At 43.3% G+C, this 121849-nt stretch overlaps 1 protein-coding gene and 2 long non-coding RNA genes across 4 annotated transcripts; 2 read left to right on the top strand and 1 right to left on the bottom strand.

The window, feature by feature from the left end:
• Positions 1-4073: 4073 nt before the first annotated feature.
• LOC133231703 (uncharacterized) lies at positions 4074-100043 on the bottom strand. Of its 2 annotated transcripts, XR_009731205.1 has the most exons (7): positions 99708-100043; positions 99082-99119; positions 95615-95704; positions 39814-39882; positions 24537-24639; positions 12284-12353; positions 4074-5131 (listed from the first exon to the last, which is right to left on the bottom strand). It is a non-coding gene; the product is annotated as an uncharacterized LOC133231703 (long non-coding RNA). The 2 variants fall into 2 exon arrangements; XR_009731206.1 differs by lacking the exons at positions 4074-5131; positions 12284-12353; positions 24537-24639; positions 39814-39882 and adding an exon at positions 91603-91786.
• Positions 30223-32202, top strand: LOC133231704 (uncharacterized). The gene is made up of 2 exons (XR_009731207.1): positions 30223-30947; positions 31654-32202. It is a non-coding gene; the product is annotated as an uncharacterized LOC133231704 (long non-coding RNA).
• Positions 83873-85034, top strand: LOC133231702 (adenylate kinase 4, mitochondrial-like). Its single transcript, XM_061390185.1, has one exon. It carries the CDS (start codon positions 84135-84137, stop codon positions 84804-84806), a length of 672 nt encoding a protein of 223 aa, XP_061246169.1. The 5' UTR covers positions 83873-84134; the 3' UTR covers positions 84807-85034.
• Positions 100044-121849: the final 21806 nt, after the last annotated feature.

Genomic DNA, 121849 nt, shown 5'->3' with positions numbered 1-121849 from the left:
TGTATTCGAGACAGCAAAAGAGACACAGATGTATAGAACAGTCTTTTGGACTCTGTGGGAGAGGGTGAGGGTGGGATGATTTGGGTGAATGGCATTGAAACATGTAACTTATCATATGTGAAATGAATCGCCAGTCCAGGTTCGATGCATGATACAGGGTGTTCGGGGCTGGTGCACTGGGATGACCCAGATGGATGGTAAGGGGAGGGAGATGGGAGGGAGGTTCAGGATGGGGAACACATGTACAACTGTGGTGGATTCATGTCAATGTATGGCAAAACCAATACAATATTGTAAAGTAAAAAAAAATTAATTTTTTAAAAAATAAATAAATAACAGCATTTCTTATATGTTCCTCATATCGATGAGTAATTTACAGAGCAAGAAAAATGAGCATTTTTTTCTTCTAATCTAAGTAGTTTAAATATCACTCTTCCAATATCATTTTCTTTAAAGGCTGTTCAAGAGTATTATCTCAGTCTAGGTGATGGTGTGTGTGTGCTAAGTTGCTTCGGCCGTGTCCTACCCTTTGTGATTCTGTGGACTGTAGCCCGCCAGGCTCCTCTGACCATGGGATTTTCCAGGCATGAATCCTGGAGTGGTTTGACACGCCCTCCTCCAGGGGATCTTCCCGACCCAGGGATCAAACTCACATCTCTGATGTCATCTGCATTGGAAGGCAGTTCTTTACCACTAAGGCCACTTGGGAAGCCCCTAGGTGGTGGCGATGAGATCACAAATTATGAAGAGGGGGAGTTTAATTGTCAAGATTGTAACCTGTGTCGGGAGATGACAAACCATTTTCATCTGGAAGGTCAGCCCCAGTGTGTCAGCTGTAGTGACCAGGAGTGCATCGAACAGCATTTTAAATCCCCACTCAGGGTCAACAGAAAGGAGAGCCACGATCAAGTAGTGATTTTTCCCAAGCTGGGCAGAAAGAGATGGTCCCGCTTCTGCCAGAAGCTACTACTCACTGGAGAGCTTGCAGGCCCTACCGTAGAACTCACGGAGGGAAGAATGGTATAAAAGTGAATATATATGTATAAGCTAAGAAAAGAAGCTCTTGGAGAGTAAAATGTAAAAAAGAGGAGCAATGAAGGGGTAGAAAAACCAACAAAAACCAGAGGGAAGAGGAGGATGGGACGAATCAGAAGATTAGGATTGATGTATGCTAGCTCTGCAGGGAAAGAATCCACCTGCAATGCAGGAGACCCCGGTTTGATTCCTGGGTCGGGAAGATCTGCTGGAGAAGTGATAGGCTACCCACTCGAGTATTCTTGGGCTTCCCTTGTGGCTCAGCTGGTAAAGTATCTGCCTGCAATGCGGGAGACCTGGGTTTGATCCCTGGGTTGGGAATCGAATGGGCTTCCCACTCCAGTATTCTGGCCTGGAGAATTCCATGGACTGTACAGCCCATGGGGTCACAAAGAGTCGGACATGACTGAGCGACTTTCACTTTCATATACGCTACGGAGCTTCCCAAGTGGCACTAGTGGTAAAGAATCCGCCTGCCATTGCAGGAGACATAAGAAACAGCAGATTAGATCCCTGGGTCAGGAAGATCCCCTGGAAGAGGGCATAGCAACCCACTGCAGTATTCCTGCCTGGAGGATCTCATGGACAGAGGAGCCTGCGGGGCTACAGTCCACAGAGTTGGACACGACTGAAGTGACTTGACACGCATACACACAAACTATCTATTTTACACATAGATAGTTAGTGGAAGCCTATGATAAAGCACAGGAAGCTCAACTCTTTGCTTTGTGAAAACCTAGAGGGGTGGGATGGGAGGGAGGTCCGAGAGGAAGGGGCCATAAGTATACATACAGCAGCGTCACTTCATTGTACAGTAAAGACTAATACAACATTGTAAAACAATTATACTCCAATTAAAAAAAAGAGAGAGAAAGGGTATAGTCATGATTTAGATGTGTAAAACAAGGAGAAAATCATAGGGATGTTCAAAGCTTTTTTATCGGTGTAGTAGTGGGCAGAAGAGTATATACACTCTTAGGTACTATTATTTTAAAGGTGTAATTTTATTTTAAATTATAAAAGTATTCCATGTTCACTGTAAGTTTTCAGAAAAAAACACAAAATTTTTTTCACCTGAAACTCCAGTCGTTCTGCAGGCATCAGTTTGGAAGAGGGGGTGAGACAGTGACGAAGCAGAGTGGTGACAGCAGCCTAAATCTCTTAAACATCTCCAGGCAAAGCTTGTCAGTCAAAGGCCACTGGAGGGACTCCCTCGGTGGCTCAGTGGTTGAGAATCCGCCTGCCCACTCAAGGTACACGGGTTCAGTCTCGGGTCCTGCAAGATCCCGCATGCCTCGGAGCCACCAAGCCCGTGTTTCACAACCATTGATTGCGCCCTCTAGAGCCCACCAGCTGCAACTACTGAACCCCATGTGTCTGCAACAAGAGAAGCCACCGCAATGAGAAGCCGGCGTGCTGCGACTAGAGAAGAGCCTGCACGCAGCAACTAAGACCCAATGCAAAAAAAAAAAAAAAAAAAGCCACTAGAAATACAACTGTTGTCAGATAACAGTTAGGTTTATAATCCTGCAGAAAGGGGGAATGCACACTCCAGGACCTGGGAGGATCAAGGTTAAGAATGAGTTAGGAGGGTCTCGTTAGCATCTGGACTTGGGCTGGTTGACTGACGGGGAGGCAAAGGCTTGTTCCAGATTGAGGTCTGTCCTGAGGAAGGGGCAATTCAATGATTGGGGATTTTAATTTTTACCTAGGAAGGCATAGTCACTCATGCAACTAGAAAAGGGAGGTGTTTGGACATTTTTGTGGTGCTTGGATGCCTTTATTTCTAGCTGTGTTTAGATATGATTATGGCATGGTATAGTTAATGCCTTGTTCCACCATCAGAATGACTGTCTGATAATTGTAAACTCTTGTAGAATTGTTCGTTTTCAATGGGGGAACACTACGGCCAGCTATCAGCATCCAGCTATCAGTTGTTAAAGCTTTTTTTTTTTTTTTCACTTTCTCCATCAATTGTTAATTTTGGATTCAGACTTGTGCTTGAGTTTCCTCATGGGGCTGTAGAAACCAAAGTGACAAAGTGTGACCAGAAACTATATGACAGACACACCCCTGTCTCTGTACAGTAATTGCCATGCAGCACTTTGAGAGTTCAGTTCAGTTCAGTCGCTCAGTGCGTCCGACTCTTTGCGACCCCATGGACTGCAGCACACCAGGCCTCCCTGTCCATCACCAACTCCCGAAGTTTACTCAAACTCATGTCCATCGAGTTGGTGATGCCATCCAACCACCTCATCCTCTGTCATCCCCTTCTCCTCCTGCCTTCAATCTTTACCAGCATCAGGGTCTTTTCAAATGAGTCAGTTCTTCGCATCAGGTGGCTAAAGTAATGGAGTTTCAGCTTCAGCATCAGTCCTTCCAATGAATATTCAGGACTGATCTCCTTTCGGATGGGCTGGTTGGATCTCCTTGCAGTCCAAGGGACTCTCACGAGTCTTCTCCAACACCACAGTTCAAAAGCATCAATTCTTTGGTGCTCAGCTTTCTTTAAAGTCCAACTCTCACATCCATACATGACTACTGGAAAAACCATAGCCTTGACTAGATGGACCTTTGTTGGCAAAGTGATGTCTCTGCTTTTTAATATGCTGTCTATGTTGGTCATAGCTTTTCTGCCAAGGAGCAAGCGTCTTTTAATTTCATGGCTGCAGTCACCATCTGCAGTGATTCTGGAGCCCAAAAAATAAAGCCAGCCACTGTTTCTACTGTTTCCCCATCTATTTGCCATGAAGTGATGGGACCGGATGCCATGATCTTAGAGCTGCTGCTTCAAAAAGGGAATTGGCCTCGAGTCAGTGTCTTCACCAGAGCGAGGGTGAAGAGTGGGAGGGAGCTGCTGCCCTCCAGTGGCTTCCCCAGAAATTACATCAGTGACTATAACACTTCCACCACCGCCCCCCACCCGACCCCGAGACCACCGCCCCCCACCCCACCCCGAGACCACCGCAGTTCATGCAGGGGTTTCCTGAGGACTTTCAGGAACGACCTCAGGCAGGGCAGAACAGGAGGAAGGAAGATCTGCCTGGGAGCAAGAAGCAGTAAAATTTCAGATACTATTATTAATGTGATCACATCAGTACTCTAAGCTTGGTGAAACCTCGAGAAACATGGATTATATGAACTGTAGGTTTTCAATGAGTAAATATTGCTTTTATAATCAAAGAAGGTAGATGTGTACAATAGAATAATAAGAATTTGAACATTTGTATCGGACTGAAAAACAACCATGCCACCTAGAAATGCAGAATAAAAGACAAAGGGATTAGAAAACTTTTTAATATCAAGGGTTATATAAACAAAGATTAAAATTTTACTTAAGTTGGAGAGGATTTGAGAAACTTTAACCCTGGTGCATTGCTGGTGGGAATGTAAAATGGTGCAGTTACTGTGGAAAATAGTAAGGCAGGTCCTCAAAAACTTAAACATAGAATTACCATATGATCCAGAAATTTCACTTGTAGGTACAAACCCAGAAGAATTGAAAGCAGGGACTCAAACAGATACTTGTATACCCACATTCACAGCAGTGTTATTCACAATAGCCAAAAAGTAGAAACAAGCCAAATGACTATCAACAAATAAATGGATAAACAAAGCGTGTATACAAGCAATGGAATATTATTCAACCTTAAGAAGGAATGAAATTCTGAGACAAGCTACAACATGGGTGAATTTTGAGGGCATTATGTTAAGTGGAAAACAGACACAAAGGAGAAATATTATCAGTTCAGTTCATTTCAGTCGCTCAGTCGTGTCCGACTCTCTGCAACCCTGTGAATCGCAGCATGCCAGGCCTCCCTGTCCATCACCAACTCCTGGAGTTCAATCAGACTCAAGTCCATCGAGTCGGTGATGCCATCCAGCCATCTCATCCTCTGTCGTCCCCTTCTCCTCCTGCCCCCAATCCTTCCCAGCATCAGAGTCTTTTCCAATGAGTCAACTCTTCACATGAGGTGGCCAAAGTACTGGAGTTTCAGCTTTAGCATCACTCCTTCCAAAGAACACCCAGGACTGATCTCCTTTAGAATAGACTGGTTGCATCTCCTTGCAGTATGGTTCCATTTATAAGAGATACCTAGAATAGACAAATTCATAGAGACAAAAGATGTTACAAGCTACTGGAGGAGAGGAGAATGGGGAGTTATTGTATAATGGGTATAGAGTTTCTATTTAGGGTGATGAAAAGTTCTGAAAATAGATACTGGTGATGGTTATACAACACTGTGAATGTACTTATTGCGAATGATTTTTTTTTTTTTTAGGCCACAGTGTGCAGCATGTGGGATCTTAGTTCCCCAACCAAGGATTAAACCCATGCCCCCTGCACTAAGAATACAGTCTTAACCACTGGACCATCAGGGAAGTCCCTTATCGCCACTGAATTGAACACTTAAAAACAGATGAAATGGTAACCTTTATGTCAAGCATAACTTACCACAATAAAAAACTTACATAAGTAAAATGAACTCATCATTTTATCTTTAAAGAAATATGAAACATTCCTTTTGTCTGCATTTTAAGTCATCTTTTTTGGACTTTCTTGAATTATTTTCATTACACAAAAATACATTTTAAGGGCATTGCTATTATATACTTTAAGGTTATAATTTCATGGCCTTAGGCATAAATTCTTTGGATTTTTCCTATGGCCAGATGAAATCAAATTGAAGGCTGGAGTTTTCCCACCCATCTTTTAGAGAAATAGCATCTTAAGGCTTTCCTTTTATTTCTTTATTTACCAGGTAGCTCTTGGTTTAGAGGATAAACTTAAAGTTACTGTAAATCAGCTATTCTCAACTAAATTAATAGTTTGGCTTGATTCGTGATTACTATATTCAACTTTGATTATAATTAGAGAAAGTAAAATGATTCTAAAAAGAACTCTAAATAAAAACATATTAAAAATCGGTTCCCAAAATAGCCCCAGAGTCGAAAGTACTATTTTACTGCTATTGAAGTTAGAAGTTTTTCAAACACAAGGAAAGCAGCGTATAGGGCAACCTGTGAAGCTTCAGAGTTCAGATGTGAAGATCTGAGTCCCACGTTACTCGGAACATGGTGAATGAGCAGTAAGCATGTGCTGAATGAGAGGATGATAAGTGCAGGTCACTTTCTCTCTCTGAACCTCAGTTTTCTCATCTGCATAAGAAAGTGTGTGTGTGCTCAGTTGTGTCTGACTCTTTGCAACCCCGTGGACTGCAGCCCACAGAATCCTCTGTCCATGGAATTTTCCAGGCAAAAATACTGGAGTGGGTTGCCATGTCCTACTCCAGGGGATCTTCCTGACCCAGGCATACGAACCCTTGTCTCTTGAGTTTCTCGAGTCTCTTGCATTGGCAGGTAGATTCTTTACCACTGCATCACCCGGGAAGCCTCAAAGAAGAAAGGAGTTGGATGAAATTGAGTGGGTCTCAGCCCTGGTCATTAGAATCACCTGGGGAGTTTTTAAAACTACAGATGCTACCAGCTTGCAAAGGAATGCCTTCTGGTACCTGCTACTATGGGGATGAACCTTGAAGACATGATGCTAAATGAACTAAGCCAGATACAAAAGGACAAATCTTGCAGGATTCCACCTGTGTGAGATACCTATCATAGTCCAATTCATAAAGACTGCAAGTAGGATGGTGATTACCAGGAACTGGGAGGAAGAGGGAACCGGGAGTTATTTTTTAACGGGTACAGAATTTCTGTTTGGGAAGCTGAAAAAGTTCTGGGGGGGTGGATGGTGGTGTTAGTTGCATAACAATGTGAGTATCATAATGATGCTGAACTGTACTCTTAAAAATTTTTTAAATGGTGAATTTCATATTTTGTACAATTTAACACACACACAGACACATAGACGCTCTCATATTGATGCTGTGCCCCACGTCAGACCAGTTGAGTTAGATGGGTGGGACTATGGGTATTTTTTTAAAACTCCTTAGGCAATTTTTTTTTTCTTTTGGCTTGTGAGCTCTTAGTTCCCAGACCAGGGACTGAATCAGGGTCTCAGGCAATGGAAACGCACTGTCCTAACCACTGGACCCCCAGGGAATTCCTTCTCAGCTAATTCTGAAGCACAGAGTTGAGAACCCTGGACCCAGATAATGTCTAAGATTCTGTTTTGCTTCAGTCATCCATGATTCTAAATAAGATGGTCCAACAAGAGAAAATGAAAACTGTCAATGTTTTGGCCCAATTTCATAACTGCAAATAACAACTTCCTTGGATGAATTCAGTTCAGTTCAGTTGTTCAGTCATGTCCGACTCTTTGCAACCCCATGAACCACAGCACACCAGGCCTCCCTGTCCATCACCAACTCCAGGAGTTTACCCAAACTCATGTCCATTGAGCTGGTGATGCCATCCAACCATCTCATCCTCTGTCGTCCCCTTCTCCTTCTGCCTTTAATCTTTCCCAACATGAGGGTCTTTTCAAATGAGTCAGCTCTTCGCATCAAGTGGACAAAATATTGGAGTTTCAGCTTCAACAGCAGTCCTTCCAATGAACACCCAGGACTGATCTCCTTTAGGATGGACTGGTTGGATCTCCTTGCAGTCCAAGGCACTCTCAAGAGTCTTCTCCAACACCACAGTTCAAAAGCATCAGTTCTTTAGCTCTCAGCTTTCTTCACAGTCCAACTCTCACATCCATAAATGACCACAGGAAAAACCATAGCCTTGACTAGATGGACCTTTGTTGGCAAAGTAATGTCTCTGCTTTTGAATATGCTATCTAGGTTGGTCATAACTTTCCTTCCAAGGAGTCTTTTAATTTCATGGCTGCAATCACGATCTGCAGTGATTTTGGAGCCCAGAAAAATAAAGTCAGTCACTGTTTCCACTGTTTCCCCATCTATTTCCCATGAAGTGATGGGACCAGAGGCCATGATCTTAATTTTCTGAATGTTGAGCTTTAAGCCAACTTTTTCACTCTCCACTTTCACTTTCATCAAGAGTCTCTTTAGTTCTTCTTCACTTTCTGCCATAAGGGTGGTATCATCTGCATATCTGAGGTTATTGATATTTCTCCTGGCAATCTTGATTCCAGGTTGTGCTTCCTCCAGCCCAGCATTTCACATGAGGTACTCTGCATACAAGTTAAATAAGCAGGGTGACAATATACAGCCTTGATGTACTCCTTTCCCAGTTTGGAACCAGTCTGTTGTTCCATGTCCAGTTCTAACTGTTGCTTCCTTACCTGTATACAGGTTTCTCAAGAGGCAGGTCAGGTGGTCTGATATTCCTATCTCTTGAAGAATTTTCCACAGTTTATTGTGATACACACAGTCAAAGGCTTTGGCATAGTCAATAAAGCAGAAATAGATGTTTTTCTGGAACTTTCTTGCTTTTTCCATGATCCAGAAGATGCTGGCAATTTAATCTCTGGTTCCTCTGCCTTTTCTAACACCAGCTTGAGCCTCTGGAAGTTCACGGTTCACATATTGCTGAAGCCTGGCTTGGAGAATTTTGAGCATTACTTTACTAGTGTGTGAGATGAGTGCAATTGTGCGGTAGTTTGAGCATTCTTTGGCATTGCCTTTCTTTGGGATTGGAATAAAAACTAATGTTTTCCAGTCCTGTGGCCACTGCTGAGTTTTCCAAATTTGCTGGCATATTGAGTGCAGCACTTTCACAGCATCATCTTTCAGGATTTGAAATAGCTCAACTGGAATTCCATCACCTCTACTAGCTTTCTTCATAGTGATACTTCCTAAGGCCCACTTGACTTCACATTCCAGGATGTCTGGCTCTAGGTAAGTGATCACACCATCATGATTATCTGGGTCGTGAAGATCTTTTTTGTACAGTTCTTCTGTGTATTCTTGCCACCTCTTCTTAATATCTTCTGCTTCTGTTAGGTCCATACCATTTCTGTCCTTTACTGAGCCCATCTTTGCATGAAATGTTCCCTTGGTATCTCTAATTTTCTTGAGGAGATCTCTAGTCTTTCCTATTCTATTGTTTTCCTCTATTTCTTTGCATTGATCACTGAGGAAGCCTTTATCTCTCCTTGCTATTCTTTGGAACTCTGTATTCAATTGGGTATATCTTTCCTTTTCGCTTCTCTTGAATCCAAATCACTAATGGACTTACAGGTTTTTTTCCCCTAAATATTTTTTTTTTCTGTTTAGTAATTTTACTTCTTTTCTTAAAATGAATTAACCTTTTCACAAAACTTCATTGGACAGCTGTGCAAGTCTCCACTCAAGATTTGGTCAGATAACAGTAGATTCTAATATAAATTATTCTTACAAAGAATGCGTATGTCTACATTCAGCACACTATCTCTTCGCCAAAGCCAGTCTTTTCTGAAGCCTGGCATTTTCATGCCACATGCCTTATGTTTCAGTTGTCACAGATATCCAAAGAAGTTTTAAACTCAAGGTCTTTTTAAAAACAGTATTTATTGAATAATTGTGCTTTTTTTTCCTAGAAAAATTTATTTTAAAGTAATAGATTTGTAACCATTAAAAGTAATGGAAAATTTTCCATAATGAATATTTGAAGTGACCCAATGAAAGAAAACAGCATGGGTTCTTTTTCTAGGAATCTAAATGTTTTATAAAAGAAATTTTGTTTTGAAGTATTTCATTGTCTTGATACAGTAACCACAGGATGTTGAGCCAGCCTAAATAATTAGGCCTAAACAAAAATTGAAATGGAAACTATTTGTAAATGTTTCCCATCTAAAATGAGAGAACGGACGCATGTGAAATACAAAATAACACTCTTTTGTTCTGGAGTTTTTATATATGTTACGTAAAAATCATCTAATGAGTTTTGAATGAAAATTGTTCTCAGCAAAACAAGTGTGAGTCAAAATTCTTTTTGGCAATCATTATTTTTTTTTTTGCTTTTCTTTCATTTAGCACTTCTGACTTGAAATGTCCTCTTTAAAACATATGTGACGTTATAAGTGATCAATGAGCTGTGTAACTTAAATGTGCCATTTACCAACCCTAGATCTGAAATTACTGCACTGATTTCACACTAACAGAGTTGTTGTTATCTGTTCTTTTAAACCACATCAGACACTGCCTTCTAAGTTGTTGAAACAAAGCATTTATTCTTCAGTTCAGTTCAGAGTAGTCAAAAGTCTTGATAATGATACGGTTTCAAGGATTAAACAGCATTCTCTGGGGCTTCCCTGGTGGTCCAGTGGTTAAAAAAAAAAAATCCATCTTCCAATGCAGGGGAGGTGGGTTTGATGCCTGGTCAGGAAACCAAGCGCCTGCATTCCATGTGGCAACTAAGCCCGAGCACTACACCGAAGACCCGGTGCAGCCAAAGCTTTTTAAAGTTATCAGTACCTTGTGAAGTCTAGTACCCGCCCATGAGCACTGATTTTCAAAGCACCAGAACTTCGGTCATCACCACCCCAAGATGTCCAATAGCAACACTTCAATACCAATACCATTCTGGGCATCTACTAAGGTGACGGCCAAATATTCTGGGCCCAAAGGTACTTCAGGTTATCACCTGCTGACTTTGTTTAACATGGAAAGAAGCACAAAATGGCAGGAGGCTGTGTTGTTGCCCAATCCAGAACAACAAAGGAAAACAAATATTAACCCTCGATAGTTGGCTTCTAGCCCAGGTCGCTTGAGCAATAAGCCAGAATAACTCCACGGCGACTGGTTATCCCACCTCCTCACTCAGCACATTTTTTCCCCTGCTAAAGGCCAATCTTGTTTAAAATATAATCTTTATCTACTTTAAACCTCCAAGATCCTTTAAGAGCTTCCTAGTTGACCTTGTAAGGTGAATGCTTGGATCACAATGAATTTGCAGTTTTTCCAAGTTTTGGCATCTGCTCTAGCCCATTATATGCCTTTTGTAAGATTCAGATCGGGTCAATCTAGGGAAAAGTAGGTCTAGAGGAAGTAGCCTCACCAAAACCTACCCATCTTGGGTCTACAATGTAATGGTACTTGAACTATAGAACCTACAGTAAGACAAAAAAAAAAAAAAAAAAAGCCTCAAAGCTATTACATTTTAAAGTTAAGCGTAATAATAAGACTCATCTCAGGGCTTCCCTAGCCATTCAGTGGTTAACAATCCACCTTGCAATGCAGATTGCAATGCAGAGGACACCAGTTCGCTCCCCGGCCCAGGAAGATTCCACATGCCGCAGGGCCACTAAGCCTGTGCCCCACAGCTACTGAAGCCTGTGCTCTAGAGCCCACGAGCCACAACTGCTGAGCCCACCAGTATGTCCGACTCTTTGCGATCCCATGGACTGTAGCCTGACAGGCTCCTCTGTCCATGGAATTCTCCAGGCAAGAATACTGGAGTGGGTTGCCATTCCCTCCAGGGGATCTTCCCGACCCAGGGATTGAACACGTGTCTCCTGCACTGAAGGCAGAGTCTTTACTGTCTGAGCCACCAGGGAAGCCCAAATATAATGTAAGTGCTAGGTAAATAGTTGAAGATGAGTGGAAAATTTAAAATGTAAGGACATGATAAATTTGAAGGTAAAAGGATAAAAGGAGCTATATTAAAAAAAAAAAAAAAAAAGACTGATCTTAGTGTATTATGACCCTTATTCCATCTTGTGCCTGTGTGCTCGGGTGCTTCAATCATGTTCGATTCTTTGTGACCCTATGGACCATAGCCTGCCAGGCGCCTCTGTCCATGGGGTTTCCCAGGCAAGATTATTAGAATGGGTTGCCATGCCCTCCTCCAGGGGATCTTCCCAACCCAAGGATCGAACCCATGCCTCCTGAGTATCCCGTATTGCAGGCAGATTCTTTACTCACTGAGCCACCTGGGAAGCCCTATTCCATCCCGAGACACATGCAAATGCTTTTTGTTGGAAATGCAACCTACCAGCAACATTTCCTGTTTTTGGGTTCCTCAAATAAATGAAACTTCCCATGTCAAATAAGTTATATATCTAAAATAAATTTGCATGTCTGATCCATGTGACCCCTTCAGATTTACAAAGCATTAACAGTACTAACTACGTAGTGGACATGGTTTGGGGTACATTCTCAAACATATTATCATCTGTCTCCTTTTATGAATAAGCAAACAAAAGCTTAGTGAGGTCAAATTCTTTGCCAAATTCTCAACATAATTCAAAATCTAATGCTACACCGTTACTTCCTCTACTGAAATTTAAATGCAAGCTATTTTTGTACAAAGAGGAATAGAGAAATAAAATGCAAGTTTTTCTTGTTTTTCACAAATTTCCATTCAGGAAATACTTATTGAGAAATATTTGTTGAGCACTTACCATATACTGGGCACTATTAGGCAACTAGGAATGTAGTAGTGAACAAAACAAAATGTTGCAGAGGTTACATCTAAATGGGAGGAGATGGAAAATAAACAAAGGTCACTTGATAGTATGTAAGTAGCGGTTAAGTGCTAACAGCTCCGCATTGCTCAATCCAGTCATAAATTTCCTGCCCTCATTTCCAAAACGTGCAAACAGCACATTTTGTACCTTTAACACAACTGGTCACTTTAACTGATCACAACTGATCCTCCTTAAAGCATTTTCTTCCCTATGCACAAAAGCAGCTGCCACAATAGCTATTCCTCCTCAGTCTTCATTACTGGTTCCTTCTCATGTCCCTGAGCTCTGAACATGGGAGTGTCCCACGACTCAGCCCTCATAAATCTTCTCTGTTTATACTCAGATTTCATTCAGTTTCACAGCTTTAATTACCATCCATCATTGATGACTTGTTTATCTCTCTCCTAGGTCTCTATCCTGAACACCTTTGGTGGCAAACCTTAGATAACTCAAGCACCTCAGACTTAATAAAAATGGACTGCAATCTTATTCCAAACTTTCAGTTGCTCAGGTATAAACATTAGAGTCATCCTCGACTTGTCTCTTTTTTCCTCCCCATGTCTAATTCATGAGCAAACCCTGTCTGCTCTACATTCAAAATACACCCCATGTCTGTCCACGTCTCCATTTCCCCTGGACTCCTTTCCCTCAATCACCAGCACCTAATCTGGATTACTGCAGTCTCCTAACAGGATTACCTCCTTCTTCCTTTGCCCTCTCCATTCAACAACCAAATTAATTATTTTTTAATAACAATATCTTAAACTATTTATTTTTATTTATTTATTTGTCTTAGTTGCAGCCTGGCACGTGGGATCTTCGATCTTTGCTGAGCATGGACACTCTTAGCTGTGCGGCACGTGGGATGTAGTTTGCCGACCAGGGATAGGACCCAGGCCCCCGGCCTTGGTAGTGCAGAATTGTAGCCACTGGCCCACCAGGGAAGTCTCCAGATTAATTCTTTGGACCTATGTCGGCCCACGTCATTCCTTTTCTTAAAACCCTCCAACAGATTCCCATCACACATGATGGAGAACCACAAAGCTGCTTTTCTGACCACCTCCTTGCTCACCACACTCCCAGCACTGGCCTCATTGCTCTGCAAGCAAATGCCTCCTCAGGGCCTTTGAACTTGTTGTTTCCTCTTCCTGAGATGAAGAGGTTTTCTTTCTTTTTTTTTTTCTGGCTGCACTATGCAACTTGCAGGATCTTAGTTCCCTGACCAGGGACTGAACCTCCGTCCTAAACAATGAACTGTCAGGGAATTCCCTAGTTGAAGAGCCTCAAACATGACTGAATGCTCAGCTGAGTCTGTTATGTCACAGCCAGGACCCTGGGATATGACCCCTGGGACCCTGACTAGTGGGATGAGAGGATCTGGTGCACCCCCCTGACTATTCTGACCACCTTGACCGACCTCTCTGAACACTCAGAGATGACAGAGGGGCTCCCCTCTCCACTTAGAGCGAGCACTCCTGGGGGCAAAAAGATACCATAGTAGCCTCAGCCTCACAAGAAAACAGGGATCTTGTTCAGCAGCTGCCTCACCTCCTCTCCTGGCTGCAAAGTCCACAACTATGTTGAGTTCAGCATAATTCTGCTGGATCTGAGAAGACAGAAAATGAACTCTCCCTGCAACAGAGCTGCAAGAAAAAGCCAGCATGTTCCAGTAGGAGCCAGAGTATTCCTGGGACAGGATACACTAAAGAAAAAAATTTCTTGAAATCCTATATGGCTACTCTCCAAGCATATGGGATTTATACCCCTGACAAGGGGGCTTTCCCGGTGGCTCAGACAGTAAAAAATCTGCTTGCAATACGGTAGACCCAGGTTTGATCCCTAGGATGGGAAGACCCCCTGGAGAAGGGAATGAATGGCAACCCACTCCAATATTCTTGCCGGGAGAATTCCATAGACAGAGGAGCCTGGTGAACTACAGTTCATGGGGTTGCAAAGAGTTGGACACGACTGAGCGACTAACACACACACAAGGGCCCTAGGAGTAGGGGAGAACTCTCTGCTGGGGTGGCTCTTCAAGGCATGTCTACTCTTAGTGAAGTCAAAGTGTCTGCGTTGCCCTGCCAGATGGTAGAAGAAGGAATACAGAAGCTGAGGGAGGCAGGCACGTTGGAATAGATATTTTAAGTGAGCCTGAAAGACCCACCAAGGGATTATGTTCTACACATAGGCCCAGAGTACACTGCATTTGCCAAAGCTGTCAGGATTATGCTAGAGAGAGGGACACCAGCATCATTGAGATATTCAGGGGCGTCAAAGGCTGCCAAGAGGCAAGACTGTCACACGCTTGGCTTACTTACAGAAACAAGGTTGGGGGCAGCACTTAACCACCAGGATTGAAGGGGTCAAAAATTACTGTAATGACCAGCAAAGTGGAATGGCAGACCAGGGGCCTTAGCCCAAAGAGAGTTGTGGAAATCTTGGTGAATAGGATAGGAAAATGCTCCTCCAGCCCACTCAGGGATGCCCCCTGCTCCCCCAAAAATTATCACATCTCACGGGGCAAAATACATGGATAGCTAAAGTGGATATTACTCAATACATATAATCAAAAGAAAGCAAGACTGAAGAAGCAGGAGGCTAAGATCAGTCACCCTAACAAAACGTCATGAATGGAGAACAAACAAGAGCTTCATATGGGACTTTGCTGGTGGTCCAGTGGTTAAGAACCCACTTGCCAATGCAGAGGAAGGACATGGGTTTGATCCCTGGTCCAGGAAGGTTCCACATGCCATGGGGCAACTAAGCCCATGCACCTCCACAAGACAAGCCACCCCAGTGAGAAGCCCAAGCGCCATAACTAGAGATGAGCCTGCTTGCCCAAACTAAAGAAAGCCCACGAGCAGCAAAGAAGACCCAGCGTAGTCAAAATTTAAAAAAAAAAAAAAAAGGCTCTGATTAGTAGTAGGAGGAGAAGAGCTGTTTGTTGCTACAAAATAGGGGCAAGGAAGAATATGTATGGAGCTCAGGTGACCCACTTGGGTGCTTTATGGTACTCCTTTGCCCGACTAAGAATGTATATGGACAAGTAGAGCACCCTCAGCCTGAGAAAGGTATGATTATCAGTGAGTCAGACCCCTCAGAAATGAGGGTTATGTTTCACCACCAGAGAAGACACGGAGACAAATGGAGATGATGGCTGGGGGCAAGGAAAATTAGAATGGATGGTGAAGAGGGGAGAGCCTGAGAACCAGCTGTGGCCCCAAGACCAACTGCAGGGCTGAGGACTATAGTTTATCCCACTAACATCCCCTTCTAAGTTTCCCTACAAGAAGAAAGGTGTGCCAGAACCCTGGAGGGGCCGTTGCCCAGATGTGAAAGAAGGGGATCTGCATGGTCCATGGGGGTGGGCTCTGGCAGTCAGGAAGATGAACCACTTGGATCGCTCATCAAGAAAGAACTTCCATCCATCCAGCTTCTGGGTGAATGACTGACTTGACCGCCTCCAGCTGCAGCCTCGGTTTTTGAGCTGCGGCCACACTCTTACTGAACAGCCCCTTGGACAATAATTGAACACGGTTGTTTGACTAGGGCCTGACCTCTTGGTACCCAACCTGAATCCCCTCTAATTGGCAATCTTTGCTCTGGAGCCTCTTGCTGAGTGGGTCAAAACTTTGTCAGACCTGCATTATGTTCTGAGTCACTCCTTGTTCCATCCTGTTTTCTCCTCACTTTTCTTTGACAAGCTTCAGGTTCAAATCATGGTCCAAAGGGCTTTGCTTATCTTATCCTGCTTCCTCCCCATTTTTTAATTTCACAGGCATTTTTCCCGAATCAACGCTTTGCACTGTTAGCTTCTTAGAAGACTGACACAGATGGTTGTGAGAGATGACTTCCTCCCTGTGTGATTTTGGGCAAATAACTTAAACTCTCTAAGCTTCAGTTTTCTCACTATGAAATGGGGCTATTATTATCTCTCTCATTGGATTGTTGTGGGGGGGGCTTAAATATATAAAATATTTAAGAGTTTTATGAGAATTAAATGAGAGAATGCATACAAAATGTTTAGCAGACAACCTTGCACCTTTGGTAAATGCTTCCTCTTAGGCTAATGAAAAGCTAAGGCAGACTATGAATGGGAACTCTTTAGTTTTCCTCCATCCTGGGGGAATATATTCATTTGCTTCTTGCTTGGAGAATCCCAGGGACGGGGGAGCCTGGTGGGCTGCCGTCTATGGGGTCGCACAGAGTCGGACACGACTGAAGCGACTTAGCAGCAGCAGCAGCAGCAGAGAGGACTGTTACTGTTATTTCCCATACCATTAACATCTTCACCTATGCTAAGCCAAAAAGGTTTTAAAAAAAGCAGAGCCCAGGGCTTCCCTAGTGACCCAGTGGTTAGGAGTCCACCTGCCAGTGCAGCGGACACGAGTTCAATCCCTAGTCTGGGAAGACCCCACATGCCGCAAAGCAACTAAACCCGTGTGCCACAGCTACTGAGCCTGTGCTCTAGACCATAAGCTGCAACTTCTGAAGCCTGCACGCCCTAGAGCCGGGCTCGGCAACAACAGAAACCCCCACAATGAGAGAGTAGCCCGCTCACAGCAGCTAGAAACCCTGTTCACAGAAAAGAAGACCCAGTGCAGCTAAAAAGAAATAAATAAAACAAAAATAAAGCTCAGTTCAGTTCAGTTCAGTTCGGTCGCTCAATCGTGTCCGACTCTTTGCGACCCCATGAATCACAGAGAGTAGTACTCTCTCATTGCGCACCAATGAGAGAGTAGCTTGCTCGCAGCAGCTAGAAAGCCTGCTCACAGAAAAGAAGACCCAGTGCAGCTAAAAAGAAATAAATAAAACAAAAATAAAGCTCAGTTCAGTTCAGTTCAGTCGCTCAGTCCTGTCCAACTCTTTAAGACCCCATGAATCACAGCACGCCAGGCCTCCCTGTCCATCACCAACTTCTGGAGTTCACTCAAACACATGTCCATCATAGAGTCGGTGATACCATCCAGCCATCTCATCCTCTGTCGTCCCCTTCTCTTGCCCCCAGTCCCTCCCAGCATCAGTCTTTTCCAATGAGTCAACTCTTTGCATGAGGTGGCCAAGGTATTGGAGTTTCAGCTTCAGCATCATTCCTTCCAATGAACACCCAGGACTGATCTCCTTTAAGATGGACTGGTTGGATCTCCTTGCAGTCCAAGGCACTCTCAAGAGTCTTCTCCAACACCACAGTTGAAAAGCATCAATTCTTCGGCACTCAGCCTTCTTCACAGTCCAACTCTCACATCCATACATGACCACTGGAAAAACCATAGCCTTGACTAGACAGACCTTTGTTGGCAAAGTAATATCTTTGCTTTTTAATATGCTGTCTAGGTTGGTCAGAACTTTCCTTCCAAGGAGTAAGCGCCTTTTAATTTCATGGCTGCAATCACGATCTGCAGTGATTTTGGAGCCCAAAAAAATAAAGCCTGACACTGTTTCCACTGTTTCCCCATCTATTTCCCTTGAAGTGATGGGACCAGATGCCATGATCTTAGTTTTCTGAATGTTGAGCTTTAAGCCAACTTTTTCACTCTGTAATGGAGACATATATATCCCACGAACAAGTAATGGTAATGGTTTCTAGAAATGAGATTTTGTATTGATACGATCATGACCATCAAAAGTGAGACGGAAACTGAATTGTGATCATGTAACCAAATGCAAATCTACCTGTTAGAACATGAGGAACACGATACATTTTCCATATCTAAAAACTCTATTACAAGGGTGGGTAATTTATCCTCCTGCAATGAGTTCAGATGTAGCATTCACAGGTCCATTACTGTGATATATTTCAGTTTTCAATAACATGTGGTTTCCTTTTTAAATCAAAACTTTACATTTGACCTCATTCTCATGTATAAACATGTGTACATCTATTTGGGCTAAAGTTTTCACAAAAGTAGGAAGAAGAATACCATTAGAAAGGTTCAGTTCAGTTCAGTTCAGTTCAGTCGCTCAGTCGTGTCCGACTCTTTGCAACCCCATGAATCGCAGCATGCCAGGCCTCCCTGTTCATCACCAACTCCCAGAGTTCACTCAGACTCACGTCCATCGAGTCAGTGATGCCATCCAGCCATCTCATCCTCTGTCATCCCCTTCTCCTCCTGCCCTCAATCCCTCCCAGCATCAGAGTCTTTTCCAGTGAGTCAACTCTTCGCATGAGGTGGCCAAAGTACTGGAGTTTCAGCTTTAGCATCATTCCCTCCAAAGAAATCCCAGGGCTGATCTCCTTCAGAATGGACTGGTTGGATCTCCTTGCAGTCCAAGGCACTCTCAAGAGTCTTCTCCAACACCACAGTTCAAAAGCATCAATTCTTTGGCACTCAGCCTTCTTCATAGTCCAACTCTCACATCCATACATGACCACAGGAAAAACCATAGCCTTGACTAGATGGACCTTTGTTGGCAAAGTAATGTCTCTGCTTTTGAATATGCTATCTAGGTTGGTCATAACTTTCCTTCCAAGGAGTAAGCGTCTTTTAATTTCATGGCTGCAGTCACCATCTGCAGTGATTTTGGAGCCCAGAAAAATAAAGTCTGACACTGTTTCCACTGTTTCCTCATCTATTTCCCATGAAGTGATGGGACCAGAGGCCATGATCTTAGTTTTCTGAATGTTGAGCTTTAAGCCAACTTTTTCACTCTCCACTTTCACTTTCATCAAGAGGCTTTTGAGTTCCTCTTCACTTTCTGCCATAAGGGTGGTGTCATCTGCATATCTGAGGTTATTGATATTTCTCCCGGCAATCTTGATTCCAGCTTGTGCTTCTTCCAGTCCAGCGCTTCTCATGATGTACTCTGCATATAAGTTAAATAAGCAGGGTGACAATATACAACCTTGATGTACTCCTTTTCCTATTTGGAACCAGTCTGTTGTTCCATGTCCAGTTCTAACTGTTGCTTCCTGACCTGCATATAGGTTTCTCAAGAGGCAGGTCAGGTGGTCTGGTATTCCCATCTCTTCAAGAATTTTCCACAGTTTATTGTGATCCACACAGTCAAAGTCTTTGGCATAGTCAATAAAGCAGAAATAGATGTTTTTCTGGAACTCTCTTGCTTTTTCCATGATTCAGTGGATGTTGGCAATTTGATCTCTGGTTCCTCTGCCTTTTCTAAAACCAGCTTGAACATCTGGAAGTTCACGGTTCACATATTGCTAAAGCCTGGCTTGGAGAATTTTGAGCATTACTTTACTAGCGTGTGAGATGAGTACAACTGTGTGGTAGTTTGAGCATTCTTTGGCGTTGCCTTTCTTTGGGATTGGAATAAAAACTAATGTTTTCCAGTCCTGTGGCCACTGCTGAGTTTTCCAAATTTGCTGGCATATTGAGTGCAGCACTTTCACAGCATCATCTTTTAGGATTTGAAATAGCTCAACTGGAATTCCATCACCTCCACTAGCTTTGTTTGTAGTGATGCTTTCTAAGGCCCACTTGACTTTACATTCCAGGATGTCTGGCTCTAGGTCAGTGATCATATCATCGTGATTATCTGGGTCATGAAGATCTTTTTTGTACAGTTCTTCTGTGTATTCTTGCCACCTCTTCTTAATATCTTCTGCTTCTGTTAGGTCCATACCATTTCTGTCCTTTATCGAGCCCATCTTTGCATGAAATGTTCCCTTGGTATCTCTGATTTTCTTGAAGAGATCCCTAGTCTTTCCCATTCTGTTGTTTTCCTCTATTTCTTTGCATTGATCACTGAGGAAGGCTTTCTTATCTCTTCTTGCTATTCTTTGGAACTGCATTCAGATGCTTATATCTTTCCTTTTCTCCTTTGCTTTTCACTTCTCTTCTTTTTACAGCTATTTGTAAGGCCTCCCCAGACAGCCATTTTGCTTTTTTGCATTTCTTTTCCATGGGGATGGTCTTGATCCCTGTCTCCTGTACAATGTCATGAACCTCATTCCATAGTTCATCAGGCACTCTATCTATCAGATCTAGTCCCTTAAATCTATTTCTCACTTCTACTGTATAATCATAAGGGATTTGATTTAGGTCATACCTGAATGGTCTAGTGGTTTTCCCTACATTCTTCAATTTAAGTCTGAATTTGGTAATAAGGTGTTCATGATGTGAGCCACAGTCAGCTCCCGGTCTTGTTTTTGTTGACTGTATAAAGCTTCTCCATCTTTGGCTGCAAAGAAATTAATCCATCTGATTTCGGTGTTGACCATCTAGTGATGTCCATGTATAGAGTCTTCTCTTGTGTTGGTGGAAGAGGGTGTTTGCTATGACCAGTGCATTTTCTTGGCAAAACTCTATTAGTCTTTGCCCTGCTTCATTCCGTATTCCAAGGCCAAATTTGCCTGTTACTCCAGGTGTTTCTTGACTTCCTACTTTTGCATTCCAGTCCCCTATAATGAAAAGGACATATTTTTTGGGTGTCAGTTCTAAAAGGTCTTGTAGGTCTTCATAGAACCGTTCAACTTCAGCTTCTTCAGTGTTACTGGTTGGGGCATAGACTTGGATTACTGTGATATTGAATGGTTTGCCTTGGAAACAAACAGAGATCATTCTGTCATTTATGAGATTGCATCCAAGTACTGCATTTCGGACTCTTTTGTTGACCATAATGTCCACTCCATTTCTTCTGAGGGATTCCTGCCCACAGTAGTAGATATAATGGTCACCTGAGTTAAATTCACTCCATTCCAGTCCATTTGAGTTCGCTGATTCCTAGAATGTCGACATTCACTCTTGCCATTTCTTGTTTGGCCACTTCCAATTTGCCTTGATTCATGGACCTGACACTCCAGGTTCCTATGCAATATTGCTCTTTACAGCATCGGACCTTGCTTCTATCACCAGTCACATTCACAGCTGGGTATTCTTTTTGCTGTGGCTCCATCCCTTCATTCTTTCTGGAGTTATTTCTCCACTGATCTCCAGTAGCATATTGGGCACCTACTGACCTGGGGAGTTTCTCTTTCAGTATCCTATCATTTTGCCTTTTCATACTGTTCATAGGGTTCTCAAGGCAAGAAGACTGAAGTGGTTTGCCATTCCCTTCTCCAGTGGACTACATTCTGTCAGATCTCTCCACCATGACCCGCCTGTCTTGGGTTAGAAAATTCTAACTCAGAAAAAAAAATTGACCAGCCCAGTGCCTATAACTGTCTATGATTGAGGTCTCTTCTGACTTTGTCACAGCTGAACTAAATTTATGGCACAGGGCATTTATTAAAGTGCTTATTACTTCCTCTGATGAGTCTTTCAGCTAGTGGAATTTTAAAAGACATGTAACCTGAAGGATTTGCTTAATTATATTCTGTGTTTGATTTTAATGGAGAAACCAGTCATTACACTGCAGTAAGCCATGAGATAGAAATAACCATCCTTTAGAGGAAAGCTGGCACCCTTTTATGTTTAACTTGGTAATTTTCTGACAGCCATGCCACTTTCTGCCTCTGTTGCTTTTTCAATTAATTTTGAAGAAATTTCTTTACTATTGGTGGAGAGCGTGAGGATGAAAACTTCTCACCTCATGGGAACATCTAGATACTTTATTTAGCCTTTCCACCAAGAACTCACCCCCACCCCCCAACTCAGATGAATGAATTCACAAATTGGAATGTACATGCTTTTTTTGAAAAAAATTTTTTAAAAAACCTCTCCAATTTAGTCAATTGGAATGAAAATGATTGCTCTCCCTGTTTCTTAATACCTGCTCAGACGCTTGGCTGTGTCCAACTCTTTGTGACCCCATGGACTATTTCCCACCAGGCTCCTCTGTCCGTGGGATTTCTTAATATATCACCCTAAACTTCTGTTACAACCAGTGTTCTAACAATCTCCTTGATGATCAGTTGAATATAAAATCATAAAGACACACCTGATCCAAAAGAACAGTTAAACACATTGCCCTCCACATCTTCTACTTTAAAAAGACATTAAAGCTTAACATTATATACAGAGCTGACAGATTCCATACCTAGTTATCAGTTGCTATTTCACAAAAGTAAAGCCACTGGCATGGCATATAACATTTCTTCTTGTTCCACTGCAACTGCCTGCAACTGTTGAGAAGCTTTTCCTATCCCTATATTTGCTTCCAGCACTGCACACGTTTTCTTCTCAGGCTTAAAAAAAATGTCAAGTTCCTGATCTTTTGTTAAAGATTCATTGCCAAAGATGGTTTCACAGCAGGAGCCTTCCTAGGGAAAGAGTTGGCTCACATTCCTGCTAAGAATGTAACCTGGAATGATGGAAAAATAATTATAATCAATGTCACAGAGCATATGGGTTTCTACCCAGACGGCTGCCAAATAGGACCTGCACTAATCTTTTCCATCCACTATCAGTCGGTTGACTCTAGCACATAAATTCCTCATATTTGGGTAAATGAAAGCCCAAAGCTCACACATATTTCTCCTATATCTGAGAGGTTTCAGAAAGAAACCAGTAAATGCCTTGCATTTCTTAAGCTTAGTTTCCATAAAACTACAGTTATTGTGTTTGGTGTCTCTAAACATAGAACTGCTTTATTTCTACTTCATCCTCCATCTTGGGTGATCCATGAGGTCAGTCCACAGTCAGTGAAAGAACTGGGGAGAAATATATACAGTCACATTTTAAAAGCATTGTACTTGGGAGTGGGATGAATTGGGAGATCGGGATTGACACATACACATTATTGATACTATGTATATGGGCTTCGCTGGGGGGCTCAGATGGTAAAGAATCTGCCTGCAATGCAGGAGACAGGGGTTAGATCCCTGGATTGGGACGATCCCCTGGAGAAGGGAGTGGCTACCCATTCCAGTGGGTCCTGGAAAATTCCATGGACAGAGGAACCTGATAAGGTACATACAGTCCATGGGGTCGCAAAGAGTTGGACAACTGAGCGACCAACACTTTCACTTTCATCTACAGTAGATAACTAATGAGAACCTACTATTCCCTTGTAGCTCAATCGGGAAAGAATCTGCCTGCAATGCTGGAGACCAGGATTCGATTCCTGGGTAGGGAAGATCCCCTGGAGAAGGAAATGGCAACCCACTCAGGTATTCGTGCCTGGAGAATCCCATGGACAGAGGAGCCAGGCAGGCTGCAGTCCATGGGGTCACAAGAGTTGGACACAACTGAGCGACTAAACCACCACCACCACTACGTAACTCAGGGAACCCTCCTCAGTGGTCTGTGGTGACCTAAATGGGGTGGGGAATCCGAAAAAAGAGGAGATGTAGGTATTGCTGATTCACTTTGCTGTATAGTAAACACTAACACTGTAAAGCAACTATTGTCCAATAAAAATTAATTAAAAAAATAAAGCATTGTACATGATGATGTGTGTTTCAGCTGGATACACCCCAACAGTATGTGTCGTTTCTAAAAGGGAGCTAATGCTGAGCTGATTAAATAGAAGCAGAAGCACCTGGTGCGTATCATTATGGAATAAGGTCCTGGATGATTTAATTAAGATCTTTACTGTTATTTTTCCACTGAGCTTATATTTCACTCTACCATCCACCCTGCTTTGCTTCTCTCAGGATATGTGCCAGGTGGTATGCAGTTCTTTTAGGAGAGAATTTTTTTTTTTCGTCTATGGAAACTCAGAACACAAAGAAATCAGAGGCAGATTTTAATTTTCCTTACAAGCTTCTGTGTTTCAAACATTGGAAGTCTTAGAACAATTTGACTCTTTCCTACACAGTGGAGAGAGAAAATCCAGCCTCTTAAACTAGCACTTTTTTATTTTCTAAGCATAAATAAATAAACATAATAAGTATATTGTATGCTTTCTTGTTACACAAAGCAGAGTAGACAAAAGGGGGACATTCCAGTTAAATATTGGTAGCTTTTGTTTCCAATATTTAGGACATTTTAAGCAAAGAGAAAAATGAATTGAAAATGAGGTTGCTGTTTGCTATTACGATGCTCCATTCACAGATCGAGCACTTAATTACAATAAATCCGGCAGCCTCTTCTCTGTCCTAAGGCCCCTCCGCTCCTATTGAGACATTCAATACAACTGTCTCACACTCTAAAATGATTTCTAGAGAGGAGTTTATATTAATATTGTGAGTCCCCCCAGTCACACAACTCAGCTCTAGGTCTGACTGCTACAGTTATAAAGAAATGACTTTTTCCCCCCACGCAGCGCTGTCATCTTTCAGGAAGACTTACATCTCACTTCTTATTTTTCCCTTTTCCCCCAGCATACATTTGTAAAACCTTACCAGAACTCCAAGCTGGCCCATATCCTTGAAATCGGCTGGGTCCAAGTATTAGTCAGCCATAAAAAAGAATGAAATCCTGCCATTTGCAGAAACATGGATGGGCCTAGAGAAGTAAAGGTGAAGTGAGTCAGACAGAGACAAATACCATAGGATATCACTTATACGCGGAATCTAAAATATGGTACAAATGAACACGTCTGTGAAACGGAAACACACTCCCAGACACAGAGAACACACGGTTGCCAAGGGAGAGACAGGGAGGGAAGGACTGCGAGTCTGGGATTAGCAGATGCAAACTATTGTGTATGGGATGGGAAAACAAGGTCCGGCTATACAGCTCAAGGAACTAAACTTAACACCCCGTGACAGACCATAATGAAAAAGAACATATATATATACGTATATACATCAGAGCCACTTTTCTGCAGAGGTTAACATTGTAAATCAATTACGCTTCAATAAAATTTTTTAAAAGTCAGCTGGTTGCAATTCTGTATTTGTAGAGTCAAATGAGTCAGGAATGGACATTCTCACACAACAACTGTTCGGAGCAGGATGGAAACTAGAACTCAGAGACTTACAGCGTTTTGCCTCAGGAAAAGGTCTAGCTCTATTTTCTCTGTAATTGGTTTGAAAGAACCTAGAAATCAAATTTGCCAACTACTAGTCTCATATATTTTATGAGGATACCATGTATAGCATCGAAATGCTTCATAATTTGATTTATGGTTAGCCAGATAAGATTATAAGAGTTTGATTTTACTGAGTAGGCTGTGCTCTGCTTATTAATAATAAAAACATCTCACCCACTCGTCCACTCTAAAGGCAGGCTTCAGCGCCCTAGTGAATTGTGTTCCCAAGTTCATTAGTTGGTTGTTTAGAAATCCAAATGGTTTTTTTTTTCCTCAGGCCTAATAGTGTAAGTGGTAATTAAATTCCAAGCATAAACTTCAAATCTGATTGACCTCTAAGTCATAGGAGCAAGACCAGCCTGGGTTCCAGGTGCTAGGAGACAAAGTCTGTGCTGATTATTCCCCACACATCACCTGCTCTGTGCTCTGGAAGACTGGGCTACAAATGGATTCATTTCCCTGGTTCCCTGGCTTGACTTTGGCCAAGGAGGGGCGTGACTCAGAGATAAAAGAGTAGGAGAGAGAGGATGGGATATTTCTTCATGGGTTCCTATCCTGCTTTGCTGCCATCAATCTGGCAGTGGCTGTGTCCCTCCAAGATGACATGTCTAGCTGGCAGCCCCCCCAAAGATTTAGTTCTCACTGGGCTCTGGGAACATCATTTATTCATTCCCCTCCCCTGTCTGCCCCCCTACCCCGTCCCCTCCCCTTGTCTTGGGGGTATAAACCTCTCCCTGCTCTTCCTAGTCTTTGGTATCTCTCATCCTAGTTCTCTCTCTTTTTAGAAAAATATCTATCTATTTGGCTGCACTGGGGTTTAGTTGCAGCATGAGGAATCTTTAGTTGCAACATGTGGGATCTAGTTCCCCGATCAGGGATGGAACCTGGGCCCCCTGCATTGGGGGCATGGAGTCTCAGCCACTGGAGTACCACGGAAGTCCCCATCCTGGTTGTCTTAACCCCAAGCGTGCCTCAGGTAAAAATCTCTTCCTTAACATTTCTTCATTTGTACCATCTGAGTGGAATTCCATCCATTTAGACCTAAACTGTACAAAGGAAGACGAGGAAGAAGAGTTTCTTCTTCCTTTCTTGGGTTCAGAATTTCAGGCAGGATCATTCATGTATCTAACAGATATTAATTCATGTTCCTCCTGCATGAATGTGTGCTAAGTTGCTTCAGTTGTGTCTGACTCCTTGTGACCCTATGGACCCCAGCCCTCCAGGCTCCTTAACTCATGTTCTTCCTACATGCTACCAATTATGAATAAAACAGATATAGTCCCTGGCATCAAGGAATGTACGTTCCTAGTTGGGAAAACTTGGTAAATACACAAATGAATAAACAAAAGAGCTATATGTTCTGGGAAATATTAGGTAGGAAGTAAACAGGGTACATTGATAGAGGACCATGGCAATTTTGGATAGGGTGGTCAGGGGAGGCCTTGCTGAGAAGATGACTTTTTTTTTTTAGGAAACTAATTTAAAAAAAATTTTTTCTGAAAACATTAGGAACTATGAAAAACAAGCTGAATATCTGGCCATATCAAAAGCAAAATACAAGTAAAAAAGACGTTGAGAAATCATGTTTAATCATAGAGAAAAATGTTTTAAAATATCATATTTAACACTTTCCTCCATAAACCACAACACTGAAGTGGACTTTAAGTAATTTTTTAAAATAAAAATTAAAAGAGAAAAAGCACTCCATTCCCACCCTGGAATCCCATCATATATAAAGTAATACACTCAAACGTCAGTGGACATAAACAACTGGTAAACCTGAAAATAAATCTTTCAATGAATGAACTCAGATTCCAACAGAACACAGTACTGCCTTATGTTTGCAGAAGAGCTTTTGTCACACTTGCTGCTGCTGCTGCTAAGTCGCTTCAGTCGTGTCCGACTCTGTGCGACCCCATAGATGGCAGCCCGCCAGGCTTCGCCATCCCTGGGATTCTCCAGGCTAAAACACTGGAGTGGGTTGCCAACTTAGGCCTTACCAAATGCAGATACAAAGGGGGATTAAAAACAAACTACTAAATCAAAATCTTTCTGTAGAGTAGCAGCTTTCACAAAATAAAATGAACTTAGTTCCATAGAATTGTATGCATATAGAAGGCAGTGGCACCCCACTCCAGTACTCTTGCCTGGAAAATCCCATGGACAGAGGAGCCTGGTAGGCTGCAGTCCATGGGGTCGCTAAGAGTTGGACACGACTGAGCGACTTCACTTTCACTTTTCACTTTCATGCATTAGAGAAGGAAATGGCAACCCACTCCAGTGTTCTTGCCTGGGGAATCCCAGGGACGGGGGAGCCTGGTGGGCTGCTGTCTATGGGGTCGCACAGAGTCGGACACGACTGAAGCGACTTAGCAGCAGCAGCAGCAGCAGCAGCCAATTTTATTCCCAGGGTCCCAGAGTCTTGTACTATGAAAATAAAAGTATATTTGTCTTGGAAAAAGTCTGATGAAGAAACCAAAATCCTATTATTCATGTTCCCCCAATGATACTTAGAATGCTCTTATCATCCTTTCAAGATGTGTGTGTGTGTGTCCGACCCTTTGCAACCCCACAGACTGTAGCCCACCAGGCCCTTCTCCAGGCAAGAACATTGGAGTGGGTTGAAATTTCCTTCTCCAAAAGGAACTATAGAAAGAAAGAAAGTGAAGTCACTCAGTCATGTCCAACTCTTTGCAACCCCATGGACTGCAGCCTACCAGGCTCCTCCATCCATGGAATTTTCCAGGCAAGAGTACTGGAGAGGGTTGCCATTTTCTTCTCCTTTCAAGATAACTTAACTTATCAAGAGTTAACATTCTAAAGATATATAAGGAAGTGCCAGCCTCATCTGCATTAGCAAAGTCCTTTCTCTATTCACAAAGCATGGGTGTGTCTGCTCATTCACCTCTGACCCTTTGCAACCCCATGGACTGTAGCCCACCTGGCTCCCCAGTCCATGGAATTCTCCAGGCAAGAATATTGGAGTGGGTACCCATTTCCTTCTCCAGAGAAGGTGACATTTAACTGAGATCTCATAGTTGAGAAGGAAACAGCATTGTGTAAAGAGCTGGCAAAGGCAGGGGGAATGTGTTTCAGGCAAAAGGCACTGAGGGGGTAAAAGCTGATGGTTGAGAACTTGGTGGGAAAACCAGGATGATGGCAGCTGTTTGACCTTGGAGGAAATTAAAGACATATTTACAAGGCACACGGGGTGCTGAAGGAAGGAAAGTGTGACTAGGAGTTGGGGGGGAGCAGGTGGAGAGTGGTACAGAATGAAGTCAGACAGTTGCTCAGGGAATTCAAGGCAGGGCCCTGAAGGCCAGGATGAAGAATGTGGATTTTATTCCAAGTGTATGGGAGGCAGTAAGAGTTGTTTTGGACTATAAGGAAAGCTGAGCACCGAAGAATTGATGCTTTTGAACTGTGGTGTTGGAGAAGACTCTTGAGAGTCCTTTGGACTGCAAGGAGATCCAACCAGTCCATCCTAAAGGAAATCAGTTCTGAATATTCATTGGAAGGACTGATGCTGAAGCTGAAACTCCAATACTTTGGCCACCTGATGGGAAGAACTGACTCATTTGAAAAGACCCTGATGCTGGGAAAGATTGAAGGTGGGAGAGAAGGAGACAACAGAGGATGAGATGGTTGGATGGCATCACCGACTCAATGGACATGAGTTTGAGTAAGCTCCGGGAGTTGGTGATGGACAGGGAAGCCTGGCGTGCTGTAGTCCATGGGGTTGCAGAGTCAGACACGACTGAGCAACTGAACTGAACTGAACTAAGTCTTTTTTTTTAATTAATTAATTTTTGGCTGTGCAAGGTCTTCGTTGCTGTGCACAGGCTTTCTCTAGTTGCGGGAAGCGGGGCTTCTCTCTATAGTTTTGGCACGCTGGCTTCTCACTGTGGTGGCTTCTCTTGTTGCGGAGCACCTGCTCAAGGTGTGCAGGCTCAGTAGCTGTGGCTCATGGGATTAGCTGCTCCACAGTACGTGGAATCTTCCTGGACCAGGAGGGACTGAACCCATGTCCCCTGTGTTGGCAGGCTGATTCTTAACCATAGGACCACCAGAGAAGTCCCAGGAAGCATTTTTAAAGAGCAAAGTGATATGGTCTGATTTCTCTTTTCCAATACATACTCTAGTTGCTCTAGGGAGGAGGGCTCCAGGGGAAAACAGGTAGAATCAAGCACAAGAGTCAGGAGTCAGAATGCTATTCAAATGACCTATGCGGAAGATCTAACTGCGTTTTGTTCTAAAGAGATGGGAGTAGAGATGCAGAGAAGCAGACCTGTTTGAGCTTTTGTAGAGGCAGAGCTCATAGAATTTGGGAAGGACTAGGTATGGAGAGAGGCTTCCCAGGAGGCACTAGTGGTAAAGAACCCACCTCCCAAAGCAGGAGATGGAAAAGACGTGTGTTTGAGCCCTGGGTCCAGACGATTCCCTGGAGGAGGGCATGGCAACCCACTCCAGTATTCTTGCCTGGAGAATCCCATGGACTGAGGAGCCTGGCGGGCTACAGTCCACAGGGTCACAAAGAGCCGGACACAACTGAAGCGACTTAGCATGCACACGGGCAGGTATGGAGGAAGACAAGGGAGAATCCAGGATGGCTCCCAGTTTCCTGGCTGGGGCCACTAGCTGGGTGTTGGAGCTGTTTATGGAGAGAGAGAGAGAGAAGTAGGATGGAAAGACTGATAAGATGAAGATGAGTCGGATGGCAGGCAGATGGCTATCAGAGCCTGGGGCCCAGAAGGCAGATTTGAGCTGGAGGATCTTTCCAGTCTCTTAGTGGTCAAGCAGATTTCTCAAGCCAACCTGGCTTAGGCCTAAAGGAATCTCCACCAGCCCTAGATATACTCACTAAAGCTGGGATTTAGATGTGAAGCCCCAGTTAGTCAAAAAGCATTCCTATACCTTGCCTTGTCATGAGTGCACATCGTTCCTTTGAAGATTTCAAATAAAGATTTGAGAATTCTTAGGTCCTTGACCAAATTCCATCAGAATCTTTGCCTCCAGAGTTCCAATTTCAACATCATTTAATGGTAAATTTAAAGGACAGCCCCTGGAATCCAGTTTGGCTAATGTATAATAACGTCCTTGTGGGGAGGCACGTACCCATAGTAAGAGATAAGATTCCGAGGCTTATTCACTTCAGTTGTCATGGCAACAGCAAGGAGGGCTCTGGAGGCAGGAAGAAGGAACAGGGAGGAGACAGGAGAAACCAGAGGCTGTGGTGGCTGTTAGTCCTTGGGAGATAATTGAAGGCAGATATTTGTAAGTTGCATGGAGAGCACACCCTGTAAATCCGGGGCAGTTAGAAGTACACAGGTTGTGAGTAGACAGTTTGTTCATTTTAAGGACCAGAGATACATATGAAAGCCGTATAGACTCGGGGGCTAGAAGCACATCATGCGCCTGATTTAACCCTGTGCCCACTGTACTGCTTGGGGTTCCACGTATTTGAATGAGCAAATGAGATCCCCAAAGAAAAAAATCTGTATTCTCCGTGTTTTGTATGGGTTCTAAAGTTGCTAGGTGAACAGATTCTTTGGGGAAAGATTCTATTTTTACATCAAAATCATCTTCATAGTATGGTTAGCGATTCTAAGGTGACACATCTGAAAGGAAGATTCACCTCCAGACCAAAAGACCAAGTCGGTAGATCTCCCTCTCTGGGTTGATTTTGGTGATCATTCACTACACACGGATGGGATACCACCTAACTACGTACCTCCCAATGAAGGTCGATAGTAGAACAGGCTTTGATTAGATTTTTGAGGTGATTACATTTTATCTACAAACTGAGAATCCTCATTCTGTTGAAAGCTACAGCAATGAGGAAAGGTGGTGATGTGATAAAGAATACAGACAGATGGACAATCAACCCTAAAAGAGAAGGAAACCTGAGGAATGAAAATTTCTTCAAGGCACGGTAGTCTATCTCGTACAGACATGCTGACACTCAAAAGGAAAAATCTCCAGTGGTGTGGACGCTTTGATAACTATGTAAAATATCCCTCAAGACCTTTCATTTAACTTTGCTCTATTTTTTTTTTTTTGGCTGCACTATTTCTTTGTTCATTGCAGCACGTGGGCTTTCTCCAGCTGTGGTGGAAGGATTCCTTTTGTTGTGGAACATAAGCTCTAGGACACTCAGGCTCAGTGGTTGGGGTCCATGGGTTTAATTGATCCCATGGTATGTGGGATCTTAATTCCTCGACCAGGGATCGAACCTGAGTCTCCTGCATTACAAGGTGGATTCTTAACCACTGGACCACCAAGGAAGTCCCTGCTAAGTCACTTCAGTCGTGTCCAACTCTGTGTGACCCCATAGACGGCAGCCCACCAGGCTCCCCCGTCCCTGGGACTCTCCAGGCAAGAACACTGGAGTGGGTTGCCATTTCCTTCTCCAAGGAAGTCCCTACTTTTGCTCTAATTCTGTCCTCACCAGCTAATGTTTTATTTACTAATTCTGTTTTCTTTAGATGCTGAAGACAGTACCCTAGATGAGAAACGGGCATATCTGATCACTGGAAAAGTATATCCTCCTCTCTAAATTGCAATGAGAATAGCATTCAAACAAGGTCTCCAGCCTGCATGATTGGGGCCCTGCTGATTTCTCTGACCTCATGCTCCGTCTTCACTCTACGTTCCGGTCATGTGGACTTCTTTCCACTTCTGAAACACCTCAAACTTTCTCCTGCCTTCCAGTTTTACCTGTTAGCAGAGCTCTCCTCTGAGATCTCCCCGTGGCTGGTCATTTCTTACCAATCAGGTCTCAGCTCACGAGTGCCCGCTTCTAAAAGGCCTTTCCTGATCTTCGTGTCTGTGGTTGCAACCTTTCTCCTTTGATGTCCATTCCCTCCCCGGATGACCAGTCACTAGCTACACTTAGCCTGTTTGATTTATTACTATGTGTCTTATTTGTTGACTTGTTTATTATCTGATTCTTAAACCAGAATGAAAGTGCAACACAGCTCCAGCCTCAGTAATAAGCAGTCAACACTCAATAAATATCTGTGAAATGAGCTGAATGTGGGGGGAAAATGAAGTATGAGTTGCTCTAGACTTGAGCATGCATGCATGCCCAGTCACGTCCGTCTCTTTGCGACCCCATGGACTGTAACCCGCCAGGCTCCTTTTCCATGGGATTTTCCAGGCAAGGATATTGGAGTGGGTTGCCATTTCCTACCCTAGGGGATCTTTCTAACCCAGGGATTGAACCCACATCTTCTGCATTGGTAGGCAGATTCTTTACCACTGTGCTACCTGGGAAGTCCTAGACTAGAGAGATACAAATAGAGCAATCTGAGGTATATGGACTTCCCCTTGGCCCACACTGTTACTTCTATAAAGCACCAATAAGGTATAGTCATATGTCTTATTTTTGTTTGTTTTTGTATATTTCTTTTTCCCCACTCCCCTCTAGACTGTGAACAACTTGGGACAAGGACCATCTGGTTCATTTTGACACTTCCAGTATCCAAATAAATGCTCACAGGACCCCTTATGGCCCTGCTGATGGAAACAGGCAATTCAGACAAAATTCAGAGACTTTCTGTTGAGTGATCTTGGCTTCACTGGCTGGACAAGTGCCTGCCAGAATAAGCAGTGTTTGCAAGATAAGAAAACAGGTATGCAAACAGGTAGTGGCAGCACCAAAACATAGCCTGGGGTGAGCTCTGCAGCCCTGTCTCCTCTGTAGTCTCCATCACACCCTCCAAGTAACCCCCCAAAAAATTCCAGGCAATTCCCCAACCAGATTGCTGTCCTGAGCTCTTCCTGCTTAGAAAACCTAGAGCCATCTGGGTACATGGAAGTCAGACAGAAGCAGCTCCCACTTGGCCCGAGTCCAAAAAGAGACTTATGAAAACAGGCCAGCTGAGAGTCAGGGTGAACCACGGAGGCACCGTGAGGGCCAGCGTCCAACCAAGAATGACTGGAAAGGACTGTTTAGTGTTCTAAACGTTGCCAAGCTGAGTAACATGACACTGAACTTGTTTTCTTAGCTCAACTCTATATAGTTTGCATCCTGGAATTCACTCATACTATATATAGTAGAGTTTTATTCATGCACTCGAACTGATTATGTGTCCTGGACTGAAATGTTCCAGCAACGCCAAAAATGAAGACAAAATGGAAATCTTCCCTGGACTTACCGGCAGTTCTTTGTGCCCACTGCCGACTTCGCTAATGCACAGGGGCAGCAGAAAGCTAATTGAGATCTGTCATGGAATAACAGGGCAGAGCCTTGCCTGGAAAGAATGCCTCCTTTCAGTCTTTTCCTTGTGGAGTACTTATTGATTTATTTATAAACTGGCTACGGTCACTGTTCAGAATTAATACACATTAAAGAAGGTTTAAAGGCCAAACAATGACCCAACTTTTATAAGAAAAGAATCACACAAAGAAGAGTTCGTTGTCTAACTCAAGACAGACAGTTCTATGAAACTGCCGACTGTAAATTGTTTCAGTCTTTGGGATATAAACAATTTTTATTTAACTTTTGGTCTTCTTTGATTCAGAGAAGGCAATGGCACCCCACTCCAGTACTCTTGCCTGGAAAATCCCATGGACAGAGGAGCCTGGTAGGCTGCAGACCATGGGGTTGCTAACAGTCGGACTCGACTGAGCGACTTCACTTTCACTTTTCACTTTCATGCATTGGGGAAGAAAATGGCAACCCACTCCAGTGTTCTTGCCTGGAGAATCCCAGGGATGGGGGAGCCTGGTGGGCCGCCGTCTATGGGGTCGCACAAAGTCGGACAAAACTGAAGTGACTTAGCAGCTTCCTTGATTAACACAGCAACTTTTCCGACCTGCTTTGAAAAATAAAATGTTCTCTGCCTCACGTATTTCAGGCCGAGAAACTCATTTTAATTCTAGAGTTGCAAATCTCTTTTTTAAAAAGCTACTTTTGGTTATCTCGCCACAACTGGAGGTTTCCCTCCGTAGCTCAGTAGGTAAAGAATCTGCCTGCAATATAGGAGACCCGGGTTCGATTCCTGGGTCCAGAAGATTCCCTTGGAGAAGGAAATGGCAACCCACTCTAGTATTCTTGCCTGAAAAATCCCATGGACGGAGGAGCCTGGTGGGATACAGTCCATGGGGTCGCAAGAGTCGGACACGACTGAACGACTACACACCAGCACCACCACTGGAGCTGTCTGGTGGGAGCAAGCACTGAGGGTCCCTAAGGGATGGCGGGGGTCTTCCTGATGGGGTGCTGTGGGGAACGTTTTGAGCCCAGCATTTGACATCCTTCCTCACAGACTTCCCTGGTGGTCCAGTGACTGGGCACCTGCCTGTCAATGCAGGGGACACGGCTTCAATCTCAAGTCCGGAAAGATTCCACAAGCTGCGGGGCCATCACAATGAGAAAGAAGCCTGCGCACCGCAACTAGAGAGCGGCCCCTGCTCGCCTCAACTAGAGAAAGCCCGAACAGCACTGAAGACCCAGCACAGATCACATCAGTCGCTCAGTCGTGTCCGACTCTTTGCAACCCCATGAATCGCAGCACCCCAGGCCTCCCTGTCCATCACCAACTCCCAGAGTTCACTCAGACTCAAGTCCATCGAGTCAGTGATGCCATCCAGCCATCTCATCCTCTGTCGTCCCCTTCTCCTCCTGCCCCCAATCCCTCCCAGCATCAGAGTCCTTTCCAATGAGTCAACTCTTCTCATGAGGTGGCCAAAGTACCGGACTTTCAGCTTTAGCATCATTCCCTCCAAAGAAATCCCAGGGCTGATCTCCTTCAGAATGGACTGGTTGGATCTCCTTGCAGTCCAAGGGACTCTCAAGAGTCTTCTCCAACACCACAGTTCAAAAGCATTAATTCTTTGGTGCTCAGCCTTCTTCACAGTCCAACTCTCACATCCATACATGACCACAGGAAAAACCATAGCCTTGACTAGATGAACCTTTGTTGGCAAAGTAATGTCTCTGCTTTTGAAAATGCTAAGTTGGTCATAACTTTCCTTCCAAGGAGTAAGCGTCTTTTAATTTCATGGCTGCAGTCACCATCTGTAGTGATTTTGGAGCCTAGAAAAATAAAGTCTGACACTGTTTCCACTCTTTCCCCATCTATTTCCCATGAAGTGATGGGACCAGATGCCATGATCTTCGTTTTCTGAATGTTGAGTTTTAAGCCAACTTTTTCACTCTCCACTTTCACTTTCATCAAGAGGCTTTTGAGTTCCTCTTCACTTTCTGCCATAAGGGTGCTGTCATCTGCATATCTGAGGTTATTGATATTTCTCCTGGCAATCTTGATTCCAGCTTGTGTTTCTTCCAGTCCAGCGTTTCTCATGATGTACTCTGCATGTAAGTTAAATAAACAGGGTGACAATATACAGCCTTGACGGACTCCTTTTCCTATTTGGAACCAGTCTGTTGTTCCATGTCCAGTTCTAACTGTTGCTTCCTGACCTGCATATAGGTTTCTCAAGAGGCAGGTCATGGTATTCCCATCTCTTTCAGAATTTTCCACAGTTTATTGTGATCCACACAGTCAAAGGCTTTGGCATAGTCAATAAAGCAGAAATAGATGTTTTTCTGGAACTCTCTTGCTTTTTCCATGATGCAGCAGATGTTGGCAATTTGATCTCTGGTTCCTCTGCCTTTTCTAAAACCAGCTTGAACATCAGGAAGTTCACGGTTCACATATTGCTGAAGCCTGGCTTGGAGAATTTTGAGCATTACTTTACTAGCATGTGAGATGAGTGCAATTGTGCGGTAGTTTGAGCATTCTTTGGCATTGCCTTTCTTTGGGATTGGAATGAAAACTGACTTTTTCCAGTCCTGTGGCCACTGCACAGCCAAAAGTAAATAAAGAAAAATTAAAACAACAACAACAACAACCCTTCCTGGCAATATACCTTGGTTTAAGCTTGGGGAATTCTCTCTTTATGAACTTCCCTTGAAGCTCATTTGTTCCTGCTTCCACAGTGAGTATGTGACCGAGACGCAGCCAAGACGGCATGCTATCTCCTACCTTACCGTGATTGGTTGGGATATAAGCACATGATTCAAAACAGGCCAGTCAAAACCCACAAGACTCAATTCTGGGACTTTCATTGGAGCTATTAGAGGAAAAGTGTAATTGGTTGTTGTGATGTTGATAGCCTGTAGTGGCCAGGGACCATTTCCTTGGCAACTACAGAACAGAACTAATTCTGTTAAGAAGCTGAGGACTGGATCCCAGTGTTTTCTAGTTTAATGCTTGAGTCAAGCTGTGCCTTAAGATCTATGCCTGGACTTTCTAGCTTACCGCAGTCAATAAACTTCTTTTTTGCTGAGATCAATTTGAGTTGGGTTTTCTGTCACCTACATCATATACAGGTGCCAAGAATTTAGTACCTTAGCAGAAGGCTGAGGATTCATAGGGCTAGTAGAAGCAGTTGGCATGAGGATCTACCCAGATAGCTTAAAGATAACTTTATAGATCCCAATCTACTGATCCCAATCTACCTGTCTTCCAAATAATTTTTAATATAATTTTGCATTTCATGTATTTAGTTTCGAAAGTCAAGCTAAATAGGGACTTCCCTGGTGGTCCAATGGCTAAGACTCCGTGCTGCCAACACAGCGGGCTCAGGTTCGATCTTGGGTTGAGAAACTAGCTCCCTCGTGCTGCAACTAAGAGTAGACGTGCTGCATTAAAGATCCCACATGCTGCAATTAAAAAATATCCCAGCATGCCGCAACCAACACCCGGAGTTGCCAAATAAATAAAAATACCATTTTTAAAAAGTCACACTAAATAAAAAGGTATATACAAAATAGTCTATGCCTTCCCTTTTCCCCCTTAAGTTCTTTTACTTCGTGGCTAAAAATTTTTATTATTTTTGTATTCTTCCATTGTTTCTCGTGCAAATATCATCAAATATGGATATATTTTTTATTTCCCCCTTTTTGTTACACGAAAGATAGCATGTTGGCTCTTTTACATGCATTTCATTTCTTCAACATAGGTTCATTCAGAGTGCTTTTCTTTGATATTCTATAGTGCCTTTGATTATTCCTGGGTGCTTTCCACATAATATTTGAAATAGCTCAGAGCCCTCTTTAGCATATTCTACCACTTCTCTGCTCTGTTACCCTGGAGACATCTTAGTTTAACACTGGAGAATCCTTTATCTCACCAGAATTAGAGAATTCAAATCAAGGAGCCAAAATAAGGGTCTGACTCTAAAGTTAAGAAAAAATCTAGAAAGTCCAGTCTGAATACTAAAAAACAGACCATTGCACATGGTAGAGGGAGGATAGCTATGAAAATTAAAATGCTAGAAGTCTAAAGTTCTATACCAAAAAGAGGGATTAGCACTGACAAGGATATAGGCAAATATCCCAGAAAGAAGAGTGTATATTGCCACCAAATGACTTATAATTTTGAATAGAAGTCAAATTTAGTCCTCTTGGTTGGGCAAAAAATCTCTGATCAAAGTAATACACTGAGGACTTCCCTGGTAGTCCCCAGTGGCTAAGAATCCACCTGCCAATGCAGGGGACATGGGTTCAATTCCTGGTCCGGGAAGTTCCTACATGCCAGGGAGCAACTAAGCCCAAGCACCACAACTACTGAGCCCATGTGCTGCAACTATTAAAGCCCTCGTGCTCTAGGCCCCACATTCCACAGCTAGAGAAGCTACCACAATAAGAAGCCCACACACTGCAATGAATACCCAGAGCATCCATAAATAAATAAATGTAGTACACTGACCTACAGGGTCTTACAGTCACAGATATCTTAATAACTCAGCAGACAGTGGCTTAAACAGGACTGACAATCTCAGAACTCAGCCCTGAAAATCAGGATAATTTACTTGGAACAACGTGAATGAACATTTTCAGATTAAGTCACTATGGTGGAAGATCTAAAATTAACCTTTTCCCGGCATTCTCTGGCAGTCTAGTGATCTGGACTCAGGGCTCTCACTGCCGGGCGCCCAAGTTCCATACCTGGTTGGGGAACCAAGATCCCATAAGCCATGCAGTGCAGCCGAAAAATAAGTAAACAAAATCAACTTTTTAATAAAAATTATACTTAGCCTTCAACATGAGAGAAAAATGTCTACAAGAATATGAATTTTAATGAAACAATGGGTTGAAAATGAAAGACTGTCTAAAGATACACTTATAGGGACTTCCCTGGTGGTCCAGTGGCTAAGACTGGACGCGGTGCAGGGTGCCTGGGTTTAATGCCTGGTCAGGGAACTAAACCCACATGCTGCAACTAAGAGACTGCTGCTGCTGCTGCTGCTAAGTCGCTTCAGTTGTGTCCGACTCTGTGCGACCCCTGAGATGGCAGCCCACCAGGCTCCCCCGTCCCTGGGATTCTCCGGGCAAGAACACTGGAATGGGTAACTAAGAGACTAGGCACAGCCTAATAAATAAATAAATAATTTAAAGATATATTATAATTTAACAGCAGAGGGACTTGATTGGGCCTTGGCTAGGATAAACACAGGGTCTGGCACACAACTGACTGCTAAATAGCTATGGGTGAAAAAAGAAATCAATTTCTTTGCACGTGTGTTTATTATTGTTTTATCTTAATACCTAGAGGCAAAACAGCATCTGCAGATATTAACTTAGTTGATTTGGGTACTCATGTTTTTAGTAGAGGAAAATTGTTTTAAGAAAAGAGACCAGCCATTGAATCTTTATTTTTCGTATCATTTTTTCTTTTCTTATATTACAAAATTGTGTGTTGACACACCCAGTGAGGGCTGTTTTCTGTGCACTGGTTAGCTTTTAAGTGGGTTACATAAACACATTTCCATTTTTATGGTTTCATGCAGGCCTTAATTAGAAGTAAATGAGCTAGGCAGTCTGTTCTTTTATCCTTAAAAAAAATTAGCATTTATTGCTTACTTTCCCTTTGATCTTCTAAAATTTCAATTGGGGAGTTAAAAGAGTCATGAGAAAAAAAAAAAAAACTTTAGAAAAATTTTTTAGGTAAATGTATTTGCCACTGTGCTTTACCAAACCACAAACCCCAAGGAATAAATGAAAATTCAAAGCAGACATTCCCAAAGAAAATAAAGAAAAAAAAGAACTTACAGCAATATACTATAGTTTCTGTAAAACATAGGCTGGATAATTAAGGGTTAAAGCTTCATCTTTTCAGTCCTCAAAATGAAATATTTGTTTGCTGGTCAGGCGACATTGTGAATGCATTTCCAGATGCTGAGATCTCAGGAAACAATTATTGAACATACTTTATGCTCAAATACGTACTATTATTAATTAAGGTAAATGTTTTATGCTATCGTCAAATGTCACTAATTTTGTTTTGGGTGCAATAAAGCTACCAAAGAAAATATATTTGGGAGCTAATGCTATTATTCTAAGAAAGAACATTTTCTAAGAGCTAATTCAGCATTAAGCTTATTCCAGTCATGAATCCTTAGGCTCAAAATGTGGTTTAGCTCATAGATTTACACTTTAAAATAAACAAGCTTTCAATTAAAAATCAATAGGTTACGCCTAAGTATCAATTAAGTTTTGCCCTGGGGCACCTACCATTTTCTACATAATAGAAAACAGTTTATTTTCCAAGTTTTATTTCTTCACTAACACACCATGTGTGAAAAATACATTCTTGGCACAATATTTGATACAATGGAGTTTGATTACTTACATATGTTTCTGACATTTACAATACCTGCATTGTCCTCAGGAGGTAGTACAGAGCATATGAGGCTATAGCCTACAAGGAACAGAAAAGCAAGTTAGTTCACAATTTGAATAGACAGAAATGTGTAACCAAAGGACAATGGAAACACTCCTTCTTTGTGGCTTTTTTAGAATGTAGTAAACAACTCTCTTTCAAGGACGGATCACCAACCAAAAATTGCTACAAAACAAAATCTTGAGGAAACCTTTGCAGAAGAGAAACTAGTCTATTAGATGAGTAAGTCAAAGAGAAAAATAAGAGAGACAATGAAATCCACAAGAAGATTTGGCCATCAAGTAATCTGAATTTTTATACATTTACCTCGTTCTTTGGGCCTTTGGTTCTATCACGATGCACACCTAAAGATCAATGGAATTAAAAATGAGCAACTACAAAAACTACAACCTTCCTTTGGTTTTCTTCTCTCTTAACAGCTGACAACCCCATTACAGTTTCCACTTCTCTTTCTTTGCTCATCGAGGACTTTTGATTCACTTTTACTCTTTACAAATTTAATCGACAATGACGCTGTTATAAATATCAAATTACTCTTGATGAAATTGTCTGCTTTATAATGACTAAATGTCACCATTAAATTCAAAATCCACTTCGCTTACAAAAATGCATTTAGAAAATGAGTCATTTTTCTTTCAGGGGTTCTCAGAGCTGAGAACATCACAATTTTAAAAATAGTATCAGAGCACAGATCTTTTACATCTCATATCATTTTACTGGGCACTAAAGTCTAATATATCTGTGCTTCTGTTGCATCAGTGTGTCAGGGCTATTGTTTGTGTTACACCTGAGGTTTTACAAAGTAATCAATGAAGGATTAAATTCAATTTAGGTCAGGCTTTTAGCCGCTGGCTATTATGAAACATTTTCTATCACATACAGTTCGAGAACCTCATGATTTTGCTGTTTACTTTGTTAAATTTGCAGCTCCTTCAATTATCTCAGGTTTTTTTTTTTAATCCTTAAAACAAGAGTAACTTGCTTACATTAAAAAATATATAATATGGGGTAGTGGAAGGAGGCTCAAGAGGGAGGGGATATATGTATACTTACAATGGCACCCCACTCCAGTACTCTTGCCTGGAAAATCCCATGGATGGAGGAGCCTGGTAGGCTCCAGTCCATGGGGTTGCTGAGGGTCGGACACGACTGAGCGACTTCACTTTCACTTCTCACTTTCATGCATTGGAGAAGGAAATGGCAACCCACTCCAGTGTTCTTGCCTGGAGAATCCCAGGGACGGGGGAGCCTGGTGGGCTGCCATCTATGGGGTCGCACAGAGTCGGACAGGACTGAAGCGACTTAGCAGCAGCAGCAGCAACAGCTGATTCACATTGTTGTACAGCAGAAACTAACACAACATTGTAAAGCGTCTATACTCCAATTAAAACATATACATGCTTCCCTCACCTTCTGAGATGGCCCACCCTCTGTCTATATGTGTGTTCTCCCTGAATAAACCTTCTTTCAAAAATATACATATTTAATTACCTATATTTAAAAATAAAATATATACATTAAGCCACCATTGAAGAAAGAAGGAAGAATTCCAAACTAAACTCAAGATGTGGAAATTTCTTTGCCTGGGATTAATTTACTTACAACAGAGAACTCTTTGTCCATGTCTGGTGGAAAAAAAGAGAAGTTCTCATGATCAATATTCCATGAGAGTCTACCCAACAAGTCTGAATTGGATTGCTGTTTTTGAATGTTGTTTGCATAGTTTAGGAAGAAAAGGAAATGTCTAGAGAGAAGGGCAGGGGGAGGAAATAAATTCCTGTGATGTTAAGTCCGTATGTATGCACTCTAATGATTTAAACATTACTCAGCACACATGCTAGTCAGATCAAGTTGCTAGCTGAATATAGGTCCCAGGAGATTAATAAATGTACCTATCACCTTTGGAGAACTCTAGTTACCGGTCAGCCATTTCCTCTTCCTGTCCTTGCCTCTCAATAAGTAACTTCTGTTTCACATTATCCAGAGTGACCAAGTCCACCTTAAGTAAAACATCATGGTTCTTAATGAGAAGAATTTCAAATGCATCTTGCCTCCATAGTTAGCTTTCAGTGGATAGCCAGGGCTAAAGATTTCACTAAATTTAACTCTTAAAAGAGTTAAATTTTCTTTATAGCCAGTTCTTGCCCTGAGACTAAAGCATATTTGGTTAAGGATACTAAATTGAGACAGGCTCCTTCGTTTAAAAAAAAAAAAAAGATTAAGAACAAGTTCTGCAATGTTTTTGTAATAATTCAAACTGAGAGCAAATAAATGTTCCACTTTTTAGGCACATACCAAAATATGAGTGTATGTTTCATCCTATTTGTTTTTTTAAGTGATTGCCAAGAAAAGACTTTTTATTTTGGCCATGAAGCCTGTGGGGTCTTAGTTCCCTGAGCAGGATTAAACCCAGGCCCCAGCTGTGAAAGCGCTGAATCCTAACCACTGGATTGCCAGGGAATGCCCAAGAAAAGACCATTTTTTCCACACAATCCTGTTTGGATTGGGTCTTTGGGGCCCAAATAGATGGATTAAGTATTTGGCTAAAGAGGGACAATGCTACATTCAAAAAGAAAGGACTTCGAGGGATTGATGAAACTGTTACTCAGACTTGAAGGGACTGTCCCTAATTTGAAATACTTTAGGATATGAGGTGTTGTTGTTGTTGTTGCTTTCCTAACAGCCATTTTGGTGGTATTTACCTTTTATACTTTTCTTCTGCAAAACCTTGTACACAGCATTCAATTATTATTTTTATTCTCACTCTTGAACAGGTACGCGTTCCCTTCCCCATCCCCTTTGCCTTCCCTCTACTTCCTCTAATACCTGGCTTCCCAGGTCTTCCTCGTCTGTTCACTTCACGCTCTCCTCGCTCTTTCTTCCCCTTCCTCCTGAACTCTGTTTATTTATTAAGCTATGCTGCCTGCCATGTACCAGGCACATTTCTCACAATATCTGAGGCCTTTTCATTTGCTCACCATGGGCAGCCCATGTACTTACTGCCCAGACCTGTTATCCCTGAATCCCTCTTCTTCTGTTCATCCTTTCTCAAAAGATACAGCAAGGAGCTCTAATGCTGAGAACAGATTCAACCAGAATGAAAATGAAAGCCAAAGAAAATGTCCCCACTTCCCCTTCTCATGGCTATGAGGAAATATATAATGTGGGTCTACATCTGCGTTATCTCAGTTTATATAGTTTGTGAAAGAAAGAGATTTGATTCCTGGCTCTGCCACTTACTGTCTGGGTAATCTTGGACGAGTTACTTAACTAGATGCCTGAAATCCTTTCTGAAACAAGGCAATGGTATAAATAAATGATCTTGCTTAGATTTAATTTCCTAATCATAGCTTAGAGATTAAAAGCACAGGGCTGACTTAAATATACTTGGGTGGCAGTCTGGGACTTTCCACTGACTTGATTGAAAGTCTTTGTTTCCTCATTTGTGAAATGGGGTCACTGATAATATCAACCTCATAAGGCTGTGGTGAACTTTGGATAAGATAATGTGTATGTTGTTATTCTGTTGCTAAGTCCTGCCTGACTCTTTGGGATCCCATGGACCACAGCATGCCAGGTGCTCCTGTCCTCCGCTGTCTCCCGGAGTTTGCTCAAATTCATGTCCATTGAGTAGCTGATACTATCTAATCATCTCATCCTCTGCTGCCCTCTTCTCCTTTTGCCTTCAATCTTTCCCAGCATCAGGGTCTTTTCCAATGAGTCGTTCTTCACATCAGGTGGCCAAAGTATCGGAGCCTCAACTTCAGCAACAGTCCTTCCAATGAATATTCAGGGTTGATTTCCTTTAGGATTGACAGGTTTGATCTCCTTGCAGTCTAGGGAACTCTCAGGAGTCTTCTCCAGCACCACAATTCAAAAGCATAAACTCAGTGCTCAGCCTTCTTTATGGACCGACTCTGACATCCATACATGAGCCCTAGAAAAACCATAGCTTTGACTACATGGACCTTTGTAGGCAAAATGATGTCTCTGGTCTTTAACACTGTCTAGGTTTATCATAGCTTTCCTTCCAAAGAACAAGCATCTTTTAACTTCATGGCTGCAGTCACCATTTGCAGTGATTTTGGAGCTCAAGTAAATACAGTCTGTCACTGCTTCCTCTTTTTCCCCTTCTATTTGCCATAAAATGATGGGACTGGATGCCATGATTTTAATTTTTTGAATGTTGAGTTTTAACCCAGCTTTTTCACTCTCCTCTTTGACCCTCATCAAGAGGCTCTTTAGTTCGTCTTCACTTTCTGCCGTTAGAGTGGTATTATCTGCATTTTTGAAGTTGCCAATATTTCTCCCCACAATCTTGATTCCAGCTTGTGATTCACCAGCCTGGCATTTCGCATGATGTACTCTGCATATAAATGAAATAAGTAGAATGACAATATACAGCCTTATCATACTCTTTTCCAGTCTGTTGTTCCATGTAAGGTTCTAACTGTTGCTTCTTGACCCCCATACAGGTTTCTCAGGGGACAGATAAGGTGGTCTGGTATTCCCATCTGTTTAAGAATTTTCCACAGTTTGTTGTGATTCATGCAGTAAAACGGCTTTAGTCAGTGAAGCAGAATTAGATGTTTTTCTGGAATTCCTTTGCTGTCTCCATTAGCCAATGAATGTTGGCAATTTGATCCCTGGTTCCTCTGCCTTTTCTAAACCCAGCTTGGACTTTGGAAGTTCCAAGTTCAGGTACTGCTAGCTTGAAAGATTTTGAACATAATCTTGCTAGCATGTAAAATGAGTGCAATTCTGGTAGTTTGAACATTCTTTGGCATTGCCCTTCTTTGAGATTTGGAATGAAAACTGACCTTTTTCAGCTCTGTGGTCACTGCTGAGTTTTCCAAATTTGCTGACATATTGGAGCTATTGGTAATTGCCCTCTGCTCTTCCCCAGTATTATATTGGATACCTTCCAGTCTGGGGGGCTCATCTTCTGGTGTCATATCTTTTTGCCTTTTCATACTGTTCATGGGGTTCTCCAAAGAAGAATACTAAAGTGGGTTGCCATTTGCTTCTCCAGCAGACCATGTTTTGTCAGAAGTCTTCAGGTACTGCTAAAGCCTAGCTTGAAAGATCATGACCTGTCCGTCTTGAGTGACCCTGAATGGCATCCCTCATGGCTTCATTGAGTTATGCAAGCCCCTTCATCATGACGAGGTTGTTTTCTATGAAGGGGAAGATAATGCATAGAAAGATTTTAACATAGTGCCTGGCACTCCATGAATGTTCATTATTATTATCACTGATGCTACTATTTTTAGTAAGGTAGTATCATGACAATTAAAATTTTGGAAGTTAAATGTGAGATATCACTTTTTAAAATTATTTATTTGGCTGCACTGGTTCTTTGTTTCTGAGTGCAGGCTTTCTCCGTTTGTGGCAAGCGGGGGCTACTCTTCATTGAGGTGCACAAGCTTCGTGTTGCAGTGGGCTCTCCTGATGTGGAGCACAGACTCTAGACACTCAGGCTTCAGTGTTTGCAGCACGCAGTCTCAGTAGTCGTGGCCCTCGGGGCTCAGTAGTTATGGCGGATGAGCTTCATGGCTCCGTAACATGTGAAATCTTCCCTGACCAGGGATCAAACTTATGTCTCCTGCAGTGGCAGGCGGATTCTTGTCCACAATAACACCAGGAATGGCCGAGATACCACTTTACGGAAATAATCAACTGCGAAACAATAAGAAGAAACATAAGTATATTGATCTCTGCTCCTGATTCCTGATATAGAGCTCCTAAGATCTTTTAAATTTCCTTAGTGATAGGAGAATCTGACACCAATCTTCCAAATCCTTTAAAGTTTCCTGGTTGATAGGGATGTTTTTTGTTCTAATGAGGTGATTCTTGGTGGGCTCCTGGATGGAGGTTGGCTCCCCAGAAAGAACATGCTGTGAATAGAAGCTTGAAAATTCCAGTTCCCTCCTCCTGCCTTTCTACAGAGAAGGGGAGAGGCTGGAAATGGAATGAATGATCAATCAGGCCTATGTAAAGAAGCATTTATAAACATCCCAATCATACTGGGATCTGAGAGCTTCCGGGTTGGTAAGCACATCTACATGCCAAGAGTTTGCTTTACTCAATTCGCCAGGAACAGAAGCTCCTACGCTTGGGACACCTCCAGACTGCATCCCGTGTATCTCTGCAGCTGGTGTTCTTTATAATAAACCAGTATACATAAGAGTTTTCCTGGGTTCTGTGACCATTCTTGCTTTTTGGCTTTTTGCTTCTTGCATTTGGCTGCACTGAGGGTTCCTTGTGGCGCACGGGTTCTTCGTTGCTGTGAGTGGACTTTCTCTAGCTGCAGCGAGTGGGAGCTAGTCTTCAGTTGCAGTGTCTGGGCTTCTCATTGTGGTGGCCTCTCTCGTTGTGGGGCACAGGTTCTAGAGAGGGCTCGGTAGTTGTGGTGCATAGGTTTAGTTGCTGCAAGGCATGTGGGATTTTACTTCCCCAACTAGGGATGGAACCAGTGCCCCCTGTATTGGCAGGCAGATTCTTCACCACTGGACCACCAGAGAAGTTCTATTCTTGAAAATTATTGAACCCAAGGAGAGGAGCAGAGGAACACTGATTTATAGCCAGTGGGTCAGAAGTACAGGTGATTATCTGACACTTGAGATTAGCATCTGCAGTGGAAACAGTCTCAATCAAACAGTGCGATTGAGCCCTTAACCTGTGGATCAAACGGGTTAAGGAAACTCCAGGTAGATGGTGTCAGAACTGAATTGGATTGAAGCATACTCAACAGGTGTTGGAAGTTGCTTGATGTGTAGAAAACCCACACATTTGGTGTCAGATGTATTGTATGGTAATAGTGGGAGAATCAAGGAGAAACACAACAGTGTTTTTCCAACTCACCTGCAAGCACATTTAAGTAATACTGTCTCTACTTTTACTTAGTAACGCCCTGTTTTAAAATAAGTTTATTGTCTTTTCTGATTATCGAAGTGAAAACATATGTGGTTGTGTGTTCTATGTTTTTTTAAACTTTTAAAAAAATATATATATATGCTGTATACCTGAAACACTTAATATTATGTTTCAATTATATCTCAATTTAAAACTTTTTAACGTGCGTTTATGTATGTATTTATTTACAAAAATAAGGTCATACTGTACATACTATTTATGACTTGCTCTTTTTCACATAACAGTACATAATGGACATGTATGTATGTAAACAAATATGGAACATCATAATTTTTTTCTCTTAGAAAAATTCTACCTTGTGAACTGTCTTGATTAAAGAGTATGTCCTTAAGAATATATGAATATATATATATATATATATCTTAGGGTACTATCAGCCCCCAGAAAAAGCCAAGGCAACTTACTTGCAACAGTTGCATATGAGAACATCTATACCAACAACGAGTCTTGGTAAATTTTATATCTTTGTAAATCTGACCACACTGGATCAACCAAAGAGCTGTCAAATGCCTCAAGTTGGGGCCAACCAAAGTCTCTTCAGGACTTTTAATCTTGTCTGGAGTGACCCAGAGATGGAAGAAACCTTAGGGGGAGATAGTTGAGCAGCTCTTTCTACCAAGACATTCTGGAATTGCCAGTCTCCTTCCTGTCTTCTTCAGCCTTCTTGATCTCTTCTGTTACATCCTCACAGCTTTCCATAAAATTTCCTTTTCCCTAGGTAGTTAAAATTAGTTTATGTAGCTTGTAACCAAATTGAAATATCAAGCAGGTTGTTGAATATATAAATCTGGGGCTCAGTCAAGGGGAAGTCTGGGCAGGAGATATAAATTTGGGAGATACCAACAATACTATCAACTCCAGAAGGAGATGAAGTTAAATCTCCAACTCGTAACCTACTCCTAAGTACAGCACTAATTTATTTAGAATGAATCTGACTTTTAACTTACCTTGCAGAAAACAGAGCAAATTAACCATACAGATTCACTTACGTATTATAGATTTGTTTGTAATGAAAAAAAATTTATAGATAGATATATACAAACACATGCATACATCTATATACACACACACATATGCACACTGAATTAACATTATAAAATTAGTGGGTTATTTTGTAATGAAACCACAGTAAGCAAACAAAATTTTTGAACTGGCACCCAGGTGCACCTTGGACATTTCTTTAAAATTCAAATTGATTTCTCATATTTTCATCATTTTGCCTAAGCAAAGAAGATATTAATTTGTCATTTCATTTAGCTCTTCTCATTTCCAGCCTAAGAACAAAGCCCAAACTCTAAATGTTGGTCCAGAAATGTGCCCTGAGATTACTAAACAGTGTTGCATAAAATACTAATGTTATTTATTTCTGTAGCAATTTTGCCATGCAACTACCTGGAATTTAATGCCAACTTCCTCGGTATTTATGTACCCACGCCAATTTCCTTGGTATTTTTATACCCAAGTGAACAGAGTTCAGTATTGTATATGGTACCTTCTGAATCAAAAGGCCTTTCTTCAGAAAAGATTAAAAAACCATGAAAAGAGTGTTTCAGTGCCGAGTCTCATAAACCTGCAAAAACATGAAGGAAGTTGGGGGAAAAGGCAACTGGGATGTGAGACAGTGTCTCTACTTATGCCATGCCTAAATTTGTTCTGTGTGTGTGTGTGTTAAAATTTTTTACTGAAGTATAGTTGATTTACAATGTTGTTTTAGTTTCCAGTGTACAGCAAAGCGATGCAGTTATACCTAAATTTGGATCAACAAGTTCCCTTAGGAAGTGGGGTGGGTGGGTAAATTAAGAGTATGGGATTAACAGATATACAATATCATATTAAAAACAGAGGGACTTCCCTAGTGTGGTTAAGACTTCATCTTCCAATGCAGGGTGTGAGAGTTTGATCCCTGGTCAGAAAGCTAAGATCCCACATGCCTCATGGTCAAAAAGCAAAACATAGAACAGAAGTAATATTTTAAAAATTCAACAAAGAATTTAAAAATGCTGCACATCAAAAAAATCTTTCAAAAAATGAGTGCATAAAAAACAAATCTAAAATAGATAAACAACAAGAATTTATTGTACAGCACAAGGAACTATATGGAATGTCTTGTGATATCCTATATTGCAGAAGAATTGGAAAAGAAAGGAATATAGATATATACATATATATCTATAACCAAATCACTTTGCTTTACCCATGAAATTAACATGTCAACTCTACCTCAATTAAAAAAAAGCCATTTTGATATTTGGCAAAACTAATACAATTATGTAAAGTTCAAAAATAAAATAAAATTAAAAAAAAAAAAAGCCAATTTCCTTAGATGGTGTAAGAACAGTGTCCAGCACTTAGCAGTAGTGCTTGAGTCAAATATTTGTTGACATTTTTAATAAATGATGCTGTTTAAATGAAAGTTAGTTTGCATATAAGTGAAAAATTGGATGTATAATGTAAAAAATTCCACTTTTTGTTATTGATTAGAAAATATTAGAACTAGAAGGATTATTAGAAGTGACTTAAGTTGCTTCTTATACCTCAATCATAAGCAAAAACTTTCCATAAGTCATTAAAATCAGACACAGTACTTATGTTTTCAAAAAATGAAAGGCAGTTTTATTGTTCTATGTATCCTTAACTTTGGTTCTTCTACCTGATTAGAGTTTCAGTTACAGTTGCTACATAATAAATTACCCCTCAAATTTAGTGACGTAAAACAATTATTTGCTTTTGCTTGTGACTCTGTGAGTCAGAAAGCTGACGAGAGCTCTAGGGGGCACTTTTATCTCAGGCTCTCTCACCTGGATGCAGTTAGCTTTTGGCTGGGGCTGAAGTCATCTGGAGACCCGATTGGATCCAACATGAAAGATGGCTCATACACATGTCTGGCAGTTGCTGCAGGCAGTCGTCTGGGAGCTCAGTTAGGTCCTGAACCATTTGCACATGATCTCTCCAGCAAGATGGTCTCAGGGTTTTCAGACTACTTCATTGGTAGCTGACTTCCGGCAGAGCCATGTTCCAAGAGAACCAGGAGGAAGCTGCAGCACCTTTTATGACCCAGCCTCAAAAGTTGCATACCATCACTTCCTCTGATTTTTATGGGCCAAAACAGTCACAAATTCACCTAGATTCAAAAGGCAGAGACATAGAGGCTACCACTTAATGGGAAAACTATTAAAGAATTTTGAGGCTATGTCTTTAAAATCACCACAGCCACGTTAGAAAAAGGGTAAGCTATGACCTTACCCTTTATGAGACTTTTCATTTGATTTGGGGCATAACTATCTCTAGGTTACATTTTTTACACTTTTATTATAGAGAATTTTAAACATATAAAAGCACGCAGGGACTTCCCTGGTGGTCCAGTGGTTAGGGTCCATGGACTGGGAAGCTTCCACCCACCACAGGGCAACTAAGCCTGTGCACTGAGCCTGCGCACCTAGAGCCTGTGCTCCACAACAGGAGAAGCTACTGCAACGAGAAGCCTGTGCATCCCGATTAGAGAGTAGGTCCCACTCACCGCAACTAGGAAAAGCCCAAGTGCAGCAACAAAGACCCAGCGCGGCTAATGAACAAACAAACAAAATCAAACCTTCAACTCGTGTCTGACTCTTCACGACCCCGTGCACTGCAGCAGGCCAGGACTCCCTGTCCCTCACCATCTCCCAGAGTTTGCCCAAACTCACGTCCATTGAATCGGTGATGCCATCCAACCATCTCATCCTCTGTCGCCCTCTTCTCCTTCTGCTTTCAGTCTTTCCAAACATCGAGGTCTTTTCCAATGAGTCAGATCTTTGCATCAGGTGGTCAAAGTACTGGAGCTTCAGCATCAGTCCTTCCAAAGAGTATTCAGGATTGATTTCCTCTAAGATTGACTGGTTTGATCTTCTTGCAGTCCAAGGGACTCTCAAGAGTCTTCAACACCACAGCTCAAAAGCATCAATTCTTCAGCACTCAGTCTTCTTTATGGTCCAGCTCTCACATCTGTACATGACTACTGGACAGACCATAGCCTTGACTACATGGACCTTTGTCGGTGAAGTGATGTCTTTGCTTTTTAGCACACTATCAGGGTTTGTCATAACTTTCCAGCCAAGAAGCAATTGTCTTCTAATTTCAGGGTTTTATTTTTATTTTTTTTTTTTACTAAAGACATCTTTTACTTGTTTGTCTACCAGGAAGCAATAAAAATCCATCTGTCTACACTACAGATAGTAGACCCCCCCACCCCTAGTGCTGGATCCTGGGGTCTCAGGATACTAAAATCAAAGCACTGGTATTTAAGGCATCAATTATTTTTCTTTTTTTTTTTTTTTTACACAATGTATCTTTTATTTTTGTGATTCTGGAATGTACATTAAAGTGTCTCATTTTATTTTTATTTTTTATTTTATTTTTTTGGTACATATTTTATTTTATTTTATTTATTTTTTGGGGGGGTTCTTTTTTAATTTTTTTTTTACTTTACAATATTGTATTGGTTTTGCCATACATCAACATGTATCTGCCACAGGTGTACACATGTTCCCCATCCTGAACCCCCCTCCCACCTCCCTCCCCATACCATCCCTCTGGGTCATCCCAGTGCACCAGCCCCAAGCTTCCTGTATCCTGCATCGAACCTGGACTGGTGATTCGTTTCTTATATGATATTATACATATTTTAATGCCATTCTCCCAAATCATCCCCCACCGACAGAGTCCAAAAGACTGTTCTATACATCTGTGTCTCTTTTGCTGTCTCGCATACAGGGTTGTCGTTACCATCTTTCTAAATTCCATATATTATGCATTAGTATACTGTATTGGCGTTTTTCTTTCTGGATTACTTCACTCTGTATATAATTTCAGGGTTGCATTAACAATCCAGTGATTTTAACATTTAACAATCCAGAGCCCAAAAAGAGGAAATCTGTCACTCCTTCCACCTTTTCCGCTTTTATTTGCCATGAAGAACTATCATATAATCCAGAAATCCCACTACTGGACATACACCCAGAGAAAAACATAACTCAAAAAGATATGTGCTCCCCAATGTTCATTGCAGCACTGTTTACAATAGCCAAGACATGGAAGAAACCTAGATGTCCATCGACAGAGGAATGAATAAAGACGATGTGGTCCATGTATATAATGAAATATTACTCAGCCATAAAAAGAAAGTGAAAGTGGAGAGTGAAAAAGTTGGCTTAAAACTCAACATTCAGAAAACAAAGATCATGGCATCCGGTCCCACCACTTCATGGGAAATAGATGGGGAAACTGTGGAAACAGTGTCAGACTTCATTTTTCTGGGCTCCAAAATCACTACAGATGGTGACTGCAGCCATGAAATTAAAAGACGCTTACTCCTTGGAAGGAAAGTTATGACCAACCTAGATAGCATATTCAAAAGCAGAGACATTACTTTGCCAACAAAGGTTCATCTAGTCAAGGCTATGGTTTTCCCTATGGTCATGTATGGATGTGAGAGTTGGACTGTGAAGAAGGCTGAGCACTGAAGAATTGATGCTTTTGAACTGTGGTGTTGGAGAAGACTCTTGAGAGGCCCTTGGACTGCAAGGAGATCCAACCAGGCCATTCTGAAGGAGATCAGCCCTGGGATTTCTTTGGAAGGAATGATGCTAAAGCTGAAACTCCAGTACTTTGGCCACCTCATGCGAAGAGTTGACTCATTGGAAAAGACTCTGATGCTGGGAGGGATTGGGGGCAGGAGGAAAAGGGGACGACAGAGGATGAGATGGCTGGACGGCATCACTGACTCGATGGACGTGAGTCTGAGTGAACTCAGGGAGTTGGTGATGGACAGGGAGGCCTGGCATGCTGCGATTCATGGGGTTGCAAAGAGTTGGACACGACTGAGCGACTGATCTGATCTGACTGATCTGATCTGATAAAAAGAAATGAAATTGGATCATTTGTAAAGACATGGATGAACCTAGAGACTGCCATACAGAGTGAAGTCAGAAAGAGAAAAACAAATATTGTGTATTGATGTACCTATGTGGAATCTAGAAAAATGGTATAGATGATCCTATTTGAAGAGCAGAAATAGAGAATAAATATATGGACACCAGGGGAAGAAGAGAGTGGGATGAACTGGAAGACTGGAACTGACGTACATACACTATTGATACTATGTGTAAAATAGACAGGGGCTTCCCTGAGGGCTCAGTGGTAAAGAATTCACCTGACAATGCAGACGAGAGTTCAGTCCCTGGGTTGGGAAGATCCCGTGGAGATGGAAATGGCTACCCACCCCAGTATTCTTGCCTGGAGAATTCCAGGGACAGAGGAGCCCGGCAATCTACAGTCCATGGGGTCACAGAGAGTTGGACCCGACTGAGCGACTAACACTTCACTTCATAAAATAGATAACTAACGAGAATCCACTGTATAGCTCAGGGAACTCTAATCAGTGCTCTGTGGTGACTTAAATGGGAAGAAAACCCCCAAAAGAAGGGATATATGTATATATAGAGCTGATTCACTTTTTTGTACAGTAGAAACTAATACAACATTGTAAAACAACTATATTCCAATAAAAATTAATTTTAAAAATACAAAACGTGGTATTTTATTTCAAAGATTCTTTCTCCACTTATTATCTGGAAGAGCTCCATAAAGAGGAACTTTTCCTTATCTGCATTTGGTTACCCAAGGACTCATTTAGCACAGGAAAAGCAGAATGGCAGAACAATGCTTGGTTCATTCCCTATGTTTTCCAGGATTTAAAACAGTTAGTCCATTACTTTATAAAATTCAAATAGGAATTTATTATGCAAAAAAAAACCTTTAGAGGGGATAGTGTATATACATCAGTGGCTTTTTGTTTTGTTTTTACATTTTAATGACATATAAAAATAAAATCTAGGAATTCTAAAATTGGCAGTGGTGTATGGCCCCAGGGAACATTCTGTCTAGTCAAGCACACAAAGGAAGATTTTGGGAGAGATCTGGAGAACTATGGAAGTGGTGTGTATGAATATTTGAGAGACATGGTTGATTATATATAGATGATGTGCGTGCATGCATGCTCAGTCGCTTAAATCATGCCCACCTCTTTGCGACCTCATGGACTGTAGCCCACCAGGCTCCTCTGTCCATAGGATTCACCAGGGAAGGATACTGGAGTGGGTCGCCATGCCCTCCTCCAGGGGATCTTCCTGACCCAGGGGTCGAACCTATGTCTCTTATGTCACCTGCATTGGCAGGTGGGTTCTTTATCATTAGGGTCACCTGGGAAGCCTCATGAGGACGACAGGGGTATCAAAATGCTTGGGGTAATTTGGATGAGTTTATAGACAAATAGGCAAATGAAAAAAACATGGCAGTTTTTAACAAAGGAAAAATGCAGATTGTGTGAAAAAGGAGGTATGGTTGTCGATACTACTTGGCTTATCTGTCAACAACATTTGCTTGGTCATAATAATGTAAAGACTGACTTTCAGTTCATTTCTCTTTTATTGGCCTTGCCACTCAGCTTTACAGAATCTCAGTTCCCTGACCAAAGATTGAACCCAGGCCATGGCAGTGAAAATACTAAATCCTAATACCACCAGGGAACTTCCTAAACATTGACTTTGATATAACAAAAAGTATGCAGATGACACCACCCTTATGGCAGAAAGTGAAGAAGAACTAAAAAGCCTTTTGATGAAAGTGAAAGAGGAGAGTGAAAAAGTTGGCTTACAGCTCAACATTCAGAAAACTATGATCATGGCATCCGGTCCCATCACTCCATGACAGATGGGGAAACAGTGGCAGACTTTTTTTTTTTCAGCTCCAAAATCACTGCAGATGGTGACTGCACCCATGAAATTAAAAGATGCTTATTTCTTGGGAAAAAAGTCATTACCAAGCTAGACAGCATATTAAAAGCAGAACATTACTTTGCCAACAAAGGTCTGTCTAGTCAGTTCAGTTCACTACAGTTGCTTAGTCATGTCCAACTCTTTGCGACCCCATGAATCGCAGCATGCCAGGCCTCCCTGTCCATCACCAATTCCCGGAGTTCACCCAAACTCATGTCCATTGTGTTGGTGATGCCATCCAACCATCTCATCCTCTGTCGTCCCCTTCTCCTCCCTCCTTCAATCTTGCCCAGCAGCAGGGTCTTTTAAAATTAGTCAGCCCTCTGCATCAGGTGGCCAAAGTATTGGAGTTTCAGTTTCAACATCAGTCCCTCCAATGAACACCCAGGGCTGATCTCTCTTAGGATGAACTGGTTGGATCTCCTTGCAGTCCAAGGGACTCTCAAGAGTCTTCTCCAACACCACAGTTCAAAAGCATCAATTCTTTGGCGCTCAGCTTTCTTTATAGTCCAACTCTCACATTCATACATGACTATTGGAAAAACCATAGCCTTGACTAGATGGACCTTTGCTAGCAAAGTAATGTCTCTGCTTTTGAATATGCTGTCTAGGTTGGTCATAACTTTTCTTCCAAGGAGTAAGCGTTTTTTAATTTCATGGCTGCAATCACCATCTGCAGTGATTTTGGAGCCCAGAAAAATAAAATCAGCCACTGTTTCCACTGTTTCCCCATCTATTTGCCATGAAGTGATGGGACTGGATGCCATGATCTTAGTCTTCTGAATGTTGAGCCTTAAGCCAACTTTTTCACTCTCTTCTTTCACTTTCATCAAGAGGCTCTTTAGTTCTTCTTTACTTTCTGCCATAAGGGTGGTGTCATCTGCATATCTGAGGTTATTGATATTTCTTCCGGCAATCTTGATTCCAGCTTGTGCTTCCTCCAGCCCAGCGTTTCTCATGATGTACCTTGCATATAAGTTAAATAAGCAGGGTGACAATATACACCCTTGACGTACTCCTTTCCTGATTTGGAACCAGTCTGTTGTTCCATGTCCAGTTCTAACTGTTGCTTCCTTACCTGTATACAGGTTTCTCAAGAGGCAGGTCAGGTGGTCTGGTATTCCCATCTCTTGAAGAATTTTCCAGTTTATTGTGATCCACACAGTCAAAGGCTTTGGCATAGTCAATAAAGCAGAAATAGATGTTTTTCTGGAACTCTCTTGCTTTTTCCATGATCCAGCGGATGTTGGCAATTTGATCTCTGGTTCCTCTGCCTTTTCTAAATTCAGCTTGAACATCAGGAAGTTCACAGTTCACATATTGCTGAAGCCTGGCTTGGAGAATTTTGAGCATTACTTTACTATCATGTGAGATGAGTGCAATTGTGCAGTAGTTTGAGCATTCTTTGGCATTGCCTTTCTTTGGGATTGGAATGAAAACTGACCTCTTCCAGTCCTGTGGCCACTGCTGAGTTTTCCAAATTTGCTGGCATATTGAGTGCAGCACTTTCACAGCATCATCTTTTAGAATTATCTGTCTAGTCAAGGCTATGGTTTTTCCAGTATTCATGTATGGATGTGAGAGTTGGACTATAAAGAAAGCTAAGCGCCGAAGAATTGATGCTTTTAAACTGTGGTGTTGGAGAAGACTCTTGAGAGTCCCTTAGACTGCAAGGAGATCCAACCAGTCCATCCTAAAGGAATTCAGTCCTGAATATTCATTGGAAGGACTGATGCAGAAGCTGAAACTCCAATACTTTGGCCACCTGATGGGAAGAACTGACTCACTGGAAAAGACCCTGATACTGGGAAAGATTGAAGGCAGGAGAAGGGGATGACAGAAGATGAGATGGTTGGATGGCATCACCGACTCAATGGACATGAGTTTGAGGAAACTCTGGGAGTTGGTGATGGACAGGGAGGCCTGGCGTGCTGCAGTCCATGGGGTTGCAAAGAATTGGACATGACTGAGTGACTGAACTGAACTGATTGATATGCTTGGGTTTCCCACATGTCTCAGTGGTAAAGAATCTGCTTGCCAGGCAGTAGATACAGGTTCAATCCCTGCATGAGGAAGATCCCTTGGAGAAGGCAACCCACTTCAGTATTTTTGCCTGGTGGTTACAGTCCATGGGGTCGAAAAGAGTCGGACACAACTGAGCGCACACTTACACACACATACACACATTGCATGTATAAATATAGTAATTAACCTTACAAAAGGATATATTGTCCATGTAATATGAAAAATATAGAAAAAAGAGAGCTGCAAAGTAAAGCTTACTCTAAGAAAAAAACACACACAGAAATGTTTCTGTTTTCATTTTACCTGTGGGTTTAACAATGATCTCTTTCATCCACTTATAGGGACTTTCTTAAAAAATCAATATTTTTCTTTGCTTCCAGTACATTCTCAATCATAATCACTAGCTTCCAAGTCCTTCACAGCTTATTTCACGTCACTTTATCTTATCATCTCATTCCTAATTCTAAACCTGATTTCAAGCTGAATCCTCTTCTGGAAATGGCCTACCAATCGAACTTATCTCTCTGAACTGCCCCAGTCCATCATGGAGTAGTGGTTAAGGGCTTGGAGCTCTGGAATCCAGCAGACCCAGTTTCATGCCTGCTGGGCCACCTGGGGATTGGATGATCTTGGGGAAATTACTCTGTTTGCCTCAATTTCTCCAGTTCATGAGGATAGTATTAGTAATTATTCCACAAGTGCAGAGGTTTAAAGAGGCTTTCCAGGTGGCTCAGTGGTAAACAATTCAACTGCCAATGCAAGAGATGACAGAGACTTCAGTTTGATCCCTGGGTCAGGAAGATCCAATGGAGGAGGGCATGACAAGCCAATACTCTTGCCTGGAGAATCCTGTGGACAGAGGAGCCTGGAGGGCTGTAGTCCATGGCGTCACAAAGAGTCAGACACCACTGACTGACTGAGCACAGCACAAAGAGCACCGACCCGGCTCTCAAGGACTCAACTCCACTGGCTGGGAATGAAGGGAAGAATAGGATAGAGTTAAAGGCAAAGCCTTCAGCAACACACAGACCTGGCATACCAGTCACGGCCTCCCTAGAAAGACGACAGTAAGGAAGGATGTACTACAAGCGATTTCCTCCAAAAGGGTGAGTTCGGGTAACCACAGGGCATTGGGCAGTAGCCTGGAATAGCAGTCCCAGACTCAAAGTCCCAAGGAGAGAAAAAGGAAGGAAAGGATTCTGCAGAGACAACACAGCCAGATGAAACCACGTCTCCTTACTTCCCCCTTATCTATGGGGCTATCCTGTACAGCAGTCCCCATCCCTTTTGGCACCAGGGACCAGTTTCATGAAAGACAATTTTTCCATGAATTGGGGGAAGGGGATGTTTTCAGGATGATTCAAGCCCATTACACTTATTTTGCACTTAATTGCTATTATTATTACATCAGCTCCACCTCAGATCATCAGGCATTAGATACCAGCTAAAACAGACTTCATCAGAGCCAGGGGGGCTGTTGATGCAACTGATGCAGGTCGGCCTCTGGAGTGCAGAAGAACAGAAAGTGGGTCTGGAGGGAAAGATGGAGATAGTCAGCACTGGGGTTCAGATTCTTGCTCTGTAACTCCCAGCTGTGTGATCTTCAACAAGTCCCATAAGTTCGGTTCCTTTGATAAAACAGAAAGTGAGGGTGATGGTGTTAGTCACTCAGTCATGTCCAAATCTTTGCAACCCCATGGACTGTAGCCTGCCAAGCTCCTCTGTCCATGAAATTCTCCAGGCAAGAATACTGGAGTGGGTAGCCATCCCCTTCTCCAGGGGATCTTCCCGACCCAGGGATCAAACCTGGGTGTCTTGCATTGCAGAAAGACTCTTTACCTTAGGAAACAAGAATCACAAGGAGATGAGGCCCATGAAGTACTTGGTGTGGCACTGCCTTCACAGGAGGAGGGACTCAGAATTTGCCAGACAGCCTTGAGAATCCCAGGGACGGGGGAGCCCGGTGGGCTGCTGTCTATGGGGTCGTACAGAGTCGGACACGACTGAAGCGACTCAGCAGCAGCAGCAGCAGTGCCCAGCTCTAACAACCAGGCTTCTGACTTGTTTCTGAGAACAAGTTGCCCCCCTCCCCATATCCCAGGTGGATCACTGGATCCAGGTTATTTTCATTGTGCCAGCGGCCCTTTGTTATTTGCCTAATCCGAAGCCCTCTAGGAACGACATCTTGCTGTGTGCTTGTAGGTAACCATGGAAACCTGCTGCCTTCCTCAGGTGACTAAAAGACAGGTTGGTAACAGCCTGATGACGATGAGGGAGAGAGAGGCTGAGAACAAAGACTTTCAGGATCCAGGTAAACAAAACCGTGACTTGGGGGTTGAATATTTTAATCCCTCTAGAGAGCAAGCACCCAGCTCTTCACTGGGGCCCCCCTCCCTCAGGCCACAGTGTACATAAGATAGAGTGTCTCTAAAGTGCAAGGCAGGGCTGGAGGACTCCGTGCCATTCTGGCTGCTGCCTTGCAGTGAGCTCTGCAGACCTTGCAGGCTCTGAGGGAGCCATTTTGTTTGAAACATTCTCTTCAGCGCCACTTCTGAGGCTTTGGTTCAGGAAACCAGGAAGCAGAATGGAACCAGTTTATAATTTTAGAGAAAGGAAGTATATTCATCTCCTCAGGCTGCTGTAATAAAGTAACACAAACCGTGTGGTTTCAGCAACAGCTATTTATTGTCTCACACTTCTGGAAGCTAGAAGTCTGAGACCAAGGTGCTGCAGCATCGGTCCCTTCGGAGAGCTGAGAGGAACATTCTGTTCCCTGCTAGCTTCCGGTGCTTTGCTGGTGATCTTTGGCATTCCTTGGCTTGTAGGAATGTTACCCTGATCTGTCTTCATCTTCACATGATCTTCTTTGTGTGTGTGTGTCTCTGTGTCAAGCTATCCCTTTTTTAAAGGATGGCTGCTGCTGCTGCTGCTGCTAAGTCACTTCAGTCGTGTCCGACTCTGTGCGACCCCATAGACGGCAGCCCACCAGGCTCCCCCGTCCCTGGGATTCTCCAGGCAAGAACACTGGAGTGGGTTGCCATTTCCTTCTCCAATGCATGAAAGTGAAAAGTGAAAGTAAAGTTGCTCAGTCGTGTCCGACTCTTAGTGACCCCATGGACTGCAGCCTACCAGGCTCCTCCGCCCATGGGATTTTCCAGGCAAGAGTACTGGAGTGGGGTGCCATTGCCTTCTCCGTTAAAGGATGGCAGTCACGTTGAATTAGGGCCCACCTTGCAACCGTACATAGCTGTTCAGTTGTGTCTGACTCTGCCATCCTATGGACTGTAGCCCACCAGGCTCCTCTGTTCATGGGATTTTTTCAGGCAAGAACACTGGAGTGGGTTGCTATTTTCCTCCTCCAGGGAGGGATCGAACCAGTGTCTCCTGTATCTCCTAAATTGTAGGTGGATTCTTTACCCACTGAGCCATTAAGGAAGCCCACCTTAATGACCTCAATTAACTAATTCCATCTGCAAGGACCCTATTTCCAAATAAGATCACATTCTGAGATACTGGAGCTTTGGACTTCGAGATATGAATTTTGAGGAGACAATGCAACCCGTAAAAGGGGAGATGGGTGGGGGAAGGCCATCCCATGACCCATGACACCTGTCCTGGTTCTTAAATAATGGACCTTCTTGAATTTCCTCACTAACAGATTGCCTGTCAACAAGCCCTTGCTATTCTGGGGTGCGCCTTTTGCCTTACAACACATAGCTTTGCCTGTCTACGTGTTCCCTTTCAGTAAATCTAGTTCTATCTCCAGCTCTCACCGCTGAGCAGACATCTCTGTATTCCTATCTGCCAGCGCTTCTTCTGTTTGCTTGGAGATGGAAATAGTAATCCACTCCAGTATTCTTGCCTGGGAAACCCCATGAACAGAAGAGCCTGGTGGGCTACAGTCTATGGGGTCGCAAACAGTGGGACGCGACTGAGAGACTAACACTTTCTGTTTGCCTGAGGAGACTTCCTCAGAGTTGAGCGTACTCCTCTTAGAACAGGCCTCACCTCAGGGCGCGTGCTAATCTGGGTCCCCACGTCTTTAGCAGGGCCCTGACCTCTGCAGTTACCCGGGCCACACCCAGCTGCATTCTGAGGGAAGTGAGCAATGCTTTTTTGTTATTGTTTTTCTTTTGGCAGCACTGCTCAGCATGTGAGACCTTAGTTCCAGACCAGGGATCATAGCTGAGTCCCCTGCTGTGGTAGCATGGAGTCTTAACCACCAGACCACCAGCAATGTTTGACGTTTGTGGAAGTGAGGACATTCGGATCCAGACAGGCAGGATTCAGAGCCAGGTGGAGAAAGCACAGGTAAAGAGAGTTAGCATGCAGCTTGGCAGATCTAAGTGTGTCTACTACTCCCCCTTGTATGGATCCAAAATCACTGCAGATGGTGACTACAGCCATGAATTAAAAGACACTTGCTCCTTGGAAGAAAAGCTATAACAAACCTAGTCAGTTCAGTTCAGTTCAGTCGTTCAGTCGTGTTTAACTCTTTGTGACCCCATGGACTGCAGCACGCCAGGCTTCCCTGTCCATCAACTCCCAGAGCTTGCTCATCCAACCATCTCATCCTCTGTCATCCCCTTCTCTCCTGCCTTCAATCTTTCCCAGCATCAGGCCCAAACCTAGACAGTGTGTTAAAAAGCAGAAACATCACTTGACCAACAAAGATGCATATAGACAAAACGATGGTTTTTCCAGTAGTCACGTATGGATGTGAGAGTTGGACCATAAAGAAGGCTGAGCTTTTGAATTGTGGTGTTGGAGAAGACTCTTGAGAGTCCTTTGGACTGCAAGGAGATTAAACCAGTCAATCCTAAAGGAAATCAACCCTGAATATTCGTTGGAAGGACTGATACTGAAGCTGAAACTCCAATACTGTGGCCACCTGATGCAAAGAGCTGACTCATTGGAAAAGACCCTGATGCTGGGAAAAATGGAAAGCAAAAGGAGAAGGGGTTGGCAGAGGGTGAGATGGTTAGATAGCATCACCGACTCAATGGACATGAATTTGAGCAAACTACAGATAATAGAGGGAGGACAGAGAAGCCTAGTGTGCTGCAGTCCGTGGTGTCACAAAGAGTCGGACATGACTTATTGACTGAACAGCGACAACCTCGTATTGACGGTCTGGTCCCACAAGGCTGGATTATGGCCCATAAAAAATTCTGCAGAGCCTGAAAATGTAAGCATTCAACATGTTAACTATGGGGACCATGATGGCCATTTACAGACATTTTACTGCTTCCACAAAGTTCCATGTTGATGACTAAGGAGTTTCAGGGTATGACCGATGAGAACTTTTCATTTTTTCTTGACATTAAGTACCCGCATAAAATTACTGAAACTCTTGTGAAAATGCTGGTATTCTCTGGGATATTTCTACATGGTAGTATAACTGAGTTATAACCATTGACCCAGAACAGGGCTATCAATTTGCAATCTACTTAGATATTTTAAGTGGGCTTCCCAGATGATGCCAGTGGTAAGGAATTCACCCACAAATTCAGTAGATGCAAGAGACTTGGGTTTGATCCCTGAGTTGAGAAGATCCCCTGGAGTATGAAATGGTGACCTGCTCCAGTATTCTTGCCTGGAAAATCCCATGGACAGAGGAGCCTGGCGGGGCTACAGTCCATGGGGCTGCAGAGAGTACAACATGACTAAGCAAGTAAGTAGCAGCAGCAGCAAATATTTTAAGTAGTTTTTCTGTAATGATCAGGGAAAGGGTAACAGAGATCTTTTCCTTTCCCTCCATAGAGAGGAGGAATTCTGTGGGTTCCTGAGATTTCAACACTGGGCTAGAACTAGGCCCTCTGAGTGCTAACAATTATCCTACATGCTTCCTAACTTAGCTCAAAAATACCCACACTCTGTGGAACAGGGTCAGGAGCACCATGATCATTTTGAAAAGATAATTTCCTCGGATGAGAAGTGAACCACTTAAGTAGTCATTATGTGCATCCCCTCCTCCCCCCACCCAAAGCCAAAGTGTGATTTGATGTATTTTAGGAACTAAAGTTCAAACTGTGAATTTCCTGTGTAGAAAAAAATAATCTGTCAGAAAGCACTTAGGGAGAGGCAGAGCAGACAGATTAAACAGGTTCGAAGATCTGCCCTTGGTCTCCTTTTCTGTTTTCCTTGACAATGTCATTCAACCTCCAGCTCGAGATGGAGGTCACGCCCTGCCTGTGTCTGGGGCCTCGCTCAGCCTCTGGTCCCTGTGTTCTCCATCACTGGTGGCCTCTGGAAGGTTTGCCTACAGCATCGTGGAAGCAATAGTTCTCAGGGGGAAGGGATCATCTCTATTGAACCCTGCCGCTTCACTTTTTTTCTTGCAATCTCTTTTTCCTCAATGCTACTGCCATCCTGCTGGATATTTGGGCTCGAAGCTGCTAAGTCAGTGGTTCCTAGCCTTTTTTGAAGTCTCAGACACCTTTGAGATTGGACTGAAGTTATGGACATTCTCCTCCAGAAAAAGAAATCTGTGGCTATTCCCACAATTATGAACTCAAAATTTCAGGGGTATTTTAGGCTCAAATTTTCATGAGTTCTTTAGGCTCCCCTATTCAAGCAATCTTTATTTTTCTCTCTTATTTTCTCTCTTATTATAATAACTGCTCAAAAACCTTTAGTGACTCCCAACTGTCAATAAAATAGAATGTGTCCATATTCCCTAACCTGGCACTTAGAACATACCATGATCCAGTTGTAGCCCATCTTTCTAAAATAATATATTAATGTAGGTAATTTCCTGGCAGTCCAGTGGTTGGGACTTGGGGCTTTCACTGTCGGGACCTGGGATTCAATCCTTGGTTGGGGAACTGAGATCCCACAAGCCATATTTTTCGGTATGGCCAAAAAATTAAAAAATAAAATAATGGGTTAATGCAGGTAAACACAGCACACAGTCAGCACTGTGGAAGTGTTGGCTGCTATTAATATTGTTATTATTATTATCCTTTGTTTCTGTCCAACTAATCTCTCACTTCTCCCTTCACCTTTGGTGTCTTAGGTTTCATTCCTTCTTTATCTTTTTATTCTCTCCCTACAAACCATTTACTCCCCTTGTGCCTAAGCCCTCCAGCCTTCTCAGATCACAATTCCCTTAACTCATGCCCCCATCCTATAACAAATTCAATCTCTTCCTCAATATTTCTGAATCAACCCAGGGCTATTTTACCTTCTTCCATGTGAGGCTTATCACCTCCTGCCCCAAAGCCCTTTCCTGCCTTTTTCTCTCCAGGTTCTGGCTGTTCCACAGCTGTGGCCACTCCCCACACCTCATCACCATCGGTTTGCACACAGCCCCTCTTCTTCACGTCCTCACTAACCCCATGTTAATTGCACAGAACCCAGCAGCCAGAGCAATCTTTCTAAAATATCAGTCAGTTCATGTCATGTGTGTAACCAAGAACTCTTTTAACAGCTTCCCATCATACCTAGAAGGAAATCCAGATCCTTCCCTCAGCCAGCAAAGCCAGGCCTCATTTTATACCCATGGGCAGATCTAGGTTTTGTGCAGCTTGAAACTTCTACAGCCGAAACCACCACAATTCTGTAAAGCAATTATCCTTCAATTAAAGAATAAATTTAAAATTAAAAAAAGAAACATACAATTTATTTGGGTTTGGGGGAGTAGACTCTTTAAGAAAAAATATAAAATCACAAATAAAATATTAAATTGAAAGCACATGATCAATATGTGCACTGATTCAGTTACTGACAAATATGTATACTATTATGAACCTTATAAAAATTAGTTTCAGCTCTGCTTCATTATCACAAATTAATAAACACTATTGTATATTCTAATTGTTCTTGCTGGATAATAAATAAACAACTTATATTAGATTTATACCATTTTAATCTGAATGTAAATTTCTTTGCTAATCCATTTCATATAATGTATCCAAAAAGTTGGATCTCTTTTCCAAAAAATTAAACTGAAAATGAACAGTTATTTAGCATCTGAATGGAAGCGATAATAAATTTCAAACTAATCAGTGAAAAGGCTTACAAGTATTATAAATATCACTGAGTTCAGAAAAATAACAGAATATAATATTTTATAATTAATTGATTAACACAACTATAATACTTTTTTTTACATTTTGGGACTGCTAATTCTTTGTCCCTTCAAAAGACAACACATTTTAATATCATTTGATATTTCATTTCCTAAAGAGAGGGTAGAAAGATAATTCATTCCTCCTCCAGCATAATTGCTCAAAATTTGTTTTTTAATAATCATTTAGAAGAGCTTCTTTCAGCTTAATATTCATTATTATGTAAATTTTAGGATTGAAGTCAAATTTAGCAGAAGAACTGTAAGATTTCAGGGCATTTTATGTTTTCTTTTTAAAAATTACTCTTAAGCTAAGAGTTGGACGTGACTGAGCGACTTCACTTTCACTTTTCACTTTCATGCATTGGAGAAGGAAATAGCAACCCACTCCAGTGTTCTGCCTGGAGGATCCTAGGGACGGGGGAGCCTGGTGGGCTGCCGTCTATGGGGTCACACAGAGTCGGACACGACTGAATGACTTAGCAGCAGCAGCAGCATTCTTTGATTTGGGGCTTCCCAGGTGGTACCAGTGGTAAAGAGCTCACCTGCAAATGCAGGAGACATAAGAGACGTAGGTTCAATCCCTGGGTCAGGAAGATAGGAGGGCATGGCAACATACTTCAGTATTCTTGCCTGGAGAATCCCATGAACAGAAGAGCCTGGCAGACTACAGTCCATAGGGTCGCACAGAGTCAGACACGACTGAAGCAACCTAGCCTGCACTTACATTCTTCAATTTGACAATAACTGTTTAACCTGTTTGTTGTTGAAATCCTTATTTTAATGGTAAATTCTGAGAATTATGTCACTTGCATTGATATCAGTATTTCACACCAACTCAGCAAGAACTGAAAATCTTTGGTTCTTGTTTTCATCAACTGGATTATCAGACAATTTAGGAGTGTATTTATAACTTCTATTCAGGTTTTGTCTCTTCCTCCTAATACACAGTACTTTCTGTAGAATCTCTCCTTTTTGTTGCTTTCTACTTCACTTCTCAGAGTATTTACTATTGAATTATCTTCATATTCTATAATTTTCACTCTGGATTTTTTTTCAGTCTTTTGATAATTAAATGTAAAAGATTTCAAAAGAAGATGCCCTTCATATCCATATCAGAGGTCTGTAACTTCTCTCTAATTTATTGTAATGTTGCAAAATGTCATTCTGTTGACCTCATGGTAAATCAGCCTGGGATTACAGGGTCTGCTCCGCAGCCTCCACCTCATCATGCTCCAGCCACTTGGCCATTTGCTTCTCTGAACAAGCCAACTCTGTTCCTGCCTCGGGTCCTCAGGGCCTTTGCCCCAGCTGAGCTCTCTCTCTTAGAATGCTCTTTCTGCTGATCGTCACATGGAGCTGAGATTTAAACCCAGTCTGGTCTAGGTTTTGGGGTTCTAGGGTTTGGGGGTTTTTCAACTATGTAACCATTATGTCTATTCATGAATAAAGATTTTAAAAGAAAGCAGTCTTATAAATGAATATTTTATTTGATTATTTTACTTTTTCTTGATCTATTTAGAAAGGTTAAAAATACATAGAGCCATAACATGCACAGTTTTCAATGAATTTTACCAGATAATCAACTATGAAATTTGGCGAATGGCCTATCTCCCGATTCTCTATCCTCCCCTAACCAACCCCCATTTAAGAATGTGTAGCAATGGCTTAAGTGTTGAACAGAAATTCCTATCACTTAGTTATTAGAATGGATTCTCTGCTACACTGCCTACTTGGTGGCTCAGTGGTAAAGAACCTGCCTGCTAATGCAGGTGACATGAGAGATGTAGGTTCGATCTCTGGGTCGGGAAGATCCCCTGGAGGAGGGCATGGCAACCCACTCCAGTATTCGTGCCTGCAGAATCCCATGGACAGAGGAGCCTGGTGGGCTACAGTCCATGGAGTCACAAAGAGTCAGACATGACTGTAGTGACTTAGGATGCACTGCCTACCTAGATTCCTTCTTTAATGACTGAGCACTCAATTTCCTACCTGCTGGGAGAGTTGACTAACAGCTCTCAGAAGAATGTCTCTCCAAGAATTGCCCAACTGTCTTGTCCAGGATCGTGCCCCTGTCCCTGGGGGCAGCCACTTCTAATGACTGGCCAATGATGAGTGGTGAGGGCCAGATGAGGGCGGTAGTAAGGGGTGTCTTTATTTAGGTGTTCAGTGAGCAGATTGTGCTAGGGAGGAATGGGCTCCAGGTTCCAAAAGAGCTAAAGATCCCAGAACAGGTCAAACCCTTCTCCCTCCAGTGGTCCCACCAGCAGCGGCAGGCATTCCAGCGCCGTTGCTCAGCCTCCCTTACAAAAGATACTGCGTGCCTGAGTCTGTGGGGGTGACTACCAAGACTGAAAGAGAGGACGAGGACTCACTGACTCCACGGCGCTGGGTGATGTTGGCCGAAGTTGTTTACCTTCACCTCTAACTGGAAAAATTGAAGTTGCGGGCAGAGGTATTTTATGACTCAGGGCTATGTGCCAGGAACAGTACCATTTAGCCATTACGATGCGAAATAGCTGCATTTTACAAGATGTTTTAGGTTTTGTTTTTATGGTGGCTTTCCTACTAAAAGCCAGTCACTGTGCGTGCATTATCTCATCTAATCTTCACAACAGCCCTTTGACACCAGGGTCATATTAAATGATTAAAAAACAAAAGTTTAGAAAGACTAAGGAATTGCCTCTAGGGCTCAAAGCTAGTAAAAGCAAACAAAAAAACATTTAGTAATCGGAAGCTAATTATATCAGGAATTTGCTTGCCTACTGCTCTCCCGTGAAGCTATCAGTCACTGCAGTCGTTCAGTCGTGTCCAATTCTTTGCAACCCCACGAATCGCAGCACGCCAGGCCTCCCTGTCCATCACCAACTCCTGGAGTTCACTCAAACTCACGTCCATTGAGTCAGTAATGCCATCCAGCCATCTCAACTTCTGTCGTCCCCTTCTCCTCCTGCCCCCAATCCCTCCCAGCATCAGTCTTTTCCAATGAGTCAACTCTTCACATGAGGTGGCCAAAGTACTGGAGTTTCAGCTTTAGCATCATTCCTTCCAAAGAAATCCCAGGGCTGATCTCCTTCAGAATGGCCTGGTTGGATCTCCTTGCAGTCCAAGGGACTCTCAAGAGTCTTCTCCAAGACCACAGTTCAAAAGCATCAATTCTTCAGTGCTCAGCTTTCTTCACAGTCCAACTCTCACATCCATACATGACCACAGGAAAAACCATAGCCTTGATTAGATGGACCTTTGTTGGCAAAGTAATGTCTCTGCTTTTGAATATGCTATCTAGGTTGGTCATAAGTTTCCTTCCAAGGAGTAAGTGTCTTTTAATTTCATGGCTGCAGTCACCATCTGTAGTGATTTTGGAGCCCAAAAAATAAAGTCTGACACTGTTTCCACTGTTTCCCCATCTATTTCCCATGAAGTGATGGGAACAGATGCCATGATCTTCGTTTTCTGAATGTTGAGTTTTAAGCCAACTTTTTCACTCTCCTCTTTCAATTTCATCAAGAGGCTTTTGAGTTCCTCTTCACTTTCTGCCATAAGGGTGGTGTCATCTGCATATCTGAGGTTATTGATATTTCTCCTGGCAATCTTGATTCCAGCTTGTGTTTCTTCCAGCCCAGCATTTCTCATGATGTACTCTGCATATAAGTTAAATAAGCAGGGTGACAGTATACAGCCTTGACGAACTCCTTTTCCTATTTGGAACCAGTCTGTTGTTCCATGTCCAATTCTAACTGTTGCTTCCTGACCTGCATACAAATTTCTCAAGAGGCAGGTTAGGTGGTCTGGTATTCCCATCTCTTCAAGAATTTTCCACAGTTTATTGTGATCCACACAGTCAAAGGCTTCGGCATAGTCAATAAAGCAGAAATAGATGTTTTTCTGGAACTCTCTTGCTTTTTCCATGATGCAGCGGATGTTGGCAATTTGATCTCTGGTTCCTCTGCCTTTTCTAAAACCAGCTTGAACATCTGGAAGTTCACGGTTCACATATTGCTGAAGCCTGGCTTGGAGAATTTTGAGCATTACTTTACTACCGTGTGAGATGAGTGCAATTGTGCGGTAGTTTGAGCATTCTTTGGCATTACCTTTCTTTGGGATTGGAATAAAAACTGACCTTTTCCAGTCCTGTGGCCACTGCTGAGTTTTCCAAATGTGCTTGCATATTGAGTGCAGCACTTTCACAGCATCATCTTTCAGGATTTGAAATAGCTCAACTGGAATTCTATCACCTCCACTAGCTTTGTTTGTAGTGATGCTTTCTAAGGCCCACTTGACTTCACATTCCAGGATGTCTGGCTCTAGGTGAGTGATCACACCATCATGATTATCTGGGTCGTGAAGATCTTTTTTGTACAGTTCTTCTGTGTATTCTTGCCACCTCTTCTTAATATCTTCTGCTTCTGTTAGGTCCATACCATTTCTGTCCTTTATCAAGCCCATCTCTGCATGAAGCCTACCATAATCTTTGTCCAAGGAGCCTGTATGATGAGCTTAAAAAGATCCAGAGACTATCTTCCTATCAGCAGCGACTCGCCTAGTGTTTTGTACATGGAAATGGAATTGAATTAAAAGGTGCTGAGAGATTTCTGTAACACGAGATGTCAACGTGATAGACCACAAACATACTGAAAAAGGCAACACTGACTCGTTTTTCACACCGTGGAAAAGAACTGAAGTCCCATCCTAATTTATCAAACCTTTCTGTTTCTGGCAACAAAGCAGAATTCACAAAATCAAGATTCCAAGGTGATGTGTTTTCCTCTGGCGAAAAGTACAGATGAGTCAGACGCCGTCATTGCTGTTTGAGACAAATGGTCAGGTGGGCTTCTCAGCCTGCGTGAACATCCTTCTGAGCAGCTCCCATGCTGCGAAGCGGGAGTGGGGAGGTCTCGGCTACCTGCTTTAGCTCCTCACTGTATCCCCAGATGCTGACACAGTTCCTGGCACAGTGGGAGAGCTCAGGGTGAATCTGTACTGAAGGTCAATGCAAAGTCTAAGGGACGTCTCGGCGTACTGGGAGGGGGAAGAAGAATTAACCTATGTTGAACCTCCATGGAGCACCAAGCTTAGTGCTGGGCTTACAAAGCCGGATTGAGGACAGCTACAAAATGTGCAGGGCCCAGTGCAAAATGAAAATGAGGGATGCCTGCACCTTGTTCAAAACTTATTAAGAATTTCAGGATGGTGACAGCAGAGCATTCAACCAAGCATAAGGCCCTTCTGAGTAGGAGGTCTCACGTGACTCAGAAGTTGCCCGCTCCAGAAGCCGGCCTCGGGTGAAATAGAAAGTTGCTATTATCCGGGGACTGTGGGTTCAGGGGACAAGACAAAGGCATACTCAGTGATGATTTGATGCTGCATGTTTGGTGAGGATGGCATGGGATGCTATGAGAGCAAAGACTCATTTAGATCTCACACACGTATTTCAATCTCTCTTTTTTCTTTTAGTCTAAAACATTTTTTGAAAGGTTTTTTTTTTTTTTTTTTTTGGCTGTACTGTATCTCTATTGAAGCGTGTGGGCTTCTCTCTATTTGCGGTGTTCGGGCTTCTCAATGCAGTGGCCGCTCTTGTGGAGCGCAGGCGCACTGGGGCTGCAGTGGTTGTGGCCTGCGATCTCAGTTGCCCCGAGGCCTGTGGGATCTTCCTGGATCGGGGATCGAACCTGTGTCTCTCGTAATGGCGGGAGCATTCTTAACCACTGGACCACCAAGGAAGCCCTAGCCTGAAATATTTTTAAAATATCACCTGCTTGGGAATTCCCTGGCAGTCCAGTGGTTAGAACTCGGTGCTTTCACTGCTGTAGCCCAGGTTGAGTCCACGGTGGGGGAACTAAGTAAGATCTCACCAACTGCAGAGCATGGCCAAAAAAAATTCACCTGTAAACAGTTCTGTTGTAATATAATTCACGTACCATAAATTCGATTCACCCATTGAAGTACAATTCAGTAGCCTTTGGTATATTGATAGGGATATGCAACCATCACCACAATCAATATTAGAACATTTTCATGACTCCAAAAAGAAACCCCATATCCATTAGCAGTCACTCTCCATTTTCCTCCATCTCTCCCAGCCCTAGGCAACCTAATCTGCTTATTGATTTTCCTATTCTTAGGAGTAGAATTGCTGGGTTATATGGTAATTCTATTTCTGAATTTTTAAAAAAGCAGCTTTATTGAGATGTAATTAACATGCCATAAAATTTACACTCTTAAAATGTACAATTCAGTGGTTTTTAGTATATTCACAAAGTTGTGCCACCACTAATATCTAATTCTAGAACATTTTTATCACCTCCCCCTCCAAAATCTTATATTCCTTCGCAGTCATTCCCCATCTCCTCCTCCTCCAGACCCTGGCAACCATTCATCTGCTGGCTGACTCTATGGATTTGCCTGTTTGGGAAATTTCACATAAATGGAATCATAGAATATGTGGCTTCTATCCCTAGTTTCTCTCACTTGGTATAATGTTTTCAAGGTGCATCCATGCTCTAACATGTGGATAATCTGCTTTTTATAGATGAGGAAGCCAAGACTCTGGGAAGCTAAGTCATTTGCTCAAGGCCACATAGGTGACAAATGGCAGAACGGTTGGGGTGGCCAACCATTCCAGTTTGCCCAGGACTGTCCCTATTTTAGCCTTGATTGTCTCATGTCTTGGCAAATCCCTTAGACTTGAGCCACCTAGAACAGCTGGTCACCCTAGAAGGATTCAGCCTAGCTTGCCTGTGATACAACTGAAATGGCTGTAAGGGATAAAGATGTCCAGTATCCTTCAAGTGGAAGGAAACCAGCATCTCCTAAAATAATATAGAAAACTCAGACATTATCTCAATATCACCTAAATCAATCTCTATTCTCCTTTCACTTATTTAAGTCTCTTAAAAAAAGATATTTTCTATTTGGCTGTGGCAGGTCTTTGTTGCATCACAGGGCTCTTCAATCTTTGCTGCAGCATGTTCGGTCTTTCTAGTTTCCTGACCAGGGACAGAAGCTGGGCCCCCTGCATAGGGAGCACAGAGTCTTAACCACTGGACTTCCAGGGAAGTCCTCTCTCTCTCTCTCTCTTTTTTTTTTTTTTTCGAAAAGTTTTAAGTTTCCCATTAAGTTGAAAGAAAAAATAGTTCAATAAACTTCCTAAATTCTTTACATGCATGCATGCTAAGTCGCTTCATTAGTATTCAACTCTGTCTAACTCTATGGACTGTAGCCCGCCAGGCTCCTCTGTCCATGGGATTCTCTAGGCAAGAATACTGGAGTGGGTTGCCGCACCCAGCTCCAGGGGAATCTTCCCGACTCAGGGATCGAACCTGCATCTCTTATGTCTCCAGCATTGGTAGGATGGTTCTTTAACACTAGTGCCATCTGGGAAGTCCAAATCCTTTACATAGATTTACCAGTTATTAACAGCTTGCCACAGTTGCCTCCGCATGCAGAAACACACACACACACCATATTTCGTTAAAAAGTAGGATGGAGCTATCATGACACTTTATCCTTAAATATCTCAATATGTATCTCCTAGAAAAAGAACATTTTACCAAATAAGATAGTACCCCTACTATCACACGTTAAAAAATTAACATTAATTCAATAATGTACTTTAATATTTTATCTATATTCAGATTTCTCCAAAGGTCTTTGAAATTTCTTTTCTAGTCAAATTTTACCCCTTCAATCCAGAATCTAAGCCAAGTTTGCTGTGCATGCTCAGCTGCTAAGTCATGTCAGATTCTTTGTGACCCCATGGACTGTAGCCCGCCAGACTCCTCTGCCCATGGGATTTCCCATGTAAGAACACTGGAGTGGGTTGCCATGCTCTCTTCCAGAGGATCTTCCTGACCCAGGGATCGAACCCACATCTCCTACGTCTCCTCCTCTTGCATTACAGGTGGATTCTTTACCACTGAGCCAACAGGGAGGCCCTACATATTGCAACTGGTCATTATCTCCTTAGTTTCTCTTAGTCTAGAAAAGTCTCCACCTTTTGGGTTTTCCATGATGTTGAATGTTTTAAAGAATCCTAGCCAGTTGTCTCGCAGGTTTTTCTGAATTCTGGATTTGCCTAATTGCTACCTTACGGTTAGATTCAGGTTAAACATTCCAAAAAGAATTCTTCATAGAGGGTATTGGGTACCTGTTAGCGCACAAGATAAGAAGGCTGTCTATTATCTTGTCATTGGTAATGTCAAGTATTAGCTCTCGGTTAAGATGGTGTTTGACCAATCTTTCCATGGTCAAGATACATTTTCCTTTTGGAATTATTAATTAATCTAGAGGATGCTACTTTGAAATCATATGATTATCTTGTTCCCCAACATTCCTTCACTCAAAGACTTTAGCATTCATTAATGATCCTACCCTGAGCCAACACTGGCAATTGCAACTCTCATTCTATCGTTTATCTATATATTAGCTGATATGCTTGTGAATCATTGTGGACTCACAATTTTCTTTTTACTTTTCTGTTAATGTGTTACAATCTATACCATCGTTTTTTGTTTTTTTGTGTGTGCTGAAATTGTCCAAAATTTGGCAATTTTCTAGCTTTTTTTTTTTTGGGTGCTGAAATTGTCCAACATTTGGCAATTTTCTAGCTTTTTTTTTTCTTCTGGTGCTGAAATTGTCCAAAATTTGGCAATTTTCTAGCTTTTTTTTTTTTGGGTGCTGAAATTGTCCAAAATTTGGCAATTTTCTAGCTTTTTTTTTTTTTTTTTGGTGCTGAAATTGTCCAAAATTTGGCAATTTTCTAGCTTTTTTTTTCTTCTGGTGCTGAAATTGTCCAAAATTTGGCAATTTTCTAGCTTTTTTTTTTTCTTTGGTGCTGAAATTGTCCAAAATTTGGCAATTTTCTAGCTTTTTTTTTTCTTCTGGTGCTGAAATTGTCCAAAATTTGGCAATTTTCTAGCTTTTTTTGCTTTTAAAAAACAAAATTTGAAAGATCTTTATAATAACCTAATGTATATGTCACAAAATCTGGTAGCTTTAGGGGCCATGAAACTTTAAAATGTTTAGAATATACTCATATATTTTTAACTACTTTTGGGATAGTCTGTTAACATAAAATATTTGCTACCTAACTAGTTCAAAAAGAATCTATCAACAGTATCTTTGATTTTCTTAGAAGCTGTATTGTAGAACATTTTCTTTGAAGTTGATGTGGATGTATTATAAATAGGACTTCCTAGGAAAACCAATGAATTTTGATCTTTACATATTATTTGGGTTTGTATCAAGATTTAGAATGTCCTTAGCCCAACTCTTTAAAGAGGCATAGGAAGAGTTGGAAAACTGATACAACTACATTAGATGCCAGAAATTTCATTTCCTGAGCAGTGGTGATGAAGTGTGAGACTAGAAGCAACCTCTAAATAGCCCCAAATAGATAGGATTGGGTTGGGTTGCAAGAAATAGAAAACCAGGTAATAATGGCTTTGCCTCTCAGGGAAATTTTTTTTTCTTCTCAGGTAATAAGAAACCCAAAAGTGGTAAGTTATGGGCTAGTGAAACTGGGGCTTCCCTGGTGGTCCAGTGTTTAGGACCCCGAGCTTCCATTGCAGGGAAACTAAGGTCCCAAACACTCCTCAGTGCAGCCAAAACAAGAGCAACAACACATGGTTAGTGCTAGCTGCTCGGTGATATCATGGAACCTTCCTTTTTCTTTATACTCCACCGTTCTGTCTCTTGCTTTTGTCCTCATGGTTTTGAAATGCTGCAGAACAGCTAAGGTATTATGTCTGTGTTCTGGGTTAGGAAGAAAAGAGAAGGGATATGAGGTCAGACTGAATCAGTGCCTGTTAGGAAATATTCTTTGAAGCCCCCAGCAGGTACTTGGATTTATGTCTTGTTGGTCAGAATTGGGACATATGGCCCCTTTCCCAGCAAGAGAGTCTATAGTAGAAGAAAGGAAAGGAGAAAGAGGCTTTAAAGAGCTTCAGTAACCAATACACGGGCTTCCCAGGTGGTGCTAGTGGTCGCCTGCCAATGCAGGAGACATAAGAGACATGGGTTTGATCACTGGGTTGGGAAGATCCCCTGGAGAAAGGCATGGCAACCCACTATAATATTCTTGCCTAGAGAATCCCATGAACAAAGAAGTAAGACAGGCTACAGTACATAGGGTCACAAAGAGTTGGACACGACTGAAGTGACTTAGTACGCACACACGAAAATACCCAGCATCTACAGCCATACAAATAGCTAGGCATCTTTAGTTGAGATTTCATAAACACGAAAGAGTCAGACATGACTGAGTGACTAATCACTTTCAAACATACATCAGAAGAAATTAACATGGACATACTGCCTCCTATTCATAAAGCAAAAAAATTTTGAGCATCTTCTATGTACTATTATCTCATTAAAAATAAAAAGATGAAAGTGATATTGCTTAATTTGTTCTCTTTAGAACACACTTATGAAAGTTCCAAGTAGTAAAGCCTAGGACTCAGGAAACAAACAGGTGTGTTCAGTTTTATGTTGTCTCTTTACAACAGATTCAAATGCCAACAAACAAGCATTTAATCACTCTATTGAGATAACTGGCTCAGTCGATGGTCTCCTGTATAAATAATTCTCTTTGTGAAAAAATTTTCCTACACTAAATTCATATGCAGACAGCCTTGCCAAACTAACTTCAGTAGCTAAAATTATTTCCAATGTTTATAGGAACTTATTTAAGTTTACTGGGCTTCCCTGATAGCTCAGTTGGTAAAGAATTGGCCTGCAGCGCAGGAGACCCCAGTTCGACTCCTGCGTTGGGAAGATCCCCTGGAGAAGGGATAGGCTACCCACTCCAGTATTCTTGGGTTTCCCTTGTGGCTCAGCTGGTAAATAATCTGCCTGCAATGTGGCAGACCTGGGTTCGATACCTGGGTTGGGAAGATCCCCTGGAGAAGGGAAAGGCTACCCACTCCAGTATTCTGGTCTGGAGAATTCCATGGACTCTATAGTCCATGGGGTCGCAAAGAGTTGGACATGACTGAGTGACTTTGGTGGCTCAGATGGTAAAGCGTCTGCCTGCAATGTGGGAGACTTAGGTTCGATCCCTGGGTCAGGAAGATCCCCTGCAGAAAGAAATGGCAACCCATTCCAGTACTCTTGCCTGGAAAATTCCATGGACCGAGGAACCTGGTAGGCTACAGTCCATGGGATTGCAAAGAGTCAGACATGACTTAGCAACTTCACTTTGTTTATGTTTACAGAATAGTTATGATCATTTGTATTCTACTAAATGATAATAGTGGAGAAGGCAATGGCACCCCACTCCAGTAATCTTGCCTGGAAAATCCCACGGATGGAGGAGCCTGGTGGGCTGCAGTCCATGGGGTCGCAAGTTTGAGTGAACTCCGGGAGTTGGTGATGGACAGGGAGGCCTGGTGTGCTTCAATTCATGGGGTCGCAAAGAGTCGGACACGACTGAGCAACTGAACTGAACTGAACTGAACTGAAGGCTGCTTTGCAACTGTAACTGGAAGAGTTGAACAATTTTGTGGGAGACCATACAGCCCTCAAAGTCTAAAATATTTATTCTCTGGCCCCTAATAGAAAAAGTTTTATCATTACTTAGCACATATTAAGTGCTCAACAAATGCTTCTTGATTTATTGAATGAATACATTCAAGACTTTGCAGCTGGATCTGAAAAACTAACAGATGAACAAAGTCTAAAAGCAAAGCATTTTATACTTCCCCAATTTATCTGGTATTTGCCTGTTTGATGGTAGTTTGCTATTGTTGACAAAAGACCACAAGCCTTGCCGGGATCATGTTGGTGCTTTGAGATTCCAGAATGCAAATTTCTCTGGGTCCAGCTTTTCAAAGAGTTGGTCTTTGGGCTAAATATGTCTCACCAACATGTTTTATTTGGCCCACACAATGCTGCTGTTTGTTTTCAAAGCGGCATTAGCTGCCAACATTTAAAATAAGGGGACTTCACATAATAATTCAAAGTTCCAGCTTCTCTTTAAAATTTGAAAGATCAGGCAGTACAGGTACACATATTGGTTAGGGCCATAACCACTTGTGGCTGAGTAGCTGTTCCCTTCTTGGATGGGGTAAGTGCCCTCCAATTACCACAATCCCCACTGCTCCTTATAGCCTGACCCTGGGCTGCCCTCATCCAGGTAATTTATCTACCTGGCCCTTCTGCAACATTTGTATCTAGGATCCTTACTCCAGAGGCCTATCATTTGCTACAAAGTTCCCTGAATTACAACACTAGCTATACATTTACTTGGTTTTCCTGGCTTGAAAACAGATTGGTACATCTGAAGACAAAACAGGGAAGAACAGCAATGCTCTTAAGACCATTACCTTCATTCCAACTAGAAGGCAGGTCATTCTCCCACCCCGCTCTTTCCTTTTTCAAACCAGCCTGAAGACTCAACCTGCTTTCCGTTCAGCTCTTGGGCTTCATCCACCCCCTCCATCTCCTGCAGCTGTTTACCTCAAACCCGGGAGTGCAGTCTCCCCAGTTCCTTGCTTCCTGTCTGCCCTGGAAAACAAACACCTTGGCCCTTTTTTGTTTTTAGAGTTTAACTGCTAATCACTACAGGGAAACAGACAGGAAATAACATAAGGAGGAAATTACAAAGCTTAAAAAGCGCTTACAGTTCTAACAGTCATAGTCCTTCTGGAAGTACTCTATTTTTACTCTCTCTTGTTGCATTCTCATAGATGAAGGATTGTAAGGGCCTAAAGTGATACTGAAACTGAAGTCGCTCAGTCGTGTCCAACTCTTTGCGACCCCATGGACTGTAGCCTACCGGGTTCCACCATCCATGGAATTCTCCAGGCAAGAATACTGGAGTGGGTTGCCATTTCCTTCTCTGGGAGATCTTCCCGACCCAGGGATTGAACCCGGGCCCCACATGGTAGGCATTGTAGGCAGAGGCCTAAAGACTACAGTAAACAAATGGTTTACTTTCCTGATGCTTGAAGGCAGGAGGAAAAGGGGACGACAGAGGATGAGATGGCTGGATGGCATCACCGACTCGATGGACGTGAGTTTGAGTAGGCTCATGAAGGACAGGGAAGCCTGGTGTGCTGCAGTCCATGGGGTCGCAAAGAGTCAGACATGCCTGAGCAACTGAACTGAACTGAACTGAAACAAACGGTGCTGAAGTATCACCTTGATAGCAGAGGAACCGTTAGGTGGCAGCACAGGGCATATCTTTTCCAGTCTTCCCACAACAGGCTGGCAGATGTGAGGCACCCAGTTGTCTAGGATGGGACAACTGAGCACCATATCAGGGCAAGCCTTTGGGCTGAGATCAGGCAGAGGTTAAGAGCCAAGAGGCGCCCAGGCATGCTGTGCCCTCAAGGAGCCAGGTGTGGAATTCTTGTCTCCTGTGCCTTCCCCTGATACGTTGATTAGAATCACACACTTTAAGGAATGATAAGATTCTTCCTGGCTTCCCAGGCGGTGCTAGTGGTAAAGAACCTGCCTGCCAATGGAGAAGACGTAAGAGACGTGGGTTTGATCCCTGGGTCGGGAAGATCCCCTGGAGGAGGGCACAGCAACCCACTCTAGGATTTGTGCCTGGAGAATCCCATGGACAGAGGAGCCTGGCAGGCTGCAGTCCACGGGGTCACAAAGAGTCGGACACGGAGGCAACTTGGCATCAGCAAGAATCTTCCAGACCAACATCTTGATTTTATGACGAGTAAATCGAGGTCTCAAGAGATTTGACTTGTCCTAGCTGTCTGCAGTTTCAGTGGTGTCAGCTTATCTTTCTGATCTGTCCCTCTGGTTTAAAAGCATTTATTGAGGTCTACTTAGAAATAAAGACTGATTTTACTCATTTCAAAGGTGAAACGAAAAGGGGCATTTTGCCTCTAACAGAGCAAGACTTTATATAGGAAACAGAGACTTACTGGATACAGGTAAACACAAGTGAGCTTTGTTTCTGCTTCTGCTTACCTAAGCCATCGGGGAGAAAAGTGAGGGCCCCTATTCCAGAAGGGGAGTTGCAGCTCTCAGCCCTCTGGGCGGGCTGGTATGTGCTCCCTTCCGTGGGACCAGATAGTGTAACTGTGACTCTTATCAAGAGTGGCCTAGGGAGAGTTCCCTGCCAGTCCAGTGGTTAACACTTCACCTTCCAATCCAGGGGCTGTGGGTTAGTTTCCTGATGGGGTAGCTAAGATCCCACATGCCAAAAAACCAAGACATTAAACAGAAACAATGTTGTAACAAATCTAATAAAGACTTTAAAACATGATCCACATTAAAAAAAAAAAAAAAAAGTGGCCTAGGGACTTCCCTGGTGGTCCAGTGGCTAAGATGCCACGCTCCCAGGGAAGGGGGCCCAGGTTCAATTCCTGGTCAGGGAACTAGATCCCGCAAGCCACAACTAAGAGTTTGCATTGGGCAACCGAACAGCCGCTGTGCTGCAATAAGACCTAGCACAGCCAAACTAACTAAATACTTTTTTTAAAGGGATTTTGCTTAAATGAAAAAGAGTGGCCTAGCATGGCAGGGCTGGGCCATGCACACCCAGTGCTCGCCCATGCTCTCAAATTACTTCAGTAAAACCACCCATATTCCTAGAATTGAAACACAAATCCAAACTGCACTGTAATAAAAGCATGTCCTCAGGCTCTAAATGGTTTAGAGAGCAGCCTAGTGATCAAAGGATAAGGCCTTATTGGGAAGTAACTTTTGCTTGAAAGGGTCAGGCCTCAGTACAGGAATTTTCCCAGAACTACACCTAATAGAAAGTTGAACTTGTTTACTTTGAAACACCTTACTGGGTGTTAAAGGGCCTTGCCACTCAAACTGTGGTCTTCCAACCAGAAGCAACACCTGGAAAAATGTTTGAGAATAGAGAATATTGGGTCCAATCCATCCCTGCTGAATTAGCCTCTCCATTTTTAGCAAGATCCCTTATTGATTCTCCTGAATATTCAAGGGTGAAAAATGCAGCTTTAGGGCACTTTTTAGAAGAAAGATCCCAAACCACCAACACCTCCCTCTACTCTAATAGTCCCTACCTCAAGGAGCTTATAGATGGGTTTAAGAGTTCAAACCACACATGTGAAAAATGTCATGAAAATAACCATTTACAAATGTATTATTAACACCATAGGGACTGCCCTAAGACATACATTTTGAGAGGGTGCAAGATGATGATTATCTTCCCAGCTGGGTCAGTGGTAGATAATCCGCCCGCAATGTACAAAACTCGGGTTTGATCCCTGGGTCAGGAGGATCTCCTGGAGAAGGAAATAGCAACCCACTCCAGTATTCTTGCCTATGAAATCTCATGGACAGAGGAGCTTGGCAGGCTACAGTCCATGGAGTCATAGAGTCAGACACGACTTAACGACTAAACAACAAAAAGAATGATTACAGGTGAGAGCGGTCACCCTGGGCAGTCTTCCTCAGAGTGGTGAAATTTGGATAAGTATGTATGAATGGAAAGGGACAGGGAAAGACCTTCTAGAGGACAGGTCAGGGGCAGATTATAAATTCTAGGCAGTGGCCTCCAGACACTTTATTATCTTATGCAGGTCTCCTGACTCTCACTGGATCCTTCCAGCCTGCCACGTGTTGCTGTGGCTGCACACACAGCTAATCTTATCTCATGTTACAAATTTTGGTTTAATCAACAGTTTTCATGGGAATTCTTCAAGGGTTCTCACCAACAGGCAAACATTTTTTTCCTTCAGATTCAAAAGGCAACAGGTCCTCACCCCTTTCTCGGATAGTTGGCTGTGATTTCTAACTCTTCTTTTATAATCAGGTAAAAGGAAATTCCTTACATGTACACTCTCCCAAATTGCTGGAGCCTTTAATGTGGTGCAAATCTTCCCTGTAAAGCTCTTAATCAGATCTCATAAACGATTAGCACAGTGTGTTTACAATTTCTCGATGAAGTTAATCATCCTCGAAAGCCAGGAATTAACAGGAAAATGGGGAACGTAGTGGTTTCCCTGTCTTAACATCTAGATTTACTTTGCAAAGCAAAAGTGATAGCACCGAAGATGAAATCCAGAGTTTCAGTGTTTATTTTCCGAATGAGCTGGTATGATTGTAACCCTCTTCTTGTCACACATAGTGTATCCAGTAAACCAGAATTGTTCCCAGAATTAAACAACTCTTTGTGACCCCATGGAGTACACAGTCCATGGAATTCTCCAGGCCAGAATACTGGAGTGGGTAGCCTTTCCCTTCTCCAGGGGATCTTCCCAATCCAGGGATCAAAGCCAGCTCTCCTGCCTTGCAGGCGAATTCTTTACCAGCTGAGCCACAAGGGAAGCCCAAGAATTAAACAGTGGGGATGAGGTGGAGGGTATGAGAGTGCCTCCACTAGATGAAACCATGTAAGAAGCCCTCTCTCCCACCCTTATCTCCAACTTCCTGAAGAGGCACAAGTAAACTGGAGACTCCAGAAGAGAAATATGATCAGTAGGAGGAGATAATGTTGTCGTTGTTTAGTCGCTAAGTCGTGTCTGACTCTTTTGCAGCCCCATGGACTGTATGTAGCCCGTCAGGCTCCTCTGTCCATGGGATTTCCCAGGCAAGAATAGTGGAGTGGGTTTACCATTTCTTTCTCCCAACCCAGGGATCGAATACGAGTCTCCTGCATTGGCAGGCAGATTCTTTACCACTGAACCACCAGGGAAGCTTATAAGCTTTAAATAATTCTTTAGATAATTAAATAATTCTTTAAACCCTTTAAATAATTCATTGCTACTGCTGCTACTAAGTCGCTTCAGTCGTGTCCGACTCTGTGCGACCCCATAGACAGCAGCCCACCAGGCTCCCCTATCCCTGGGATTCTCCAGGCAAGAACACTGGAGTGGGTTGCCATTTCCTTCTCCAATGCATGAAAGTGAAAAGTGAAAGTGACATCGCTCAGTCATGTCCGACTCCTAGTGACCCCATGGACTGCAGCCCACCAGGCCCCTCCGTCCATGGGATTTTCCAGGCAAGAGTACTGGAGTGGGGTGCCACTGCCTTTAGACCCTTTAAATAATTCTTTAGAATAGTTCCACCATAAGCTCAAGGGCCCTTCGCCTTGTCTGAGCCCTGTTAGAGGTCCCTGAAATCAGGATGGAGCTGAGTCTGTCGGGTGGGTGTCTGCCTCTTGGCCTCAGGGCTGCAGACTCAGGGCTGACTGAGCCTATCAGTCATCTCTGTCAGAGCCTATCACCAAGGCGCTTGTCACCAGCTGCCCAGCACATGGGGGAAAAACACTTCCTATACTCACAGAGATAATTTGGGTTGATAGGAATAGCATCAGGGAAGAGAATGGCGTCACCAAATCAATACTTGAGCTTTGTGAATTAATATCTTTCTTGGCTCTGGCTCTCTGTTTATATCCAGGAGGCCATTGCTCCCAGACAGAGATGCTAAATGGAACAGACGTTTCGCTCCAAACAACAGCAAATTCCCTTTCCTTAACGAGGAGTTGACTTGAGGCTTAACATATTAAAGAAAATTCACTTAGTACATCCACTAGCTGTGAATTTTATCATTTTCCTTGTGGCACACTACTAGGAAATAGTGTGGATAAGCTGGGAAAATAAGGAGCTGCATGCCTGGCATGAATGCTGGTCATAAGAACGAATCTTTCTACTCCCATGTTCGTAGCAACACTACTCACCATAGCTAAAACATGGGAGAAACCCACATGTTCACTGATGGATAAATGGGAAACAAAATACAATATATATACAGAATGGAATATTACTTAGCCTTCAAAAGGGAGGGAATTCTTTTTTATAATTTTTTAAAATTCATTTATTTGGCTGCATCGGGTCTTAGTTGCAGAGGTCTTAGAGAGCAAGCAGCTCTCTAGTTACAGACTTAAGTTGCCCCACGGCATGTGGGATCTTAGTTCCCTGACCAGGGATCACACCCACAACCACTGTATTGGAAGGTGGATTCTTAGCCAGGGAAGTTCCCAAAATGAAGGAAATTCTGATACAAGCTACAGCATGGATGAACCTTGATGACATTATGCTAAGCGGCAGGGGGGCGGAGCCAATCACAAAAGCAAAATACTGGATGATTCCACTCATAGGAATCTAATTTCCTGGCCTCAGCACTTACCTAAGCCTTAGTCCATCTCTAGGCTCAATTCTAGACAGGTGTTTCTAACAGCCCATGGGACTTCCCCATCTAAGGTCATGTGCGTATCTTGAAGGCAGTATGTCTTATCTTTCCTCTCAAACCTGTTCTTCTATTACCTACTGTAGTTAGTGGAACCCTCATTTCCCTAGTGGCCCTGGCAATGGGAGTTACTGTTTAGTGGATACAGAGTTTCAGTTTGGAAAGATGAAAATGTTCTAGAGATAGATGAGTGTGATGGTTGTACAACAATGTGAATGGACTTATTGCTACTGAATTGTACACTTCCAAATTGTTAAAATGATAAATGTATATTATGTATATTTTGTCCCAATGGCACAAAAACAATGAACCTGTCACCCATCAGCCAGAGAGCGAGCCCTGCATCTCAAGGGATCTCAACCTCACTGGCTCTAAGGAGATTTCTTGGAAATGTTTGAAGTGAAGTGAAGTGAAGGGAAGTTGCTCAGTCATGTCCCACTCTTTGCGACCCCATGGACTGTAGCCTACCAGGCTCCTCCCTCCATGGGATTCTCCAGGAAATGTTTAGTAAAGTACAAACAGTTTAACCCTTGACTGAGTTTACTTTTGGACATAAATCAGACTCATAGGGGCTGATAAATGGATTACATATCAATTAGCCATGCAAAAAAACTTAAGATTGCAACATGGTAACAGGCTTTACCAGTTAAGCAGTTTTCCTATCTTTAAATCAGGGCTTTTCAAACTTGCATGTACATGGGAATCACCAAGGCATCTGGTTAATAATGCAGATTCTGAGTCAGGTTTGAGGTGGAGCTTGAGATTCTATTTGTCTAACCGGCTCCCAGGAGATGCTGATTCTTTTAGGCCAGGAGTCTCATTTAAGCAGCAAGAGTGTAGACCTCTCTTCAGTGAAGATTCCTGTCCACACCTTGGAGGTAACAGTCTCTCTGATAAGAATTATTTCTGGAATCTTGTCAGTCTTTTGCCAACAAAGGCTCAGGCATCTCCAACTCCTTTTCCTCTAGCCTGAGCATGAACAATATATCGTGCCCTTATCCTTTAGGTACAGCCAGATCAGCCGCGATGTCCAAAAGCAGGCTTGTGGGGAGGACTGAAGGAAGGAAGAAGGATGGAAGGGCGGGAGGGAGGAAGCAAGGGAGAGAGGAGGAAAGGAGGAGAGAAGAGAGGAAGGGGGTGAGGACAGAAAGGGAAGAAAAAGCCCCTGCAGGGGCGGCGGCGAATCTCCGCGCGAGCCCAGGGTGTCAGAGGCAGGCGCAGAAGAAACAAAGTTCCCGGGGCTTCTCCGAGGCCGCTGTCCCGCTTGTCAGTTCGGCCTCCCCCTCCTCTCCGAGGCAATGGCTTCCAAACTCCTGCGTGCGGTCATCCTTGGGCCGCCGGGCTCGGGCAAGGGCACCGTGTGCCAGAGGATAGCCCAGAACTTTGGCCTTCAGCATCTCTCCAGCGGCCACTTCTTGCGGGAGAACATCAAGGCCAACACGGAAGTTGGTGATATGGCAAAGCAATACATAGAGAAAGGCCTTTTGGTTCCCGATCATGTGATCACACGCCTCATGATGTTGGAGTTGGAGAACAGGCGCGGCGAGCACTGGCTACTTGATGGTTTTCCTCGAACATTAGTTCGGACTGAAGCCTTGGACAGACTATGTGACCTGGATCTAGTGATCACTTTGAACATTCCATTCGAAACGCTCAAAGATCGTCTCAGCCGACGTTGGATTCACCCTCCCAGTGGAAGGGTATATAACCTGGACTTCAACCCACCTCATGTACATGGTATGGATGACGTCACTGGTGAGCCACTGGTCCAGCCAGAGGATGACAAAGCTGAAGCAGTTGCTGCCAGGCTAAGGCAGTACAAGGATGTGGCAAGACCCGTCATCGAGCTGTACAAGAGCCGAGGAGTGCTCCACCAGTTTTCAGGAACCGAGACTAACAAAATCTGGCCCTATGTTTACACGCTTTTCTCGAACAAGATCACACCTGTTCAGTCCAAAGAAGCCTACTGAGCCTGCGCAGTGGAAGAACCAGGAAGATATGGTCATTTGTTCAACTGTATGTGTAGTGTTGGTGCCATGCCCCAGTTAGCAGCTAGCTGAGATAGCTTGCAGTGTCTTTTCTAGTTTAAATGGTGAACAGACATGAAGACTAATGAATAGAAGGAGTTAATGACGAGGCTCTTCTCTGCCTTTCTAAAAGAGGGGTCACCTACACGTGTTTAAGATGTCCCTGCACATGTCTCAAGTTCTTTACAATAAAGGAAGCAACACAGGCTGGAAAAAAAAAAAAAAAGAAAGGGAAGAAAAATGTCAAAAGCAGAAGACTTGCTTTAAAGTCCTCTATAAGAAAAAAAAAAAAAAAAGTCCTCTATAAGAATCCTTCGGTGGCTCTGTTGCTTTCAAGCTAAAAGTTCAGATTTCTTATAAAGGCTTCTAGTGGCCTGATGAAATCCTTGTCCACCTCTCCCAGCTCATCCCTTAGCATTGCCTCCATATAGTCTATGTCCAACCATCATGAATTCTGTTCTTCCTTGCCTTTATTTCCCTCAGGTGGTAAAGAATCTGCCTGCAATGCAGGAGACCCTGTTCAATCCCTGGTTGGGAAGATCCCCTGGATAAGGGAAAGGCTACCCACTCCAGTATTTTGGCCTGGAGAGTTCCATAGACTGTATAGTCCATGGGGGTCACAAAGAGTCCACCACGACTGAGTGACTCTCACTTTCACTTGCCTTTACAGTTGATCTCCCCGTGATCTGGAACCTTACCCTCTCCTTACATCACCTAGCCCAGGTGTGATCTCTTCTGAAACGATTTCTCTAACCATGTCGCCACTCTCATTTCGCACCCTCTGAGTGAGGTAGTCCTTCTCTGTCTTCATTGCATACAGTGCTATCAGAGCACTTCACAGTCTATTTGAATTGTATTCCCTTCTCTACATCCTCCTACCCCCAGCTCCACTGGACCGTGAGCTCTTTGAGGGATGGGAAGATGTCTTTTGTCCCTAACACGGTGTCTACAGCATACAAAGTACTCAAACAGAGTTTGTTGAAAGAATGAGCAAATGCAGAACTGTGACATTGTGTGACACTTGATGAAGACGTTGCTTAGTTCCTCAAACACCACGAAGCTGCCCTCAGAATGACTTTGCTGAGGGTCAAATACATTGACACCAATTTCTGTGTTCCAGCAACTGCTACCAAACTCCCCTATTCTGATAAATTATACTTCCCCAGCTTCTTCATTTGGAGAAGGCAATGGCACCCCACTCCAGTACTCTTGCCTGGAAAATCCCATGGATGGAGGAGCCTGGAAGACTGCAGTCCAGGGGGTCGCTGAGGGTCGGACACGACTGAGCGACTTCACTTTCACTTTTCACTTTTATGCATTGGAGAAGGAAGTGGCAACCCACTCCAGTGTTCTTGCCTGGAGAATCCCAGGGACGGGGGAGCCTGGTGGGCTGCTGTCTATGGGGTCGCACAGAGTCGGACACGACTGAGGCGACTTAGCAGCAGCAGCTTCTTCATTTGATAGTATTAACCCTGTATCTTTTCTGCAAGACCAAATGCCAAGATATACTTCACAAGGGGATAATAGAACTTTTAATGGAATTTGGGGGAAGGCTAGAATCTCTTCGAATATTAGTATGGTACTTGTACTCTTTTTTAAATTGAAATACAGTCGATTTGCAATCACACAATTGCACTCATCTCACACACTAGTAAAGTAATGCTCAAAATTCTCCAGGCCAGGCTTCACCAATACGGGAACCGTGAACTTCCAGTTGTTCAAGCTGGTTTTAGAAAAGGCAGAGGAACCAGAGATCAAATTGCCAACATCCGATGGATCATTGAAAAAGCAAGAGAGTTCCAGAAAAACATCTATTTCTGGCTTATTGACTATGCCGAAGCCTTTGACTGTGTGGATCACAATAAACTGTGGAAAATTCTGAAAGAGATGGGAATACCAGACCACCTGACCTGCCTCTTGAGAAATCTATATACAGGTTAGGAAGCAACTGTTAGAACTGGACGTGGAACAACAGACTGGTTCCAAATAGGAAAAGGAGTACATCAAGGCTGTATATTGTCACCCTGCTTATTTAACTTATATGCAGAGTACATCATGAGAAACGCTGGGCTGGAGGAAGCACAAGCTGGAATCAAGATTGCTGGGAGAAATATCAGTAACTTCAGATATGCAGATGACACCACCCTTATGGCAGAAAATGAAGAAGAACTAAAGAGCCTCTTGATGAAAATGAAAGAGGAGAGTGAAAAAGTTGGCTTAAAGTTCAACATTCAGAAAACTAAGATCATGGCATCCAGTCCTATCACTTCATGGCAAATGGATAGGGAAACAGTGGAAACAGTGGCTGACTTTATTTTTCTGGGCTCCAAAATCACTGCAGATGATGACTGCAGCCATGAAATTAAAAAGACACTTGCTCCTTGGAAGAAAAGCTATGACCAACCTAGACAGCATATTCAAAAGCAGAGACATTACTTTGCCAACAAAGGTCCATCTAGTCAAGGCTATGCTTTTTCCAGTGGTCATGTATGGATGTGAGAGTTGGACTGTAAAGAAAGCTGAGCGCCGAAGAATTGATGCTTTTGAACTGTGGTGTTGGAGAAGACTCTTGAGAGTCCCCTGGACTGCAAGGAGATCCAACCAGCCCATCCTAAAGGACATCAGTCCTGAATATTCATTGGAAGGACTGATGCTGAAGCTGAAACTCCAATATTTTGGCCACTTGATGCAAAGAGCTGACTCATTTGAAAAGACCCTGATGCTGGGAAAAATTGAGGGCAGGAGGAGAAGGTGACGACAGAGGATGAGATGGTTGGATGGCATCACTGACTCAATGGACATGGGTTTGGGCGGACTCTGGGAGTTGGTGATGGACAGGGAGGCCTGGCGTGCTGCAGTTCATGGGGTCACAAAGAGTCGGACACGACTGAGCAACTGAACTGAACTGATTTACCATATTATATTAGTTTCAGGTGTACAAAACAGTGATTCAACATTTTTATAGATTACACTCCATTTAAAGTTATTACAAAATAAGGGCTCTGTTTCCCTGTGCTGTACAATATATCCTTGTTGCTTATTTATTTTATACATAGTAGTTTGTCAGCTATACTCTTTTATTGCCCATTTGATCCTAAAATAAGTCTTCAAAATTACAGTGACTTCAAACTTGAGGTCTCTGGGCATCTAGCTATTACTAGCAATTTCCAAACTGTCATGTCTTTGTATGTTTCTGTAGATTTTTACATAGATACTGCTTGCTTTATGCAAAGTACTATGTTAAGGGTTTGGGGGACTATCAAGCTACTAATGTCAAAAACTTTGCTGGCCAGTGGTCTGATCTGTGCCGTCTAATTCCATAGCCTCAGCACCTATCTAAATCTTAATCCATCTCTAGGCTCAACTCTGGACAGATATTTCTAACAGCGCATGGGGCTTGCCCATCTGAATGTCACGTGGGCATCTTAAAGGCAGTATGTCATTTTTCTTCCCAACCTGTTCTTCTTTTACCTACTGTACTTAATGGAACCCTCATTTCCTCAGCTGTCCTGGCTACTGACTCTTAACTTCTTAAGTCATCCTTAACTTCTTCCTTTCCCACATCATCTCCCGCCAGTCAGTCATTAGGTCTTATTGGTTGCATCAATCTCTCAGGTCTTCCCTGAGCCCATTCTGTTCCCTTTGTTTCAGCTATCAAGGCCTTGTCACTTCTCACCTCCCTGTTGATTTACCGCCTGTTGATTTAGGTGTTGAAATACCTCCCTGTTGATTTCTTTGCCTCCAATCCCTCCCCACAATAACTCTTCCTTCAGACAGCTGACAGAACGTCTTTTTAAAGCCCAAACCTAATATTGTCCTTCTTTTACGTAAAGCCCTTCAACAAATTCCTTTTATCTGTAAAAATAAAGTCCAATGCCCACAGTAAGATCTATGTATGAAGCTCTGGTGACTTATCTCTTACCCTCACCTACCTTTTAAACCTCCTCTCCTGACACTCTCCCTACATACTTCAAGATCTTTCCATACCAAACTATTTACCATTTCCTCACACACCATGCTGGCTCCTCCCTTAACAGATTTTTCAGATAATCTGCAATTTCAGCCTAGAAAACTCCTGTTATCTTCAAGTTCAAATGTCGCCTCCTTTGTAAAGACTTCACCTCCAAGCACTCAGTACATGCTTCTGTTAGGGCACCTTTCCTGTTATAATTATTTTTTCATATGCTCCTAGAAGGTAGGGCCCATGTCTCACTCTGTTTTGTATCCTGGTCTTCGACACTGTACTTGATGCATAACAAGCCTTCCATAAATCTCCAATGAGAGTCTGACCAAATAACTGAGTGAATAAATAAGTGACTGACAGATTCAGAATAAGAATGATAAGAAATGTGCAAATAAACTGTTGCTGTTTAATGTTCAAAGGACTGAGTCACATTCATTTGGGAGACCAAAAAAGACTTTCATTGATTACAATCTTTCAATGTAACCCTATTTATTTGTTTCTATCTTAAACCAAGATTCACTTAAATCTGGCCACAGCCCCCTCTGTCTCCAACATCTGACCCTAAATGAAATTAGTTTACTGCAATCTGTCTCTGGTATAAAAGGAGGTCTTTAGTTCATTTTATGCAGCACATAGTAATCTGATTTCTTATAATAATTTACCTATGTACAAATGGAGATTCCTTCTTTCTTCCAAAAAAAAGATTGAAGTGGCAGCCTTGATTATGTGTTCTTACTGTAACTTCTTATATAGAAAGTACCCGTTAAATATTTGTTGAATGAAGAGGTGAAGGATTGCTCAGGCCTGCTGGTACTCTTGAGTTACCTGGCAAGTACTGTGACCTCTTGAGAAGTAGCTGGGTACTTAGTAATCTTCCTACCCCGCATGTCTGATGGCATTTCTGTCTGTTTTCAGCTCATTTGGGTGACATATTCTTTTACACAGATCTTTTGAACCTTGCACATTGACAAACCGCTTCCCAGGTGGCAGTAATGGTAAAGAACAAGCCTGCTGATGGAGAAGACATGAGACTCGGGTTCGATCCCTGGGTCAGGAAGATCCCCTGGAGGAGGGCATGGCAACCCACTCTAGTATTCTTGCCTGGAGAATCCCGTGGACCGAGGAGCCTGGCTGGCCACAGTCCATGGGGTCGCAAAGAGTCGGACACGACTGAAGTGACTTAGCACACACGAACACACCCGCTGACAAAGAACACTGAAGGCCTGTGTATCTTCAGGGCTCATGTCTCCTGTGGTCCCAGTCTGCCCCAGTGTGGTTAATGTTTAACCCCTAACTGCTGGCCGAATGTCCATAAATCAGAAAGAGTAGCAAACACAGGCCAATTTAGCTTCGGTTTATTTAGCGACAGGCGCTGTGTGGCTCTCACCTTGGCCCTCTCAAGCACCTTAGCCTCCTTTCCAGAAAGAAAGGAGGGATCACAGAGCAGAAGAATCCAATAGGTGGGGCAGTTCCTGAGGGGCCAGATCAAGAAGCACAGTCTACTAACCTCCATGACTTGAGGGCCCGCCGTGCAAAGGAGCCCTGCACAGAAATGGCAATCCAGATCTCTGATTCTGAGGCTTGTGCTCGACCGCCCAGGTGAAAATGCGATATCTGTGTTTTCTGTGAGCTGAAGTGTTCCCTCGGAGCAGAATTACTTTACTTATTGCCTTTTCCTTCTATCATGGACAGTTATTGGTTGCTGCCTCTTCCTGAGACCTGTCCCCCAATTTTTCTTTTTTCTTCTTCAGTTTTCTCTTTATCTTTATACCCACAGCTGTAGGAAGAGAGGGCACAGCCTAAAGCTCTCCCTAGGGCTGTCCCCTCCCATACTGCCTCCAGGAAGGTCCTGGGCCCATCCCATCTGTAGGTGGGCCCTCCCACACCTCCAGGGGCCCAAGGCAAGGCCTCAGGAGCCCCCAAAGCCACACTCACTATGACTGTGGGGGTGCTCTGCTCCCAGCTGCCTGGACACCCACCATGCCCCACACCCCACAGTTCTTCACCCTGGGTGCCCAGCCGCACTGAGGGTCCCTGAATTTCAGTGAGTTTAAGCCCATCAGTACATAAGTGCATCCGTTACACTGAGCCCCAGTCACTGCTTTAGGAATGGCCTGCTCCCCGGTTGGCACTAGTGGTAAAGAACCCGCCTGCCAATGCAGGAGATGTAAGAGACCAGGGTTTGATCCCTGCGCTGGGAAGATCTCCTAGAGGAGGGCATGGCAACCCACTCCAGTATTCTTGCCTGGAGAATCCCATGGACAGAGGAGCCTAGTGGGCTATGGTCCACAGGGTCGTAAAGAGCTGAAATGACACAACTGAAATGATTTAGCACACATGCACATGACCTAGAATGGTCTCATCAGAGTGGACCTCCAGAGTGTGTAGGGAATTTTGGGACTTGGACTTTTCTTAGCTCAAATGGTAAATGGTATGTCTTATTTCCACTGCAGCCATTGTGGAAGCTGCCAGAAGAGGGGAAGGGTTGCATCGTGTGGCCACAAATGAATGGATCTCACCCAGGGAAAGCAGACCAAGCAATGGAACCTGTTGTTTGAGTCCTGGACCAAATTGTGCCTGCCTCCCCAATGAGCCAATAAATTTTCTTTATTGCTTAAGCTTTTCTGAGGTTGTTTTATTTCACTTGGAACATTAAATTTTCTGATAGCTAGATTATAAACTGTGTGATAACAGACGGTACATCTTGATCACCCCTGGCACATAGTAGGCATTCAATGAACAAGTTCTGAATGGACACATTTCAACTCCAAGGAATACATGTAAAAGCTCCTTTATTCATTTGACAGCCAAGGAATTCAGTGATGTGTAGGAAAGTAGTGATGTGGATCTAGATGCCAGGATCTCACCCCAACACAAAGCTTTTTCTAACCACCAGGAGGTCTCCAGTCAATGTTGAGGTCTTTGAGGAGGCTCCCAAGTAGTAGTCACCCCCTTTTCTCTGCAGATTTTAAAATCAATCAGAGATAAGACAGCAGTGAGCTAGACAAGGACCAACAATGCCCTTTCTCACTAGTACAGCTGATACTCAGGAAAGAGTGTTAGCCGCTCAGTCCTGTCCTACTCTCTGCGACCCCAAGGACTGTAGCCCACCAGGCTCCTCTGTCCATGAAATTCTCCAGGCAAGAATATACTGGAGTGGGTTGTCATTCCCTTCTCCAAGGGATCTTCCCGAATCAGGGACTGAACTCACATCTGCTGCATTGCAGGCAGATTCTTTACCATCTGAGCCACCAGAGAAGCCTTATATTGTCAGGCCAGTGAACACTGAAAAAGCAAAAGAGTTCCAGAAAAACATCTACTTCCGCTTTATTGACTATGCCAAAGCCTTTGACTGTGTGGTTCACAACAAACTGTGGAAAATTCTTCAAGAGATGGGAATACCAGACCACATTTCCTGCCTCCTCAGAAATCTGTATGCAGGAAGAAGCAACAGTTAGAACTGGACATGGAACAACAGACTGGTTCCAAATTGGGAAAGGAGTATGTCAAGGCTGTATATTGTCACCCTGCTTATTTAACTTATATGCAGAGTACATCATGACAAGTGCCAGGCTGGATGAAGCACACGCTGGAATCAAGATTGCTGGGAGAAATATCAGTAACCTCAGATATGCAGATGACACCACCCTTATGGCAGAAAGCAAAGAAGAACTAAAGAACCTCTTGATGAAAGTGAAAGAGGAGAGTGAAAAAGTTGGTTTAAAACCCAACATTCAGAAAACTAAGATCCTGGCAACTGGTCCCATCACTTCATGACAAATAGATGGGGAAACAGTGATAGACTATCTTTTTGGGCTCCAAAATCACTGCAGATGGTGATTGTAGCCATGAAATCAGAAGACACATACTCCTTGGAAGAAAAGTTATGACCAACCTAGATAGTATATTAAAAAGCAGAGACATTACTTTGCCAACAGAGGTCTGTTTAGTCAAGGCTATGGTTTTTCCAGTAGTCATGTATGGATGTGAGAGTTGGACTGTGAAGAAAGCTGAGCACTGAAGAATTGATTCTTTTGAACTATGGTGTTGGAGGAGACTCTTGAGAGCCGCTCGGACTGCAAGGAGATCCAATCAGTCCATCCTAAAGGAAATCAGTCCTAAATATTCATTGGAAGGACTGATGCTGAAACTCCAGTAATTTGGCCACCTGATGTGACGAACTGACTCATTTGAAAAGACCCTGATGCTGGGAAAGATTGAAGGTGGGAGGAGAAGGGGACGACAGAGGATGAGATGGTTGGATGGCATCACCAATTCAATGGATATGAGTTTGAGTAAGCTCTGGGAGTTGGTGATGGTCAGGGAGGCCTGGCGTGCTGCAGTCCATGGAGTCGCAAAGAGTCGGACAAGACTGAGTGACTGAAATTAACTGAATTGTACTGAACTGTACTGAACCCAGTACTCAAACTCAGAATCTGACAGATCTGGCCACTTAGCAATGGACAGGTGGGCCAGAACGGGCCTACCCTTCCCACCGTGCAGGAGCAGTGTGAACTCTCAAGAGGAAAGAAAGAGAGGCACAGACTTTCCTGGGAAATGCAACAGTCCTATTAAACCATTCTCCCTTTCCAGGTAAGCAAAAGGGAGTGAGTGTTAATTAGGCTTCTTTCACCAGGAAGCAAACAGCAAGAGTAGAAAGAAGATATCCCCCCACCCCCAACACACATCAAGTGTGATTTGATCAGGTCAGTTGATTCCGCTCTGTTTTCAATCAAAATGGATTCTTTTTCAAAGTGGTGAAATTTGTTTGCTGTTTAAAATATCCTTCTCCATGGAATTAACTCACACACCACCGTAACATAAGGCCCCCAAAGGAGCTGGAGATCTTCATTAAAAATCATGCAAAGTTCAGAGGAAGAACCAAGAATTCATGATAAAAGGACATAGTTGAGGGCACTCGATGGCAATCCTCCTTGCTCCTGCGCACCAGGCCCATCTAAGGCGTCGCAAGAGCCCTGAAATCTCACACGCTTCCCACGCCGACTGTCAGTTTCTTTCTCGCTGAGCTCAGAGCCACACGGTGCCTATTAGTCACCAGAGAGCAGAGCCAAGGTTTAACTCCTTGGTGATGTAGGGGAAACAGCGTTTCAAATTGGATTCCAGGAAATCTAGGGAAGTATTAGACAGGAAGTCTCGTACAGCGTTCCCAATTTGCCCAACGTCAAGGCTGGAGCTGGAAGCATTTTTCGAAACAATTAGTCAGTTTAGCAATGGGACTGCACATGGTTTTCATTTTATTCACCAGGGCACTCTTTCCAGATCCAGGTTTTTTGGGGGGTTTTTTGCGTTTGTTTTTTACAGTAAACATTTACCATTCACACTTCAAGAGGCTTTCCCCAGAAAACCATTGTTTATAATTTTGAAGTTTCATAGGCAAATTATCATATCAATGGGACAATAATAATTCCCCACATTAGCTAATCATACATGTCAAATTCATCAGGTTTCACTAAAAACTGTGGGGTTGGCTCTTTAATGTGACTCTGAGCACAGTGAGGACCAGAATGCCCTGAACCCAGCATGGATGTCCTCTGGTCTGGCTGCTAAGACAAAGCTTTGATCTCATCTTGAGAGGCTCCCAGGCGGACTTCTTGCTGGAGGTCAGGAAATAGGCTTCCCTGGTCAGTCCTGGGAGAGAACCCACGCTGACAGTGGAAACCCAGATTGAAACAATATGTTCCCAACCTCTCTCCTCAAATGCAAAGCTCTTTTCTCATCTATTGTCTGCCCCTATTTTTACCATGAAAAGCTCTCCAATGTCATTTTAGCTATCAATAATTGGCAGTGAGTTTTTGCAATTAACAGCTGCCCAGAATCAATTTCAATGAGCTGCACAGAAAAATCATTGCCAAAAAAGCCCATTTGGGGATTACTCAGCTGCTTACCTGTTCCTCAATCCTTTTCTTATCCTACACGTCATCTCCAGGAAGAACCTGAAACCTGAACCATGTGCCTAAAGGCCCAGTTCTGAGTATGTGGTAGATATTTGAGAAATTCTCTGATCAATGTGTACCTAGAGGAAAGGAACGGGCAGTTCCACAAGGAGCTACTGTGTAATTCATAACAAAAAGCTGACTCATAAGTCCTGTCTAATTTCAGACGAAAGACCCCAGGGAAAGATTTGGGTAAATAAGTTGGCCTTAAAGGAAAGCCACTGAGGATTATTTGTTCCTTCAAAGGAAAGCAATAAAGAATCTCCAACTGTGATGGGCACATCTCAAGCTTTGCTGGTTTATCTCCCTCATCAATAATACCAACGATGGTCTTTTGGGAAGCTGAACTTCCCACCCACCACACCCAAGCCAACTGGAGACATAACTCAAAGCCTTGGTGAGTTTCTCAGCTTCGGAGGGAGCCAACCCTCTAAATGACACTTTCCAATGCTGAAGACCGCAGGGCTGCCAATCACTTGAGAACTAGGAGGCATATATTTTTAGAGACATTCCGTCATCCGGGCAGCCTCGAGTGGATTTTGTTTTTTTCTATCTCTTCTCAGTTCCTTATCTGGTGGGCTTGGGGCAAGAAACCCTCCAACGGCAGCAGCCTGGGAGGAAGTGCTTGCTAAGGCAAGAGGTCGAGCAAGAGGGAGCCGGAGGTACACAAGCTCCCGGAACCCTCAGCTGCTCAGTCTAAGACTCTCCTTCCTGATTCCACCTAGATCTTCTTTAAATCAGCCTCAGCCCAGGAGTTATCCTGGGGCCTGGTGTTTACAGCCAAGCCCCAGATAACAGAACCATGGAGATGCCACCCCGGTTTCTATACTGACCAGGTGGTCAAGGATCAGCCCCTGGGCCCAAGGACAACCTGTATTGTTTCTTCGCTGCGCCAGAATGCCTTCGCCTCCAAGACGTCGACCCTATTATGGGAAAAAAAAAACAGCCGCAGTTGCTATTTACACCCTGAACTGCAAGCTGGGTAAAAATAGCTCTAGCAGCTTGGTCCAGCTTTAAACCCCGCTACAGAAAGACATTATTTTTGGAAGAGAAGATTTTCCTCCCCACCCACAGATCTGAAAACGGTCACCTCCCCGGAGGAGAAGAGGAGAGACAAGCCCACATAAAGGTGAAACGTAGCCCCCTTCTCCACCCCTCCTGCTGGGGACAGCAAGAGCCAGATTAGAAATTCTCTTCCTCCCTAGCAGCCAGGTCAGGCCCGGCACAGACCTGCGGGTGACCTAGTTCAAGGTACAGTGGAAATTAATTAACTTTGACTACAGTGAGAGGAGGCGGCTGTCTGAATCTGGGTGCTGACACCATCTTGCTGACTATTATGGCTGGTAGGTTACTTGTTTGCCTTTCCAAAAAAAGGAAGAAAACAGAATTGACCGACAGAGTCTATAAGGCTTCCCCGGTGGCTCTGTGGGAAAGAATCTGCTTGTCAATGCAGGAGACACAGGTTTGATCCCTGATCCAGGAAGATCCCCCATGCTAAGGAGCAACAAAGCGTGCACCACAACTATTGAGCCTGTGCTCTAAAGCCCGGGAGCCACACCTACTGAGCCCATGCGCTGCAGCTTCTGAAGCCCGCGTGCCCTAAAGCCCATGCTCTGCAACAAGAAAAGCCACCGTAAAGAGAAACCTGAGCACTGCAACTAGAGAAAAGCCAGTGCAGCAACAAAGACCCAGCACAGCCAAAAAAAAAAAAAAGAGTACATAAGACCCCAAAAGAACAGCTCAGATGATCTACTGCCTGAGAGCTTGGAAATTATCAGGCTTGGTCTGGTCCCAGGCCCCTGACAGCTGGCGGCTGAAACTCTTCCCTCACGTATTTGCAAGCGCTTAGGGCCTGGTGTTTGGGATCCTGGAATTTCCTTCAGGTTCAGGAAGTAGTCTATATGACAATCAGTGGAAGGAAAGTCACTTCTCTCTTTTCTGTGAAAAGGTATTTGGTAGATGCACGTAAGTATGTAGATTACGACACCTTTGTAACTCTCAAGAGATAGATATATATGGATAGTTTCTAGGATACATGAAAAACAGCAGAGAAAAACACCAGATCCATGATGTCATTCAATTGTCCTATCATTTGAAAGTACCCAGAGCTGAGCTCAATAGGTGCTTAATAAATATTTTTAGGAAGGAAGGGAAAGAAATCTCCCACATCCGATCTCAATCTGAACCTCCTTCTTCAGAGATCCAGGAACCAAAACAAATTTTCTACTCTGAAACATGCCTAGGCATGTCTAACCAACTAAAAGAAGGGTGACAAGATTGTAACACGTCAGTCCCCCACTTCTCAGCACCTCCCAGCAACACACATACAGACCTCTACCACCTTGACTTCAATGTCAGTACTGGGGTAGCTACAGGCGTAGGGGATGGCGGGGTCAAGGTAGAAGAAGCCGAAAAGATGGGGGTATGCTTTGGGGGTATGCAGGGAGCCTGGCTCTCCCCCTGGCCTCAGACAGACCCGAGTTTTCGTGCTGTCTTTGTCACCCACGGTGTGGCCAAGTCACTTACGTTTCTGAATCTCATTTTTTCCCTCTGAGAAGAGGGGTGATTACACCCCATTGTGGGGGTTGGTGCAGACTAAATGCAGCAGCATACGCAGAACGCGTGCGCATTCAGTGCCTGGTTCAGAGTGAGGGATATGCCGAACGCAGCATCCATGGCATGCCATGGCTAGATTGGTTTTTTGTTTTTTTTGGCTGTGCCATGTGGCATGCAGGAGTTTTCGTTTCCTGACCAAGTATGGAACCCGTGTTCCCTGCTATGGAAGCTTTGAATCTGGACCACCGGGGAAGTGCCCATGGCCAGATTTTGGAACGTATCCTGTTTCCAGCATCCAGAGGTTGACAAATTCTACTAAATGTCAAAAATCTTAACTCCCTGAAAAAGGCATTCCATCGACAAATTACTGAAAACTTTCTTCCGCATTATTAGGCCATTTTGCACCATGCCCTTCATTCTCCCCTTGCACCTTTCTGTAACACCCACTTCCCCAAGCCTTATCAAGCAGCCAGAAATAGAATCTCCCTACTCTGACATCTCTGCCAGTGGGAAGGGCTGGCCAGCCAAGCGGCTGGGTCAGCACCGGCTTGTCAGTTGAGGGAGACCACAGAAATATAGCCCCAGCACCTTTCCAAGTCTCACTGACTGATGACATAGCTATTTAAGCTATGTGTTCTCAGGGCTCCAAGACTCCCCAAGGACCTGGGAAAGACGGCTGGATATCCTTTTGATCAGGACCGCTTCGGGTTTCTATTTCCAAAGTTGAGAAAGCCAGATAGTGCTGACTGCGGCCCAGGAATGAAAAGAGCTCAGGCCTCTCTTTTTCTCTCTCTCACTGACCTGTGTCCGAGGACTGTGGGCCAAGGTGGCCAGGCTCTTCCCTCCAATCTAAGTCCGCTCCCTCCTTAGTCAGCTTTCCTCGCCTCCCTATTAATAGCCACTGCTTTGACTGGCTCCTCTCGCAGTCTGATTACAGTTTAATAAGACATCTCGAATAAGGAAGCGGCAGACTTCCTGGACTGCCGAGGGCCGAGAGAGTTCAGGTTCCCTCCCAGAAGGTAGAGGCAAGGTCTTACCTGCAGAAGGACAGAGGCCCAGGTGACCAAGTCACTGGTCCCAGAAACCAGACACTGCTCTGGGGTTTCTGTCTTGCTGAACTGCCTCTGGTTTAGGGCAGGAGACAATCACCCAGGCTACCTTGCATTTTATTGAAGTTTTTATTCCCATGGATATCCCTGGGCAGGACTGAAAAAGTGTGGTTCTTATTCAATGATACAGTAGCAGTAGCTACTCTATCAAAAGTAGCTGGAAAGCTAACTTTGGACCAAGATAGCATTGTGGTTTGGTTAGTTGCTCAGTCGTGTCTGACTCTTGCAACCCCATGGACTGCAGCCCACCAGGCTCCTCTGTCCATGGGATTTCCCAGGCAAGAATACTGGAGTGGGGTGCCATTTCCTTCTCCAGGGGACCTTTCTTACTCAAGGATCAAACCTGAGTCTCCCAAATCCAAAGGTGGATTCCTTACTGACTGAGCCACCGGGGAAGCTAAGTTAGCATTAGTCCCTACCAAGTCATCTTTTCTCTGACACTACAGAAGCAAGGTAGCATACCTAGGTTCGGGTTATCTGTATGGGACAGTGGGCTAAGAACAGATTGAATCCCAGCAAAAAAAATATTTTCATGCCCCACTCCTCCCCCTCCTCTGTCTCTCCCCAGTAAATGCAGACATGCTTAACAATCTTTAGTGTTAGATTCATGCTGATAAGTAATGTATTTGGGTTACCGTGTAATTTATTCCAGCATTCCTGTTCTTCCTGGGCCCTGGAGGGGAAGAACACACAAAATTTAGGAGCAAGGCAACCTGAGTTCATATTCTGCCTCAGTCCCTCAACTGAGGGGCTATCTTTACTTTATTTTTCTGAGCCTCCATCTTCTCATTTATATAAAAAAATCATAATCTATCCTGAAATGGTTTTATACAAATGAAACTTTGGAAAATTCGCCCAGTACAGTGCCTGGAATATAGTAGGTAGTCAATAAACAGTCTTAATTTTCTTTTCTTCTTCTTCTTTTATATTTTTAATAGTTTCATTTCCATTCTATTTTTCAAAAAAAATTTTTTTGACCGCACCAAGTCTCAGTTGCTGCAGCAGGATCTTCAGTACGGCATATGTGACCTAGTTCCCCAACTAGGGATTGGACCTGGGCTCCCTGCATTGGGAGCGTGGAATCTTATCCAGTGGTCTTACTTTTCTTTCCAGAAAATAAAAAGGAAGGGAAATGTGAGGGCAAATCAGGGTCATCCAAGTCCCTCAAACCAGCGGGGAAAATGACCAGCATCAAGACCATCTCTGCTATGAAATCTCATAAGAACAAGTAAAACTGTTTTTCCCTTCTCTAGATTCATACCATTCAGAAGTCCCAAAGAGAGGCCCAATCTGGACTGTGATGCATCTTGCTGAGGCCATAGTGAGGAGTCTCCCAGCCCCATTCATCATCCCTCAGGACATTTATCGGAGGTCTCACAGTTGATAAAGGAAGGATGACATCAGGAAGAATGGGTTGACTGTACCCTTAGCTACATTTCAAGGCCCCCTTAGAAGAACCAGGTCAACCTGACCTCATGGGTGAACCCTGCTATCGGCAAGGCCAAAGGAGAAACAAAACATCACGCCTTCCCTGGCTTTCAACCTGCTGAGAAATAATCTGACCCTCAAACACCTGCTTATGAGATGGCAAATAATGGTCTCCTTACCCCAGGACCAGCTGACTTCCCTCGGCAACTCCTTCAAGTGCTGGGAGGGTGACAGACTTTGTTCCTGCTGCAGCTTGCTTCCTTCCCGCTTGCCAACAGCCGGCGTATATCTGATGGGAGCCAGCCAGAGCTCCTGGCAGCCCTAAGCGGGGCAAGCCCCAGCATGACCTGCCCCCCAACCGGCGCTGAGTGGTAGGGGTTGGTGTGTGAGGAGAGATGGGAGCTAAGCTGACTTTCATTTTCATAAAAGAGCCCAGGATTCCCTGCACCTCAGTAGGCAGAGGGTAGGACTTCCCAGACGCCTCTTGGGGAGCGGCCTTTATTTCTCCTTTGGACCTATGCTTGGTATGAACCCTAATACGATTTTATCTCTACATAGATGTTGAGGGAATGAGCACACTGTAATCTATTTACTTGCCACCAATACCATCCTGTTTGAGGATTAACCACCCAGACATCATTCACACCTTCAGTCATGCAACAAATACTTTTGGACATTGCCTTCCCACCAGCCCTGTTCTGGGTTCTGAACACGTGGTAAATAAAACAATGATGGTTCACCCTAGTGGGTGAACCAGACACAGGATGTGAAAATTAATAAGTACATCATTCAAATCGTAAGACGTGCTGGTAGGAGACGTGCTCAGGTGCAGTAATAGAGAAGGACGCGCCATTCTCAGTCGCTTCAGTCATGTCTGACTCTTTGAGACCCCATGGACTGTAGCCCGCTAGGCTCCTCTGTCTGTGGGGATTCTCCAGGCAAGAATACTGGAGTGGGTTGCCATGCCGTCCTCCAGAGGATCTTCCCAGCCCGGGAATCGAACCCATGTCTCTGGCATCTCCTGCACTGTAGGCAGTTTCTTTACCCACTTAATCATCTGGGAAGCCCATTAGCACACTGCTGCTGCTGCTGCTGCTGCTAAGTCGCTTCAGTCCTGTCTGACTCTGTGCGACCCCATAGACGGCAGCCCACCAGGCTCCCCCATCCCTGGGATTCTCCAGGAAAGAACACTGGAGTGGGTTGCCATTTCCTTCTCCAATGCATGAAAGTGAAAAGTGAAAGTGAAGTCACTCAGTCGTGCCTGACTCTTAGCGACCCCATGGACTGCAGCCTACCAGGCTCCTCCATCCATGGGATTTTCCAGGCAAGAGTACTGGAGTGGGGTGCCATTAGCACACTAAGACCCCCTAAACCTTGTTCCTGTTAGCTCATGGTATCAGAATGCGGAGAAGCAAATCTACAGATCTGTCTCCTGACTACCTTCATAAGGCACGTAACCGTCCTGTTATCAACTGGACACAGGCCTCCTGAATGCATGGCTTCTCCAGCCTGGCAGAGCCCCTTAAACTGCTGCTGTAAGGACATATGCAGTAAGCAAGGGCACCAGTATAAAGACAAACGCTAATTGAATAGCGTCAAAGCAACATGTCACATACTCCCATCAAATACAGGTTATGAAGTGAAGGACAGAACCAGGAGAAATCACATCCTAGAGCAGGGCTGGTGGGCACTGCAGGTGGGCTGGAGAACGGTATATGGTGATGATAGAGAGCGATAGTGGGGGGAGTTTCCTGGCAGCCCGGTGGTTAGGACTCCGAGCTTTTACTGCCAAGAGCCAGGTCCAGTCTCTGATCAGGGAACTAAGATCTTTGCAGGATCCATTAAAAACAAAAAACAAAACCCCAAGAAACAAAAGAGAGGGAAGAGAGAAGGAGAGCTGGTAGGGGTGAGGGGTGACTGATTTATGACCTTAGATGAGGTCAGGGGAGGCCACTTGGGAAATTAAGAACTCGATGGGATTTCATTGGAAATTGTCTATGAAGGTCACACACCCCCCACCCCCGCCTCAGTGTTCAGCCAAGTTCCCTTCTCTCCGAGTGAAACACTCTAAGCAGAACAAAAGGGAACCTCAGCCAGGGATTCAGTGAAGACCATCCTGGGAGGAGGAAGGGGGCTCCCACACTCCCCTTCCCAATCTCCTGCCATGGGCATGTCTCCTTCTCTTCCCTCTCCTGAACCCCATCCCAAGCATCTGTCTGTCCTCTGGCCAGGGCCTTGCTGATGCCACTTGTCTCCGTACAAACTCTTCTTGTTCCTGTCACCCAGCAGGGTCTCATCATGGGGGGGATGCCGAGGAGCCCATCACAGGCTCTCTGTCATTGAAAACTGTTTTCTCCAAGGTCCCCACAGGCCTGTCCCCGAAGCTCCAGAAGCCAAATAGCTCTGACCTGCAATAGATCAAAACTCATCATTCCAGCTAGGCCAGCAGGCTCATTACAGAGTCTTCTTGCTCTAACTCTTTATCTCAGGGTTGTTTTCCTAAATTAGCATCAGCTAGGTTGACATCAATGCCATCTACCACCTGCATTAAGGAGTTGGCCCTCTAGAATGCTGGGGAACCAGCCCAGACATCAGAGCCAGACATGTGTCTGAACCACAGCTCCCCACTTTAACCGGCCCTGAGACCTTCCGCAATTATGCTCTGTGGGCTTCAGGTTCTTTATATGCAAAATGAGGAGGAGGGAAATGCTTACTCTGCAGAGTGGGTGTAAGAATGAGCCAAGAGGGAGGCAAGGTGGATGCAATGTAGCAGGTACACTGCAAATGGGAGCCTTTGTTATGATTTCAGCTATAAAACATCCTCAGGGAAGTCTGGCAGTGCCTCTTGGAGGAAGGTGACTGATTGCTCTCTTAAGAGAGGCGGCCAGGTCTCCGTTTCACCAACCATTTGGCCGCAGCAGCGCTTGAATCTGAGTATTTCTAAAAACCAGGTGAAAAGAGGACACTTCAGGACACGGTAAAAGGCATGGATCCCAGAATCTTGGATTGGAAGGAATTCTGAGAAAAATTCTAATCCAAGTTCTTGCTACCAGGCAGGACTGAATTTCAATTTCAGACAGATGGAAGTCTTTTCCAATACATAGTTGAGCAGGCATTGCTCCGCTGCCCTAGCCGTACTGTTCTTGTGATCACACAGACTTTATTATGCACTCAGCCCTTCAATCTTTAATTCAAAAAATATTTTTGGAGCAGATACTATGGGCCTCGTCTTATTCAAGGCACATGGATATGGAGGCAAGAAGGCAAAGCCCTGCCCCTCATGGAGACCAGTTATATGTAGAGATTTTAAAAAGTGGGATAGAAGGACTTCCCTGGTGGCTCAGTGGGTTAGGCTCTGTGCTCCACTGCAGAAGACACAGACGGGTTCAAACCCTGGTGAGGGAACTAAGATCCCACACGTGTGTCAAAAAATTAAATTTAAAAGGAGGGAGAGAAATAGAGAACAAAAGTGATATCAAGAAAATAAAACAAGGTAATGGGTTAGAGTGATGGGGGTGGAGTGGGGTTGGAAGCGGGTAATGGGGTGGGGCCAATGTAGTTAGGGGGCCAGGGACCTCCTCTCTGAAGAGAAGACATCTGAGCAGAGACGCAGTGGGTGAGGAGCAGGCACATATGGGAGGATGGGTAAGAGCTTCGTGCATTCAAGGCACAGCAAGATTGTCTGTGTGGCTGTGGTTGGTGAGATTGCAGGTGTGTGAGCAAGTAAGGCTTTGAAGGTTGAACTTTATTGTAACTTCAGGATTTTAAGCAGTGGACGTGCAACACCTGATTCACACTTTGAAAAGATCCTTGTGGCTCTTCTTGGAAATGTGCTGTAAGATGCATGAGTGAAAGTAAGGTGACCAGTTACAGAGCTCATTGCTGGAGTCCAGACAAGGGAAGATGGTGAAAACTGGCCAGATTTGAAATATCTTTTGAGGGCAGAGCTAACAGGACTTACCTGTGGATTAGATATGGGGACTGGGTGCAGGGGGAGGGGGAAAGGAGGCAGTTGTAAGAAAGGAATCAATGATGACCCTTTGATTTTAAACCTGATAAACTGGGAGAATGGTAGCTGTTTAATGAGATGGGATTATTTGGGAGAAATTACTAATTCCATGTCTTTCTCCTCCTCCAGACTATATATTCCATGAAGACAGGGCCCCAAACTCTTGTTCACAGCTGTGTGCTCAGTGACTGACACAGTGTCTGGTTTGCAGAATAACTGTCACTTCATGGCAAATAGATGGGGAAAAATGGAAACAGTGTCATATTTCATATTCTTGGGCTCCAAAATCAATGCAGATGGGGACTGCAGCTACAACATTAAAAGACGCTCACTCCCTGGAAGAAAAACTATAACAAACCTAGACAGTGTATTAAAAAGCAGAGACATCACTTTGCTCGCAAACGTCCGTCTAGTCAAAGCTATGGTTTTTCCAGTAGTCATGTATAGATGTAAGAGTTGGACCATAAAGAAGGCTGAGCACTGAAGAATGGATACTTCAGACTGTGATGCCGGAGAAGACTCTGAGAGTCCCTTGGATTGCAAAATCAAACTAGTCAATCCTAAAGGAAATCAACCCTGAATATTCATTGGAAGGACTGATGCTCCAATACTTTGGCCACCTGATGTGAAGAGCCGACTCAATGGAAAAGACCCTGATACTGGGAAAGATTGAGGGCAGAAGGAGAAGGGAGTGACAGAGGATGAGACAGTTGGATGGCATCACTGACTCAATGGACACGAGTTTGAGCAAACTCAGGGAGATAGTGAAGGACAGGGAAGCCTGGTGTGCAGCAGTACATAGGGTTGCAAAGAGTTGGACATGACTTAGTGACTGAACAACAGCAGCAAAAAACAACCACATACCAATATTGAGTATGTAATCAATGCCCAGTGCTGTGCTCCATGCTCTATAGTCATTCTAATTTAATCCTTACAAGAGAAATGTGAGGAGATACTTGTTTGAATCCTCATTTTACAAACAAGGAGTTGGGCTCGGAGGCATTACATGACAGCCTCAAGGTCTCATAGGTACTAAGTGGTAAAGCTTTATAATGGTGGGTCTGGCTGCAAACTCTAGGCTCAGATGGGTAGGTCGGTGGATGAATGGATCCAAGGATGTATGGATGGATGGGTAGAAAGCAATACCATATGCTGAAAATCATTTGTACCGAAGTGTCCCTCTGAAAGTGAGAGATTCAAACTGGAAGGATCTATTCCTAAAAGCAAAAATTTGAGGAACCAAGCATGAATTCCCACTAAAGTTATTCCCAGGGATTCAGAGGTAGAATTCATTTGCAGGGGATGGGAACAGAAAGTTCTAGAATGCTTTGTTAAGCTAAAAAAAAAAAATCCAGGAATTTGAAGAAATAATCTTTTTCAGGGGGTATTTCCTAGTACTTTTTTCAATGATCTGAGGTTACTTTAAGAGCATTAGAATCACATGAAATACTTTTGACACTTGAAAAATATCTTCTAAGAATAAAGGCATAAAATCTTGCTTGCATCAGGCAGCCCAGATCCTGGAGCTACTCAGGAGTGTCACTTATTACTTACATGGCTCGACAAGTATATCAAATATTAGATGTGGCCCATTAGGATCAGCTTCACAGTGTTTTTTTCGATAAGTGCTCTTTTGCTTTGCTTAGTCACTCAGTCGTGTCCGACTCTTTGCAACCCCATGGGACTGTGTCCCTGGGGATTCTCCAGGCAAGAATACTGCAGTGGGTTGCCATGCCCTCCTCCAGGGGATTTTCCCAACCCAGGGATCAAAGTCTCCCGCTATTGCAGGCAGATTCTTTACCAGCTGAGCCACCAGGGAAGCCCAAGCGCTCTATTAGATTACAACCTTTTCCGGGAAGGTAGCCTGCAGGTAGTCCACGTTGACACAGTGAGCCTGGTCAGGAACCTGGAATCTAGCATAGATATCTCCCCTTGTCACACTAGAATTACGTAAACAGAGAATTTGTTGAGCTCTTACTCTTTTTTTTTTTTTAATTTATTTTTGGCTGAGCTGGTCTTCATTGCTTTGTGAGGGTTTCTCTAGATACAGTGAGCGTGGGCTACTCTTTAGTCGTGGCGCACGGGCTTCTCTTGTGGAGCACGGGCTCTAGGCTTGTAGGTTCTGCAGTTGTGGCCCATGGGCTTAGCTGCTCTGAAGCACATGGAATCTTCACGAACCAGGGACTGAACCCTGTCCCCTGCATTAGCAGGTGAAGTCTTAACCGCTGCACCGCCAGGGAAGTCCAACACTTACTGTTCTTGACGCTTGGATCTCATTTGACTTTTGCAACAATCCTTTGCTGTAAGTACTATTGTGTCCTCATGTTATGGATGAGGAGACCGAGGCAGATGGATGGTTTAAGTACCTTGACTGAGTCACACAGCTATGAAATGAATGGAATCGATGCTATCTGGAGCCACATGCAGTTAACCACTACAATACCTCATGGTGAAGCAATCCTCAGTCCCAGAGATCCTGCCTTCTTAATCTCCTTGTTTGTCTCTTCCTCCCTATCCCTTTGGGCACTGCCCCCAAGTTAAGCATTTTATCTTTTCTCATCTTTGAAATTGTCCCATCCTAGATTTTTTTTCTGTTTCCATGTCTTCTTCCATAACTGACCATGCTGGAATCTGATACGTATCTTTTTTTTTTTTCTTTGGCTGCACCACTCACCTTTCCCACCATGTGAAAGCTGAGTCCTAACCACTATACTGCCAGGTAATTCCCTTGACACCCACCTGACCATGTCACTGCTGCTGCTATTGCTAAGTCGCTTCAGTCGTGTCCGACCCTGTGCGACCCCATAGACGTCTGGCAGCCCACCAGGCTTCCCCATCCCTGGGATTCTCCAGGCAAGAACACTGGAGTGGGTTGCCATTTCCTTCTCCAGTGCATGAAAGTGAAAAGTGAAAGTGAAGTCGCTCAGTCGTGTCCGACTCTCAGCAACCCCATGGACTGCAGCCCACCAGGCTCCTCCATCCTTCTGCTCAAAATCCTTTAATGGTTTCTTGTTGCCTGTGAGTTGAAGGCCCTTATAAGGCCTTTCAAAGACCTGGTCCCAACATCCTCGTGCAGCCTTATCCTCCTCTCCCACTGTCTCCATCGAAGCCCCTGTTCCAAGTATACCAAATATGCACTCTCAAGTATGAATACTATGCTTCTTCCTTTTCTCCTCTGTGCAACATCCCACCCCCGTATACACAAGCCCTGTGCATGTACACAAACATACAGACACACACACCCTATTTATTGCCTGAGTCCTCTTTATTCTTTGAGCCTGCCTGCTAAGTTGCTTCAGTCATGTCCAACTCTTCCTCTCTCCATGGGATTTTCTAGGCAAGAATACTGGAGTGGGTTGCCGTTGCCTTCTCCAGGGATTTGCTTGACCCAGGGATCAACCTTGAGTCTCTTGTGCCTCCTGCATGGGCATTGGTAGGCAGGTTCTTCACTACTAGCATCGTCTGTGCTGTGTGTAGTCGCTCAGTTGTGTCCATTTCTTTGTGACCCTATGGACTGTAGCCCACCAGGCTCCTCTGTCCATGGGGATTCTCCAGGCAAGAATACTGAGTGGGTTGCCATGCAGGCGATCTTTCTCCCTTGCCTCCAGGGGATCTTTAAGCCCCTATTCTTTGAGACTCAGCTGCTAAAATGTCTTCTCCAGGAAGCCTTTTCTCACCCTCAGAATCACGTCTAGGCACCTCTTTCTTCTCCTTGACATTGCACCTTCATAGGTCTGATAAAATACATCAATTTTTACTGTAATTTTCCCTTTACAAACTGTTTCCCTTTTAGATTGTAAGATCCATGAGGGCAGGAACCATAGTTATAACTATTGTATGCTCAACATCTGTACATGCTCCTACATTTTTGTTAAATGAATAAATGAACGACTTATTTAAGTGAATAGATTTTCCAAGTAGATTTCAAAATCTGGGCAATTTTGATCTTCACATTTTCCCATTGTTAGACTTATCTACCTGTGGATTTTTGCTGCAATGGAGCTCTGGCTGAGATAGGATGTAGTAGCAATTTTGGGGGGTTTGTTTTGTTCTTTTAAAAAATATTTATTTATGCTGTACTGGGTCTTAGTTTTGGCACACAGGATCTACTAGTCGTGGTGTAGACTAGTCTGTGGGATCTAGTTCCCTGACCAGGGATTGAACCTAGGCCTCCTGCATTGGGAACATGGAGTCTTCGCCACTGGGCCACCAGGGAAGTCCCCTGAGAATATAGTAGTTGTTAAGAATGAAGACTCACATCATCTATTAATACCTTTAAAACTTAGCTTTACTATCTGCTCTGGAGAAGGACATGGCAACCCACTCCAGTATTCTTGCCTGGAGAATTCCATGGACAGAGGAGCCTGGCAGGTTACAGTCCATGGGGTTGCGAAGAGTCGGACACAACTGAGACACACACACACACACACACACACACACACACACTGCTATCTGCTAGCATTGGGCCCTTAGGTAAAAGTCACTCTCTCACTGAGCTTCAGTTTTCTTTACTGTAAAACTGAGTTAATAATAGGATTCATGTGAAGAAAACTGAGTTAATAATAGGAGCTATCACAGGGTCCATGTGGGGTCTAGTAAGGAAACAAACATGTGGCAATTCCCTGGCTGTCCAGTGGTTAGGACTCGGCGCCTCACTGCCAGGGCCCCAGGTTTGATCCCTGGTTGGGGAACTAAAATCCCATAAGCCATGTAGCATGGCAAAAATAAAAAGAACATGTGGAACATTTGGTGGTTGGCGCACAGCTAGGGCTCAATACATATGAGCTATTCTTAGGAGCTATTTTCCTGACAGCTTCTCTTGACCCCATTGTGTCACCATCACATTTTGAACCAAACGTCTGGAGTCTGGCTCTCAAATATGAACAGTCAATGTCAGCACGCTCTTCGTTTGCCAAACTATCGGGTCACCCTGGATACAGGGCCGTGGGGAATATGGATGCAGATGACGGCGGAAGACAGGAGTAGCCTTTTGCTTATAAATCACGACTTATTGCCTAGAAACGAAAAGTAAGCCTTGTCAACCAGTCAGCAGATCACCTGAATTCTTCAAAATGCCGACCCCTCTGCCTGCTTGCTCTCCCTTGCATTTGGTAAAAGAGAGGTGACTGGTGCAGGCAAGTACGGCTACAAGCAGCAATTTCTCCTTGCAGGAAAGGAACAGGACACAGACTGTCAGGGCAGGATGTGGGGTGCTTTGTTCCTTTTGTTGGCTGCACGGAGGTGTTTGAAGCAACCCTGAGTAAACAAAGCCCCCGTGTGTGTCCCAAATCCAGCTGGAAGAAATGCCTTCCTTTCCAATCTCATGCATAAGGAGGGGGCTGTAGTCTCTATTTCACACCTGAGGTTTCTGGATCTTGATTCAAGCAGCCTCTTTTAGAGGTCATAATAGTCTCAGTGGAGCCTGGAACTAAATGGCCAAGAAATAAATCGCAAGATTATCCTGCAAATGTGTGTGTCGATGAAGTGAATGAGGAGTGACAAGGAAAAGGACAGGATGAGTCTTCAGAAGAATTCGAAGACTCTTATGTCAAACTACCTTCTTAAGAACTGAAAAATAACATAATTTTGGGTCAAGGGTGAGGTATTCCTTTGAATGTGCAATCTTTTATAATAATTTTACATGTGGCTATTTTAGCGATGCTATTGTCTCACCTGTCTCTGTGAGCACTGACATTTCTGGTTTAAAAGAGACTAAGTTGGAAAACAGAAGTTAACAAAAAGTGGTTGGTTGTATAACCATTGCTCAGAGCAAAAGTAGATTTTTCCAAATGGATTAGTCAGAAAATCTGGCCAAAGGTATGTGTCCTATCTGAGTCCCTTGGACAGCAAGGAGATCAAACCAGTCAAACCTAAAGGTAATCAACCCTGAATATTAACTGGAAGGACTGATGCTGAAGCTCCAATACTTTGGCCACCTGATGCAAAAAGCAGACTCATTGGAAAAGACCCTGATGCTCTGAAAGATTGAGGGCAGGAGGAGAAGGAGGCAAGAGAGGATAAGGTGGTTGGATGGCGTCACTGGCTCAACGGACATGAGTTGGAGCAAGCTCTGGGAGCTGGTGAAGGACAGGGAAGCCCAGAGAACAGTTCATGGGGTCGAAAAGAGTTGAACCCAACTTTGTCACTAACCAATGACAGCATTGTGTCCTGTCTAAATGGATGAAAAAAAGAACTATACTGGAAAGGTTATGAGATCACATACCTAGGTCCCACTTCCCAACATTGCTCCTCACTTCTTCAGTTTTTCATTCTTACCTTTATGTTTTCTTATGAAGCAAGATATATTTTTGCTTATTATGTAAAGTTACTCTTAAGTTTCCTCTTGGCTTTATTTGTCAGACAGGATTTTCTGCACATTTATCCCAAAGGAGAAATGTGTCAGTAGAAATCAGAAAAAAAAAATACGTGAGCGTCTATCATCTATCAGAAGGTCTAAATTGAAAAATAAACAGACAATTCTGAGTGCTGGCGACGATGTGGAGCAACCAGAACTCTCATGCACTGCTGGTGGGAATGCAAAACGGCACAGGCTTTTTGGAAAAAGTTTGATAGTTTCTTCTAAATTTGAAACATCCACTTGCCATATGATCTAGCAATCTCATATCTAAGAAACCCAAGAGAAATCAAAGTATATACAAAATACATACCAAAACCTGTCCACAAATGTTAACAGCAGTTTTTCCAATAATAGCCAGAAACTGGAAACAACACAAATGTTTATCAACTGGTGAACACACTGTGGTACGTCCATACAATGAAATACTGCTGCTGCTGCTGCTGCTAAGTTGCTTCAGTCCTGTCCGACTCTGTGCGACTCCATAGATGGCAGCCCACCAGGCTCCTCTGTCCCTGGGATTCTCCAGGCAAGAACACTGGAGTGGGTTGCCATTTCCTTCTCCAATGCATGAAAGTGAAAAGTGAAAGTGAAGTTGCTCAGTCATGTCTGACTCTTAGCGACCCCATGGACTGTAGCCTACCAGGCTCCTCCATCCATGGGATTTTCCAGGCAAGAGTACTGGAGTGGGGTGCCATTGCCTTCTCCACAATGAAATACTATTAAGCAGTAAAAACAAATGACTTACTGATCCATTCAATGTTGTGGATGAACCTCTAAAGCATTATGTTAAAGCATTATGAAAGAAACCAGATTCAGAAAGCTATTTATTATATGGCTTTCTGGAAAAGGAAATACTATAGGAACAGTACAGATCAGTTGTTGTTAAGGGGCTAGGGATGGGAGAAGTGGGTTCATTATAGAAAAGAAAGATGAAAAGGGATTTTTGAGATGATAGAAATTAATTATATCTGATTTTTTTTTTCCAGCCATACTATGTGTCATGTGGAATCTTAGTTCCCCAACCAGGAATCGAACCTGTGTCCCCTGCACTGAAGTACAGAGTCTTAGCCACTGCACTGCCAGGGAAGTCCCAAATTATATTTGATTTGAAAAAACATTTGTTTTTCTTTGGCTTTTGAGTTTCAAAATCCTAGGTCACCAAGGGTAAGAAAAGAGGACTTTAGGCAAGAACAAATTATGTGGGAGAAAACACTATGAATAAAAGCAAGATTTCCCCACTTCTATCCTTCACTTGAAAGGGGTTCCCTAGATCCTAAGAGATTAGGGAAGCGAGAGGAAGAGGAAAGGATAAATGGGGCCAAGAGATGTCTGTTCCCCCAAGATGTTGCCCAGTTCTCGGTCGAGCTTACTCCCTGTGGAGATAGCCTCCTTCTTGCTTTTACATGAGTGACTGCCAGCCACCCCATTCTCCTACCACTTGTGAAACCGTTTACCTCAGATTGGGACTTGAACCAATGTGGTGGGAACTCAAACCCAGCCAAAACCCTTCTTGGGACTTGAAACTACGTGACTGGGACTCGAAACTACGTGACTGGGACTCGAGCCCAGCCAAAGCCCACAGCACATGGTACAGACCTAATGAAGCTCAGTTTCTTGATGTCTCATTGCAGAAAGAATACAGTGAGAGACAGAGATAGGTAAGAAGTGGATTTATCCAGATTCAGAGAGAAGCGGATTTAGATTCAGGCAGAGTGTGGGCCATTGCAGAGGGTGAGTGTGGCTGTGAAATGTGGCGTGGTTAGTCTTTATAGGCTGGGTAATTTCATATTTTATAGGCTGGGTAATTTCATGTGGCCATAACAGTGGCCAAAGGACTGGAAAAGGTCAGTTTTCATTACAATCCCAAAGAAAGGCAACGCTTAAGAATGTTCAAACTACTACACAATTGCACTTATCTCACACGCTAGCAAAGCAATGCTCAAAATTCTCCAAGTGAGGCTTCAACAGTATGTGAACTGTGAAATTCCAGATGTTCAAGCTGGATTTAGAAAAGGCAGAGCAACCAGAGATCAAATTGCCAACATCCATTGGATCATTGAAAAAGAAGAGGGTTCCAGAAAAACATCTACTTCTGCTTAATTGACTACACCAAAGCCTTGGACTACGTGGATCACAATGAACTGTGGAAAATTCTGAAAGAGATGGGAATACCAGACCACCTGACCTGCCTCCTGAGAAATCTGTATGCAGGCCAAGAAGCAACAGTTAGAACCGGACAAGGAACAGCAGACTGGTTCCAAATTGGGAAAGGAGTACACCAATGCTATATATTGTCACCCTGCTTATTTAACTTATATGCAGAGTACATCATGAGAAATGCTGGGCTGGATGAAGCACAAGTTGGAATCAAGATTGCAGGAGAAATATCAAAAAATAACCTCAGATACACAGATGTCACTGCCCTTATGGCAGAAAGCAAAGAGGAACTAAAGAGCCTCTTGATGGAAATGAAAGAGGAGATGAAAAAGCTGGCTTAAAACTCAGCATTCAAAAAACTAAGATCATGGCATCCCGTCCCATCACTTCATGGCAAGATGGGGAAACAATGGAAAGAGACTTTATTTTGGGGGGCTCCAAAATCATTCCAGATGGTGACTGCATCCATGTAATTAAAAGATGCTTTCTCCTTGGAAGAAAAGCTATGACCAACCTAGACAGCATATTAGACTGATGTTTGAAACTCCAATACTTTGGCCACTTGATGCAAAGAGCTGACTCTTTGGAAAAGACTCCTGAATCTTTCCTTTATCCACAAGCATTCAATAAGTACCACATTTCCTTTTGGGTTGGGGTTGAAAGGAATAATTCTTTTGTCAACTGACCATACCTTACATCCACACTTTTTTTTTTTTTTGGTCCACGCAGCTTGCGGTATCTCAGTTCCCCAACCAGGGATTGAACCCAAGCCACAGCAGGGAGAGCCTGGAATCCTACCCACTAGACGACCAGGGAACTCCCCACGATTATTTGTTCATCAAACGTTCACTAGTCGGCTATAAAGAGTTCGGGACTTCCCGGGTGGTCCAGTTGTTAAGACTCCACGCTTCCAGTGTAGGGGGCGTGGGTTCAATCCCTGGTCAGGAAATGAAGATCCCACATGGGGAGCAGGCCAAAAAAAAAAACCAAAAGAGAACCTGGGTCCCTGCCCAGGAGGAAGTCCTACGAAAGGAGTCAGACAATAAACCTGGTAAGGACCAGAGAAGAGGCCTGAGTTAAGTGCTACGAGGACCTAGTGGGAGACAGGCAGCAAGGAGGCCTCTGGGAAGCCTTTCTAGAACTCTACTTTCTAGTCTAAACCAGTAACTGCTGTGGTAACTCTGACCTTTTTTCCACTGGGCAACCCTTTCTCCCCCTTGTAACACAAGCACTCCCTAAAGAGATTGAGAAAACTCCCCCAAGGGCAGGGGAATTATCCCTAAACCTGGCTCAAAAAGACTTATTGAAAGAATGGGTAAATTACTGTCCTTGGGGATAATTGCCCAAATATACAGAAATGAATAATTGCCAAATATACAGAAATGAATAAAATATGTTCAGAAAGTGCATGCAAAGAAAAAGGAAAATTATAAACCAGCCTACCAGTAATCCTTGTCATTTGGCCATTGGAGCACATGCATTTTTCCACTTTGAATAACACACAGCCATGCTCTGCCTTTACTACTATTCAAGCAACAATAACCAACATTACACCAGCTTCCCTGGTGGCTCAGTCAGTAAAGAATCCACCTGCATTGCAGGAGACCTGAGTTCGATCCCTGGCTCAGGAAGATCCCCTGGAGAAGGAAATGGCAACCCACTCCAGTATTCTTGCCTGGAAAATTCCAAGGACAGAGGAGCCTGGTGGGCTACACTCCAAGGGGTAGCAAAAGTCAGATATGACTTAGGGACTAAACCCATCCAACCAACATTTCTTTAGCTTTAGGGGTGCCAGGCACTTGAGATACATTATCTCTCTTAGTCCTTACAACAACCTTCTTTTACAGATAAGTCAACTAAGCCTCAAAAGGTAACCAATCCAAGGTCACACAGCTGCTAATCAGAGCCTGGAAGCCTGCTTTTTAATCCCCAAATGCCTGGTAGTCTTATGCCCACAGGCAGAAAAGATCTTTACAGGCTTTCTAATGTTGAGTTCTGCCTGCCTTATCTGCTTTTACAAGTAAGTCTCCCTTAGGCTAAATCTAGCTCTACCCAAGGCAAGATGAAATATCTGATGTATAGGACACAACAGGTCCAAACCAGTTAGCTCAGTGATAACTCTAACCTTTTCTTTGCAAGTCTTGTTCCTGTGCTCAGCCGTGTCCGACTCTGTGCAACCCCATGGACTGTAGCCCGCCAGGCTCCTCTGTCCATGGAATTTTCTAAGCAAGATTACTGGAGTGGGGTGCCATTTCCTACTCCAGGGGATCTTCCCAAGATGACTCCCTAACTCCCCCTGGTTAAACAGAAACTTCCAGAGTTCCCTCCTATAGCCAGGGCTCCAGACGGTCAGTGATGCTTCCTTTTTTCAATTTCTCTCCCTGATGTGGTTAACATTCTCTCTGGTACTATTTCTTTATAATATCATTGAGAAATAAGAACAGAATGAAACCTGAGCCCTGGGCATGTCTCATCACCATGGAAACAACTTCAAGCCTGAGTGCCTCCAGGAGATATGGGTACTGTTCATCCAATGGGTGTGGAAATAAGGCTCTGGGAACTAGATAAAGTTCAAACAAGCCCCTGTTGGCCTAGTGGCAGTTTTGGTAATAAAGACCATATTCAACATAGGATTGTATCAGCAGCCACATTATCAACCTATATCCTCCATTCCTGACACTGTGCTGGTTTGGTACAGAACATACCAACCAAATGAACATCAGCTCAAATTATCCTTCTTTTGTGAAGGGATGTTTGAAACTCTATTAAGGTGGCTCAAAGACTGTGGTAGGAGAAAAAAAAATGTAAACAGCAAAAAAAATTTCAAGAACATTCTGTAGATGATTTTTTGCTTCTGGGAATGGGAAACCAGTTTTCCCAAGAGACTCCATTATTAAAGTCATAAATAAAACATCCCTGATTCAACTGCTTGTTCGGTGGCTGTGCTCTGGAAAAGTGGCTCAGAATCAGAGGAGGCTGGGGAGGCGAGCCCGTTTGAGAACATCTTGCTTCCCCCACAAGCTGACCGCTCATCAGTCTCGGGTGTAAGGATAACGAGCGAATTTTGCTGTATGGAAGATGACCAAAGATGGGTACATTTCAAACAGGATCCTAAAATGCAAGGATGCTTTCCTAGCTGACACCCTTTCTTTTTTAAAGGTACACACTCTCCTCTCGAAGTAAAAGTAAGTAGTGTGGTGCAGGGACTCCTAGTCTGATTGCCTAGGTCTTCTGGGTTCCAGCTCCAGTTCTGGCTACATACCAGGCCCGTGATCAAGTGTAGGTTACTTAACCTCCCTGAGCTCCAGCCTCCTTGGTAGAGATGGGAAGGATGACTGTTGAACCTTAAGTATCCTATGTGCTGGGACTTCCCAGGCAGTCCAATGGTTAAGACTTGGCCCTTGCAATGCAGGGGGCACGGGTTTGAACCCTGGTTGAAGAATGATGATTTTGAATGCTGAGATAATATCAGGGCCAATAATAATAATAATAATCCCATGTGCTAGTGGTACCCATCACAGTGAGTTTCAATTACTCAGCAAATAAAGGGCAAGTGACACCTGCTAAGGCCCACTTGGTCTGGGCAAAGTGCTGAGCACTTTATGGCTGTTATTGATTCCTACAATAACTTATGCTTTCTGGTAGCCCCAACTTACAAACAATGGAAACTAGTCCTGAGAATTTCAGTGACTTCCTCGAAGTGATCAATGCATGTCCAACTCTTGAGACCCTATGGACTGTAGCCTGCCAGGCTCTTCTGTCCATGGAATTTTCCAGGTAAGAATACTGAAGTGTGTTGCCATTTCCTTCTTCAGGGGATCTTCCCGACCCAGGGACCAGACCTGGGCCTCCTACATTGCAGGTAAATTCTTTACCAAGTGAGCCATCGGGGAAGCTATAAGCACGCAGTCAGGCTTCAAACCCCCATCTGTCCAACTCCAAAGTAACCTTCTTTTTATTTGACCTTGCTAATATCTCAGCTTGGGAGAAATCATTAATATGATTTTAATTCGAAATAAATATAACTTGATAGATCGGTCATAGTTTTCAAATGATTTGCTCAGGCCTTGAAAAATTCAGCTTCTCTAGCTATCCTGTCTCTCATTAAAATGATCCCACATCACTTGGGAATTAGAAGAATCTTCATGCAACATGAACTTTTAATCTTTGGCTTGTTCAAACAGGCCTGGAGCATCGCCCCCTATGGCTCCAAAGAAATATCATGTGTTAGGACACTTTAGTCATATCCAGATGGATAAGTTTTGGGGTTTCTATCTTTCAGTCTGAACTGAAAGTAATACTTTTTTTTCCCCTCAAAAGAAATAAGTCATAGTACTGAAATCAATAGTCATGAAATCCTGTGGAATAAAGGTTTAACAAACTATGCTTCCTCAGTTCTAAGCTCTTGGCTTCTAATGGAAAAGCCAGGGTTTCCATTTCATGAAAATAGAATAAAATATAAGAGAACAAAATAACATGACATTTTGGGTGTGCTTAGTCAGACCTGCCAGAGAGTTTCCGATTTGGTAGTTATTCCTTTTTCCTGAACGGCAGGCTGGACCAGATATGGTGTGGACTTCAGAATCAGAACAACAGTTCAGAGCTCTTCCATGTATATATTTATGCTCACTGAACCTCAGTTTTCCCCTCTGTAAAACGGGGAAGCTTCATGGGATTGTTGTGAAATTAAACAAAAAATATAAAGAGAAAAATACAGTAGTCCTTTTTTCCCTACTCCAAATTCAAAACGGACTTAAGCAGCCTGTAATGATAACAGTTATTTTAATATCATTGACTCCTCCCTGGATTCCTTTTTTTATGAAGGGAAACCAGTATTTGAAACCAGGTGCTCTAATTCCAGGACTTGCCCTGTGCCCTGCTCTAGGACACAGCCATTTACTGGGTTCAGATGAAAGGATTTATGAGCAATTGCTTCTGCAGGAAACAGCTGCCTGAGGGTCGTGGTCCCTGTGGCTAGGTATTTGGCCAACGGTAGGGAAAGCCATGCATAATCCTTTGTTCTCACTCAACACAATTAGTAGCCCTGCTCTTCTCCCTGGGGTTAGTTTCCTGACCAGACTAGGTACATAATAGATGCCCCCAAAGTGCCTGCTGAATAAATAAATGCAAGTTAAAAAACTGATTGCTCATGGTGTAACAATTTATGGAACATTTAATACTAACCTCCATTCTTCTCTTACGGAAACAAACATGTTAAAGAGATTAAAAAAAAAAAACACAAACCTGTTAATTCTCCACATTAATTCAGTGTTCACCAAGCACTTATTAAGGACCTCCTATTAATCAAAGGGCCAAGGATTACATATGTAATTCATTACTGAGTATTAAAGAAGCAACAAAGCTCAGCTTATATTCAGCTGTGGAATACACAATACTTTTCAGGTAGAATTTAGCTTTGTGGCTTTGTTTGCACTGCTTTTCTAATTTGCATTCCTCAGTCCTTATTTATTAAACAGTCACGGTGGGCAGACTGGGCAAGTGTCCTGTGAACTACGCTAGAATGAGGGCAGGAGAAGACAGAGGCTAACATTTGGGACACGGTGTAGGGAACCAAGAGCATAAGGTCAGATGGGCTACAATTCCTCACCCTGTCATGAGAAACCTCGGTTTCCTCATCTACAAAACGAGAATGATCATTTGCCCTGCTCTCCCACGAACTCCTAGGATGATATGAGGAAGCACTTCCTTGTGAACATCCTATGTTGAGGTCATGTAAGCAAAGAGCCCAACACAGGCTCTCACGCAAACCAGGCACTCCATGAATATCTCTGCTTTCCCCTCCGTTTCTTCGGGAGGCGTCCCTGGTGACTCAGTGGTAAACAGTCCTGCCAATGCAGGAGATGCGGGTTCAGATCCCTGGGTCGGGAAGATCCCCTGGAGAAGGAAATGGCACTCTTACTCACTGAACAAATAGTAAATATCTATTCAGTTCTAGGCGGCTTCCCTGGTAGCTCAGACTGTAAAAGTGTCTGCCTACAATGTGGGAGACCTGGGTTCGATCCCTGGGTCTGGATGATCACCTGGAGAAGGAAATGGCAACTCACTCCAGTGTTCTTGCCTGGGAAATGCCATGGACGGAGGAGCCTGGTGGGCTACAGTCTATGGGGTTGCAAAGAGTTGGACATGATTTAGTGACCAAACAACAACAATCCCTTCTTCCAGCCTGATCTCCTGGACAGCTGCCGTGGTTTGAGTCTGGTCCTCTCCTGCACATGTTATCTTTTCTCCCCTCCTGGCTGCCAAAGGCAAACACAAATGAAATGGTAACAGGGTAGCCACTGAAGCAAAATAGGTCACAGGAAGGAGATAATGCATTCAAGGACAAATAAAAGTCAACTGTATACAATTATGTAAAGTTTAAAAATAAAATAAAATTAAAAAAAAAAAAAAAGTCAACTGTAGCTGGGGCCAGAATGGGTAAGTAAAAAGTCCAGGAAAGTAGAGATGGTATCTCCTATTTTAATAGGGAATAGGCTTTTAAAATATTATGACCAACGTGAAAACATACAACACATATATTTGTGTGGCTCTAATATCCTCTTTGCTGTTTAGGTTGCTTGCACAAGGTGGGGACTCTGTAAGTTGTGGATGCAACCTTCTGAAAAAATGCTTTAAAATATAGAATAAACTGATGATGTTTAGGTAAAAATAGCCTTGTTAAAACTGTACTTATAATGAATGGCTATGCAAGGCTGTATGTGCATATAGACAAGACTAGAGGGAAAGGTATTTGGGAAATAAACAGCTGCAATGTTAGGATGGTTGAATCGTCTCACCCAGTCCCTAGAACTGAATGTGAAAGTGAGGTTGCTCAGTCGTGTCCGACTCTTTGCGATCCCATGGACTGTAGCCCGCAAGGCTCCTCTGTCCATGGGATTCTCCAGGCAAGAATACTGGAGTGGGCTGCCATTTCCTTCTCCAGGGGATCGTCCTGACCCAGGGATCGAACCCAGGTCCCCCACATTGTAGGCAGACACTTTTACAGTCTGAGCTACCAGGGAAGCCGCCTAGAACTGAATAGATATTTACTATTTGTTCAGTGAGTGAGAAGACTTGCTTTTCCATATATTGTATCTATGCTTATTTCCTTTTGTTAGTCAACCATTCAGAGGTAATGTTGCCTCTTTTTCACATTATTTTATTGATTCACCTGTTTTTTTTCCCCTTGGCCTAATGCAATTCTATCTCCACAGAAAATTGGTGTAAACAGAAAAGGTTGCAGAGACTAACAAGGGGCTTAGTAGACAGAAATGATAAAGGTCACTCCTGCATTTCTGATCTCCAAAACCAGGAGACGTGTTTATAGATAAGCAGGAGACCTGAGTTTTATTCATTAATCAGCCAAGTGTCCTTAGAGAAAATAACCCCCTAGGGCCTCAGTTGACAGATCTGTGAATGGGCTTAGACAGATGGCCTCCTTCTGACCTTTCAGTTAACTTTTATGTATTAAAATGTCGAGATAAAACATGCTGGGTCAATTAAGACAGAGGAGCCCTGCAAATAATTCATATTTGAAAACTTTATTTTCTCAAATGAGCACCAACACAGATTGGAAATATGACAGAAACAATGCACTTTTCTCTAATACTGAATCACTATGTACAAATACAGGAAATGGTGAAGACAAATTACTTGAAAATAATTTTCTTTGTTATTGAAGCAAAGTGACCTGAAAATGCCACTAAAAAAAAAAAATAATAAAGATAAAAGAAAAACAAAACCCAACAAATACAGTTTGTAAACACAAGCATAAATAGGCAGAGCCTGTATTGAAAGATAGTCTCTGCAGGTTGGAAAAGGGAACTGACTCTCACTTTCACCCAAATGTTATACAAAAACATACGGGCAGGTAGAATTTGATACTATGAGAACGGCTTGTTTCTTCTTGGCTTTATCTTTCACTGCTGGCTGATTTCATGACGTTATCTTAATTTTAAATATTAAATATTAATATATCTCTTTCCTCGACCTAGACCACTAGCATGTTTTCTCATTTGAGGCAGACTCATTTTTTAAAAAAATATCTAAGTTGATTGTGTTCAATATTTGATTTCCCAGCCTCTTCCTGAACCTGAGGCAATGTGACCTTAAAAAAAAAAAAGCTATTTACCTACAAAATATGTGTATTATTTTATTGACATTCTTTTCAACCCAAACCGGTTTAATGTTTAACATGATGTGGCTTCCACAACAACTGGAGCCCCAGGTCCATGATGAGTTCCCTCACCTCTCAGTGAGGGACACAGCTGTGACTGCTGGGTCTTCACAAACAACAGATTTCCTTTACAGTCTGTAAAAGCTGAGCACACAAAGATGAAGGAGCAAACTCGCAACAGCTCCGTGCTCGGGGAAACAAACTCCTCGAGGGTTGTGCTGCTGGTCCACTCGGAAACAAAACCAGCAGAGAGAAAGAGAAGAAAAATCTTATGTGCCCAAGGTGTAAACTGTAGGTATAGCGTCCCCCCAAAAAACGAAAACCGCAGGCACGATGCAAAGTGCTTTACACACACACACACACACACGCACACGTGGGCGCACACACACTTACACAAACAATTAAAAACAAGACTCCAATCTGTTGGAAATTCTTCCAACAAGAGGAATCGCTCTAAGTTGTTACTAAATTTATTTGATTTATTTTCTTTTCTGGCCAATAGCGGTACAAGAAAATATTTCAATTCTCAACCTGGTAATGAATGTACTGCAGAGTCTGTTCCATTGGGAAGAAATACAGAGACATTGCTTCATTTATTGCCTCTGTCCAAACTAAAGTGATGGAGATCTTTTTTTTTTTCCTTTCCTTTTCTTTTGCAAGAGTATACTGGTGATCACTGTTTCCCTTAAAATATACTTCAAGAAATGCAGAGGAAACTAGAGAATTTAAAAATGAAAATAAAAAGTGCTCTCAGGGGATCTGAGAAAACAGCACCAAATATATTATTTAAAAAATTAAATATTATTTACAAAAGTATATTTCACAAGCAACTGTTTCTTATATATCCTCTTGAAAATCTTTTTATAAAGGGGACACCTGTCTTTCACACACTGATCCACCAGTAAAGATTGACTCTATCCTATCTCCGTCATCTTGTTGTCTGGGGAATTGGGCAGGCCCAGCTGACGTTCCGTGGACACTGAGCTTGGCTGGATTGGATACACGTCAAATCAACCCATCAGCGGCCTGAGACTAATATCCCAGCAGGCTGGGTGTAATCCAGGGCCGCCCACGCCATATGACCCGGGGAGGCACGAGGGAGATGGAACTAGAATCTGCCGGCTGGACTTTCAGCTGAAAAGGAAGACAGCTGCTGGCTGAGGTCTAGCACGTCATGCCTTTTTCCTTTCCCCTTCTCCCTTTCCCTACTCCGGGCACCCCACCTAAGCCTTACCATCGAACTCCAGTTCCCCAAACCCACCAGGGGTGAACGGA

The sequence above is a fragment of the Bos javanicus genome, chromosome 19 (genome assembly GCF_032452875.1).
Source record: "Bos javanicus breed banteng chromosome 19, ARS-OSU_banteng_1.0, whole genome shotgun sequence".
In the NCBI taxonomy this organism is placed as follows: Eukaryota; Metazoa; Chordata; class Mammalia; order Artiodactyla; family Bovidae; genus Bos; species Bos javanicus.
This window is presented reverse-complemented; position numbering and strand designations above follow the sequence as displayed.

Coding starts and splice junctions, on each gene's coding strand:
- LOC133231702 (XM_061390185.1), top strand. CDS start 84,135: ATGGCTTCCAAACTCCTGCGTGCGGTCATCCTTGGGCCGCCGGGCTCG.